At 48.3% G+C, this 136,485-nt stretch overlaps 9 protein-coding genes across 14 annotated transcripts; 6 read left to right on the forward strand and 3 right to left on the reverse strand.

Moving 5' to 3' along the window:
• The first annotated feature begins 13,205 nt into the window (after window positions 1–13,205).
• On the forward strand, window positions 13,206–25,898 carry ANKDD1A (ankyrin repeat and death domain containing 1A). The gene is made up of 15 exons (XM_068410094.1): window positions 13,206–13,271; window positions 15,660–15,763; window positions 16,444–16,542; window positions 17,142–17,240; window positions 17,706–17,810; window positions 18,705–18,803; window positions 19,215–19,313; window positions 20,462–20,560; window positions 20,909–21,007; window positions 21,243–21,341; window positions 21,794–21,892; window positions 22,977–23,072; window positions 23,849–24,050; window positions 24,292–24,423; window positions 25,085–25,898. The coding sequence occupies exons 1-15, from the start codon at window positions 13,238–13,240 to the stop codon at window positions 25,144–25,146; spliced, it is 1,527 nt and encodes a 508-aa protein (XP_068266195.1). The 5' UTR covers window positions 13,206–13,237; the 3' UTR covers window positions 25,147–25,898.
• Window positions 25,858–38,589, reverse strand: SPG21 (SPG21 abhydrolase domain containing, maspardin). Of its 2 annotated transcripts, none has more exons than XM_068410092.1 (9): window positions 38,434–38,589; window positions 34,899–34,992; window positions 30,496–30,657; window positions 29,581–29,661; window positions 28,824–28,969; window positions 28,195–28,303; window positions 27,615–27,722; window positions 27,126–27,266; window positions 25,858–26,801 (listed from the first exon to the last, which is right to left on the reverse strand). In XM_068410092.1, exons 1-9 carry the CDS (start codon window positions 38,580–38,582, stop codon window positions 26,679–26,681), a joined length of 1,113 nt encoding a protein of 370 aa, XP_068266193.1. In that variant the 5' UTR covers window positions 38,583–38,589; the 3' UTR covers window positions 25,858–26,678. The 2 variants fall into 2 exon arrangements, with proteins under 2 accessions (XP_068266193.1, XP_068266194.1); XM_068410093.1 differs by having other exon boundaries at window positions 38,394–38,434.
• Window positions 38,590–40,068: 1,479 nt separating this feature from the next.
• Window positions 40,069–62,599, forward strand: CLPX (caseinolytic mitochondrial matrix peptidase chaperone subunit X). Of its 2 annotated transcripts, XM_068410641.1 has the most exons (14): window positions 40,069–40,205; window positions 44,527–44,687; window positions 46,219–46,336; window positions 51,392–51,546; window positions 52,399–52,558; window positions 53,754–53,795; window positions 54,949–55,125; window positions 55,993–56,157; window positions 56,505–56,593; window positions 57,154–57,318; window positions 58,375–58,674; window positions 59,215–59,307; window positions 59,560–59,666; window positions 60,733–62,599. In XM_068410641.1, exons 1-14 carry the CDS (start codon window positions 40,136–40,138, stop codon window positions 60,821–60,823), a joined length of 1,893 nt encoding a protein of 630 aa, XP_068266742.1. In that variant the 5' UTR covers window positions 40,069–40,135; the 3' UTR covers window positions 60,824–62,599. The 2 variants fall into 2 exon arrangements, with proteins under 2 accessions (XP_068266742.1, XP_068266743.1); XM_068410642.1 differs by lacking the exon at window positions 53,754–53,795.
• Window positions 62,600–62,834: 235 nt separating this feature from the next.
• On the forward strand, window positions 62,835–67,154 carry PDCD7 (programmed cell death 7). Of its 2 annotated transcripts, XM_068410264.1 has the most exons (6): window positions 62,835–63,581; window positions 64,569–64,707; window positions 64,884–65,120; window positions 65,737–65,824; window positions 66,209–66,375; window positions 66,490–67,154. In XM_068410264.1, the coding sequence occupies exons 1-5, from the start codon at window positions 62,835–62,837 to the stop codon at window positions 66,324–66,326; spliced, it is 1,329 nt and encodes a 442-aa protein (XP_068266365.1). In that variant the 3' UTR covers window positions 66,327–66,375; window positions 66,490–67,154. The 2 variants fall into 2 exon arrangements, with proteins under 2 accessions (XP_068266365.1, XP_068266364.1); XM_068410263.1 differs by having other exon boundaries at window positions 66,209–67,154.
• A 3,803-nt stretch (window positions 67,155–70,957) lies between these two features.
• On the forward strand, window positions 70,958–81,645 carry UBAP1L (ubiquitin associated protein 1 like). Its single transcript, XM_068410262.1, has 5 exons — window positions 70,958–71,089; window positions 72,731–73,483; window positions 75,096–75,317; window positions 79,100–79,201; window positions 80,167–81,645. The coding sequence occupies exons 1-5, from the start codon at window positions 70,958–70,960 to the stop codon at window positions 80,299–80,301; spliced, it is 1,344 nt and encodes a 447-aa protein (XP_068266363.1). The 3' UTR covers window positions 80,302–81,645.
• Window positions 81,646–84,202: 2,557 nt separating this feature from the next.
• KBTBD13 (kelch repeat and BTB domain containing 13) lies at window positions 84,203–86,116 on the reverse strand. Its single transcript, XM_068410505.1, has one exon. It carries the CDS (start codon window positions 85,992–85,994, stop codon window positions 84,612–84,614), a length of 1,383 nt encoding a protein of 460 aa, XP_068266606.1. The 5' UTR covers window positions 85,995–86,116; the 3' UTR covers window positions 84,203–84,611.
• Window positions 86,117–87,381: 1,265 nt separating this feature from the next.
• Window positions 87,382–92,660, forward strand: RASL12 (RAS like family 12). Of its 2 annotated transcripts, none has more exons than XM_068410239.1 (6): window positions 87,382–87,609; window positions 88,473–88,589; window positions 88,698–88,754; window positions 90,103–90,176; window positions 90,261–90,451; window positions 91,269–92,660. In XM_068410239.1, the coding sequence occupies exons 2-6, from the start codon at window positions 88,481–88,483 to the stop codon at window positions 91,651–91,653; spliced, it is 816 nt and encodes a 271-aa protein (XP_068266340.1). In that variant the 5' UTR covers window positions 87,382–87,609; window positions 88,473–88,480; the 3' UTR covers window positions 91,654–92,660. The 2 variants fall into 2 exon arrangements, with proteins under 2 accessions (XP_068266340.1, XP_068266341.1); XM_068410240.1 differs by having other exon boundaries at window positions 91,273–92,660.
• Window positions 92,661–104,767: 12,107 nt separating this feature from the next.
• Window positions 104,768–112,413, forward strand: MTFMT (mitochondrial methionyl-tRNA formyltransferase). The gene is made up of 9 exons (XM_068410485.1): window positions 104,768–104,916; window positions 105,535–105,747; window positions 106,172–106,294; window positions 107,126–107,228; window positions 107,800–107,875; window positions 108,445–108,536; window positions 109,096–109,177; window positions 109,828–109,910; window positions 110,526–112,413. Exons 1-9 carry the CDS (start codon window positions 104,768–104,770, stop codon window positions 110,724–110,726), a joined length of 1,122 nt encoding a protein of 373 aa, XP_068266586.1. The 3' UTR covers window positions 110,727–112,413.
• A 5,570-nt stretch (window positions 112,414–117,983) lies between these two features.
• On the reverse strand, window positions 117,984–129,411 carry CILP (cartilage intermediate layer protein). Of its 2 annotated transcripts, none has more exons than XM_068410603.1 (9): window positions 129,344–129,411; window positions 127,554–127,677; window positions 126,634–126,717; window positions 125,597–125,650; window positions 123,975–124,160; window positions 122,489–122,803; window positions 122,272–122,380; window positions 121,643–121,800; window positions 117,984–120,987 (listed from the first exon to the last, which is right to left on the reverse strand). In XM_068410603.1, exons 2-9 carry the CDS (start codon window positions 127,609–127,611, stop codon window positions 118,646–118,648), a joined length of 3,306 nt encoding a protein of 1,101 aa, XP_068266704.1. In that variant the 5' UTR covers window positions 127,612–127,677; window positions 129,344–129,411; the 3' UTR covers window positions 117,984–118,645. The 2 variants fall into 2 exon arrangements, with proteins under 2 accessions (XP_068266704.1, XP_068266705.1); XM_068410604.1 differs by having other exon boundaries at window positions 129,186–129,380.
• Between the last annotated feature and the right edge of the window lie 7,074 nt (window positions 129,412–136,485).

Below are 136,485 nucleotides of genomic sequence, written 5' to 3' on the forward strand. Positions count from 1 at the left end.
GACTTCTATTTAGAAAAGTCTTCCAGGCCCCAGGTGGATGTGTTCTAGAATGGGATCTGCAGGGGGACCTTCATCACCGGGACTTCTTAAGCACAGATATGCAGGGAAGGTGGGTGTATCTCACCCTCTTCGGCACAGTAAGGTGGACGAAACCCTTGCCTGAGGTCCTTCCCAGCCATATGGTTTCCATAGGACACTGGCAGAAGCCTCAGCAACCAGACTCAGGGGCTCATCAACCCCACAGGCTATTCAGGTCTTTAACCCTGCTTTCCCTCTCGCTGGGGAGCTGTGGGATCATAAACGTGCTGCCCTCGAAATCCACCGCAGACCCTGCTCACGCCTCCTCAGCCTGGCCTGCTCTCCCCAGCTTTCTTCTCTTCTGCTCCAGACTTCAGTTCTCGTCTCTCCCCACTTTCCCATCTCATACCCCTTCTCTGCCAGAACAACTGATTCCTAGAAAGCTCGGCGCTGTGTTGATAGAAGCTGTCCATAAGTTTTAGTTGTGCTGCTGCCAAGAAAACCTCCTTACTCCTTGCCCCCATTGGATTCAGTTTCTACATCCCCATTGGGGATAAGTTTACGCTTTGGAACACAGGCATTTTTCAAAGTCAGGAAATGAATTTAAAATTATTTACTCAAAATAAATGAATGAATGGAATCAAAATGCTGGGAAGCCAAGCTAGAACTGCTTCCATTTTTTTGACTCACAACACTATTGGCCATTTTTAATAGCACCTTCCATTATGAAGACCTCAAGATGTTTTGTGGCCATGAATGAATTTTGCCTTGTAGTGCAGCCAGGAGAGACAGTGGAGCTTCTCACCCTGCAGAATGAAGGCAAAGACACAGATCGGTGAAGAGCTGGGCTCCAAACCCATTCTCCTGAAGCAGATAGATACTTTTATTTTTAATTGGTGCAGTAGTGACATTTTGCAGCAAACATTAGATGACCTGAACATTAGATGCCTAGATGAAGTGCTGCTAAAAACAGCAAACAAAAAAAAAAAGCCAGTTCTGAGAATTTGTCCTTTGATGACTTTTCTAACCCTTAGCAGGGATAGGAATGGACCCCCAAATCCTGCTTTCTTTGGGCAATATGACAGTTAAAGAACTATTATTCCTAGCCCCTAAGTGGATAAGCCATAAGTGCAACTACTACAGATATAGCTGTTATATCTACCATATTGTTCATTTAAACGAGAAATATGAACTTGGAAGTATTTTGGAGACTTTCTGGGGGAAAAGACAAAGCCATCTGGAGCAGACACTGTAAGGGGGTGTACTGGAGAAGAGGTCAGAGGTAGGAAGAGGGCAAGATGTGGGGAGGCAGTGCTACGTACTAGCTCCCATTCACGGGTAAGGATGTGACATACACGCAACGCAAACCGATCCAAACTCTCCTTCCCCTCAGAACTACACAGCAGGGTCATACCCAGAAATGAGGATATTTGAAAGCTGGTTACTGGCTTTCCCTTACCCCTTATTGAAACATTTAATTCCCTCTTGGTCTCTAAATGGCTTTCAGATGCTTGGTGAATTTTTTAATGGTATTAGTATTTTTCCCTCCCACCCAAAAAAACTCAAGTAGTTTTGGAGGAAAATTATTTTTTCCTTCCAGAGAAACCCACCTTGCACTGAAAGAAATGCTTCTTAAAGGAGAAATGCTAATCAGTTTTAGATGCATGTTATGCAGCACACCACTGCACACTGGGATATTTACCACTGAAACTGATAAAACGCTCGAAGATCTCCAAAAATCCAACAGCCATGCAAGCCAGCATGACTAACTAACTGGGCGAGGATCTGTGCAAGCAAAACTGCGAGTTCCTCTGCTATTTCATTTGCAACAAGAAGTCAGTTTTGAAATACTGGCAAAATACTCCGCGTTTGTTTAGACCACATCACCATGACAGCAAAGCACTGCCCAGTTCTTCATGTATTGTATGTCTTTGCAAGGAACAGTGATGAAGGGGAAATGAAGCTCAAAGGAAAAACATGGCCAGATGTCATATGGGAGATCACAGAGATAGAGATTTGAACCGACGATCTCTGGTGCCAGTCCCCAGCATGTGGATAATCTTCCCGTCCAAGCAACCCAGCCTCTGATCAGCTCCTTCTCTGGAGCAACGCTGAATTTTCAACAGCATGGGTTGAATTTCCCGAACGAGGCGAATAAATTCCACGTGTTTTTGGCTGCCAAGAACTAATGAACTTCTGAAAGGTCATCGGTTCAAACAATAGTTATGTATTCGAATTACAGGATTGCTCTCAGCTTAGCCACGCTTCCGCCCTTCAATCCAGGCGGGTTCAAAACCACCCACCTCCAAGGGTGGAATCAGGGCCTTACAGGAATTGCTGGTGAGAAATTTTCTGGCACAACATTTTCAGGGCAAAACAGCAACCCAAAACTGTTAACAGAGGACTACAGATTTGGAAAACTTTTGGTTTAAAAAAAATGTACAAAAAAAAAGGCTTTGAAAATTTGCCATTTCAAAATGGGGCAGTTTTGTTCTGCAGCATGAAAACACTATTTCAACACTTCAATTTTTTAGCTAATTTACCCTGAGTGTTTTTAAAAGCATGAAATTACATATTTTGATGGAGCTCATGTGATTGCTTCCTGTCTGCTTACAGAAGTTTCCAAAAATTTTTATTTTTTTGCCTTGCTCTAGATAAAGAGAATTCAAACCCTTGGTAAGGCTGAGAAGATGGGAAAGCTCTTCCAGTCCAGCGCTAGACCAACAGAATAGGATTCCTGTGCATTTCAGTCCTCAAAATGGGGCACAGGGATCCAGCCTGGCTCCTCTGTGACTGTTTCCTCCAAGAAGCGTCATTTCATCCTCAGAGCATCCAGTCACACCACAGGCTTTGGTCCATTTGTTTTGGCTCAAGACAACAGTAGCTTCACAGGTACAAAGTCTGGGGTTTTTTTAATTGCGTCTGTTATTGCCCAGAGAGAAAATGCCATTTTCTCAGACAATCACAGTAGACTTACAGCTGTCAAAAGAAGCAGTCCCTAGAACTTCTTTAAGGAGCCTGATCTCATTTCTGTGACAAGTTCGCGTTCCAGAGTGTCATGTTCTTCTGGTAAGCAGCTCATTTGGAATGAAAGTATTTTCAGCGCTAAACACAAGAGATGTAAATTCGGGGGCTTGCAGCCAAAGCCACCATTCCTATAGAACAGAAAGAGCACAGGCTGTTCTCTGCAGCTCTGCACGCTCCTGCTCCTCTCATTGCGACAGAGGCAGAGGGCAGCCTCGGCAGCAGCCCCGTCCCAGTTTGACATCGCCCCCGTGTACTATGAGACCTGTCAGCAGAATAGAAGGATTTTTTCGGCCTCCGAATCAGGACCCTCGGAGGACCCCTCCCCTTCACCACAGTGAATAACAGCAAATTGAAATGCAGCCGCTGCCTACCCCAGTTTCCTGGCATTTAGCAGACGCTTGAGTCGGCTGATTATCACCAGCCTTGTACTACCCAGAGCTCCCAAATCCTGCTATGGACTTCTTTAGGGAACAACACTGCATCTCCATACGACCCCATTAATACCACAGGAATAGCCCCTCAGTTTGAAGCTGTAATGTCCACAAACTGGTTCTGCACAAATGCACTGACGAGAGGAGCCAGCCCTTTGGGTTTTGACCCCAATTTCTAGATGCAGCAAACAACAGAGGCCAACAGAGTTTAATTATTATTTTTTTTCGGAGCGGCTCGGTGCTCGCCTGAGTTCCTGTGGCTGTAACTCAGCTTGTTACAAGCCATCTCCAACAAGAAGGCACTGGAGCAGGAGGTAATTGAGGGTTGGCTCCCAGAGGGAATTTTCCCTTAAAAGGATAACTACATTGTCATGATGAAACCAGCTTGCTTCCACTGCCCGCAGAGCTCTTTGCAAACAGGGCTGCCAGAGCTGGGGGCGGTGGCGGGTATTAACAGCAGACAGCTAGGAGCAGCAGGGCAGTGCCTGCTCCTTAAATGCTACAGGAACTCCAGCCTCTCCAGCCATGCGGTCCCATGAAGGGCAGCAGGACATGCAGGCAGCCCCAGAAGGTCATTTCAGTGCCGCCTAACAAGAGGCTAACCATCTGCTCAAGGTAAAAAGAAACTTAAGTGAGGGATTGCAACCAAAGAAACCTGCCTCACAAGAAGCGCTTGCACTCAAAATCAGCAATATTTTCAGAGAGGGGCAGGCAGGATGCCAGCTGAAAGCACACCAAGGCCACACAGGAATTTTTCCAATTAAATATTTTTCCACCAGAAAATAACTGAAACCCCAGCTTTTCATTTGAGAGTCCATGGAACAATTCTGATCAAAGCTCTTTAGATGAGATCAAGGCAAATGATGAGAGAGCAGAACCTTAGAGTGGCCTCTAGCCCAGCAGCAGACAGTGCTGAGAAGGGAGAGCCAGGTTTGAGGCCAAGCTCCCCTCTGCATTCTTAGACCGATGACTCGAACCTCAGCTTCCCATAACCCAGAGGAAACTGCCTTAACTCTGACACAACCCCTGCTCCAGGCCTGAGATCCCTCCTTGTCCTCTGGGCAGCCCACCCACCCGGAGCTTTGCACTGTGCTCTCCTGTGCAGTGCAGGAAGGGCTGCACTGTGGTTTTTACATGGAATGAGGCTAAAATGGGAAGGGCTGGGTTTGGCCCAGCTGTAGTGGCAGGCCCCAGTTCCCACCTCACAGCTAAAGCTTCCCTGTGCAGATCTTGGGTGAGGTTTTCAAATCGGACTCATGCTCATGTGGTCTCTAACACAGAATAACCCACCCATCATGCTGCAAGAGAAGGAACCAGGACCCAGTGTTTCCCTGCACCCCGATGAGCGGACAAAATACGTGCGAATGAGCAACAGCCAAGTCTCAAGTGAGCAGAGACTCCTGAGCTGGCTGTGCAACAAAGGCTTACACAAAGCAAAACACAGTCCCTTCCTCTAAGGACTGGCAGCCTACAGAACACCAAGTAGCTCTAGTCCTTATATTACAGTGGGGAGTCAAGGCATGGGACAGAAGCCCAGAGAGCTGGTGAGACAGATTTCTGGTCACCAACAAGCCATCGTCACTGGAAGCAGGATCTCCTCGCACTAAACACCTTTCTGAGGAAGACCACTGGCAACTCTCTCCAGACCACAGAGGTCGGCTCAGGAGCTGCAGTAACTCTGCAGCCGTTCCCAGCTCTGCCTGGTGGTTGCTCCATCTGGTCCCAGCCCATTGCTACCCCTGTGAAGTGTCTGCTGCAAATAGTCCCATTTTGGGAACTCCACAAGCAGCCATGGAGATTCACCACACTTCCTCTTAGCTGTAGGGGTAGAAAACTTTACTTTCTAATCAGTCTTTTCTCTGTAGAGAGGAGTATTAAAAGCTTCAGCAGGATAAGTGTGTTAGTGCCGATCAACAGAAACTGATGCAGAGATTAACAGCAGAACGCTGGAGAATTACAGGTGTCTACAGGCACAGACTGGTTGCCATTGGCTTTCTCTTTCTGTGAGTAACAGCATGAAAATGAGTCAGGCTGTACCGATGAGTCACAGCGAGTGTATATAAACTTCCTCTCCAGAGCAGGAGGACCTGGGCAGGTGGAGGAAGAGCTCTGTGTATTCTTCTGCCCTAGATAAACACAGCACGGTACATCCAGGGAGCTGTGCAAGTCCTGCTCCTGGGCCTGGGATCTGCAAGCCTGTCCCAAAGGAAGACCCTGTGGTGGAAACATGATAAAAACAGATGACAACATCTGCCTTCTGTTTCCTGTGCTCTGTACAGATTATCACTCTCTACAGATAACCCTGTCCCTCTCAAAGAGAAAGCTGGAGTTTGTTCTTTTTAAATGTCTGCTGAGTCCAGCTACAATTTGAATCAGCTCATTCTATATCTGTTCTCAGACTGTGTGCACCACCACAGCTCAGCATCATCCTCTAGACACTCAAGCAATGTGATTACACATCTGCCCAGGGCTGTTTGTTCCCTCATCCCTCCTCCTACAAGCGCATGGCACTGAAGCCAGAAGCAGGACAGGCAAAGTGCTGTCTGCACTCACGCGTGCTCTCTGCATGAACAGAGCGGGGCTGACGCCCAGCTGAGCTCCCCCACCTCCTCTCCACTGATGTCATTATTTTCCATGTTGCTGGTTGTGCCCAGAAATGAGGAAGCCCCTGAACGCAGCAGCCTGGCTAGGAGCTGTTTCTGCACTGATCCCCAGCAACTCTCGCAGCAGATTTTAGAGGGAAGCCCGGTGGGCTGCAATAAAATAAAAGTCATCAGGCTGCAATTTGACATCAGCAGAGCTCCTTGTAAAGCACGTGACTCCGGCTGCTGCCCCAGCCCCCTCCCCATGCCTCCAATTCCAAGACCTTGAAATTACTCATTAGGCTTGGAACAGAACTCTTTTCAGTGTGCTTGCATGTGGCTGGAGGCAGAGACAGATGTTTCGGGCTCTGGAAGAACATTGCTGAGAGACAGAAATGAAATGCTTCCAAAGCTGCACTGCTGCCATCTAACACTGTGCTTTCCTGCTCCTCTTGCACTCCATGGTTTACTGTGGGGTCAGAGGAGAAGGGAGCGATGGCATCACAGCTTAGCAACCCTTCACTTCCACTTTGCTTTTATTAAGTTCTCAAACACGAGATCTTTTGTTTGGCTTCAAATTTTGCATTGAGTCCTACAGCATGACATAAGAGCAGCTCAGGGCTGTGCCTCTGACAGTAGGTTTCAGCACTTCAGGTTTATGGTTCTAAAATCCTACATTTCAGCTGGACTTTTGTCCTGAAAAAGGCAGGGAAAGGTTTGCCTTGAGGAGCCAGACGGTCCTCAGAGGCCCAGGAAGCCGAGGGTCCTCCCTCTTTTTATACATGCAGGGAAGTGAGAATAAAAACATTGCCTGCAGGCATGTCAGCAAGGGGATTAGGATTCAGTGTCTGATTATTGCTTGGTTTATACGATGCAGCCGTTCCCACCTCCCATAACCAAACACTTGCCAGCTCACCATTGCATTGGAACCAGGGAGGGTTGGGAGCCCAGCTCCGTCACACCATTTCTCTTCTCAAATTCAAGACAGAAGATTTTCTGCCCTTTAGGTCCTTCCCTGCTACACTTGCTTTCCTTCACATAGTAGATGTTTTAAGAGCATACTAGTCTTCTATTCCTGGTTTTGAAAGACCAGCCTCCACTCTTCCAGTAAGGCGTACAGTTCAGAGCAAGGCCAGGACGACCACTGTGACCTGATCGTCACTGTCAGATAGAGGTTGTCACGCCAGGAATCTCCCAGCCCCTGGTCAAACCTGGGAATCATGCATTAGGAGAGTCTGAACACAATGGGCTCATATAGACCTCCTTCCACAAAGCATCACAGATATAACAAATTTCCCCCCCTACAGTATTTTTCAAAGATATCATTCGGGTACAAATGATACTGGGCAGGTATTTTTTTGCTTCTCATGTATTCCTGCACGATAGATGTCAGCCCCGTTCTCCACAGCTCGAAGGGGGATATACTGAGTTGAAAGATGGAGTGAACTCATGTCAGCCAGATCTATGTGAAGGTCAGGGATCAACAGGAGTGACCTGAACAACCCGGGCCACAGTGCTAATTGAGTGTAAGCTTCACTTTCAAAGCGACAGAGAAGCTTAAGCCCATTTGTCTTTTCAAGGGATTTAAAGGCCTATGGGCTTTGGGAAGTGAGAGTGACAGGAGAGGGAAGTTCAAAATCACCAGTTGAAACTTCCAGTTGCTGTTAACATGGATGGAACTATCTGTGTCAACCCCCTGCAGCAGCATCTTGCCAGGCAACACTCACCCACCCACCCTTTCACTTTTCCTGGCTTCCTTGAGAGTTTTCCTTAAAAACAAACAAACAAACAAAACCTTCAATTTCTCGAACATGTCATTTTCTCCCAATTCTGTAATACTGGATTATTCCTGAGCCTAGACAGAGAACATAATTTTGTGATACAGGCTGCTTCCTGAGCTAGGAGCAACAGCTCTGCTGAAATACCTCACTCTGCATTGTCTGAAACACTACACAGGATGAGCAGAGTCTGGGAAGACAGGAAAAACGGAATTACAGGCTCATAAAATGGACACTGACAAAAACCTGAAGTGCTGAGCTCACTCAGATGCTGTCTGTGTTTAATCCAGTCATCAGACAGTCTCTGTTTAACTAAATATTTGACTTCAGAATTGGGCCTGAATTATTATTGGCAAAGCTTCCAAGCTCCACAGGTCCCTCTAACAAGCTGTTCCTCTGTGGAAGCCTTGCAAGGAGATGAATATAGCCTTTGAGGAAAGTGCTGGAACCCTCCTCAGGCTTCCAGAGTGGGTTTGTGGAGTCCTGTTAGGTGTCCAGAGGTTTTGAAAGCTTCATACGTTGACTTTTAGAAGCTACAGGGCTGATGTTTTTGTGCATTGCTGGGATGTTCCCAGAGGAGTTTTGGCTCCACAGCATGTCACAGCAACAGAGTTATCAAAGAAAGCACCAAAAATAACCACTAGGTTATGCCTGGCCCAGACAAAAACAAATAAGATGGGGCCACACATGAAACCCTGTAGCCAGAGCTACAGAGTGTGTGCCATTCTAATGGGACGTATCTGAAAGCACAGCTTGCAAACCAGGACGCAGAGCTGGTACAGTTAGTCCCTTCCATAGCCACAGCAGGGACATAAAGCAGCACAAAATATACAATTCCCTGCAGCATCAGTGCCAGATGCATACTACAGCGCCCAAAGGATCTGGTTTAGGTGCTGCCATGCAGAGCCCATGGTTGCTGTCTCAGCACATTGCACTGTTTGACACCCGCTCACGTAAAAACAGTCTGTCAGCACTGAAAGAGGAACGTGGTCATCCCCTCTCCCATGCAATATTCAATTTCCAGATTGTGGCAGCATATGCCAGAAAAGACAATCCTCCGAGGCTGGAGGCTGTTCCCTGAGGCAGGCTCCCCCAGTGTGGGCAGCTCCAGGGAAGCAGAGGCTTGGCTTCCTGGACTGCAGGCAGCTGCAGGCAGGAGGAGTCACCTTCCAGTTTTGCTTCCAACGGAAGATTATAAATTAAAGTCCAATTTGCTAAACCTTTAGGTAAGCAACTGTTTCTGCATAAACACATGCTGGTTTGTGGGCTGTATTACATGGCTAGCTACAGATGTGACTGACTTTAAAATCACAGTGTATATAACTAAACCAGAGAGCAAACAGAGGCACATTTTAAAATGGCATGGGTTTCAGCAGCCTGACTCATGGTTTTTCCATAGAGATTGAAAATAATGATTATCCTAAACTAACACATAAAAATTGTGCATGCAAGGTAAGAGCACAAAATGCCATGTCAGAGAGCTTCACTTCTAAGTGAAAAAGAGCACGTAGCTGGCTTAGCTAAAATTATTCTTCAAGCGAAATAAAGTCGAAGACGTTAACACCTTTCTCAAGATGGGGTCAATATCTGGAATATATTGCAAAAAGAGCTCAAATTACCATCTCCCCCTGTCATTCGTTATGCTACAACATCAGTGGGAAAATCCAAAAGCTCTTTTAGGTCTGTTAGCTAATAAATGGATCGCTAGGCAAGTGTTCAGCGTCACTAATAAATCCTTGCAGAATTCTGTACTTAGTATCAGCAGAAAGTCTTTGTCCCTTCCACCCCTGAACACATACCTATTTAGTAAGGACAGAAGAACTGCCTACATTGCTTTTTTTCTGCCCGCTGGGAACACCCAAGCCCACAAAGAGATGCGAACTTTCAGTGCATCTGTGCTACTTCTTTTCCGAGGTCAGCATTAAGCAGCAGAAGAGCCGTAGGTGATCAGTGCTGGCTGATTCAAGCTCTGGAAGAGATGCAGACAATGACATTAACAGTGGCAGGTTAAGTCCAGACAGCTTTCCATCCAAGGATCTCTTACAGCGTAACAAAAGACTGGCAAGAGCCAGAGGTCCCCCAGCAAGGCTGGGATGCACAGTACGTATGTACAAGGAGGGATTATTCTCTGCCCTATTCAGGGCTGTTTCCCCAGCCCCCAGGCACTAGGGTACCCAGTGGGAAGGGCTCAGCCCTTCTCAGCCGTCCCTGCTGGCGCCATTCCAATTTGTCTAAAGACACTTAAATATTCATCGAGAGAGAGCATGACTCCGTCTCGCCGGGTGCACAGACTGCTCTCCAGGGAGATGGGACACCTGCGTTCTCCACTCCCTGCTCCATAAAATCATCAATTATTTAAAATAACAGGAAAGAGCAAGAAAAACTCTCAGCACCAGACATGCTCGCAGCCTGCTGTTTACTCTACTCTCTGGGGTCTTGTGGAGACCAGGGTTTGCATGTCCCCTCTGGCAGAAGCTAGGATCAAACCTAGCTTTCCCCCTTCCTCAGGGAGGATGCCCTACCCGCTGAGCTATTGTACAAAAGAAGGGCTTCCCCTTTATCCAGACAGACCTTATGTTTGCTTTTCCTACCGGAGAGTGTTTTTTTTTTAATCCAATTTGAATAAAAGGAAAACAAAACACAAATCCAAAGCTCTGAGACCAGCAGCTAGCCATAGACCCCCACACAATCTGTGTTTGCTCAAGAGCTTAGGTTCTACCTCCCCGTTTCACAGCCGGGCAGGCCAAGCCCTGTTCGTGGTCCCCACAGCCAGGACACCTGCAGCAGCACAGCGCCTGGCTACAGGGACCCTCAGCAGTGGGCTTCTATGAGATGGAAACCGCCGGCTCAGCCCTGCTGCTCCCTGCCCTGAAGACAGCTCTGGTGTAGCTGTGGCCACAGAAGGACGTGTCTGAAGTAGCAGTGGGTCTCAGCATCTCTGCATCCCCCCTGGATGCTGCCTGCCTCCCTGCATCTTTGCAAGGGCATGTAGTGATAAGACGAGGAGTAACGGTTTTAAACTGAAAGAAGGTAGATTTAGATTGGATATTAGGAAGAAATTCTTTACCATGAGGGTAGTGAGACACTGGAACAGGTTGCCCAGAGAAGTTGTGGCTGCCCCCTCCCTGGCAGTGCTTAAGGCCAGGTTGGATGGGGCTGGGAGCAACCTGGTCTAGTGGAAGGTGTCCCTGCCCGTGGCAGGGGGTTGGAACTAGATGATCTTTAAGGTCCCTTCCAACCCAAACCATTCTATGAGTCTATCATCTTCCACCACACATGCACGCCCCACGCTCTCTCGCAGGAACAGCACAGACCCGCGCAAGGGTCCCTGGGACAGAGGTGTCCCCCAAAACTGGCCTGAGCCCAGGGAACAGCCCCATCTGCACCCTGGAGTTCATCGCTCCTGCAGCGAATGGCGGCAGGTGAACAGCACTGGCACCCTCCTGTGGTGGCTGGGATCAGCGTGTGCTCGCAGCCAAACCCGCGGTACAGTGAGGCAGGAGGGCAGGGGGACACTCCTCCGGGGAGTCCTGCTGAGGGTGGGAGAGGGGCCCATGACAAGGACCAAGTCTGTAGGCCAGCGTGGTACAGGGAGGGAATACAAATCTGATGTCACCTCTCCTATTAGACTTCTTCTGATCTATTGTCACCTCCTCCCCCTCACTACAAGAAAGACATTGAGGTGCTGGAGCGAGTCCAATGAAGGGCAACGAAGCCGGTGAAGGGTCTAGAGCACAAGCCTGATGAGGAGCAGCTGAGGGAACTGGGGGTGTTTAGTCTGGAGAAAAGGAGGCTCAGGGGAGATCTTATCGCTCTCTACAGCTACCTGAAAGGAGGTTGTAGCCAGGTGGGGATCGGTCTCTTCTCCCAGGTAAGAAGTGATAGGATGAGAGGAAATGGCCTCAGGTTGTGCCAGGGGAGGTTTAGATGGGATATCAGGAACAATCTCATCAGGGAAAGGGTTATCAAGCATTGGAACAGGCTGCCCAGGTAAGTGGTGGAGTCACCATCTCTGGAGGTATTTAAAAGAGGAGCAGATGTGGTGCTTAGGGACATGGTTTAGTGGTGGACTTGGCAGTGCTGGGTTAACGGTTGGACTTGACTTGATGATCTTAAAGGTACTTTCCAACTAAAACAATTCTACGATTCTATGATTCTATCCTGAGACCAGCAGCAAAGAAACACCCATTTCGTCAGTCTGCTCCCCTTTGTGGTTTTGGCCTCTGTGAAGCCATACACAGGAGAAACCAAAGTCCTGCCTACCATGATTTAAGCTCATGCCTCCCAGTTCTGCCCATCCTGGGTTTGCAGAACAGGTTATTCCTTTCTCCTTGCACCACCTTCCTGTGCATTTGAAAGCCAACAAACAGCATTTACTCAGTCAACCCAAGGTGTCACTCAACGTGTCACCCCATATCCCTGGCAAGACTGAGTGCGAGCAAAGTGCAGCTTCAGCAAAGATTTGCTGCCAGGAGAGCCACTACCTGGTCCTTTCCGAAAAGGCAGCAGCACCTCTCCAGACTGGAGACAACAGTGACAGGACCAAGCACCCAGTTTTGTAATTTTTTCGGCTGTTTTGGACCTTTTTTTTCCTGCTTACCTCAGACCTCTCCAAAACAGATCTGATCAAAGACTGGATGTGGCACTTAGTGCCATGGTCTAGTTGTCATGGTGGTGTTAGGTCAAAGTTTGGACTCGATGATCCCAGAGGTCTCTTCCAACCTAGTTGATTCTGTGATTCTATGATTCTCTCCCCAGCCTCAGCTCAGCCACTGCCTGGTTCCTTCCTCCTCATGCTATCAAACTGGAAAAGAAAATAAAAGGCAAAATCAGACCCAGATGCTGAAACAGGAGAATTAACTAAAACTCTGGGTGAAGAGTGCTTTTAACTAAAACTCTGGGTGAAGAGTGCTTTTAACCCCCTCCTGCACCCGCTGCCGTGCCCTGGCCGTGTGGTAGATGAGAGCACCTCATCCCCAAAAAACGCTAAACCCTGAACCCTGCTTTTGGGAGGAAAAAAACCCCAACAACCCACCTCGTATTTCCTACAGAATAGAAATCCCTCTCTTTACAAATCGGTTTGGAAACAGAATTAAACCACCCACAGCCTCAAAGCAGCAGCGTAAAGGCCCGCTAACCGCGCGGCCCCCTGACCGCAATGGCGGTACCTGGATTTTCCCCCTCAAGTACATCCCAAAACGGCCCGAAAACGCCGTGTTTTGTCGGAAAGACGATTTATTTTATTGTATTGTCCTTCAAATAACAGCTAAAAGAGGCGCTGGGCGGCGGCAGGCAGCCCGCCCGCCCCTGAGGCGGTGGCAGCCCGTCAGCCCGCCCTGAGGCGGCGGGGCCGCGCCTGTGAGCCCGCCCTGAGGCGGCGGCGGGGCCGGCGGGCCGCGGCATGGGGGACGGCCCGGCCTCGGAGGGCGACAGCCGTGAGTGGGGGCGAGGCGGAGGGGGGGCTGCCTCGGCGGGGCGGGGGGCTCCGCGCCGTGAGGGGGGGTTGTGCGGGGGGGAGAGGGCGGGCGCGGCCCCGGCTTCCCCCGGGCCCGAGGGCTCTGGGGCAGGGCCGAGATGCTGTAAAGAATAACACGACGTATAAAAATCCCTTCCGAAACAAAGCAGGTGTGTAACCTCCGCAGGAATCGAGCCTGCTTTTGCCCCAAAGCATCCTGCGCCCCTAAGACGCTGCAAACGACGCCAGTGCCCCCCACTTCGGCGTTTTGCCCCCCTTTATCGACCCGTCCCCCGGCCGTACGCAGTTGTCTTTGTGTCCTGCAGCCTCACCAGCGGACAGTTTTAGCGCATTTCTTTGCATGTCTTTCATCTCCTTTGCTGCTTTTTTTTTAAATCTCTTGCATAACAAACTGCCTGTGAGTTGGTGCGTTGCACTGAGGGTAAATCACTTAAGTTGTTATCCACGCTGTTTGGGATAACTGAATTCATACTCGGTGCCATAAGGTATGAAATACCCTGGAACCTGAGCTCAAAAGAGGAGGAAAAACTGCTAAATATCTATTGAAGTGCTGCTGTTGGACTGGTGCATGCCATGAGGACTGCGTTTACAGGACTAGCTTTGCTGGTGTGGACGCTAAGTAGGACATTCAGATCATTAAATGATTTCCCATGTGTTGCTGAAAATAAATAAATTGTGGCTTCTACAGCCTTAGCAATGCAAGGTTTGTTGCTGCGTCTTCACAGGTAGAGGAAAGAATAAATAAGCCAAGGGGCGGTTTGGCATCTCTTGACAATGATGCTTTGTGCGATCGTAAAATGTGAGAACACATTTCTGTCACCTGGAGAGCAGGGACAGCAACATTTGCTTAACTGAAACATAGGGTTTACTCCACTGAATGGAGATAAGTGTTTGCAAGGAGGTAGTATGTGTGTAGCCATTTGTGTTAATAATTAACATAAACTCCACAGGTTTTTCCCAAGTCCTCCTGATATTTCCTATCAAATGAAGGGTCCATGCAGTGTGGACATGCAGTCCTGTTAACGCACCGGATCAGATGAGAACAGGGTCTCAATATACTGTTCCTGCAGAAATCAGTTCCAGATCCTACTGCCTTCATTGTAGCAGCAGGTCCAACGCTCTTGAATGATCCTGGCTGGTATTAAGATTTGTGTTGTTTGTTTTTTTTCTTGAGCTAAAGGTTTTTGTTTGAAGGTAAGAGGAACAGAAATTGGAGGATGAGGTTATACCTCTGCTGCCCTAAGAGTCCACAGTAGGGGTGCCTTCCTTCTGTGCCCTCCAGAGAGAAATGGGGTAGTGCTGTTTAGACAGCAAGTCTTCTGTTTATCTCCTCAGTGTGGTGGAATGGGAACAATAATATGTGTTGATGCCCCTTGTGTGGCATGTGTTTAGTATCTAGTTGATACATTGATACAAACTGAAGTTGTGTTGAGCCCCTGCTACCCTCAAACTGCAGCCTGAGATCTGCAGAAACGTAGAAGAGGGCAGAGCATCCGAGACAGCTCTCCAGCAGGCTGTGACGGGCTGAGGGTCTGCCTCAAGCACCTCTCGAAAGAATTCCCCAAAAGCACTGGGGCAGAGACTGAGTCCAACAAAGACTGACACGAGCCTTGCCAAATACCCAGAGAGCCTCCCTGTGAGGTTGCAGCAGGCCCAGAGTCACAGCCTTGCTCTCATTTCTTGGCAGGAAGATATCAAGGAGGAGATTGCTGGGGCAAGGCCCAGCATGGAGAGTAAACACCCTGAAACTGTGCCTAACTGTGCAGGACAAATATTGCTGGTTGTGGTAAATTATGCCCAGAACTGCCATGGTCTATTACGAGATGCAACGCTAATGACAGGCCACGCTAGCAGTTTTGTGCTGCTTGGCTGATTCAGGTTGTCCGGAGGGGCACAACAGGACCATGAGTAAAGGCCTCCTTGTAAAACAGCGGAGTGTAAGCGGTGGGATGGAGGAAAGGGTCTGTGTCATCTGCCTGAGCCCTCACACAGGCTCTGGGCCTCGGGGGATGCCCAGAGGACATGGACCTTATGGATCGAAAGGTTTTGCAGCTGGAGCAAGCCCATGCAGAGAAAGTCACTGAATTAGAAGAGAAGCTGGTGGGACTGGAAGAGCACTGATGTGGCACAGGGGTGCTCAGGGAAGGGGAGGTAGTGGGAGAGGACGAGTCCAGCAAGCATGCCAACATCCATAGGGCTGGGATTCTTGCTTGGAAGGATCTTTCTGCAGTCATCCTTCCTTGAAGCCAGCAGGGCTGGTGAGATGAAGGGGAGGTTTGTTGGGGCATGCTGCTCCGTGCTCCTTGCCAGCACTGTTTTAACGCACGCTCTTCTGTCTCTGCTGCAGTGCTTCATTCAGAGAAGGAGTTCCATGATGCAGCGAAGCGTAATGACACGGCCAGGATGGAGGAGCTCATCAGGAGAGGGGTCGACATCAAAGCCAAAAACAATGTAAAAGTCCTGGGTTTTTCCACCTCTAAATTGCAGGAAGTGCTGAGGGTTTGTTTCAGAACTGCAGCTCCTTGGTGCTACTCTTGTCATGAGCTGCTCAATTGGTCAAAGCTCTAAAATACACTGCCCGGTGCTAAATAGGGCCTGTGGCAACTGAGCAGTTTCACAACACACTGAAACCCACAGCACTATCACCCTGGCCAGACTGGAAAGTTGCAAGTGCTGAGGGAAGGTGATAATTTATGGTTCTCCTTGTAACCCAAGTGCCAGATACACACGGCTGCAATGACAGGCTTTGATTTTGCTCTCTCTGTACACCAAGGCTGTGGGACTAACTCAGTTCCTGGTGCAGGTCTCCCCTTGTTGACCAGTAGGTTCCTGGAAATACGGGATTGCACCCATCCCTCCTGTTTCAATCTGTCCATCCATGGTCAGTGATGTTTCTCATTCCTGCACTGTCGTTATAGTCCAGAACTGCAGTTTCTAAGTGGAAGGTGACTAGCACCTGTCTGCCTGATGGAGAGCAAAGAGACGGAGGGCTATGGCCAAAGAAAACCTTGCGTAGTGTGAGAAATTCTTGCTCCACGGATGGCAAAGGAGATTTTGGCCTTTAGGAAGGCTGGTGGATACACATGCATTCTGCATACCTCAGCCTCCCTCTCTCCTTCCTTCCCTTCCAGACAGACCGGACTGCCTTGCACTGGGCCGCGGGAGCAGGGAATGTGGATGCTGTGCGACTGCTCCTGGATCACGATGTCCCGGTGGATGACAAAGACAGTGTAAGAAGGCGAATCTCCCTTGTGTGTCCTGCAAATGTGTTCTGTGTTGGGGACTGGGTGCTGGGCGGCAGTTATAGACCACACCTTAGCCCTGGGTGGGTGGCACAAGGCATTGCAGTGCTTGGGAAGCTGTGGCCTCCCTGCTGAGGCAGGTGCGGTGCCTTTCTGGAGCAAGCCTTGTTTTCAGATGTGTCTGTGCTCTCTCTTTTGGCCTTCTCCTTGCATGCACAGTGGCTGGGAAGTAGGCTGGTGGAATCTGTGAGGTTTTCTGTATAGCGTGGGGATGCTTGGCTTCTGGTCATGTTGTTGGGGCTTGTGGGAAAACAGTGACAGCCAGCAAGTTCTCTCTCCCCCGTAACAACCAGGCTAATATGCACCATTGACTGGGAAGTGGCAGTCAAGAGGCAGGTCTCTGCTCAGCTGCTGTGACCATCTGTGGCAGGAATAATAGTAATTGGAGAAAATGGGGCTCAAAAAAACCCAGAGGGAAACAAAAATATTCGGGGAACTTCATGAAGGTGGAGGGACAGCTTCCCTCCAGGGTGGGGATGGTGGTGGCTGCAGTTTAGCTGTAAGTATCTCTCTTCTCTTCCGCCCAGTTTGGAATGAATGCGCTTCTCCTGTCTGCCTGGTTTGGCCACCTCCGCGTCCTGCAGATCCTTGTCAATGCTGGGGCCAAGATTAACTGTGTCAATAGGGTGAGAGAGTCTCCCTGTGTGGGTCTATCATGCAGCTCCAGGCAGTGACGGGGGGGAGAGAGAGAGGCTTACCTGTGAGCTAAGGTAATCGTGTGTGATAGCATGTGCTCTGGGGACTGCCATCTGCACTTCTGCCTTATTCCTAAAACAGGTGTAATAATTGTAGCTGTAGAGATGTACACGGCTTTCTCAGCTCATGTTTGTGCAGTGCTGAGGTGGAAGGTGTTACAGAAATGGGAAATGGGTTTAGTGAATCAGCAGTCCGTGTATTTTAAAATAGACCTTGGTTGGGAAAAGGAGCATTAATACTTCAGTCATAACTTGCTGTCTACAGCACAAGCTAGTTTAGCCCTAGAGGTGCAGGGAGGCATGGAATGGGTCTTTGCTAACAGGAACAGGCTGTTAAAAGAGACTGCCCTGCAGTCTTGGACTTGTTAAATGAGCGGTCCTTTATCTCCTCTCCAGAATGGCAGGAACCTGCTCCACTGTGCGGCTCAGAGGGGACACATCCGGGTGATGGAGTTCATCATGGAGGACCTAGAGGACATGTGTGTGGATAAGACAGACAAGGTAGGAAGGCTCTTCACTGCTTTGTTTCGTGAGGTCTGATCTTGCTCTGCTGAGTTTAGTGGAAATGTTGCCCTTTGTCTTGGGAAGAGACTCAAGAGTCAGATGCTACTCCCAGGTTACCAAGGGTATCCCACAGAGGCTCTAGCCCTCCTGCAGAGGAAGGCTTAGGGATGAGGGGAATTCTGGCTCTGGTCAGGCTTCAGCAGCCAGGGCTTCCCAATGTAGCCTTTTGCAGAATAAATTCAGGAATTTTGGTGCCCTTTTCTTGTGCAGCAGATGCTCCAGGGTGTGTTGCAGGTAAGCAATAACCAAGGGTAACCCTCTCCCAGCATGTTCCAGCGTTAGCTGATCTGTTCCTGAAGACAGCGTAGGAGCACACAGGAGCTGGCACACACTCTTTTCCACTCCCTGGCCCTCATGGTTCCTAGAGCAGCCCCCACTCTGACGCTTGGGAGTTAAATGAGGCAACAAGAGATCTGCCTTTCTCCCTTTCCCCAAAAGGGGTTCTGACTCACTCAATAACTGAGGTCTCAGATATTAATTCCATTTTTTTATCCTTAGTTGCTTTTAGTAAACTATTTATTATCCTCTATTTATACGAAATAAACACTGAAAAGATCTCTTTTCCAGTGTTTAGCAAGACCAAAGTGCTTGGAGTTGTTAGCCCCAGTGGGTAGTTCTGTGCACCTTGTTTTGTTAGGGTCATCCCAAATGTAAAGCAGAATAAAAGTTAACAGCAGAATAAAAGATAACTATTTTTGAAGTGCAGCACATTTTTCCCCCTGTGGACTGGGTTATCGCCCAAGGCATTGTTGTATGGCTTGCAGCAGATGATTTAATCTTGTGCTTTCTGAGCCTTTCTTGGACTGTATTTCTTTCTGTTTCCTTTCAAAGATGGACAGGACAGCCTTTCACCTGGCTGCAGAGTATGGGCAGCTGGAGGCGGTGGAGTTCCTAATTCGGCTGGGTTGTTCTCTCAGTGCCAAAGACAAGGTACGGGCATAAAACTACATGCCAGGGAAGTAAAGTCCAAGGATTAGAGGATGTGAAAGTCAGGGAACAGGATACCACATGAGGCTCGTGCAGGCAAGTTGTCAGCAGTTGTAACTATGGTTGTGGTATGTCAGGGCTTTTCTTCCCTATCCACTTGCAAGCCACCTCAGTCCATGGTGGATTTCTCTCCAGGACTTTTCAGGCAGGATACACAGCGAGCCTGGGGGACCATGCTCCAGTTTAAGGTACCTGTGTTTCTTCCCTCCCTGCTGCACCTATTAGAAGACTGTTTCAGGCTCGTGCTACTGGTTCCAACCTCCTTTTCAGTCACACTGGCTATACTCTGTGAAAGGTTGTGGTATATGAACAGTCCTGTGATACATATAGGTATGAAGTGATGTTTACTTTCAGGAAGAAAATACAGCATTGCATTTAGCTGCTAAAAGTGGACACCTCTCTGTGCTGCAGAAGATTATAGACATTGGTGTGGACCTTGATGAAAAGAACTTAGTAAGTACATTGAAATGAAATAAAAACCACATCAGTTTCACCCTTTCCCTCCCTAGAAATACTCTCCTGCTGCAGTCATCAGGCTGAATAGTATTGACAGGAGAGGGCTAGAAGATAGCTGATTTTATCTGAAGCCTACGTGTGTAAATGCCAGTCACACTTGCAGAGCATCAGTGAAAGGCAACATCCATCTTGGACCAATATCCAATTCTGAAGTGTTGCCTTTTCTTCTTGCTGTATCTGCTGACCTACCTTATCACTCCATTTAATCTCCCTTTTTCTCCCTGACCCTTGTACATTCAAGTGCCTAAATGGTTATTGAGTGTGTTTTAAACTAAACTTCACAGTGCTTTATAGTATTGACTTAGTCACTGAACACACGGACCTTCTGTTTGAGATCTCTCTTTGACAGACCTGCTTTGGAAAATTATGTGGCTGGAACACAGTTAATGATTTAGATAGCAAATATTGGCTTAGTAACGCTGTTATTTATTCCAGGGCACACTCCCAATTAAGTTTATCAGCATTTTTTTTAGTCTTATTTGGATACTGTCTTTGAAAAATGTGTTTGATTGTGATTAAGATCTGAAAGAAAGGGGAAACCACCTTGTGTGGTAACTCTGGTAGCATTTGTCTTCCCTGAGATGAGCTACCCTTTTCACGAAGAGCAATAATAAAACCAGATTAAATCACGTAGGAATTCTGCTTGTTTCTGTTTTCTTGTAAAGAAATGAGCTGCAGCCCTCAGAAGGGAGAACCAGTGGTTGAGGGCCCTGGGCTTCCAGTTCTGCCTAAGGCTGTCTCTGGGCTACTCCAGGAAAATGGTTTGTCCTCATTGTCCACGTGAAATCCTTTTTTGTTTGCTAATGGGCTGAAGGGGAGAAAAGATGGTGAACACCATGTCTGTCTTGTGGCCCATGGGCCAGCTGTTTCCAGTGGTGTAAGGACAAAGCAATACTCTGATATGTCAGTGGCAGATAATTGTGTCCTTTATTTTCCTAACAATCGATTGGAGGTCCCTGGCCCTCAGAATTGATATTTTAACATGTCACGGATTTAGAAGATGGGGTAGAGGTTTGCTCATTCCGCTGCTCTGTCTTGGCCTTGTCTACAGAAATGCTGCTTGTCTCCTTTTTTGCCTTGTCCAGGAAGGACTTACGGCTCTGCACCTGGCTGCTGAGGGGGGTCACAGTGACTGCGTGAAGCTGCTCTTGGAAGCAGGTGCCGATGTCAATGCCCAAACTCAGGTGAGCTCCATGGAGGTGATTCCATTTCCAAACACTACTGTGTGGATTTTTGCCCAGACCTGTGGCCTCCCAGGGAGGGCACCCATTATTGGGTGAGGCCGTGTGGAGCCCAGCACTTCAGAAATGGCAAAGAGAGTCCAGAGGAAAGTACACGTGGCTTTATACAAAGAGGTGGGTGAAGCTCCCTGGGACTGGTTAGGCTGTGGAGACAATCTTTATGAATTTGTCAGTATGGGAGCACGGGGCTCTCGCAGGAGGGAAGCGGGGAGATCTCTGTGGATAGTCTGTAACGATTGCAGCCTCTGAGAAGCCCTGACTAATACCTGTCTCTTCTGACATGCGTCTCAGAAGAAGATGAACTGCCTTCATTATGCAGCGCTGCACGGCTATGAGGAGATAGCCGGGATCCTCATGGGTGCAGGGATCCACACAGACGCTGTTAATCATGTAAGTCCCGCTCAACGCTCTCCTCACTCACAAAAAGGCAAAGCCAGTTTGTGGGGCTGTTTGAGAGCAAAAAGGAACTCTGCAAGGACCAGTGCTGCTGTGGGGTCTGTGCTTATGGGGCAGTATCCCCAGTCCAGGCTGGCAGCTGTCTTAGAATAAGACATGCTGGGCACAGCACGGTCCTTTTGGCACCATGAGCAAAGCTTTTCCTAAGCACAGGGTCTTCTTTCCACAGCAAAACGCATCAGCGACACACATTGCGGTACTGCAGAACTTCCCAGCCATGGTGAAGCTCTTCATCGACGCGGAGTGTGACCTTGACATTCCAGATAACGTAAGACTGCAGCTCCAGTTCTTCCTCTTTGAAATGTGAACCCATTTGTTCACCTTGAGGACAGGATTAAAGAGGAGTGCTTTAAAAGTCGTTTCCTCCCTTGGCCAAACTATCTGCCTACAGAAATTGTTTAAATAACAGGAAATAATATAGTCCTATAAGTGACCCTAGGGAGCTTTATGGAACTGAAGAGGTTCATTCTTTAGACTGAAATGTTATCAGGGAGGGTTCCTAGTGCTGGTGCTGGGACAGGGAGAGACCAGTTCTGCTCAGCCAATTCCAGTTTGAGGTAGGAGGGTGTTTGGCCCTCAGATTAAACAGGGACAGAGGGGAAAGGAGGGCAGAGCTGACAGCATTCTTACGGCGCTTCCTCCTGGTATTGTTCTGTCCTATCCTTCCAGTTTCACACTTGTCCTGCTCTGAAATTTAGTCCTTTCGCCCTCCTTCTGCAGAGGCAGCAGACCTCACTCCACGTCGCTGCGGAGCACGGCAGGCAGGACATTGCCGAGATGATTCTCATTGCGGGAGTTAATCTGAAGCTGACAGACAAGGTAAAATGTCTCCATGGACTGAAAAGGTTCTGTGGGGGTATGGAGGGAAAATATGGATAATCTTTGCCACTGTTGTTCAAAATTTTCGAGGAAGGCTAGTAATAATGTTAAAATCTGAATATTTCCAGGGATAAGGCCTTGAAACACTGCTGAGGTGGTTATTTTGATGTGTTTTCCAGGAAACCAGTGACTGGTTCTTAGGAAGGTAGCAAACAGTTCACACAATGAGCAAACTTTTTCTTCTCGAAGTTGTTCTAGTTCCTTATACTTCTACTTGTGCTATCATGCCCATTAATATCAAAGATCTTCTTGAATAATGATAAATAATATACCTCAAGAGTTACAGCACCCATGTATAATAGGTTAAAAGTACGTGGTTGGTACAGATCTGGCACCAGTGTCCAGGGCTCTTGCCCTCTATTTAAATCAACAAAAGGAATTCTAGAGGCAAGTTGCATGCAGCCTGAAAGGGTGGTATGTGCCCAGAAAGTGCTGAAGGGGGCTTGGGCAGAGATTAAAATAGTGTCTCCTGTTTGCAGTGGGTTAAAGTACAGGCTCGAAGCCACCTGGCTGAAACAGCCTTTGGCTGCAGTGACTGTTTGCCACCTTCCAGCAGCCTGTGGAACCAGTGAGACTCAGCGCAGGGAACATGTTCCCACTTTTCTGTGTGAAATTGGGTGTTTGCTCACATCTGAGGCTAGAACCATTCTCACTGGCATGCCTGATGGCTGGGCTGGCTCACTTTCCTTCGTGCAACTTCCAAATCTTGTTCCTTTCTGCTATATGCTTTTAGATATAAATACAAATCCCCCCCTGCCCAATCCAAAATCATGTTCATGTAAGGAGCATAGTTCCATTTTCATAGTGCTGTTACCCTGTGCTTCTCCTAGGAGGCTGTTTCTAATCATGAATAAGTGGAGTCTATAAAATTAGTGACATCTCAGGTGTTTACATGTGGAGAATGGGGGTCCTTCATCCCGGCTGCTGTGCTGCCTGCTCCTGCAGACTGCTGGGTGGGCATGGAGATGGTACCTCCTGAGCGTGCAAGGTCTTTTCCAGCTCGTTTTTCCCCTTCTAATTTCAGCAAGGAAAAACATCTCTGGATGTCGCCGCCCGAGGCAATCACATCAACTTGGCGGACATGATTATCAAAGCCGATCGGTTTTACAAATGGGAAAAGGTGAGCAGCTTACACCACCATCCCCTGTGCTTCCCAGGGCAGACATAGCTTCATCCTCTCCATTGAGACTCCACATTACCAGCTGTCAAAAGGAAAAGAAATACAGGACATCCTGTGACAGCCTGACCTCTACTTTCATCACCTTCCTTAAGAAAAACAGAAGTCCTCACCATGCCAACAACATCTACTTAAGGCTTTCCTTATTTAAAAAGGCCTCTGTTGTTAAAAACCCCCAGGCTGCACGGAAGGGAACATGGGCTTTCAAAGATTTTCTGGCAGCTGTTCCCAAAGCCCTGGAGAAGGGAGCGGGATAGCATTAGTTCATTTTCCCAGAGGGAGAAACTGAAGCACTGAGCAGGAAAATGCTTGGCCTGAGGTCACCAAATGGGACATGGGGAGTTTTTCAGCAGTGGAAGGGAAACACTTCTTGTGAGCAGAGTGATCAGTTCTTTTTGGAGTCATACAACCGACCTCCCCCTCAGGCTTCCCCGCAGCTGAGGCTGTTCCTCCTGTGCTTCCCAGGGTGGCCCAGCAGCCTCTCCCCTCCTGTGGTCCCGTGTGCAGGGCACAGCTGCTCAGCCCCAGTCCCTTTCCTGAAACCCTGCCTGTGCCCAAACCAATCTGAGTAGAGGGTGTGCTGAGAGTACAGCCTGACACCACATCCCTTGCATCTTTGTAAGACTTTGGGCGTCTAAGACAGCTGAGGGTGCGGGAGGCCACAGAACAACAGGTACCTCTGCCCCATCCCAACTGAAACCCCTGTTCTGGCTTTGCAGGACAATCTGAACAGCGACTCCGACTCCTGGGTGGCAAAGCACTTGACCTTTAAGCAAGATCACAGGCTGGAAACACAGCACATTCGCTCCGTGATGTGGAGATTAGCTACCAAGTACCTCAGACCTGGGGAATGGAAGAAGTTGGCCCACTACTGGAAATTCACTGACGCCCACATTAGGGCCATTGAGCAACAATGGACAGGTATAAAACACTGACCTGATAGTTTCTTTCCTTCACTTGGACTGTGTTTCTAGGAGGTAAGTCCGCCGTAATAGCAAAGCATGAAGAAAACCAGCTGGCTGATTTGAAACAACCAAAAGATTAGGTTAAAAATCCCAGAGGGGAGGGAGGGATGTGTCCAGACCCACCAGTTCAGAAATCCACTCCGTCAGGGCCCTGCGCTGTGAAGTGCAGGATCTCAGCTGTGGTTTGATCTTGCCAGGTACCAAAAGCTACAGGGAGCACGGCCACAGAATGTTGCTTATCTGGCTCCATGGCGTGATCACGGCAGGAGAAAATCCAATCAAGGGATTGTATGAAGGCCTTGTGGGGATCGGAAGAAGAGATTTAGCAGGTAATACTTTTGTCTTCCTTCAAATAACACACACCAAGCAAATCACAGAATCACAGAATCAATTAGGTTGGAAGAGCCCTCTGGGATCATCGAGTCCAACCATTGCCCTGACACCACCATGGCAACTAGACCATGGCACTAAGTGCCATGTCCAGGCTTTTTTTAAACCCCTCCAGAGATGGTGACTCCACCACCTCCCTGGGCAGCCCCTTCCAATGGCTAATGACCCTTGCTGAGAAGAAATGCTTCCTAATGTCCAACCTGAACCTCCCCTGGCCAAGCTTGAGGCTGTGTCCTCTTGTCCTATTGCTGGTTGCCTGGGAGAAGAGGCCAACTCCCACCCCACTACAACCTCCCTTCAGGTAGCTGTAGACTGCACTAAGGTCACCTCTGAGCCTCCTCTTCTCCAGGCTAAACAACCCCAGCTCCCTCAGCCGTTCCTCGTAGGTCAGACCCTCCAGACCCTTCACTACCTGAATTCTCTGGTTACACAAGATACACAGAGGAAAACTTAAGTGAATTCACAGAAGCTGAAAGCCATCCCGCCCTGCTCCCTTGCCACCGTTACACATCATTTCTTTCTTTACCTTTTATTTTGATAAATCAACACATCCTGCCGTGGCTTTATGTCCTGTGCAGCAGAACATCCTCTCTTTTACAGAAAGCATTCGGAAAAAAGCAAACGGAGACTCTACCTCTCCCCGGAAGTGTGTAGCCATGTAACAGCAGGAGGGCACCTCAGAGCAATGGGAGAAGCACTTGCTCTGCCACTGATCCCAAGGCAGCTGCAGCTTAAGGGCTTCTTGTCATAACGAGCTGGCATTACTGCTGCTTCCTTCTTGCTGAGGGTGTCAGCAAACACTCGTGGTCTAAAACACCTCTGTACACAGAAGGGAGATAGTGATCAGCTATCACGTATGGTCTGGGTATGGTAAGAGGAGTTCAGGGAGTGAGCCTCACCTGTCATACTGTGAGTATCAGCACATACTACACTTACTGTCACTTGTTTACATCACTTTTTTGTATATACATTTTTAATTGTCATTTTTTTTTAAGTTACTGAGGGGAAAGTCTTTGTTTTCAGGAATGTTCTTCACTTACCTTTTTGGGGCGGTGTCTATCACTTGTGTCTTAGGTGCGTTCATAACTTCCCAATGAGGTGGGAATTTAAGAAGCGAAGTCAAGGCTACCACTTGGTCCTTCTGGAACCTTCAGGGTTGTGATCTTTAATGTTTTGACTCTTCACAAGAAGTTTCAGAGAAGAACGTTAACACGTACCATTCATAGATGTACATTAAAATACATGTGCTATTTATAAATCAAATGGGTGACTTCTGTAATCCCCAGGTTACAGCTTGAAAAGTGTAAGATAAGAGCGGTCATTGGTTATCTGCACAGCCTCTGACAAGGACATACAGTTCTCTTAAATACCAGTTTGTCACATAATACTTCATATTTATTTTTTAGTGTTTCAAGGGGAAAACAATATCTGTATTTCAATAAATCCAGATTTTACCCTTAAATTTGCAAGTTATGTCTTAGTCATTCTTTATTAAAAAAATACTACATAATTATTTCTTAGAACTAAACCGGTGCAATCTTGTAATTAAAGCTTGAAGGGAATTCAAGCCGAAGGTGCTGGGTTTCTTAATTTCTAGAGGTGGCTGTAGAGGCAAAGCAGGACTGCGGTAGGCTACACCCGCTGTTCTCTTGTAGCCAAAATAAGACACTTGCTGAAATTGAAGTTTTACTGAAAACCATTTTTAAAGAGCAAGTTAAAAATTCAAATGCTTTATTTCAAACAGAAACTAACTTACAACACAACATACAAAGCAAGTGAGTGATGGCAACATTGGCACTTAAACATCTTTTAAACCAAATATTCAACAAAAATATATGTCAGCTTATAAGTACACAATCTGCATGTGGCAATATATACAGCTGAGTGAAAAATATAAAAAGAAATACTGTTCTGCTTAAGAACATAAGTGAAGACTTTGGTAGCAAAAATGTCTTTTGTTTTAAAAGTGTAATCTTCAAAGATGCTTCCTTGAATTCAAAGACTAAAAGTTACACAGATCTACCCCGTGATGCTGCTGGAGGTTACCGTCCCCACGTGGTTCACTGACTGTTGATCCTGTTGGAATCACACAGTGATCATCGGCTAACGTGAGGAAAAAGGCAGAGCGGGAACAGCTGATTGTACACAGGCAGACCACCGAACCCATCCCTCGTTTTCACCGGCACTCCAAAACCTACTGCTCCTCTGGCTCATTGCTGGTGTGAAGACTGAGCTTCTGGACTTCCAGCTCTTCTGCGCTGACCATGGAGGGATCGATGGCTGCGTACCGGGTACCGTGGAACTGCAGCAAATGGATCTGGCAGACACAGAAAACAACACAAACAGGGGTAGAAGCAGAAGGTTTTGGTAAAAGAGAAACATTCCTTCTGAGTAATTTTTCTGAGGATGCAATCACAGCTCTGGAGTACAAGAGTTCAGAGAAAGGACAGAGGAAACAGGCAACAGCCAGACCCCAAAGCCAGCCCTTGGTGAACGTGGCTGCTTCCAGCCCTGGCCTTCTGTTACCAGAGCGAACAGAGCTCAGGCAAGTTAAGAAACAAGAGCAAGCACAGAAGAGGAGTTCCCTGCTGCTGTTCTGGCTGTACGTGCTACCGGATTGGCTTGGAATGCAGAGACTCACTTGAATATAGAGGTTAACCTCGGCGCTCCTGCAGAGGTACGGGAAGTTGCCTCCTGTTTTGAGGTGAGCTCTTCTGGCATTAGGGTAGAGCTTATACATTTCCTCTTTCGCTTCAGTCGAAAGCGCGCTTTGGTCAAACACCTACGTAACAAGTCACGGCAGTTAGTGCTGAATCTCATAAGATTTTGCTTATTAAACCAGGCTGCTCTGTGGAACAGTGTTAATGCAACAGAAAACAAGCAAACATGTTATGCACTGACAACTAGAAAGCTAACGCTGCGATACAGAAACATGCTGTGTTCCTGCACAGAATATCCGTAACGTAACGCAAGAGACTCACAGTGCTGCCCAGTCAGTAGAAGACTTATCTAACTATGAATTTAGCTGATGCAATTATTTATTAAATTGCTAACAGAACATCCAGGCCCCACCTGCCAAGGGCAGGAAAGAGTGTTTAAAAACAAAAGGATTACATAGAAATTAACTTACATCCATAATGGTTACAGGGATGTCTCGAATTTTATGAGGTTCCACGTAGGAGTTCTGGCAGTTGAGGGTCAGTCTTGAAGCGAGCTCGCTCTGGCCCAGACTCTCCAGCTTTCAGTAGAGAGAAAGACTGATTAACAACATATTTCACTGCAGGAAGTTAATGCAATATTAACAATACAGCCAAGGAGAAGTTCGGTTTAAAGGGGAACTTGACTGCACTTCAGATGGAGACTACAGTTCCAACTGAGCATTACCCTGCATGAGACAAATGCTTCAAACATGTTCCCTTAGTTGCTCCTGCCTCCAGAGCACGGCCTACAGACACCTCCCAGCACTTTCTCCTCCTCCACCTCAGTTTCTGAATTACTCCTGATCTACATCGATAAACACAACTGTAAGGTAGAGGGTCACAGCACCAGTTAAATTGCTGGGGCTGTGACAGCACCTGCTAAAGGTCCATTCCTCACTCCTCCCTCTGGGTAAGAAACTGAAGCAAGTGGCAGAAATACCTACAACCTCCTGCTAAGTAAATCTTGTACAGAGATTGACATTGCAGCCATTAGAGTACACAGCCACCTACCCTGTCCACCATGAAATCAATCCCATCAGCCATTTCAGGATCTAGAGGACCAGATGCAAAATTCCCAAGGACAATTTTTTTCAGCATAAAAGCAGGCATCAGCCAAAAGCTAAAACAGAAACAAGATGTAACAATCTTCACGCACCCAGGACTCCAACATTAAGATGCTTTGTTGTAAGCACTCCCTTTCCTTGCACTCACTTTGTGCTTTAACCTCAACTAAAATCCTGAAGAAGCCTCAAGAGCACACAGATGGGAAACCCTGCCGCTAGGTGCTTGCAATGCTCTGGGAAGCCGTTAGTCGTACATTGCAAGAGTGTGTTTTAAACACAGTGAATAACACTTGTCTCACTCTAAATGGTTTTGCTAGAAAACAGGCAGAGTTCTTACAGCTGACCACACATCCACAGAGGATCACGGAACGACTTGTCTGTCAAATTCCACACTCCCAATCGTGAAAATTTCCATTTTCCTCGCAGTGTGGCTTTAAAAGTCACAAGTATTCCATCCCACACCTCCCTCACCCAGGCTGGAAACAGGTGAGACACTTGTCCAACCAGATCAGCGTGACACTTCATTGCAAAAAACTTAATGCCATGGATGTGACTGATTGTCTCAGTCTTCCTGACCTGTTTGCTGTCCACGTCTGATTGAAGATAGAAGTGTCACTAAAGGAATTACACAGGATCAGAGACTGAACTCTGGGAGATTTGTGTGTGTATTCAGCAAATTTTTGAGCCAGAAAGCCTCCCAGAGAAGCTCCAAAAAGGTGAACCTAATTCAAGGGGGAAAAAAAAGAAAAAGATCATGTTACACTTGTGAAATAAACGACCTCTAAGCACAACATTTCATTACAAAAATAAGTCGTTCAAGTTTTACCCTGCCCTCATAACCTATTTTTTTAAAAGATTCAAACTCTTCTATTCAGCTTTTGGTTTTATGTGTGATACAAACCTGATAAATACTGAAAGAAGGAAGTGTTTCCAGATCACAGTTCCTATTCTGTGTGCTCACCAAGCTTAAGAAAAAATTCAAACATCTCACTTTGTCTTCAATAGCTGTTCCAATCCAAGATACTTTACTGAGGTATTCTGTACTACATGAGTTATGAAGGATAACTTCCACGGGGTCTCATGGAAAACAGATTAACCGATACAATTTAACAGGCCTAGAAGAGCAGTTGAATGTAGTCCAAGGATGTCAATTTTCAAGGGTATTCACCTTCCAAAATAAACTAATTTCAAAAGTAAAATTGCAACACAGCCTCTGTATTTATAGGCTATGTTTTTGCGTCATATTTTATACACATGCTCTTAAATGAGACTCTTTCAAACATGAGGTTTTTATTGCAACTATAAGTCCGTTTCCCCATCTCGGAGCACTCACTTTATCCAGCTGAAGGTGGTCTAACAGTTTTCTGAATCCATCACAGAACTCAAGGTGATCCCAGTACACCGGATACTGCAACTAAAATAATACAAAGTTAGAAAAAGCCGGTCTCTGATCAGTACCTGTCAGTTGTCTGCTTGAAAGTCAGACCAGTTCTCACATTAAAGGTTTCAAAACAGCAACCTGCCTCTCCTGTGCCATGAGGCTCAAGCTCCTCAGCAAGGTCCCTACAGCCAGAGGGTGCAAACGACCCCCCCTCGCTTGCACAAAAATACACAACTGAAAGCACTGCAGAGCAAGTTTGTTGGGGAAAGTGCAGCGTTGCTTCATTCTGTAATCAGGGGGAAGAGAGGCTGGAATGATTTTTCAGCCGTAGCATGTAGAGAAATCATTAACTGCTGCTAGAGAAACAGCAGTACTCCTAAAGCCACACTGCTTAGCAGAAATCTTGTTGTACAAGTCAATCATTTCAGTTCAGCTCAGGAGCTGGGAAGCCCCAAAAGAGCGTGCTGATAGGATTTGAAGGAGTGACTTGGCATTTGCAGCTAGGCAGGGTAAGAACCGGGTTATCCACCATCCCTAAGGACAACACGGAAACCCCGAACTAACCCGTACACTTGCCTCATGGCTAACAAAGATCCAGGTAGGGGCAAAGATGAGTGGTGTCCAGGACACACAAGGGGAAAAAACAGTCCAAGAAGTTAATAATGTGCATGCACAAGGCTGTGGGTAAGCGTGCCATAAACATACAGCAGATTTCACCCTGGATCTGCACACTACATAGTCTGGAGTACAACTTAGAATCAGTTTTTTGGAGCATTCCCCTTAGTCAACACTACGAAGTTCATTATCCAACCTCTGATTAGAGCCACAAGCACAAGTATGCTTTGACACGGGACAGAGCATACTCACAGCGATAACTCGGTAGCCCCATCCAGTCAGTGCCAAAATTTGCTGGAAAAACACATCCGCAGTTCCACTTACAGGAGGCAGAAATATGAGTGGGCACCGAATGCTCCTAGGCCCCGCATCATACAGCGACCAGACTTTACTGTCGTCATCATCTACTATTATCTGGAAAAAGAGAAGCACGGGGGAGAGAAGAAACACACAAGACAAATGAGGTTCTTCAGCCAGCTTCCAGGATTGCTTATACAACATTTGTCATCAGTAAATATTATAATACACAAGACCCCTTTGAACAAGACCCTCTTTTACTCCTCTTCACAATAGTTTTCTTCTCTAAGGCTGTTTACTGACTGGGATTACAATGGTTGTGTCAATACTGCTGGAAACAGAACCCCTGACCACTGTCAGACCAAATGCTTTGTGTCCTGACACAAGCTGGGTAACGAACACTGCACGGAGGCGGGGCAGCACAACACGGGGCGTCTTGTGGGAGCTCATCCTCTGCAGACAACTGGAGAACAGCGCAAGTGCTCTAAGTAGTGAATTATGTTGTGTTTATGGTGATGGACTGCACTTCAGAAATGACACCTGGAAAAATATCTCCCTTCCTGTCTGAGGAAGTGCTGTTAACTGAAGTTTGCAATGCTTTGCTCTGGACTGCGACTCAGAGGGCCTTAGTCAGAACGACGGTACATCCGGATCTGAAAATTCATACAGAAATAAATCACGGGAACAGCAAGACTGTGCCCCAAAGGATCAGGTTTATGCAATATTCCACATGCAGAAAATATGCTTGGGAAAAGAGCCACCGTGCCATGGCCCAGGAGAGACCCAGGAGGTCAGTTCAAGGCAGGAGAGCGACAGCAGTAGGCTGGGAGAGCCAGCACTGCCCCCAGGGCAGCTTTTTAAACAACCATCGACATTAGCATTCACTGGACAAAAGGTGTTACAGGCCTGGATACATGTAAGCCTACTGACCTAAGCAGCTACCACCACAGATTATTGATCTGAAACAGTTGCTGCCAGAATCAGAGAGGCACACAACTCCCACAGCAGCCCTGCAAAGCTGACCTGGAAAGAAAAACACTTCCATCATCTGGCAGCATCTCGGGAGCATCTGGAGTGCCCAGGACACACGGCTGGCTGAAGGAGATTATTCACACACGAGCTGCTATCCTTAAAGAGTAGTTCCTCATACAGTGCCCATCTTGGGGCTGAAGTTAGAAGTCCTAGTGCAATTAGTATCTTTAAAGGTATATGAATTAGATAAAGATCTTATTTTCTACCAGTGCTGGAGCCTGACTTTTTACACGGCCTGTTCTACCAGCAAACTGTTGTGTATATTTAGGATGCTCTTTCAACCCTCTACAACCCAGCAAAAGCATACAGCTCATACCAGATCAACAAGCACAAACCTCTGGGGAAAGCCTGCGTCACGCAACGGGAATTCATCTTCTCTGTATCAAGATGTTATAGCTTTTTGAATAGCAATATACAAGCACAATTCGCTTCTCCATCACTGCAGTTAAACTTCTCAGAGAATCAGAGGAGAACAGCGTATCACAAATCAGATTTGCTTGACTAACAAATCTGCTTGTACTAAAGCCAGTATTTCAGGCTCTGAAAGCATGTGAGAAATCACATGATGCTGTTTTGTTAAATTGCTACAAAAAAAAAAAAAAATCACATACCAGAGCTTCCAGACCACTGAAACCATTTACAACTAAACCTTGTACAAAAGCCCTCCCATCGACCCCAAAAACAACCCCCCGCACACAACTCCAGGCCTCGCTGTTCTCAGCTGTCATCCCAGCATTAATTTTGGATCTGTTCAGGGTAGCTGTTGGTGGCTACTACGAAGTTCACCTCTAGGAATATTTCCAAAGGTGAACCATACTCCTTGAAATCACAAAACCAAAGTTAGTTCACATCAAGGGAACTTAGGCTGAGAGATAACGCTTCTTTCCTTGAGCCCAGACAATGAATTGGTGGGTTTAGACAACTGTTCTATTTGATTTCTAGCCACACACCAGATAGTTTAACCCCAGCTCTGCGTAGGCAGACAGCAGCATGGTTAACTGCTGATCTGGTAGGTCACCAGCCGCCGCCTTGTGCTGATAGATCAATGAAGATTGCCTGGAGTTTACATAAAGGGTAAATCTGCACTTCACTGAAACAAGGGGCAAAACTTCCCCCGAGTGTGGCAGAGCCAGGGTGTCCCCTGCTGAAGACTTTTAGGAAGGACTTCTCAAAGGCAGCAAGTGGTGTATGCAAATGGAGGCTCACTAGCAAAGCTAGAGACTTAATTTAAAAATGTTATTTTCTGTGCTGTACTTCCCGTATCTGACACGAGCAGGAAGGGCGATGGAGCCGTGCATTTCCTGCTCCCGTCAGGAGGAACATCTCAGCCCGTTTTGGAACAAACAGCTCTGGCTCTGCTTCCTCAGGTCGGTGTGACAGCAGTAAGGTGTGCTCACCAGCAGTAACCATGGCTGGTCACTTCTCCCTCCGTGCATAACTGCACGTGCTTTGCCTATACTTTTGGGGAGATAACGCAAGCAAACGTATCCCTAAAGACTGTTTCAGAGATCACTTTCATCTTCAAATTGTGCTTTTTTTTTCCTTCTCTCTCCAGAAACCAGGACTAGTGTGTTTATTTCTACCTTCTTCATATCCCACACTCATCACTGTGGCATCACTTTACTTTTGATTAGACCGAACCACTCGAGAGGGTAAGGTATTCCCTAGTGTGAAGGTCACCAGGACAACAGCAGCTTCAGTTTACACATGTCCCCGTTTATGAAACCCTGAGCAGTCAGCAGCAGCTGAAGGCAGCAGCCCCTGGCAGCGAGCTGCAGCCTCACACAGTCCCCACGGCAGCAGCAATGTGTTCCGTTGTAACCACAACCTCCAGGTCCTTTTATTTACTGTACTGCATCCCATAAATCAGCACCTCAGAGCACCCACACGTCTTTCTGCTGAAATACTGCCTCCCAGCTTTGCTGACCCACTGAGGCATTGCCTGGAGGCAACAGCGTGGCATAAACAGACCCAGCAGATCTGCTACTGGCCAGAAACAGAAAGAAGCTGGACAGGCAGAGCCTAGACATGCAGCCCAGAGCGTGCATAGTCAGCAGCAATGGATCCTTCTTATTTACTGAAGACACAAAGTGGCAAAAATGAATGAGAAACCCTGAACAGAAAATCCTGCAGCCCTTCCATAAAGGTAATTTCTTAGAGAAAGCTACACACCACTCAGTGGAAATAATGCTGGCACATTTAAGTGTTGTTCCTTAGGTTTGGAGACACAGTCCCTTTCGAGTGGCCCAACTGCAACAAATTTGCTATTGAAAGATGTAATGCTGCTCTTGCCTCTGCTGCCAGCACCATCCCCATGTTCCTGTAGCCCACGCTGCCATCCAGACTAGGGAACTGCACCAGCTGGAAGTCAGCTTAGCCCAAAAACTATAAAACACCCCCCAAGCAAGACAGGTCACTGCCTCTGCTCAACTTGTATGGTTACATGAGCAACCATGCTTGCAGGAAGAGCAGGCTGGGGTGTAAAGGTAAGACTGGTCTTCAGTCTGGCAGGAGTCGGGGCTGCTGCTGCAGCTTAGTCTGTAATCACAGCCTCAACAAGCCTCATCCACACACGCACATGAGAGCTAGCCCGGGTCAGCAGCTACGTACCATTACTGCACTCCATGCCCTCTGCCACTTGGCATGTAGAGAGCAGAAGCTGGAGCACTGCACAGCTCAAACACTCTCCTGTGGTTCAGTAAAAGGAAGTGGAGAAATCCAAGCAAGAGGAGAAAGTGGTTGGATAGTGTGATTAAGCAGAAGACATCTAAAGGACACACAGCAGAAGAAACAGTTTGTTTTTTTCCACCATGGCTAAGGCATCTTTGCACTCTCAGGAACCCTGCAGGCAGCCTGACTGCCAAGAAGTTGCCTTCAGATGCTCTGCTTCAGCCTGAGGCCGATGGGTAGGAACAGCGGAGGTGGCTCTGGCAGCAGGGCTGCACAGCAGCTGGGTCAGCTGCCCTGCCTTGGTGCAGTGCAGGCAGCTCTGTGAGAGGCCACGCACGTGGTCCCCAGCACGCACTATTTCCTCGGAGTCTCCTCCTCAGGCGTGGCTGGCAGCAGGATGCCAGGTACTGCTGCCGTGGCTCACAGCTGCCAGCCTCCGCTCCTCACCACCACACGCGGAAGTGCCCTCCGAGAAACACGTGAAAATTAGGAGTGTGCTTTCATGCACTCATATGACACGTGGGACAACAGCTCAGGAGATCAGCCAGGTCACTGGCACAGCCACAACTGTTCTGCATTAACCAACCAGCTCAGTCTCCCCCACTACAAAGCAAGAGGAGACGTTTCACCCACCAGTCAATTACAGCCATACATACCTTTTTAAGAGGAACCGTGCTTCTGAACCAGTTATAGTCAGGAGAGACTTTAATCTCTCCCATGATGTTTAAAAAAAACTCAGTTGAGGTCAGCCTGAAAAACAAAGACGAAGTTAGAAATCAACACAACAGCTTTCCCGCAGGCAGCACTCAAAAGCTGTGCCGTGTACATAAAGCATTTGCAGGGTGAGTTTGCTCTTATCAGTTGATTGTACTACCTGTGACTCACGCCAAGTTTACTTATCCTCTGTTTTCATCACAAACCGTTTAATTATTCTCCCGAGAGGCAGTCACCTGACTGCCTTACTGTACTGGCCTAATTATAAAATGATGACGCTTTTGTAGCAGCATTCCTGCATAACAGTTGTAGAGAAAGACAACTGTGTTGCAGGCTGTAAGTGGCTTAAAAAGCTAAAGCACGTTTTCAGTTTGTTTTTAATTTATAAAGCACTCCAAATTTATATCTAATAAATACTCAAACAATCCGCTCAGGAGTTCACACAAGAGACTGACATTATTTCATGAACCTACTGCCTAAGTGTTCAGAGCATGTTCTTGCATCTCACTATAACTGACCCAAAGGAGTCCCAAAGTGCATCGAGAAGATCAGCTGAGGCTTCATTTACAGAAGAGCCCTGAAGTTTTAATTCTATCCACACAGAAGCTGACTCTTGTCAGGAGTTACCAACAAAGGTATCTTTGAAGCACATCAATTAATACAGAACAAATTGATTTAGAGTTGGGTCTACACAGGAATGGCACTAATTCACTCTGAAGTCAGACTGTCCTAGCATATGTAATGAGTGTCTTATAATACTCCATTAATTAGTAATAAACACTTAGGTAACTTCTAGATTTAACTTTTTTTTAAAGGAGCGAGAGACCATTAGCTTCCATTTATACAGCCAAGAGTATCAAACAGTTCTGAAGCTTGCAGACTCAATAGCTTTATCCTGAAAGCCAACTGCCTCAGGAGATTATTTTCATGCATTCACACACAGCGCTGAGGAGAATAAAACAAAGCAACTTTTGCTCTTGTTACTCAACAGTTGCCAAGTGCAAATCAATAGGTTTTGTTTCTTAATTCTTCACAAAATAGACCTCAGTATGTTCTGTGAGTCACTCCAATTCATTTCTCCCTGCAGAAAAGCTGCCGGTGTGCAGGTTTAACTAGCTTATTGGGTTACAGCTGGATTAAGTTATTTACAATTTCCTCATCTTTCAGTCTTCATTTGCCATTTCCCAAGTAAAGAAAACATGACTTTTAAACGGGAAAGTGCTTTCTAAATCGCAAGACAACACACACCTTCCACAGAGCAGGTGATACACCTCATGTCTAACAAGGGTGACAGAGGTAGGAAATTCAGCTGCATGGTCACTGTTTCAGTTTTGCATGGCTTCGCTTTGGTGCTTGCATCAACTATTCTACTCTTTGTCATAGTCTGACAGCACAGAAAATTACAGCAGAGATAAAAAAAAAATATCTATTCCAACGACCCGCAAAGCGGAGCAGGCACAAAGATGGGCTAAGGGGGGCAGCTGGTCATTAGGGAAAGGAAACAGTAATTTAGTCTAATTCCTTTCTATAACCATGCATTAGGCGGTTATCAAAAAGCTATTCAGCAAACCACAGTGTGACGAAATTATAGCAGAAACAACAAATTACAGCAAATGCCTTAAAACAATACATCCTCTTTGAGCTTTACATTCCAGCGGGGCCAAGAAACACAAGTCACGGTCAGGGCCTCGCTACGCTAAGCACTGCACGGACACAGGCACAGCAGAGGGACTTTCTGCTAATAATTCGGGTTGCCATCATGGGTCAGCAATCTCCTCCCGCTGTGATCACCTCCCTTTTTCTGCCACCTTGCTCCTTCAGCACCGTTAAGCTAATTTGTGGGCTGGCACATCACTGGGGAGCGCGAAGGTGTCTGTCATTAGAGCAGGTAAGGAACAGGCACGGATGCAGATGAATTTTGTCCTGTCAGTGCACCTCAGCACGTTAAGAGTCCACCCAAAACCTAAATTTTGAGCTTCCCAGTTCACCTGTTACCACTTGTGGAAGCAAACCACTGCTCACCAGGACCTGGGCTGATTTCTGCCAGCTCCTTTCTTGTAAAGGTGCATCTATGACCCCCCTCCTAAGGGCTGCCCCTCTTTTAAAGCAAGACTAAACATTTTTTCTTTGATTATAGATTTTTTTGCTGAAGTCAATGTCCTATTACTGAAATATTTTTTTTCCTTGGCACAGAAATGCAGCATGGAATTTGCACGCACAAATATTTGTGTCAACAACAACTACGTGCTCTTCCAGCTGCAGAAAAGCTGAACCGTGAACTCTAAACAGGGAACCAGCCACCGAAGGTAACTGAAATCATAAACAAAGCTGTTCATGACCCAGCCTCTAAAGACCCGAGTGTCATTTTCAGTAAAACCAATCTCAAGAACTCTAACCTCTTCAAAATAATTCCCTAAAGGAAGAATTACCTATGGATGTGCTCAGAGCACTTGACAATATTCTCATTGTGATTTATCTCTACCACATTAGTAACACTTTCCATTTGTTATCGATCTAGAAGGACATTGATCCTGCCACTAGAGAGGAAACGCTGCCAGAGTGGATTGGACGAGCGGTGATTCTCTCCTCTCCCCCGTGCCATGTCTGCGGGAGCTGAGGCCTCCGCGCAGCCGCTCTCCCACTGCGCTGGCCACGCAGCGCCCACTCCCACGGGTCAAGAGACCTGAATCAGCAACATCAGCACCCAGAGCTGATGGGGGCTGCAGGCAAACACCAGGAGACGCAGGGGAGATGCCAGGGCTACGGGTGCTTTATGAACGCCAAGTGCAGGCAACGGGGAAGAAGTCTTACGGATATGGGACATGGGTGGGGCACATGGGACATGGCAGCACGCACCTTCCCCTATCCCCCAGCGCTGTTGCCACCGTCCCCAGCCCCTGCTCCGTCCCCTCTCCCCAACCACAGCCAGCTCCCCCAGCTTTGCAGGGAGAAGAGGGAAAACCCCACCTCAGCACCCCCAGCCCAGGCTCTCCTCCAGCAGCACAGACTGAGGCGGCCCCTTCCCCTGAGAGCCCCCCCGGGAAGATGAACCCCCAGGGCTGGGCTTTGGGCTCTCTGCGGGGCCGAGTCCCAAGCCTTCCCCTCCCTCAGCCCGGAGCCCCTGGGGGGCTGTGATAATCCCGCCTCAGAGCCTAAAAGATACCCCCTCCTCCGGAGGACACCTCCTCACAGACTCCCGAGCCCTCAGCGTCGGCCAGGGGTAACGCTGTCCCGGAGCCTGAGAGACCCCCCCGGTCTCCTCAGGGCCCACCCGGCCCCTCAGTGCTCCCCCACCCCCGGGCCCACCCGGCCCCAGTGCTTCCCCACCCCCGGGCCCACCCGGCCCCAGTGCTTCCCCACCCCCGGGCCCACCCGGCCCCTCTAAGCCCCCTCCCCGATGCGGGGCCCTGAGAAGAGGGGCAGGCCTGTCTCCATACCGACGACCCCCCGCCTTCCCCTTCGCGGCCGGGCCCTCACCGGGACGGCGGGACGCGGGACCGCCGCTCTCCTCCTCCCCGCGCACCCGAGCGGGGGTACCCACCGCCGGCCGCTACTTCCGGGTGCTGCGCCCGCGCCGGCCACGTGACGGCGGGGAGGGGCACGGGCAGGAGGCGGGCGGCCGCCATTGCTGCCGAGGCGCCATAGCTACCGAGGCGGAAGTCACGTGGCCCCGCGGCGGGGCGGTGATTGGTGGGCGGGCTGTGAGGGGCCGCGGCCGCCATGGACGCCCCTCAGGCGGGAGCGTGTGAGGGACCGGTGGCTGCCGTTGTCCCGCCGCTCGGCCGGGTCCTCACAGAATTGGGTTTTAACCTGGAAAAAAAGGCACGGCAGCTCTCTGGTGGTGCTTCATTCCGCTCTATTTGGCGCAGGCGTCACTGTGACCTGCCACTGCCACCCAGCGGGAGCGGGCGTCATTTTTTTGATCCGTGTGAGAAATCCCGAGTGATTTCAGTGAAAGCCCTGGTGAGTGAAGCGGTGTGTGTTCCCGTCGGGGTTTTACTTTGAATATAAACCTGTGTTCACTCCAGCGTGGAACTGGTACCGCTGGAGCAGCCGCCGCTGGTCCCTCCGTGCTTTCATCACGCGTGATCACAAGGCAGACCGCTCCTCTGGATGGGGTCAGTGCATCCCTGAGCCAGACCTGCTGTTCGGCCTGACTCCCTCAAAAAGCTCCTGAAACGAGACACGGTGGTGGATTTAATGCAGATTAAAATCAGTGTGTCAGGTGTCCAGCTGTACGTGGTCATGTTAAACCTGTATTTTACAGGGGTGGAAATCCATCCAGGGTTTGGCAGAAGTTAAGAACACCGTTCGATATTCCTGCTGAGCCGCACGGTGTGTGTTATCAGCTGTTAGCGTGGTGTCGTGGCGTTCGCTGTAGGGCAGCTCGGGTTAATTGAGGAGAGCGACAGGTGATGTATTCCTGTGTCTGAGTCATTCCTCTAAAGAGCAGTTGGTGTCAATTAGCTTTGTTTAATTGGTATGTGACAAATAGGAGCTGAAGGTGAGTTGAAAGAAACAGACCGATAGTTATACCTGTCAGTTGTAGGTGTGTTCTCTGTGAGATACGTCTATAGGATGTGTTTGATTAGATAATATATATATTTATGCATAATGTTGTTCCCTGCCTGAAGATCGCCCCATGAGACAAGGCATCATTTTCATCTCTCTCCCAAAGCTGGCTCATTTTGCTTAAAAGTTTTCAGCTGCTGTTTTGTTTTTTTAAAAATAAAGGCCTTTTAAAAAATTATTTCTGCGATCCAGGGGAAATATTTTTCTCACGTTGTCTTTAGGAAGCAGAATTAAAAGGCAGGAATAGCCTGAAATACCTGTGTAGAGAGGCCAGTGGGGGAGTCCCTGAGGGGCCGCCGCTGCCCGGACCACATTTCCCATGATGCAACGCGGCAGGTAGCAGCCCACACCCAGGACTCCACCTCCCATGAGGCCCCGCGCGGCCGCGGGACGGTGGCGGGCGAGGCGCCCCGCGCGCTGCCCGCTGGGAGTCGTAGTCCGCGGGGGTGTGCGCGGTGACGCCGGGCGCACGCCGCGCGCTGCCGTCACCGCGGCGGCGCCGCGCGGGGGTGGGGGGGGTGTTTACGGCGCGGGCGGGGCGCGCGCACCGCCGCCAGCGAGGCCTAGTCGGCGGCGGGGGGGAGCGGGCCGGGCCCGCGGCCGCACCATGTCCGCCTGCCACAGCTGCGCTGCCGCCGCCCGTCTCCTGGGCTCTACGCTGCCCTCTGCGCGGAGAGGTAACCGCCGTCCTCCCCTCGCCGTGGCCCGGCTCGGCGCTGCTCCCTGGCGGGGCTTGGCCCTCCCGTCCCGGGGCCCGACGCGGCGGCCCCTTCCGCTCCCCGCCGTCTCCCTGAGGGGAAACCGCCTTCCCTCCGGCCGCCGCACGGCTGTCACCGCTCCGCGCCCCTCCGGTCCCGCGCGGGCCCCGCCGAGTCACCGCCGGAGCGGTGTCAGCGGGGAGCAGCCGCGCTCCCGGAGCCCGGGAGAGGAGCCCGGCCGGCGCCCGTGCTGCAGCGCTGCGATAAGGCCTTCGGGCAGGCAACGGGTGGCGGCTTCGGCCTTTTTTTTTTTTTTTTTCCATTAATCTTTTGCTGGTGTCGCCGTGGGTGGTGTGAGGGGGCGGCCGGCGGCGTGTCAGGGTTACGGGCAGTATTTATTACACGGTGCGAAATTCTGGAAAATTAGCCCGCAGTGGAATATCTTTTGGGAAATATAATGCGAGAATAGAGTTTGTTTTAATGGGAGTGATTTTCAGCAGCAGTTGTCCCGTCCGTGTTACCCTGCAGTGCTGGTAAATGAGCTTAATTAGCTAACTGATTAAAAGCCTGCCTTTTTTACAACCTAAACTTGAAATATTTCTCATAAAGAGTTGGGCTCAGTTAGCAAAAAGTAATTATTTCCAAGTCGGTAGAAGGGCGAGGTTGTGCAAACCACTTACTGGAAGGTGAAGCAGAGGGAGGCTGCTACTTTTTTACTACTTTTGTCCTTTTCTTGGTGTTCTTGTGGGCTGTGAGAGTTGACATACCATGTGCTGCTTTCAGTGAAAGGCAGACCCTTCCCAAATTGTGCTGAAACTCTCTGCTGCTGCCACATTTACAACAAGATTTTGGATGATTGTGCACTCAGCCATAGCCTGACAAGTCTGAGATGATTTATTGCCTTCAAGAGGTGAGTTAACTCATTGCAGTTGACTTTACATCTCTGACGTCAGCTGTGCTGAAAGGCTTAAACCAGTATTTTCAACTCCAGCCTGTCTGGCCTTGGGCAAACCCACTGAAACAGTAAACTTTAAAGCAAGTAATATTCTGAATTAACTTCAGGATTATCTTTTTTAAAATTTGTATTTTTTTGTCAGAACTAAGATTTAAAGAACAAAATTAAAGAACTAAGATTTAAAGAACAATTAAAGAACAAATGAGACTAAAACACAGATAGAGAATCATAAGATTATTTATGCATCAGCTTCCCATTAAAGTTCTTTTTAAAAAAAAATTCCTTATTTTGGTACATTTTTGTCATAACAGAGTGTATCTTGTGCCAGGTAGTTTGTTTACTGTTGCTGGTTGGTACAGACTTGGATCAGTCTAATTGATCAAGTGTTGCGTGGGACAGAGAGGAGACTTTGTTGTCACAGTCTCCCTGTGACTTCCTTGGGCAATAGATTCTTCCAAGATATCTGAAACTTGGCCTGAAAGTCAGTATTTCTTTCCTCAAGTATCAGTTAAAGGTTAATAAGGTGTAAGGGAGCCTCCCATTATTTCTTAACACGCTAATCTGAACACCCTGGATAGATGCCATTGCTGCTACCAACGTTCTTAGGTTAGATGCATGTCCTTTAAATTTACTGTTTCAAAAAACCACCCAGGCCCTGAGTGTGGGTTGTGTGTGAGCAAACACTGCTGTGCCAGCCAGCTGTTGCGTATTTGAATGTCTATCAGGATCTGGATGGTTCAGGGGAAGTTGCCAACCGATGGGCTGGAATGTTGATTTCTTCTGAAAATCTGCCTCTGGGCTTATTTATGCAAGAAAGGAGTTGCGATAACTTTCTTGCTGCTTCATTCTTTAATTGTACAATGATGTTTTGTCAAAAAAAATATCACTCAGGCCTCATGATGAGCACAGGGACAAGGCTTTTCGTGTTTAGCCACAAGCTGATGTAGCAATAATATGATTTTTTTTTTTTTCTGGTTTAGCCTATCTACACCCGTTAGAGTTCAGCACATGCAGCAGGCTGAGTTCAGTGTTGTTCCCAAAAGTCTGGCCAACTAAGACTTTTGTGAGAGTGAATTTAACAGCAACAAAAGCTTTACAGCGTGGGTGTAATGCTGCTGGCTAGCCTGGATCTGCTGCCAGTGTCCCTGGAGGTGAAGGCCCACAGCTGCAGCGTTTCTGACCAACAGATGGGCACAGTGGGTAATGTGGCACTTACCAGCTCAGTACTCGACACTGTCTATAGTCTCATAGCTCATCCAGTAGTTTTCAGTGCATTTTCTGTGTCACAGGGGTGCTCTGAATTAAAATCAGCGATCTTTAGTCCACATGCAGTGCTTAGTGGTAAAATGTTTGAGTTTCTGTATTAGTGCTTGATCCTTTCTCCCCAGGCCAAATCTCTTGTGTTGCAGGAGAGTTGTGTCACTTTGGATTTTGTTCAGGGAAGGTGAGGTGGTTTGTTTTTTTTCATTTTGTTGAGGAGTCTTTTCTCAGTTCTCTTTAGAAGGGGTAAAACAAATCTCAGTAAAGGAACCATCTATGAGGAATAAGCCCCCCAGACAGGGAATTAATGCAGAAAGTATTGCATTGTAAACGCTCACCACAGCTTATTCTCTGTTGACAGATGCACTTGGCACACGTAGTCTTCAGGGTTCTCTGCAGATTCAGTTGAAAAAACAAAACTGCTTGTGAAAGTGAGCCACTATTTTGAAGTTTACTGTGATATTTTCATAGTTTATCCTATGTAATCTGAAGTGCCTTGCTGTGTTGCAGTGGCACTCGGCAGAGGAATTTAAAATTGGAAAGCACATTGATCATTATTCCTCCCTCATGTTTACAGACAGAAGTAACTCTATTACAGATTTTTAAAAGATTACATTTTTAGTCATGTTAAAAATAACTGCAAGTCATTTTCAAGTTCAGGAATCTTGAGCAGCATGTAAGTTAATAAAACAACTTCAAATCTCATTTGATGCTGTCTTCTTGATTGTGACTTTGCAGAAGCCTGTGAGAGTTTGCCTGGTAAATTGAGGCTCATCCGTGATGCTTTTCTTCCTTATTTTTCTGTTTTTATGTTATAGTAGCAAGATGAATTTTCTTAAATGTCCTCTTTCAACTAAGATTCCAGCTCTTAGTTGTCATCGTTACCTCTTTCAGAGCAATTGAACTGTACTCCTCTTGCCATTCTTACTGTTTTTATTCTTTTTTTTTTTTAGAAGTTTTTGAAGTTTTCTATAGGATTCTCTCATCTCTGTAACAGTAAAACCATGTATTATCAGCAAGTTTTTAATTGTCATTGTTGCTATATAGCTCTTCTGTCGGCAAGTCACAGAGCTCTTACTAAAACCAGAGAGCAAGGGAGAAATTTGTCACTTTAAAGGAGAGGGAGATATGAGATACGGATTCCAGGCTCCTGTCTATGTTGAGAGATGTTGAAATCACAAGCATGACATAAATTGATTCACATCATGCCTAGTCATGAAATGTAATCCTACCCGCTGTTGCAAGAGGAGGAAAAGGCTGTTTAGTTTCTCAATGAGTTTTTTTTCATGTTGGCAATAAGCTATTACAACAAAGTTAAGATTACGCTGCATTTACTTGGGCCTGTCTGTCAATATGTGCCAAGTACGACACTACCTTTCTCAGGACAACTTGTTTTTGTCAAGCAGTACCTCAGATTCCTGGAAAATAGTTTTTAGTAGAGTTCACAAAGCGAAAGCCAAGTCCAGACGTGCGGTCTGTGAGTCTGAGACACATCTTTGGTAATTTTTGCATAATAAGGAGACACTTCAAAGGTCTCTGTCTTACTTCAGGGGTTGAATTATTTCACAATAAGTGCTGGATGTTGGTTTATTTTTTGTTCTGAGGATCAGTTTCGTAATTGGCATGTTCCCTATTTCATGACACAAGGGACTCTCTGTTGTCTGATGACATGGAATTACTTTTGGGTCAGTTTTGGGCAATCTAGGCAGCTTTTAATGAGATGAACATTAAGGTGGTGAAAGAATTTATTTTGGATAACTGAAATTGGGATGTTCAGAGTTGAGTTCTGTTCCTGAAACCTTTGAGCTCTATTTAATGTGAATCAGTTCTGGGGTTTGGTGGCATTGGGATTAGAACTAGAGGATTTTTAATTGACATGCAGAATTTGGATGCTTAATATATACATAAATATTGTGTTTTGAACATACTGCACATACAGAAAACATTGCTTTGGTTCTTTGGTGATTGCAGGCAGCTGCTAACGAGGTAGCTCTGTTACCTGACTGTAATATCAGCAAAGCTTTCCAAACAGTGTAATGGTTCATGAAATTAATTTTTTATTTTCATGTTTTCATTTGGTTTTAGGTATTACTTGTGGTCGTACACGCATCCCTGTTTTAAGAAAACTTGGGACTTTTGAAACTTGTTCCCTAAGACGAATTCCTCTTAGAAACTTCTCGGAAACACCAGCATATTTTGCTTCAAAGGATGGTGCAAGTAAGGATGGTTCTGCAGATGGAAGCAAGGTAATCTCCATGCCTTAGGTTTTTCAGTAGTTTATATTAAATGTTTCTTAAATGTTTTTAGTAGATTTTTTTCCATACTTAAAATTAGAATCTTGAAACTTTTGGTAACTCTTGACATTTCTGATCCTTCAAATTGCTACAACTGACAGTGAAGAAAAAATAAATTGTATTGTAAATTTGTTAGCAGACAGACCTTATAAACATCCCATAATGCTTTTCCCAGTTTTATAAATATTTTTGCCTAGAGTAAAGGAACACTTGAAAACTTTGTAGAATGTAATAAATCCACAACAGATTTCAGGATCTCAGGAAAGAGTAGTAATTGGAACTATTCTTCAAAAGCCTGCTACTCCCAGGTAGGCTTTTTAAAGTAAGTATGTTGTAAACCATTTTTGTTTTCAGCACTGCTTTGGTAGTTGTATTAAACAAGACAAGTTTGTAAGGAGACTAGCTTTATTCTTGTTAGTAAATTGTAATCTATTTTCATCCTAGTCTTTCTCTATAATTATAGTTAATAAACAGCTTCTTCAGATAAATGATTACCTGAGAATAAAACTGCTCTTTAGTCAGCAAATAAGATTTTGAGAGTCCACAGGCAATGACTTTACCTTAGTATGGTGTGTTGTGACATCTGAGGAACTCTCTGGATGACACAGGTGTGTTCTGACGCTTCAGATTAAACTTTTTTAAAAAATAAAGAAGGAAAATAAAAAATTTGTAATAGTCTTTTTTTTTTTTTCTTGAGAAGGGTTGCAAGGAGAAATGAGTAGGCAAGCAAGGTTTAAAAAAAATGGGGAACTGCCTTAGAAAAGTGAAGAGAGATCTTTGCTGTTTCCTAAAATATAATAGCTTTTATTATTGATCAAAGTATGAAGGCATAGAACGGATATAGATTTAAAAAATATTAACCTTGAACACCACTAAGCAGGGTAACACAGAGAAAGACAAGGAGGTCTGTGTCAGGGAACGCTGCCTTAGAAGTAAAAAATAAAAATAAATAAATAAAAGGAAATAAAAAGTAAGATATTTCCAAGCCATTTCTGAGATGTGTGTTTTATAGGCCCTATCTACCCTACAGCCATCTGCCAGCGTAGCTACGTCTGTCAAGGACGTGAGAAGAGTTGTGGCTTCAGAAACCCTTAGAATCAACACAGTTGCAGTAATGAAATTGCTCTCCCTATAAGTATGATTTGTTTTCTTCTCTGGGGTTAGAATAAATTACATTGAAATAAACTCTGTCAAGAATGTTTTAATAGTATAGCTTGTTATTGTTCTAGTGCCAGTCAAGCAGTTCTAATGTAGGTACGGGATGCCTCTTGGCAGACCTGGGAAATGCAGATGTGTGTACACTTCAAAATGTTTATATTGTGTTGCTCTTAAGTTTTCAAAGACTTTAAAAAATCCTGACAATAGTTATTTTGCCATTCAGCTATTGGCAATATTCACACTACTGGATTCCATAGCCACAATGCTGAATGCCTGATGTAACCGCTCCATTGTTTGGGGCTAATTGTCTGGAAATCTTTTTTAGAAGTCTGCTGGTGAGGGGGGTGGTAAAAAGTCAAGCTCTGGAAGCTCTGGGAAAGGAGGGAACCAGCTGCGCTGCCCGAAGTGTGGTGACTTGTGCACACACGTGGAAACCTTTGTGTGTAAGTTTTAATGAATACTTGCTTTTTTAAATAGACACAGATATGACTACATTTGTGATCTAACGTAGTCCTGATAGCTACGTTTTAGCCTACCTAAGTATACAATGTCAGAAATTGTTATGCTTGCTTTGGCCACGTTGATGTAAGCACGTAGCGTCTCTGTGGAGACATTTGTGTAATTTCCTATGTGTGATGGAGCAGAATGTGGTAGCGGAATTTGGATTGCAACTGTGAATATGCAGTTTTAAAATAGTTCATTACATTTTATGCAGTGAAAGAGATGCTCACATAAACAATACCATTTTAACTACAGTATTTCTTTCTGTCCATTATATAAATATATATATATGTATGTTTGTAATGTCTGTCCTTTGTTTACCATATAATAAAACCTCAGCCCTGCATGTACTATAACCAAAGTGCTTACCCAGCAGAGGCATTAGTATATGACAGGTGGCTTACTAGAATGGTCTTCTATGGCAAAGTCAGATCCATAATAAATTCCCAACAGGAGGCTGGAAAGTCCAAAAGGAAAACCCAAAATGTGTCAGATGCCTGGTGTCCAGCAGCAATAGCAACCTTTATTTGAAGTACAGTCCAAGTTAATGCCGGTTATGCTTTAGGTTCGATCAGACTTGAAGACATCTCTCCTTTTCAGTGCTAATGAGACCAGCCTAGAAAATAGTTGTCAGGAAGCAAATACCCATTGTCAGTTGGTGGGGTTCAAGGAGGAAGCATCAAGTCATAATCAGACTTGTGCACTAAGAAGCTTAAGCCAAGGTCAGAATAAACTTGTTCAACAGTTGTTAATATCGCAGCTGGTGAAAATAATGAGGGGATATATTATTTGCTGCTACTCATATAAAATACTACTTAATAAAAAAAATCAAACATCATGAATCATAAGACAATTCTATGGTAACAATATATTTATTTGTTAGATAAAAGCATTGGTCCTCAGTCGCTATTTTTTTCCCCAGAAATAATAAGCCCTTTTAAAATTTGAAACTATAGTCAGCAAGGTTTTCTGAAAAGTCTGGTACTAGTTGATGGAACTAGAAATACAGTCCTGTATGTTTAATGCATTGGCCTCTCCCTGGGCTAGGTGTGGCTGAAAACAGTGGAAGGGTTTTTAACCTCGTTTACCTTTTTATCAGATGATTTATGAGTAGACAGAGACATTTTGAAACTCTCTCACTTCACTGGTGTGTTTGCTCCCCTTGTTGCTGGAGTTTGTGCTTTGATCTGGAAATACCATTCAAGCATTGCCCTCGCGTAGAACATTCGCTGTGTATCCCTGGAAAGCAGAGATGTGATTTAGTATATTGTCAGTGTCACTAGGAATCTTTAAGTGTGTTTGAAAACTTTCTTAGGAAGAGGATTCATTCATATTATCATTATGGGAGAAAAAGTCTGGTATGTGCAACCTCAACTTCACAAGCGGTGGTACCACACTTGAATTGCAGCATCAGAATGGCACAGGTGCTGCGAACAGCTTGGGACTGGAAACCCACTTTGTACTTGTAAAAACAGTGTTGCAGCTGCTTGGATTTGTCAGAAGCTTGAAAGTCAAAATACGAGGAAGTCTGCTTCTGAATAATTGAATGTATCGACTTTTCTCATCCTTGCATGTTCTACTCCGAGGCTTTAGGATTTTACAGCCTTCAAATGAAGTCTGTTACTAGTTCAAATCAAGCACAGTGACACCAGGTAACAGAGTAGAGCGGACTTTTTTGTTCATCTTGAGAACAGCAATTGTCAGTTTTCTATTAATTGGCAACTTAAAAAAATTAAACCAAAGATTGTAATTGCTCTAATTTCTCAGAAATTCCTGTGAGTCATGGTCAAGTTTTCTCTGGACCTGTGTCTTTCTGGTTTAGTCTGTTAATTTGAGCACACTGCTTCCCAGCCAAACTGCAGAATATGAAGTAGCTGGAAAATGGAAGAGCTAAGATCTGATTATCTTAAAAAAAGATTTTAAAAAAGAAAACAAAAACTAATAAGAAAAAAAGATCTGTCCTGTTCTGCCCAAAATGGATGGGTTGTAGGTTATATTCAACATACTGTAACTTGATTTTTCAGATAAGCCTTTGATGTTGCTTAGTCAGGAAAAATGATGAATTTGCTCTATTCTGGTTTGAATTACCGAACTGCAGAGCCTTAAGTAAATATCTAAAGCCAAAGGAAAATATGCAATTAGCATTTGTTTCAGTTTTTAAATATTAGTTTTTTCCAGGCATTTTGAGAGAAGTAGGGAAACAAAATACTGAATGAAAGCCACATTTATTAGTAAATTAATTGCCATTGAGTGGCAGTGTGACAGGCTGGTTGTCCACTGGAGTTTGTTTTTAATGAGGCTTCACCTTGTGTCTGCAAATCTTGCACAAGGATTTGCTTGGCAACGGTTTTCCAGTAATGAACAATTAAGGAAAAATAGGACACAAACCAAAGGGAATTTTGCTTTGACACACTCTCTCAGCTGTTCCCTTGTTGGTTTGGGTTGTGAGACTGTGTACGGAGAGTTTTGCGATGGGTGAAATAAGATGTGAGCCTCAGATGTAGAGTGAAATCCGATAGCTGTAAAGGTGATTGGCATGAGAAGCCTTATCCAGGCGCTGCTTTTACTGTCTCCACCTGATGCCATCAGGTTAGCTCCCATCCTCCAAAGCCAGACTTCCCTGCTACTGTACATACTTGAGGGGCAAGAAGCTCCTCTGCTCTCTTTTTCTTGGTGTCTTTGTACGTTATAGCAGTTTAATAGTAACCCATTATCTCAACCCTAAAAGTGTTTTTAAGATTAATCCTCCGATTGTTTTGGCTTCCTGTGTGTATAAAACCCCGGCCTTTCTCTTTGGCAAGGTCAGCTCGTACAGACTTTAGAAATCTCTTTGCAAATGCAGCCTCTGTGGTAATGGTGCCTGAATCAAAAATAACACTGGACTTGCATTTTACCACACTGTAAATATTTGCTGACATCTTAATGACAGTGAGGTAATTTGGCATGAAGGCTCTTTGCTGTCCTTTTATGTGTTTCCTAAAAGAGCATATAAAAACATGCCAGTATTTAAGAATAGCAAAGTTGCTTGCAATTTTGAATGCTCAGTTTTAGGGAGACAGCAGTACTTAAACTTGGTTTCCTTGCATCTCAGAGCAAACTTCTCAATTTTTTTGTTAAAACTCATATTGATAATTTTTTCCCAGATTACTATGTAGATGATAGAACCTGGCTAGCTTCACAGCTGGGTTTTGATGACCGAGTCTCCTCCCCAAGGCACCCCGTACACCAAAGTTTCTCTGTAACCACAGACCCCATTGGTCTTGCTGAAAATTAGGAAGATCTCTAATAACCTTCCTCTGTGCTGCTTGGAGTAATTGATAAAAGTATACTCTGCACAATAATTTTTTTCAGTGAATGATGTTTTAAAGATGCACAATAGTATTCTTATAGCCTGCTTTTTATTTTCTATTTTTTTAACCGTTCCTGTGAATCTGTAAAGGGGGCAAGTATTCTTGTGGCTATTCCATCCTAATAACACTGGCTATTAGCATTGCATAAAGAAGGACAACACAGCACTGTGGTCATTAAGAATATCAGAGGTGTTTTGAGTGAGCATTGGGAGAAAGTTTGGGGTTTTTTCCCTACAATATTATTGCTAAATAATAGTTACGTAAGAGGGGTGGGTGAATGCAAGTGGTTCTCCACTGCATTCCCATCAGGCAAATAACAGTAATTTGGAATGTTGCCAGGAGAACTTTCCAGCTGTTACACAAATTTTCTTTGCAGTAGAGTTAATAAAGCTGTGATAGTCACAGTATTACATGCTACATTCTTAAAATAATCTGCTGGTCTTATTTATCTAGTTATAAAGTGTGTTTAATATTAAAAAAAGAACCCCACTCGCTTTTGCTGATGCCAGCTCGGTGGGAGGCAACAAGTTATAAATAAGCAGCTTGTTTATTGCTAGAGGTTGTTATTAAAATCAGCTGGTACTACAGTGTTCAAGCAATTTTCTAACAACTTTTTATGATTTCCGAAGTTTTGACATTGAAGTTTTTCATGTAGTTGTTTTGCTACATTTACTTTGCTTTAAATTCAATACATTTACTAGTATATTTACTTTAAATCAGTCTTGTTACACATGATTTGCATTTAACAGCATAGCAGTATGGTCAAAAAAGATCTATTTTGAATTACAAATTTATTCTTCTCTACTGTGGAAAAGCAAAATTGAAATAATCAAAAATACAAAGGAAAAAAAATAGTGCAAGTCCTAGTTTGCAGGCTTCTGAAACCAATCTTTGCAGATAACACGATTTCTTGAGACATGGTTCACAAAGTTGGAGGTAGGAGGGTTTGGCTTTTGGAATTTGAAAAAAATTTGTTCTACTCTTGACAGTAAAATAAGCAAAAGATCTTGCGAAACATCAAAGTCCTGCTCATCTGTTGCATACCACAGCTGTCTCTTGTTGGGATGAGCCCTTTGTGTGACCCTGCTGCACACCGTGTCCTGGGCTTAGGTGACTCGAGCGTGCTCCAGTGTTCCACAGCCAGTGGGATGCAGAGACTGGGAGCTGCCACAGCTGTCCTTTGCTGAACCTGCTGCGTGCTGACTTTGAGACTGGTAGTGTAGATTGCTTCCCCGCACTTTAGAGTAGTCTCTCCCTAACCACAGGGGTTTTTTTGCCTGCTAGTATGAGAGTTAGGAAGAATTCCTGCATAGTTAGAAGCCCTCATTAATTTTGCATCACTCTGAGATGCAAAGTTTCCTCTCCTGAGTGTAGTGCTACTGAATAAGTTTAAAATAGATTTTGCTTTTTAATCCCTTGTTTGGTTGCTGCCCTGTGTTGTGACTTCTTGAGCAAATTGTGTTCCCTCTGTGTCAAATTTCATAGTCCAATAATTGCTTTTAAAGCTTCTAAGGTGAATGAAAGGAAGTGTTGTGTAGACACAGAGGTGGCTGTGCTGTCTTACAGGTGCTTATCCTTTCTGTGACGAACTCAGTTGAATGCTGTCTAAGCAATTCCTCTTACTGTTTTGGTTTACTTTTTCTGCAGCTTCCACCCGTTTTGTGAAGTGTGAAAAGTGTCACCATTTTTTTGTTGTACTGTCAGAGGCAGACACAAAAAAGAGCATCATTAAAGAGCCTGAGTCAGCAGCAGAAGCTGTGAAACTGGCATTCCAGCAGAAGCCGCCACCTCCACCGAAAAAGGTACGGTTCTGCATTTCACCCCAGTGTTCCTTGTGTTACAGCGTGGTGGAATGCTTTACTTCTTAATCTGCATCAGGTGTGTAGCAGTCTGCTGTGACAGAGCAACAAACCAGAAAGATAATTAGCTCAAGATTAAACCTTTGAGAGCTGTGTGGCCCAGCAGAGCACTGATACAGGGAACAAGTGGATCCAATAAAAGTAGCTGGGCTTGTTTTCCTCTGCCGTTGTCTTGTGACTGAAGTCCGGTACCTTCATTTTCTCCTTGTGACCCTGAGGCTAACCTCAACCCTCACCAACTGTAGTATCTTCTATTTCCTGCTGTGGCCTCATATTCTGCACCCTTATGTTAGCAGCTTCCTTCTGTAGCTGCAGAACCTTTTATTTGGCCTGTTTCTGGGCGAGAACTGTGGCTGATTAGCTTGTGACTGTGACCCATCTTAGGTCATTTGGTTTCCCTCTCCTGAATAGTGAGGGAGCTTATTGTGTTTCTCAGTTCCTAGTGGACTGTAATGGTTTCTGAAGCTGCATGTGGCTCCCGGATAGGCCTTTTTTAAGAAATGAACTATCCTTGAAATTTCTGTTCCTCTTACAGATTTGGGTGAGGATATATTTAATATGGTTTTAAATATTAGTAGAGGAGAACTAATAGACACAATATGATTGCATGAGTGACACGTTTTGAAGTAAACTTAACAACAGGAATATATTTTGTATTTTAGATGTCTGGTTTCTGTTTCTCAGTTCTGTAATGGTCGGTTTAGACCAAAGTCCATCTTTGGCACAATATACTGTTGGGTTTTTTTTTGCTGCAAGGTGGTTTAGAAGTGTTATTAAAATTGAATTATTTTTCAGATTTATAACTACCTCGACAAATACGTTGTTGGTCAGTCTTTTGCCAAGAAGGTGCTTTCAGTTGCTGTGTACAATCATTACAAGAGAATCTACAATAATATCCCAGCAAACCTGAGACAGCAAGCAGAAGTTGAAAAGCAGACTTCTTTAACACCAAGAGGTTTGTATGATGTTTGGTATTTTTTCTGGTCAAACAAAACTTACCATTTCAGGGCTCTAGCTTAAGAAACCTGAGAAAGATTTCACCTTGACACTAGATGTTCTGTAATTGAAATTTCTATTAAATCTAATTTGCACTGTGTGTAAACTGTGATTGATTTAGAAGTAATCCAGAAGGTTTATGATGCCATGGGTGTTGCCTACTATATTACATGGTTAGCATTTTTTACTGACGCATGTTATTAGGTATATTCCTTTAACTTTATAAAGTGAGCCTCCTAAACTTTTCTTTCTAATCTCATTTACTGCTTAACGGTAAATCTGCTGCTTAATCTGCAAGCAACAATGCAGATCGTGAAGACATTATTTTGCATAGGTAATTTGATGGATAGCTGGCTTTCTAACCTCACTTGCTGCTGTTGTCAGCATCTGTTGGTCACCATAGTATTGTTCCATATCTGGCAGGTGTAGATGGAGTTACTCTTGGCAGTACTCTTGCTACTGAGTAAGTGTGTAGCTATGTTGATCTAATTTATTTTTAGAAGTAGGATTAAGTTCCTGTCTCTGATTCAAAGTGTACCTTGATTTTTTTTTAAGATGTTCTGTTCTCTCTTGCAATAAACAGTATGCTAAGCAAACAGAATCTTCTTTGTTTTGTGAATTTATGTAAAGAACTATTTTAACTGAGGGGGAAACATTAGCAGCACTTTTCTGGTAATTGTAGGAGAGCAGTTGTGTACCTGGCACAGAGAAGTTCCTGACCTCCTCAGGAGGATAAAATGGTGCACACCCAGAGGGACTGGCAGTGAACATTTATAATGGATAGTACTTTGCAATATCTGAAATCTTACATTGTAACACTCAGATATAAATGGGAGAGTTTAAGGAAGCCTTTTCAAAGAAAAGATATATTATAGCATTTTTTTGTCCCCTTCTATAAATGGCTTTAAAATGAAAATCTAATCAGAGGTAATAGACTGTTACTGGTTTAAGTAGTAGAAAGCTTGCTGTCGTTTTAAAAGCATGCAAGTGGGGTTTTGGGTTAATTTTGACGGCAATAAAAGCTAATTCATGTGGGGATTTCTTATTAGAAATAAATTCATACACAGTGATGAGATGTATTCAGAAGAGGGCAAGAGGTGGAGAATTTATAAGGTTTTATAAACTTTTATTACTGTTGTCATCCTCTCTCTTAGAATTAGAAATCAGAAGACGGGAGGATGAGTACAGATTTACAAGTAAGTGAACTCTCTCCTCGTGTCCTCCTCTGTAATATCTACTCTTGCTGTTAATGTAGAATAGTCTTTAGTGACCCCTAGTTTGAAATGCTGGGTAAAATCCTGTTTGCTTTTCTTCTGTAAGTAAATTTAAGTCCTGGCATGAGGTGTATTTTTAACAGAGGTAACCAGCATCTGACTCTTTATCTAGTTCTTGGTGGAAAGCGAGTAAATTTAAAGATACCTGTCATGAAGTTGGTTAAATAATTATCTGTCCTTAGAGTTGTCCCCAGTAGAACAAGTGGAAATCAAGATTTATTTTTAATTTAGAACTGAAGTCTGATTATATTAATAATGCCACACAAGGTACGATGGGAGGTAGATAATAAGGGAAGTTAGGGAACTTTTTTCTCCAGGGTATTTGTGCTCTTAAAACCCACTGTCCCCTTGAACCTCAGAATGCCTTTTTTTTTTTTCTTTCTTCATCTGAGTGAGGACAGTCATGTTTGTTGTCAGTTCACCAGAACTCTCACTTGCTATTGAACTTCTTCCTTAGTCTAGTGTAGATCAATTTGTAATCCCAGATACACCTCTTCAAACCAGTTTTCTTAATCGTCAATATTCTACCCTGAAAACTAATTAAAACTCTAGTGCTCTGCAAAAAGAAAATCTAGCTCAATCTCTATATCCATGTGTAGAGACAAAACCTGTAATGACTGATCTCAGACAGGTTTTTAAGTCTTCAGAGTAGACCTGTGCATTGCTTTTGTAATTGTTATAGTATACCAGTTCGTATACTTTTTCATCATAGAGATCAACAGTTTGAGTTTATTTCTTATGTGTTAAAAATAAAAAATTACAGTTAAAATGAGTCAGTTTGTAAGGACTGCAGATTTCTCTTGTTTTTAATGTAGAGGAATATTTTTAGATAATCCACTGTACCATTGGAAATTCTTTTCATGTGTGCAAATATGTGCTTGTGCAAAAATACGATTGGAACTCATGTTTTTGTAACAATTGTGCCATGGTTCTGTTGCAGTCCTATATGTAAACTTCTGTACAGATGGAATTACAGGCTTGCAGAACAAAACAGAAGAATCAAGGTTTTACTGTGTATTTAAGGTAATGGCAGACCTTGTCAGTGCTCAAACAGTACTGTTGTTGTTCTCTTCAGAACTGCTGCAGATTGCTGGAATCAGTCCACACGGTAATGCTTTAGGAGCATCGATGCAGCAACAAATGAACCAGCAGATACCTCAGGAAAAACGGGGAGAAGAAGTACTAGATTCACCCAATGATGACGTAAAACTTGAAAAAAGTAATGTTTTGCTGCTTGGACCAACTGGATCAGGTATACAGCTGCATGTTTTTATAGGTGTCAGATTTTTCTTAAAATTAGTTGTTAATGAGTGATTTTCCTCTTTTGTGATTATTCCAATTTGGTGTATAAAAAGCTAAACTGTGAATTCCAAACTGGGATATGTGTGTTTTTCATGCCATGGTAACAAACTGAGCTAAATGGCCTTGAAAAGAAAGGACATCTAGTCATGTGGTTTTCTTTTTTTTTTTTTTTTAAATGCCTGTATTTACTGACTTATTAAAAGATGCAACTTTCACTAAGCTGAAATAAAACATGTTTCTCTCCTTTAGATGGCAAACTGAGATGCTGCAGTTTGAACGTGTTGTTTCACCTCTGGGACAGATCAGTTGCAGGGGGGTTAAAAGAGAAATTCTATTTGTATGTTCAGAAGAAGTGAGAGTGTTTGTGCTGAAGTGATGAGCGTTTTGCAGACTATTTGGGAGAACATTCACTAAAGAATATTTTAATTGTTTTTCTCCCCAGCTTCAAAGCAGGAGCGATTGGGCTTTGCACTGTGCCCTGAGTGTTTGCAAAGGGCTACTAATTTATTTGATCTTTAATCTATGCAAGTACACGTATCTTGTTTTTTGTATTGTGTGACATCTTATTTGTGATACTGTACTCATTTCAAGCTGCCTCAAATGTGTACTGTTAGTCTAATTCAGAAATACAGCTTGCCAACTTAAACACGTTTATAAAACTGTTTTCCTTGGAAAATACTCTTATATGAATATATGAACACGTTGGCATCAGTCAAAATGTCTAATGACTGTAATGATGATCCTATGGTAAATATTTGGTTTTGTGTGCTCTAAAGAAATGTATGGAAGTTATAACATACAGTTTTTATTTCATCAGGTAAAACCTTGCTGGCTCAGACTCTAGCTAAATGCCTAGATGTACCTTTTGCTATCTGTGATTGTACTACCTTGACTCAGGCTGGCTATGTTGGTGAAGACATTGAATCTGTCATTGCAAAACTCCTGCAAGATGCCAACTACAATGTAGAAAAAGCTCAGCAAGGTAAACTTTTACAGTGTGTTTCCTGAAATTTCTTCATAGACTGTGTTAATCTTGCCTAAGTGCTCTAAACTTTGAGACCACGAGTATTTCCATAATTTATATTCCTGTTGCATGTACCTGAATTTTAACACTTTAAATCAGAAATAATAAACCTGAAAAGAGCTCTAAGCATGTTTTGTAGTTTTTGTTCTTGTCCCTAGTTGGACAAGATTACGTACATTTTTGCAATCTATAGTATGGAAGTAGAACAGACTGCTGCTGTCTTAAATTATGTTCTTCCCTGTGCGTAAGTTCTTGCTTCTCTTAAAAAGTGGAGTCATCCTCAAATCCACTTTCTGTAACTGCAGGAATTGTTTTTCTGGATGAAGTAGATAAGATTGGCAGTGTTCCTGGTATTCATCAGTTACGGGATGTCGGAGGAGAAGGTGTTCAACAAGTAAGTACTTCTGTGGAGTGACTTTACTTCGTAAGCGAACAGCCCATCAAGTCTACATGTCATCCTATCATATGTCAGATAACACAGGAGAGTATATAGTTATAGTTCTTCAGTTCCTTAATTACTAACCTTTGAAACCCTCATCTTTCTCTTTACTTTCTTCATTGAAAAAAAAATTAATCTCAAAAGCAAGTCGAGACTGATTCATAGAAATGTTTTAATTGAAAAACGTCTTTGCAGCATTCAGATAGCAAGTTGCATAATGTAGGCAAGAATAGATAACACTTTCCATTTTGACAGAACTCTTAAAGCAACTCATTACTAAGTGCAGCTCATAATGTGCGTGGGAGTCACCTTAAAGGAAGATTTTCGTCTGTCCTTGAATGGGATTGTTTGTCTCATATGGAAAACTGATTTCTTCAGACACTTACTGTTACTATAAAGGCATAAGGGATTAAAAAACGTAAATAATCTGTGAAATTAAGCACAGTATGGTGTGCTGCCTTGTATGACGCTACACAGTGGAATTTTATATTGCTTATTTCTTCTTTCCCTCTTAGGGCTTGTTAAAATTGCTAGAAGGCACAATAGTAAATGTTCCAGAAAAGAATTCTCGTAAACTACGTGGAGAAACAGTGCAGGTTGACACAACGAACGTCCTCTTTGTAGCTTCTGGTGCTTTTAATGGTCTTGACAGAATTATCAGCAGGAGGAAAAATGAAAAAGTGAGTGCATCAGGCTGTATTTGAACTGAAAAATTATCATCTTAATTACTGTTCACAGTACTGACTCCTAAAGGTCTTGCTATATTTGTAAACACACAAAGTTTGTTTGTAGAGCAATGGTTTTCCATCTGTTATCTGGGAACCTGAGGTCAAGCCTAAGACAGGTAACAAAGAGCAAGCCTATGGTTAGTAGGCTTAAGTAGCTTGCAGTGGTCTCTGCTTCCACAGAGGAATTTTTAGCATATGCAAATAGGAGAAAAATAAGAGGGGGGGGAAAAAGGATTGAGAAGTGTTGGTAGAGGACTTGCTGTCCACACTGAAGCAGTAAACTTTTTACATTGTTGTCATGTCCTATGTATCTTAAAAACAGAATATGTGAAACAGTTCTAGCAATTATAATAGGATTTCTTTCAGTTGCAGTGTACCAAATATTGAAAAAAAGCTTTTTTTTCTACTGATATCCAAAGTTTTACTGTTGATATTCAGATCGTTTGAGCAAATGGTGCTAAAAGCTATCAGCATCTTAAAATACCTAGTCATGCAACTTACTATTTTGTGTGTTAAATGTCTGGGGACAGAGTTCTTCTGGCTGCAGCTTTCTGACAAAATGTGCACCCTGTTTCTTAACAGGGGAGTGACTGAAATCCAAATTACTGTTTATGATAATTCACGTAGCTTTTCATGCAAGCATTCTTGTATGCATTTGCTTCATTTCTGAAGAGCACTTTTTAGCGTCACTGGTATTTGTAAACTTATCAGGACATGTTAGTAACCTTTTTTTTATTTTAAGAAAAATTTGCCCTTATTCAGTCTGATGTGTTGATACCTTACTGAGGGAATTAAATGTTATAAGAAATTGCTTGTGTGCAAGGCGTTCAGTTTTACTGTAAGTAATTTCTTGAGCTTGAATTAATACATAATGACATAATCAGTCACTCTAGATTTTTTTTTTTTTAAATGCACATGGAATGTGATTTAGTTACCTAAAGAAAACTTAACTATTACAGTTCTGTAATAATTCTATCACAATGTTCTATCACAACGTTTGTTTTGCAGTATCTAGGATTTGGGACACCAGCTAATATGGGAAAAGGCAGAAGGGCTGCAGCAGCAGCTGATCTCGCGAATATAAGTGGAGAATCTGATGCACGTGAAGAAATTGAAGAAAAGGATCGCTTGCTGCGTCACGTGGAAGCCAGAGATCTCATAGAGTTTGGCATGATTCCTGAATTTGTGGGACGTTTGCCCGTTGTGGTTCCTCTGCACAGCCTAGATGAGGAAGCCCTTGTACGGATTCTTACTGAGCCACGAAATGCTGTGGTTCCTCAATACCAGGCACTATTCAGCATGGATAAGGTTTGAATTTTTATTTGATGACTCTTCAGTATTCTTGTTTATAAGTACAGTGTTAAAGCAATCTAAAATATCAATTGAAATCACTTCTTCCCCCCCACATATGCACCTCCTCACTCGGAAAAAAAAGTAAGCTAACTCGTTAAAACCTGACTGGTTTAAATTGGATAACTGTCCTTGTGGGGCAGGTAATCTGGAAGTAGTTGAGCTGCTCGTTATGTTCACGTTCAAGTGAACATCCATGACCTTTCCTAATAGGCATCGAGAGCCATTTCATGTACTGTAGAGGTACTTGAGTAGTTGTAGGTAAAGGGACATGGTCAATACTGGTGACGTTACTCAAAAACAAAGTGTACCCAAAGCTTTATGTATGTAGCTTAAATGTTAAATGTTCTGGTCTGTAACAAGTAGATTTACTTGTTTGTTTAAACAGTAGATTTACTACTGTGTGTTATTTTCAGTAACGCTTGTGCTGTCACATTCAACATGCTGTTGAGTTATAAATGAATTAAGTAACTAAACTTACTGTTTTTCTCTGCATAGTGTGAATTAAATGTAACTGAAGATGCATTGAAGGCTATAGCCAGAGTGGCCCTGGACAGAAAAACTGGTGCAAGAGGTCTTCGATCTATAATGGTGAGTAAATTAAGTCTCATATTGAGTAAACAAAGCTACGTACGTTTGTGTGTATGGATCCAATTGTGACAATTTTCAGTCAAAACCTCACTTAGTTCTGGGTCTTATATGGGTACAATAAGTCTCTTTCTAAAACTGTAGGTATTTGGATTTCTTCCAAGAAAACCCTCTACCTCTGAACATCACTTGCTAACCATATTGTTATGTAAAAGAGGACATGCAGAAATATTTTTTCCCTCTGTTTTCTTGTAGGAAAAGCTGTTGCTGGAGCCCATGTTTGAAGTGCCCAATTCTGACATCGTATGCGTGGAAGTTGACAAAGATGTTGTAGAAGGCAAAAAAGAGCCAGGATACATTAGGTAAAACCGTACTGGAAATATCAGAACAGACGAGTAGTACAGCTAGACAGGTATTCTGATGTTTGCTGTAGGAACAAGTGTATAAACACAAAACCATGCACACAACCTAAAAAGGATCCAATTTTCTGTATACTGTACACAGCTGAATTAGCGCCTGCTCTGTCTAGAGACTGGGTTTGTATTGTTTAGTTTTTTAATAGAAATTTAAAAAATAAACTTGTATATGAAGTTCCTTTAAGCTTTTTTTGTGTGTGTGTGTGTATACCTCTAGAAATAGAAGTAAATTATAAACATCGTAAGTTAACAGTAAAAATCTGAAGTTTAGTTGTAACTGTACTGAAGTTTCTGAAGCAGAACTTTTTCCTTCTTCCTACTTTCTACCACTGAGGTGGTTTTTTTTTTTTTTACACAAGCTCCAAGCTGCTGCAGTTTTCTTCTCCATTGCTCTTGCAGCAGTGGAGAGCCACAAAGGCACATCTATTGATTTGCTGAACTGTTGTTAAAATAATCAATTTAATGTTGTAAAGATTGTATTATGGTAATGATGTGGTGGGACAGTGAAAGCACTGGACAAATCTGGATTTAAAAACAAAACAATCTTAATTTTAGTGAACAAAGGATGGAGTTGAGGAGGGGATGGGTCAGGTTAAAAACACAGGCCTGAAATTTAGGAACTTTGGCTTGGTTTCTACCTCTGACAACTTTTTTGAGTATGTGCTTTGTACTCATCTGTGTCTGTGCCTGAAGCTTGGCTCAGGACACCTAGTGTCTCAAAGGGAATGGCTGGAGTGGAAGGTACTGTGTTTCCACTGATGGCTGCTTTAAGTGGTTTTGTAGAGCACCAGCATTCATATTTGCCAAAATATTAAAATTTGCTGCATACTGGTAGTAGTGTAAATCTGCATAGCACCATTGTCAGATCAGAAGGTCGTTTAGCAGCTGGATGCTTGTCAGAACATTGTCACGGGGGTACTTTGCAGGTGGCATGTTTACCAGAAGCTATGGAAACTGTCTCCGTTCTTTTCCTCCATTTCTGAAGTATCTGATCAGTTCGTTTTAATTATAGGGCTCCCACTAAAGATTCATCTGAAGAAGAATATGACTCTGGAGTTGAGGAAGAAGGCTGGCCTCGACAAGCAGATGCTGCAAACCATTAAATACTGTCAAAATGCTCACCCGCGTAAAGCGCACTTGGTTATTTCCTTACGATTGCCTCTGGCTTCAGTCTGATACTTAAAGGCATTGGATCTATCTCGGATAGGATACGTGATGAGGAACTTTATTAGCTAAATCAGATCGTGTATTTTATCGCAACATCACATTGATTTATTTGATGGACATTGTGTGGACTTGGATGGCATAATGTTCAACTATGAATTGTATATTACACTTGTTCAATTAAAATGTATAGCAAATCGAGCAGCACCTGGATTGCTCTTTCTAGAAACTAAACCAGCAATGCAGGTGCTGCCAATAGTTAAGATTTTACAATAATGTTACTCTACAAATGGGAAATAAAGATTAATAATGAGTAGAGGGTGAATAAACTGTTAGCTCCTCGTACGACTCACAGTGGGGGTTACGTTCAGGTCAGTGTTAGATTTCTGCTGTTTGAAACCCAACGGGTGCTGGAGTGACTTGTTACATTGGGAGGAAGAGGCCCTTGCAACAGGATTTTGGAAAAACTGGGACACACTTTGACACTGCTGGGAGATTTTGCTAAAATGTGACACTAGTTTGTTACAGTCAATTGAATGCAATATCAAATAATATCCTTCCCTTCACCTCTCCTTCTGGAGTAAGTTTCAGTCGCCTTCGATACTGTGGAAGAAGGTGAAGGCAGTAATTTGCTCGTTTTTCCAGAAGGGTGAACAGGATCTCTAGGAAGTGGTAAGCCAGCTGAATTTGGACGAGAAGTCGACGTAAATTTTTAAATATTAATGTTCTAATATAGTACATTTTGTTTAACGTATTGGAACTATCATGCATCAATTTTTTGGTGCCAGGTATTTGCCCAACCTATCTTATAATGTTAAGAGATGAAAGAAGTAAATGTATAATATTTTTGATGTAAGCAGTAGTGCTTGTTCACATGACACAGTGCTTTTTAAGTTATACGCTCAAATGCTAGTGTTGCATCTTGTGGTTTTGTCTTTGATTTTTAGTCTCACAGCAAAGCAATTCTCCCTCTCCTGTTCTACACCAAAATTAATTCAATCCTTTAGGAAAGTCTTTGTAAAAAAACACTAAAGGACCTGTATGTTTTTGATTTGTTTCAGGAATTAAAATTGTTGCTTACAACTTTGTTTTGTCCTTCAGTGATACGTGGACTTAGTTTTACTGACTTCTTTTTTTCTAAAATTTTAATTCATGCTATTAAAATAAAACTTTGATGATTCTTTTCAGTCTAGTGGATGTTTTAGGACAGGAAATGATACTGCAGATGTGTTGACCCTATTTTTGTTAATTTTTGTCATGTAAATTGTATGTAATTCTTGTGTTCTTACCTAGAAGCAGTGTGACACATCTAGCCACATGCAACAGATACTTCCCTTAGGATTTCAAGTTTTTCAGGTTAAATGACCCACTTAATGGTTCAGAAAAAGCTGCGTTCAGAGTTGAGGATATTTCTAGGAGAAGCTCAGTCCCCTCACGATGGGAATCTGTGGTGAACTATCTGTAACTGCATCCTCGCTTTCCTTTTTGTAGAGTGAAAAAAAATATAATCGCTTTTAATTCTGGATCCTTTCATTCAACTCCTTTTTTAAATGGACTGAAGAAACAACATTTTCGGCGAAAACTGTTCAACAACTTGGTTTTGAAAGTTGTTTGGAATTATGTAACCAAGAACTGTTTTTAAGGAAACAAAATGCCGTGTAACTACAGTTTGTACCTCACCTCTGGCGTTTGAATAAAACAAAGCGAATACGCAAGCAGCGGAGAGTTGTCATCCCTGACCTCATCCCCAGCAGTTTTAAATTTTACGGGTATTTGGAGTTTTTGAGGCTTTTTTGTCTGTTTTTTAAGTGGATCTATAGGAAAGAAAAAAGGTGCTGCGGCATGGGAGCATCTTCGGGGGCGGCAGAGGGGCGGGGCCGGGCGGCGGCGGGTCCTCCCAGCCGCCAGGGGGCGGCGCAGGCGGTGGTGAGGGGAGGCCGAGGCGGCAGCATGGCGCAGCCGCCGCCGTTCGCCGGGCGCTTCCCGCCGCCGCCGTTCCGGGCCTTCCCCCCGCCGGCGGGGCCCTTCCCGCCGCCCGCCGCGCCTTTCCCCGGCCCCGCCGCCCGCCCGGGGCCCTTCGCGGCGGCGGCCCCCCCGCCCTTCCTCCTGCCGTCGCTGCCGCCGCCGGCCCGGCCTGAGGGCGAAGCGGGGCCGCGCTTCCCGCCGGCCGGCGGCCCTTTCTTCCCGGCGGCTCCTCCGTTCCCGCCGCGGCCGCTGCCCGAGGAGGAGGCGGCGGCGGCGCAGCGGCAGCAGGACGAGCTGTGGCTGTCGCAGTTCCTGGGCCGGCACCGGGCCGCTCCCCCGCCGCCCCCGCCGCCCGCCGGCGCCAGCCCCAGCAGCGCCCGGGAGCTGGCGGTGGAGGCGCTGGGGCGGGTGGCGCGGCTGGCCGCGCTCTGCCGGGCCCTCAGGCGGCGGGAGGCCGAGGGCGACGAGGCGGGCTGGGCCCAGGCGCAGGAGGAGGCGGAGGCGGCGCGGCGGGAGCTGCGGGAGATCGTGCGGCCCCTGAGGGAGCCCGGCTACCGGGAGGCGCTGCGGAGGAAGGTCGAGAGGGCGAGGAAGAGGAGGCTGCGGCTGCAGCGGAGGAAGCAAGAAGCCAAGGCGGCCAAGGAGGAGGAGGCGGCCCGGGCGGCCGAGCGGGAGGCCAAGATCGATCAGTGGAGAGCCAAGTGCATCCAGGAGGTGGAGGAGAAGAACCGGGTACGGCCCCGAGCGGCCTGATCCTGCCTGCGCCGGCTGCGGTGTGGCCTCCTGGGGACTGTTGCGCGGGCAGCGTGGTGGAGCTGGGGGAGACCTGCCGGTAATGGGCTCGTAGCGGGCTGTGCCTGCCCGGCACCTGGCTTTGGCCCCCGCACTTCAGTAGGTGCCACCTGGGTTCAGCTCACATGGAGACACTCGAGGCCCACAGCCCTGCTTCTTCCTTAAAAACCTCGCTGGGCATCTCAGCTTTGCCACGCTCGTGTCCTAGGCCTTGACAGTTGGGGTTCAAGTGGTTTCTGAACTCTGGGTTGCATGTGGAGGGCTTCCTCTCCGGTCCCGAGCTGTCAGCCTGCCCTGTGGTGCTCGCAGCTACCCTGTGTGTCAGTGCTGTTTCAGTAACTAAGCCTTGCCTACATCCTGCATCCTTGTAGAGCTGAAAGCTTTTCAGCCTCACTGGGAAGTAAAACAGCTTCAAAGCAAAAGAAAACCAAACGAAACCACCCCAAATTAGGCTTGCTGGGATGTGCTGTGGGCACCTTTGCATCCGTTATTGGCCAAAGAGCTGCCTTTGTGCAGGTGCGAGGTCTGACATGGGGATGGTACAGAGCAGCTGTTGGGAAAGGTTTTATGTTCACACTGTGGCATGGTCATAGTCTAATTACCTAGCTGTAGTATCGGGGTGGTTTATATTTCTTGTATGTTTTTTCTAACTTTCTGTGGTTAAAGGTTATCAGGCTTTATGAATTTATTAGCCATTTGGCCCAAATTTATGAGTTGCTCAGCATTCTTTTTTTGTTTCCTGAAGCCTGTCGTGTTTTAGCTTTTTTATAAAAAGGCAAGGTCAGATGGTTGACTTCACTTGCTATGGCTGCTTTACTAGGAAGTTACTCTGATCTCCAGTGCTTCACTAATCTTTTTGAAAGTACCATTTCATTCTTGTCTACGTGGGATATTTCACATATCATGTCTGGTTTTTTTCTTTCATAGGAACGAGAACTTAAGGCTGCTGCAGACAGTGTCTTATCCGAAGTAAGGAAGAAACAAGCAGACACAAAGAGGATGGTGGACATCCTGTGTGCCTTAGAAAAGCTTCGGAAACTGAGAAAAGAGGCTGCTGCCAGGAAAGGTTAATTACGAGATTTTTACCCAAGCTCTTTCTCAATAGAAGAGTTATTCCAGTAAGATAGTTATTAGCAAGGTTAAGCTTATGTTCCTCTGAGATTTTGCGAGCTCTGCTCTCAAGTCTGGTAACAGAGCCCCTTCTGAATTTGAAAATTTCAAATCAATTCTCTTTCTGTTTAGGTGTTTGTCCACCCCCCTCAGCAGACGAAGCATTTGAAAATCAGGTGGAGAGTCTCAAAACATTGCTCAAAAATCGTACAGAGCTGTATGAAGCTGAGGAGAGAGCATTAAGAGTTATGTTGGAGGGAGAACAGGAGGAGGAAAGGAAGAGAGAAATGGAAAAGAAACAGAAGAAGGAAAGGGAAAAACTACTACAGCAGAAGCTTGAAATCGATTCCAAGCTGTTTGGGGATCCAGGTAAATTCTGCATCTGTACTTAACTGTATTTTTTCACACCAGACCCCATCTCATAGGCACTGGGTTTAAAATGGAGGCAGGAAAACAGCTGAGAAAGAAATCATCCGCTGGAGTAATTTATGGTCTGTGGAAAAGGTGGGATAAACGTAGTGTGCTGTTAATGCATGTGATGCAGGAGGAATGGTTTAGCTCTTCAGCGTAGACTGCGGTACATCTCAGGCCGATTTCATAATGTTTTGCAAGAGGTTGTAGGTTAAGCTGAAGGGAGAATAAACAGAATAGACTGAAGACTTCCAGCGCCCAACAGATGCTTTAGTCTGGTGATTTGGGAAGTGTGACTCAGGTAATCTGTAAAGACTCAGTGTCTGTATATTCCCCTTGTTTAGGGGATGGAGGCAGGAAGTTTTGCTAGTCTTGTCTTGCCTCTGACAGCTCTGGTAAGGACCAGGAGACGTGCAAAACTTGTAAACAGTCCTTAATGTATTACATAGGGAAGTGATTTCAAGGTATAGCTGGGGAGCAGCAAATGAGTTAGCAAATGTGGGGCTTCTAAGACTTACTAGAATCGAAGGTGTTCCTGATTTACTGAATGATTTCTATGTTTGTGTTTTAACAGATGAATTTCCTCTAGCCCATCTACTGCAGCCCTTCAGAGAGTATTACTTACAAGCTGAGCATTCTGTAGCAGCTCTGATCCAGATCAGGTAAAACCAAACAAAGTCTATATTTTATTATCACAGATGACAAGTATTGTTTGTTGAGATTGTAAAATTATGGTCCCTTTTGGGTCGTTAACTTGCAAATATGGTTATGCCATGAATTGTCCTGTTTTTTCCAGCTAAGGATCAAGCTTCTCGCTTGATAGAGTTGTATCCAACAGATGCCTGTGTGAGGCAGAGGGCACTTCCATGCATAACCATTCAATTTAATAGAATAGTACATCTAATTTTCACGTTTGTGTTTCGAAAAACAAGTTTCAGAGTACAATTTATTGATCAGTATGGAAAAACACCTCTGTGGGTATATAATAAATCTTACTACCAAACTTACACCAGCTGTCTTCTCAGAAAATGCTTTCTCTGTTAAAGGCACGAATGGGATCAGTTCTTGGTGCCAGCTGATCACCCTGAAGGAAGCTGCATCCCTCCAGGATGGGTTCTTCCGAGTCTCCCCACAAACGACACTTGGGCCACGGCTGTCAGATAATTTAGTGATAATTTATTTTAGCGTTGGAGGAATGTTTCATTACAGTCAGGTGGGTAAATACGACAGGGTGTGAAGAGGAAGTCTCATCCTCTGTTTCGGTAGCCAGGTACTGGAATGTCTTGAAGAAAAGTGTGAGAAATATTTTTGCCATCTGACTCTGCAGGGAAATACCAGAGCAAGCCCAAAGCTTCTGGGCCTCGTGGTGTGGAATTACAGTCTCGCAGCGAGTTTTCGCTAACAAGTCTCAATCTTAATAAAGAAACATTGCTGACAAGGCTATTTGTGCCAATATTAACATCCTATTTTTAGTGGCTTTTATCTTTATAAGCCTAAATCCAGATGATGAAACCTCCAGAAATAAGTAAGTTGTTTTTTTTTTAAAAAAAAGACATCATTAGTAAACATGTTTTCCTTCTTAAATGAAGCATGTCAAGCATCGCTGTCCAAATAGTTTCTGTATTTTTGTGTGTAGAAACGATCCTATTACAAGTTTAAACAAATTCTGAAGTACAAACAAGACAGGGTTTTTCAAGCTTGATTAAAGCAACTGTTGACATTTTACTTTTGTGGACTAAAACTGGTACCACAACATGGAAAAAATTCCCAGTTGTGGTGAAACAGGTCAGACAGCTGTGTGAATATATATAAATTTGGTGAATAAGCCTGCTGGAAAAAAAAGAATAAAATCTGAAGTCTAATCTACTGTAACTGGTTTTGCCTATATCACTATTTTTGTATAGGGACAGATCGTGTGTGTAATATTTGAGTAAAAAACACAGCTCTATTTTGTAAGTTGTTTTTTGTACAGAATAAATAGAGAAAAATGGATTTTCTTTTTTTGTTTGAAGCATTTTTACTCCAAAGGAGAGATTTGGTTTAGTCCTTGGCATCAAATACGACTCTGAGGTGGAGAGAATTGCTGGCAGAAGGTTTGTGTGAAGGAACTTCTCCCTCCTACAAGGTGACAGAGGCATCTGATTTCAAAGCTTTCCATGTTCCGGGACAGTTTGTTTGAAACAGTGACGGGCCATATGGGGTTGGGGCTTTGCTGGTCTGTGCAGATTGTCGTGGCATCTTTCCAGAGCTGCAGTTGTTATTCTAGCTTAGCCCTAATGTGTGGGAATGGGTTTTAATCGCTCCAATTCCTTCCCTCTTCGAATCACAATTCATGGAGGAGGCAATATGTGGTTGCCTAAATTCAACACTTGGGCCATATGTGTAACGTTAACAGTTTCTTGGCTGAAGCTTTGCGTTGATTTCTGCTAGAGCACATGAAATAGTAATTTTTGATACGAGTTAGAATTAATCTGAGTTCAGAAGCTTGCAGTTCGTGTATATCACCTGTAGCACCCCAAAATACAGATTACTGTGAAGTCCCCTGGAGGCAGGGGTTCTGATCTGCCTGTCCATACATCTTCCCATCCCCACTGTCACTTCCAGCATCTCCTTACTCCAGGACCTACGGCTGGGTCAGATCCTGGGGAATCTTTCCTGATGAAAAAGCAAAAGTTCAAATAGCAGAAAAACAACTGCAGAAAGAACGCTTTCGGTTCAGGAGGCTTAGTGACCGGAGGATGCTCTGCTTAAGTAGGTAGGCTCCTTATCCCACCGGCGTGTCTGCTGGGACAGGCTAACCGCTTAAACTGGGATAATCCTCAAACAGGCCAAGTCAGACGCTTGTCTGACACTGTGAGAATTAAAGAACTGAGCAGTAGATAAGCAGGCAGAGTAACAGCATCCCCGTTCTCCCTGCCCTGCGAGAAGAGCCCCGTGATGTCGTCTGAGGGTAAGGATAACTTTATGTTTTTAATAACAATAGGACTTGAAAATGCCAGCAGGTGATGTACTTCAGTCTCTCTCGTTTTCTGTGGTTGGTTCTGCTTATTTGCTCGTGTCTCATAATGTCTGCATTGAAGTGGTTTATGTTTTTAGTGAGATGTTGAAGCCACAGATGGAAGAGGAATGTTTAAAATCTCAACTCATAAAATACCTGGAGACAGGGTATTAATTCTTAAAAAAACCTTGTGTATTCAGATTGAAGATTCAAATTTGTCTGAATATAGTATTTCCTACTATTTTTCAGTTTTAAAAAATCATTATAACCCAGAAGAAAAGAAGGGTTGGCTACGAGTTTCTGAGACTCCTTTGCATCCTAATCCTTCCTAGGTCCCAGTGCCATCTGGGTTTCTCATGCTTGTAAGGCACATGCTCTTCCCGATGGGAATTTGTTCGTTTGCCAGCCGATGTCTTTGGTGTGGAAGCGGGGTGGTGGCCTGCAGCACAGGGCTGGCATGAAGCAGATGAGGTTAGAACCCTTGTAGGAGTTGCTTGTTGCTTTCTGGTGTAAGTCAGTGTTTGCCACTAACCCTCTTTCTTGTCTAGTAGCATTTTCAGTGTCATCGCTCCTCATCTCAACGTAATTCTTTTTTTCTAAACTTGTGAGTTAACGCTGGTGGGAGCCTTTCTCAGAGCACAGTATTTATGCAGTGAAATACAGTGAGATACGGTACCACAAGCTGTATTTTCTTCATCCTGGCTTCAGATAACATGCGCTACCCACCCTCATATCCCTAAAAGTCATGTTTAAAACCAAGTCAAGCCGTTCTAGGTGACAGACGACGAGATACTCTGTTCCTTTGCACCTGGTTGCCACCAGCAGTGACCAGCACCGCACAGCTTTTGGGAAGGGCTGATCTACAGGCAGGGGCTGCACGGCCACGCGGAGGAGGTGAAGGCTGGAGGAAGGCGGCTGCGCTTACACACGTCTTCACGCGTTGTCTTTGTCAGCGCTGACGTGGATTGTGCCTTACGCTGAGCCCTCTTAGGCTGGGAGCAGATGGCCCGGCTCCGTGCGGGCTCCCGACACGTTGCGTGTGTCGTGCGCTCGCAGGGGTACACGTGCGGGAGCCGCAAAGCTGGTTAGGGGCTGTGCCTGCGCCGCGGCCCCGGGGTGAACGGCTCCTGGCTAACCAGGGGAGTGACAACTCCTGTAATTCTGGTAAGAGCAACCGAGTTGCACCGAGCGATTGTGCGTGTCGCTCCTCATTTAGGCAGCAGTTTGTTAGTCCTCTGCTAACACAAGAAACTACCTTGAATGCTATTTCCCATTATAGACCCTTAGTTTTGCCTGAAACTAACAGGCAGCTTTCCTTGAGACATTTGGCTGCTTATTTTCTTTTTGCAGAGTGTTTATCCCCACTGTCATAGGAGCCATTTCTTTTTAAAGGGGAAAAAAAAAATTGGCAAAAGCACTTAGGGATGTCACACCACGTGTTTACTGTTTGTCTTGAGGGATGACTGCTGAGGACTTTGGGATGAAGAGGCATGGGCTGCAGGTACCAGAACTCTGAATCACAGAATCAATCAGGTTGGAAGAGACCTCTGGGATCATCGAGTCCAACCACTGCCCTGACACCACCATGTCAACTAGACCATGGCACTAAGGGCCATGTCCAGGCTTTTCTTAAACCCCTCCAGAGATGGTGACTCCACCACCTCCCTGGGCAGCCCCTTCCAATGGCTAATGACCCTTGCTGAGAAGAAATGCTTCCTAATGTCCAACCTGACCCTCCCCTGGTGAAGCTTGAGGCTGTGTCCTCTTGTCCTAGCGCTGGTTGCCTGGGAGAAGAGGCCGACTCCCACTCCGCTACAACCTTCCTTCAGGTAGTTGTAGACTGCACTAAGGTCACCTCTGAGCCTCCTCTTCTCCAGGCTAAACAACCTCAGCTCCCTCAGCCGTTCCTCGTAGCTCTTGACAATATATAGAGAGAATTATTTTGCATGCTGCCATCGCTGGGGACTCGAGGCTTCGTGCAGCAAGTAGCAGGTTTTTACTAAATTGAGATATTTTTACAGAGCTGATGCCTACACTAGTGCAGTAATATTTTCCATGCCACCATTCCCAGTTCATCAGTTCTCTCCCTGCTACTCTTGATCTAAAAACATCACCACACTTAAAATGAATAGATGGTTCTTAAAGGCTTAATCTGGCCTTAGAAAGGCTCGTTTGACATCCCTCTGACACCAACGTCTGCCTGATGCTCTAGCCTCCTCCAGGGAGGGGATGCCCTCGCCCAGCTCCGTGTGACGGCTTAGCAAGCACGTGGCCGCATGCATGAGCTCCGCAACCATGGGTGCTCTTGGGTCATGCAGAGAGAGGAGACCGGCGAGGTGTCCTCCTTGGCTGCAGTTTCTGCCTCTGTAACTGGAAAAAGCACTTGGTCTGTCCCCGGCTTGGGAAAGGGAGCGTGCGATGGGCAGCAGAGGGAGAGGGAGCAGCAGGAGGAGGGATGGGAAGCAGCAGGACGTGCGTGGAGGTGGAGGAGAAAAATGCTCAGGATCCGTGCCAAATGGAGCTGTAAGCTTGGTCAGGGCCTGCTGGCTTGAGCTCAGAACAGCAAAGGTTAGTTGAGACATATCTTCCTGATACCAGTAATTAAGAGTTTGCAAATCTGAGCATTGCACAGTGGTTTTTACTCATCTGGCAGCGTCTAAAGGCTGCGTTCCTTTTGCCAGCATCACTCGAAATAGCTCATCTTTCTTGCCTTCCACCCAACTCAAAAGGTGCCAGTCCTGCCTTTCACAGTTTTATTTCATCCCTTCCTCTGGCAGCAAGAAATCAGGCAGCGGCGATGAGCTACCTGGATGGAGTTCCCTTCCGGACGGCCAGGAGCCTCGACGGGGACTCCGGGGGAGAAAACACTTTAATCACCGCCCCGGCCATCGAGCTCCCCGACTGCACCGACATCCTCATGAGCACCATGGTGAGTCACCTCTGCTCGCCTCCGCGCCCGCATTCGCTCCTGGGGGGATGCTCAAAGGGATGTCAGCGGTGTTTGCCTCTTCTTGTGAAATAAGGGAAACCTCTCCTCCTAATTGATCCCTTCTTAATTATATATATGTAAAATATCCTGTGGCACTTTGTGATCTTCCACATTGCTCAGTCCTAAACTGCTTTTGAATCTACACCTATTGCTATAACAGCTTTGTCACCTGTTTTAACCCCCAGCAGAGCAACTCGAAGGAGCTCTCTGGGCTCTGGCAGGGGGTAGGCAGCCTTTCCCTGTACAGTTGCACCAAAGGCATGGGGCTGGCTCTCTGGGCTTACAGGCAGCGCTAGCACAGCTCCAGTTAAGGACGATTTCAGAAATACTTTGTGTGTTTAGCCTTAAGTAGTCTCACCCGTAGATGGGGTCAGTGCACTTCACGGGGGGAAGGCGATCTGGGTGATCCCAAACAGCCTCTGCTCCCTCCTGGTGATGGGTGAACCAGCAGAAACCCCCCACATCTGGCTTTTCGCTAGCTCAGCCTTGCTCATCCCTACCCCAAAAATGACACATCCCAAATCCACAGGACGTGTTTAATGGGAAGAGTCACCATGTTGTTCATTTTAAGTGATTTCTCTGAAGGAAATTTTAATGCACACATTTTCTGCTGCCTGTGTAAAGGCAGGTGATGGTGTGAATCCCCATGGACCAGCTGAGGAGGTCCACCACCCTGTCCTATCCTGGGAAGCCCCCACCACGGGTTTCTCTCTGGTCAGGGACACGTCAGTGCTGCCTGCCGAGGCCCAGCGGTTGCACTGGTGGCCTGGGCTGATCCTTTCTGGAGGCACGTGGTGGTGTTTTCCTCGGGGAGGCTGGTTTGGGTGCACAGCCGGCAAGTGGCAGGGAGCAGTACAAACAGCATTCCTGGGCTGTGAATGTACTTGCCTGCCCGTCCGGAGGACACCTTGTTTGGAGAGCTCTGGGACAGGCAAGGCTTGTTTGTTCCAGGAAAACCCTCAGATTTCAGCCTTAAACACGCTTATATTTTAAGCCGGACTATGTGGAAGTGACGACTCTGTTCGGGGACTGCCTGAGCCCTCAGCACCGCCAGAGACTCCCATGGCTGGTCCTGCCCCTGCCCGAGGTGGCTTCTCCCCCCATGGCAGCTCCTGAGCCCCCACACCCCATGTGGTTCTGCCAGGTGCCACTAACGATGGTCGCAAACGAGCTCTGCTGCCGTCCCGGGAGCAGCCTGTAGCCTGTGGCTGGATGCGGTGCCTCTCCAGGATGCCCGCATCTCCTCTCTGCACCCTCCACCCTCTCCTCTCCGCTTCCACAGCAGCTAAACTGACCCAAAACCACCTCGGAGCATAAAACACCTATCAAAAGAATTGTAGATACAACTCAAAATAGTAAGTAGTTTGTAGCCAGTTTAAGTTAAGTGTAAATTTTGGGGATTCCCTATAGGGATGAGGCTGGCGCTGCCCAATCCTACAGCCTAGTGCCCGCAGCCAGCCCCGATGCTCAGGGGAATAGGAGCCAATGTGGGAAGGAGGCAGCCCTTAAGGTGCCCTCGTGAAGCGCGTGGTTTGCTCTGGTTTCAGATGCCCTCACCAGCTGCTTCTCGCTCTTCCGCAGCACGACTTCTCGCTGGAAAGAAGAGTGCTTTACTGGGTGGAGGTGGCCTCTCAGCAGCAAACCTCCCGGCATCGGGTCACCTCCGAAGTCGTCCCCACGGCTCCGCCGTGCTGGCTGCTGCTGGTGGACCCCGCCGACAGCTACGGGGGGAGAGCGCGGGACGGGGCGATGCGGCGCTGCATCAGCATGACCGCTGCTGACAGCAGCTACGGGCTCACCAAGGGCAGGGGCGCCTTGTCCGACACCGAGAGCGAGACCTGGCACTCGGAGGAGGACGAGTATTCGGAGGATGACGAGTACTCCTCGACCTCCTGGGAAGAGAATGACAAGGATGAAAAGGTTTCCAGGAGGAGAAACACTGGGAGAAGCGTGCGTCCGCGTGCCAGCTTTTACCAGACCCGACCAAAGACATCGCCCGGCTTGCTGGAGCCTCTGCCCGAGAGCAAGAGCCACAACCCAGCCAGCCCAGACCTGAGCAAGCAGAGAAGATCCATGGTGATACTGAACAACATGAAGAACGATTTGGAAGCGGCCAGGAGGAAGCTGAGTGCTTTGGTGCATCCTCCGAACAGAGCCGCCGCGGAGAGCAGAGGGGTCCCGGTGCCACGGCCGCTGCCCCAGCGGCCCCACACCAGCCGCAGCATCAAGTACGGGCCAGCCCCGGACGTGTCCCACCTGGGGACCTGGGTGCCGGCTCCTCCGGCCATGGCCGCGCCGATGCCCCCGATCAAACGGCATAAGCCCACGGTGCCGGTGAGGTGTTTTCTTCTGGTAGCGCTTTGCTTGTCGCTGAGACAGGAGGGAGGTGGAGGGCATCGAGTCAGTCCCATTTGCTGGGGTCTGGCCAGCAAAATGGAACTGAAATTGGGCTTTGGGAATACGAAACCCATGAGGAATCGCTGACAAGTTTCATAAGAAGTGAAGGAGGAGGGTTTTTTTGCTGGGGTTTAAAGGGCAGCTTTCTGGGAGGACGTTTACTTGCTCTGTCCTAACCACAACATCTCTTTTCCCGACAAACAAGGCATCTTATTTGATTTTCAACTGAAACACTTAAAAAAAAAACAAGTTAAATAAGTTTTTTTCCCTCTTTCCTCTCTGCTTCCCCCCTCTAACAGATATAAGTGGGGTTTATGGGGAATTGCCCCTTACAGCCATCATAGCTGCTCCTCCTGGCAGCCCCAGAGGAGAAGCTGGGATTTGGACGGAGACAAAACCGGGCTGTGTCTGTGTCCCCTCTGCCCTGGGTCTCCCTCATTACCCATCCCTGCGCTCACTGCCCTCCTTCACCCTGTTTGGTAGCTGGAAAAGGCCACTTCACCTGACTCCTCGTGCAATACTGGCGTCCTTCCCTGGGGCAATGGCTGTCTGTCTTTTCTTAAAAGTAGGAAACTTTAGATTTCATAGCCCTACTAGACATACAAATCCTTTAATGACGGAGACAATGATGTGAGGTGATGGAGTAAATATTGCCTTCCATTGCCTTAAATCTGAACCTCGCCGTGTTTTTTTAAGAAATCACATCTCATCCAGCTACTTGAGAGATTTAGGAGATAAATTACTGAAAACTCACAATTAAAACCATCAGACATATGAAAGGCTGGTTTATTTATATGTAGTTGCATTCGACGTAGGGTAATTAAGGAAAGATCAAATGCCCATGTGTGTTTATACACTAAACAGCTGGTGTGAATAATTCCTCATCCGTCGCCTGCCCTGTTACAAATGGATCACGCCAAATACTAAAGCTCACACTCAGGCGAGCGTTTCTGTGTGCCAGGTCGTTTCTGGAGATGGCTTTGTAACAGGAACCTAAATACATCTGATAAACATCATGGGCATAAACAGGGCATCAGGGGAGCATCCTCCTGCCCGGGCTGCTGCATTGCCTGCCCGTGGGTAGTGCTGCTTCTCACTTGGCCGGTCAAGGACGGCATTTGTTGATGGAGATGTGACCGGGATTCCCAGGGAAAGCAAGTTGCTTTTGCTTGCTTTGCCCCAGGAACCCTCCTGAGCGCTGTTTGCTCTGATCTGTATCCATAGCTGAGCCTAGAAAGCATTAGAATCATAGAATTGTTTTGGTTGGAAAGGACCTTTAAGATCATCAAGTCCAACCATCAACCCAGCACTGCCAAGCCCACCACTAACCCATGTCCCTCAGCACCACATCTACACGGCTTTTAAATCCCTCCAGGGATGGGGACTCCACCACTGCCCTGGGCAGCCTGTTCCAATGCCTGACAACCCTTTCCGTGAAGAAAATAGAATCATAAAATCGTTGGGATGTCAACCCATTGCTTCAGCCTCGGTCATTTAACATGGTGTCATGAGCTGGAGCAAGAAAACCATCTGCTGTTTTTTCTTGCAGTCTCTCAGCCCCTACGCCTGCCTCCCCCCTGCCTCCACGCCTGCCTCCACGCCGACGCGACCTCTCAGTTCCCACAGATCCCAGCCGGATTCGGCATCTGACCTGCTCTCGGCGCTGAGCCAAGAGGAACGAGACCTCATCGAGCCGGTTATAGCCTTGGGCTACCCAACCCGCAAAGCCATCCTCGCCCTCCAGAAGATCGGAAGGCAAAGCTTAAGTCAGGTTGGTGGAGCTGGCCCAGCGCCGCGGAAAGCTTGTGGTAAAGAAAAACTTGATTTTCATGGAGAAAGGGATGGCTGTCTTCCTTGGGGTGGACTTCTGGTGGCCTTGGGTTTCCCACCTTGGCGTCAGACCTCAGTTGACAGGGTTTTCCATGAGATCACACATCTGCACTTTGGCTGTAATAAAATAGTGATGAGTTGCCCTCAGCTTTTCAGCGAGTAATAACGGCCGGGTGACGTTATCTGTTCGATCTGTTGCATGGAGCGTGGTGTCCTTTTGAAGTACAAAATTTCCCCCATATATGGGAACTTCTTGCACATCATTTTTTCCTGGCTGTTAGATCAGTATGATTATTGCCATGGCTCATCCTGTCAGAGCGGGACTGTACAAATGCCTCGGAGATTTGTCTGGGCTCTCTCCAGAACACAAGCTCCCCGCGTTGGAGCAACCAGGGACTCCATGCGAGCATTGTGACTGGGTCCCAGAGCTCTTTTCCTGAGGAACCCTCTAGAATAACCTGGAATTTATTTAAAATAATGAGCGTGGGCCAGCTCTTACCCAGCTGGTCGGCACACGAAGCTGCTCTGCGGCTGAGTGGTCCTGCAGCTTCTGGCTCCCTCCTGAGTCACCCCCGGCTGGACCAGCCTCCCCAGACCCTTGCTGGTGTTCCAGGCGAGCGTCGCTGCAGGCCGAGGTGGGAAGGAAAGCTTTATTTCTTCAATTCATGAAGGTTTCTTCTAGGCAGAGGGAGATGGGCAGAGCACAGCCCACGTTCTTTGTGTGCAAGGGTGTCTTGTAGCAACTGCTGTCTCAATATGAAGGAGCAACACATCTTATTAGGGATGGAAATGGGTACTGTCTGCCTCCTTCTGTGTAAACACCAGGACTCCCATGCCCTTGGAGAAGAGATAATGCACCAAAATATAAGGTCTGCCTTATATCCTGTGCCTTCTTCACCAGCAGTTCCCATCTTTCCCATTTATGCCCAGTACAGCCAAGATAAAATGTAAAGCCCAGCCCGTCACGCGTCTCTTACAAGTACAAAACTACCAAATTAGGCTAAAACCTTCCTGGAAAATATGTTTCAACTCAAGTTAAAAACAAGAGCTGTGGGCGCTCTTCATTGCTGGCTGGTGTCACGCGGGGTTTCAGTGTGTGACGATGACAGCTTCAACCGTGAAGACTGATTGTAGTACCAGATGGTAGCCAAAAATTACTCAATTTCTTTGCAGAGTCAAGTCAAACTGGCAGAGCCCACCCTGGTGCAGAAGGCAAGCCTGCTGCCTTAAGGAGGTGATGCCTTCTTGATTTTGGTGGAAGAGCCTCTCTGAAAGGCTCAGGCAGGGTTAGATGCCCCAACGCGCCAGAGGTTCATCACCAAGGATGTCATGTCCAAGGGCTAAACCAAAAATGCATCATTGCATCTTGATGAACGATCACTGATCAATCAAAAACTCATCGTTGATCCACAGAGCTCTCAACATACGTGTGAGCTGAGACAAGACAGCTGGCTACAGCTGGTCAGCACCCATCTCCCCAAATAGCCGTAAGCACAGGGTTCAGAGAAGGGTGTTCACCACGGGACACAGCCCACCGCACCAGCCACCTTTTGGTGGCCACGTGTGGATGGGGAGCTTCTTCCTATGGACTGTTGCACTCTTGTGAAGTCAATAGTACAGCAAAATATATGCTCAGCTGTGCTTCCATAATGTGCTTCTGCCCCTTTCCTCCTTCACAACAACTTGTTGTCTTACCCCAAGCGACAATCTAGATCTTCAGCGCTTCCTACAAGCCTTGCATCAGTCGTCCCCACTGGCGGTGGCTCCCCGAGCCTCTCCAGCACTCGTAGAAGTTGCATTCTCAGTGGTGACATTTGTGGCAGTGAGTTGAGCAGGGCTGTCCTCTGCAGTGCTGGCTAGGGTCTCCCTGTCCCCCTGGAGACCCTCTGACCCTGGAGGCTCAGCGCCTGAGGGATAGTGCCCACTGGGTAGCGCATCCTTGGCTTGAACCCTGCTGCAAGACTGGCGAGATGTTTCCTCTGTTCCTCCACGATGAAGTCAGCATTTGGGTCTGTGGTGGTGTTTGCTTGTGGTTTTTTCCATGCTGGCAGCTTATAGTCCACGGTCCATGTGGGGCGGTGAAATAGTTGGTGGCAAGGCTTTGTTCTTAAGCTGCCAGTTGTTGCAGCACCTGAAGCAAGGACCTCATGGGGATGGGCCTTTCTGATGGGTGTCAGCCAAAGTGGTACAGGGACATGGAAGATAAAACCCACCAGAGGAGGGATTTCCATTACGTCACTGCACGTGCTTGTCTTTGCTGTGAAAAGCTACATTGCTGCACGTAACATCAAGTAGCAGCAAATGAGGGAGGAGGTAAATCAGGAGGTTATGGATCTACCAGAGCCTGGAGGTCTCTTCCCACACAAGCAGTGTGTGATGAGGTTATGGGGTTGGCCATGTAGCGGGTAAAGCTGAGCTCTCCAGAGGTGCCTGCACTGGAGGAACTTCGTGTCTAAGTGTGATCAGGAGCCTCCTTGAGAGCTACAAGGGGACAAAGAGCTTCAAGAGGGCAGTGGCACCTCCTCCTCCTCCCCAGCCAGCGGTGGGGCTGGTACCAGACCCAGGGGTTTAGCAGGTCATAGTATTTAAAAACCTGTTTTTGTTTAGTCTTCAGGATATATATATATATATATTATTTTTTTAATGATAAAAATCATTGAGTTGACAACAGCATCAATTTCATGCTGGGCTTGAAGAGCATGCCAGGCTGGCAGGACTGGCCGTGGGCACGGCGAGCGGCTGTCCCTGCTGCGACAGGGCAAGAAATCACAGCGGTGAGCTGGGGTGTTTAATTAATAAGGTAACGAGGAAAAGAAAAACAGGTTATGAATGCCAACGACTGTCTAATTTTTGAGTTAATAAGCTGCTCCTTAAGGCTGACATATCCTTAAATTCATACTCTGCTCTTTAGCCAAACTAGATCACCTCGATGTTTGAGGGACTTTTTTGGCTTTTTCATATGTTTTATGGTGTTTTACTGAATCCTTCTCCTTGGCTACGGCAGTGCTGGGGAGGGTGGAGGTCTGTGTGCTGGTGGATCTGGGGAGATCTGAATCAGCTTCTGCTTTGATGAAGACAGCACAGCTTCGGGGAGACCCGTGAGATGTTTTTATTCCCCCTGCTATTGTATAGCACATTTATTATTGTCTGTCCCATATGTTTTTGGACAGTGAATGATTCTCGCGGTATTTAAAAGATACCGCTGGGAATAGTGCTGTCAGCACTCCAAGAACAACGCGGGAAGCCAAAAATAACTGTTTACTTTCAGTAATGACAGCACACGGGGCTCCCCTGGGGTGGCTTTTGTGCTTGGACCCTGGAGCGAACCCACAGGCGCCCGAACCCCGGCGCATCAAAGGGATGCTGGGTCAGCTGAGGGTACACATCTCACTGGGATGGGCTCTGCTTAACCCCCCAGCCAGGAGGTCATCGCTTTGTATCTCAGATGGTTCAGATGTTTGGTTTCCTCCTTGTCCTCCCACCACCCTGTTCCTGTTCCCACCCTTGGACGGTGAGGGGGACTAAGATGTTGTCATTTCGCGGTGGGAGCCCTACTGATGGACAGACCACCCTGGCCAAGCATCAACTGGGAGCCAGCAGGACAGTTGTTCCCCAGGTCCTCCCCATGATCACATCCCTGGAAGGTGGCAAGGTGGGCTCCTGAATGCCCTTTGCACCCCATGTCTGCGAGGTTGGATTAACCCTGGTTGTCTTCTCCTGCAGTTCCTGAGCTACCTGAGTGCCTGTGACCGGCTGCTGAAGCAGGGCTACGAGGAAGGGCAGGTGGAGGAGGCCATGGAAATGTTCCAGTACTCGGAGAAAAAGGTCAGAGCGGGGCGGCACAGCCCGGCCCTTTGTGCTGCGTCCTCCAGGCTCACTTTTCCGCTCCTCCTCCGCCGCCCCTCGCGCAGGTCAGACCCGTTGCCCTGCACGCAGCGAGCCCACACTCGCAGCAGACCCCCGGGGCAGCGTCGCCATAAGGACCCCCCAGGGAAGGACAACCCGCTCTGTTGCTCTTCTCCACCCATCCTCTCACCCCACCATGCAAGCACGATGCTCGCTCAGCCCCTGCACGGGGGATCCCCCACCCCGAGCCCACCAGCACCCACACTCGTACTTCCCTCCCTGATCCCCCGTCGCATTCACCCCCCAGGGAGAACAACTGTGGTGGCACGCTGGGTGCTGGTCTCCATCCCAGTCTCCTCCTGGGGGTAGTGAAGAGCTGGGGTGGGAGAAAAGCTGCTTGAAATCTGGGCTGGTGGCGTTTGACGCGATGCCGACGGCACGTAGGGCTCCCGGCTCGCTGCTCGTTAGGGCTGCGGCAGCGGGAGGGCACCGGGTCTCGGTGTCAGGCAGGGGGTTATTTACTGGGAACACGGCTCTGGGAGATGTTGTGGTGCTGGGGCCCAGCCTGGGCGAGGGGGGAAGCAGGACAAATTAATTCCAGCTTGCACTCCCTGCCTTTCCCCACTCTATAACGCAGGCAAACGCTGGCATGGAATTGATATTAAACTTTAAAGGAATAAGAGAAGCTAGAGGCTGACTTTATTAAATATTTCTTATTTAAAAAGTTGATGTAAAGGCACACTTTTAACCGCCAGCAGTGGTGCGTGTGCCCTCGCTCTGCTGTGGGCAGTGGCACCAGCAGTGCCCTTCACCGCTAACACAACCCGGCCAGCTCGTCTGGCCGCAGCCTCGTCACCCAGCGCTGCTTCTGCTGCAACCTTGTGATAAATCCATCCTTAAAACCCCATGATAACAGCACTCCTTTCTCTTCCTTCTTCCTCCAGGCAGCGGAATTCTTGCATTTGTTAGCTCAGTTTAACGACATGGGTTTCCAGCAACACGAAATCAAAGAAGTTCTTCTGCTTTGTGGCAATCAGAGGGAGAAGGCGCTGGAAGAGCTCGTGATGAAAGCCCAGTGAGCAGCATCCTGGACCCCAGTCACAGCTTCCCCTCTCCACACCGGACCACGGAAGGACTTGAGTGGGTCGGCACGCGCTTACCCTTCTGCTGCTCCATCCCCACCCCGAGCTGCGTGGCTCACCGGGCACAAACCTCCAAGGCACCGGCTCATTGGATGGACATCCATCGTACAGGTGTTTGTCACTGTGCTAAGGCAAAGGCTTTATAGCAGGAGTGTTGATCTCATCAGAATCACAGAATCAATCAGGTTGGAAGAGACCTCTGGGGTCATCGAGTCCAACCATTGCCCTGACACCACCATGTCAACTAGACCATGGCACTAAGTGCCATGTCCAGCCTTTTCTTAAACACCTCCAGAGATGGTGACTCCACCACCTCCCTGGGCAGCCCCTTCCAATGGCTAATGACCCTTGCTGAGAAGAAATGCTTCCTAATGTCCAAACTGAACCTCCCCTGGCCAAGCTTGAGGCTGTGTCCTCTTGTCCTATCGCTGGTTGCCTGGGAGAAGAGGCCAACTCCCACTGTGCTACAACCTCCCTTCAGGTAGTTGTAGACTACCCACCTCCCCACCGTTGGTCATCTCAGCTGTTTAGATTAGACACAATAAGATCCAAACCGCCTTCGGCTTCGATTTTGCAAAACCTCAACCACAGTTTTCTCCCTCCACCTGGGGTGATGTGTGTCATGGTTTCAACCACGATCAAATGTGGATTCTTAAAAGATTATATAAATCGACAGAAGAGATTGTTTTCACAAAAACTGAAGGCTCCTGCAGAAACATGTGTTGGTCCTTGGGAAGAGTCTCAGCTGACTTAGTCGTGGTTGAATATTGTAATTGAAATCCAGTCTGATCACATGAGCTTCTCCTTTTAAACCAGAAACTTGAGAAAAATACAGAATTCAATGAGGGTGAGGAAAGAAAAGAGGCTGCCCTTGCTCTAGAAATACATGAAGTTTATCCAGTGCAATGAAAAACGGCTTGTTGCAAGGGTTTGTGCTCAGGGAATTTCATGGAATCAGAGCAGAGAGACGGGGAACAGCTCGGCTGCCCTCATGCTCTGCCCAAATCAGGAGAACTCAGGGGATGCTTCCCTAAAATGCGGAGAGAGTGACTCCAAATGGAGTTAACCACGAATGTCAGGATCAGGAAAATCTGGATGCCTGGGGGGAATTTTTGTGTGTAACTGAAGGACGGAGAATGGGAGATTCAGATCACCTTACGGGATGTGTCTCCTGGCTTGGCAGGGGAACAGTGGACAGTGTTTTCACATAAAAAGTACATTGTTTTCCTGTGAATTAGATACAGATGTAATTTCTTTGAGTAAAGATGGTTGGAGGGCTTCTTCTGAAGTGTATCTGTGTCTTTTCCTGTGAAAATGCCAACTGGCACAACCTAGCAGAGAAAACCCTTCATGAGCTGTGGTAGCACCGTTTTATCCTTCCAAACCATCTCCCAGCCCAACGTCCCGCCATTGAGTTAAAACACCAGGTCCCTTCTCCACGTACCTCTAGGTAGGTGCCAAACACCAGCAGGAGGGTGCAGCCCTCCACGGCTGCCTTCATCCTCGCCTTGGATGCAACAAGGAGACTTGGCAGCCAGGTTTTGGGGGACTTGACCCTTCCATACCCAAGGATGCTTTCTACCTTCTTTAATGGCATTGAAAATGTGGCACCTTGTATGGCCAAGAGGGATATTTGTGGGGAGCTCGCAGGCTCTTCTTGGAGCTCCCAGCCCTGTTTTTCCTCCAGCTTTCCCTTGGTTATACAAAGCTTTTATTTTTGACACGGCCCTTATAAGGCAAGTCTATTCGACAGACAGCTTTTCGTTAACGTTCACCCTTGCCAAGATGATGTCACCTTAGAAAAAGAAACTCGCAAAAGGTTAAACTGCGATTAGGCAGATCGCTTGGGCTCCAACTGTGATCTTTGGCGGGGTAAACACCGTGAAGATTGAAAGGGGAAGATAATGGTGCTGTGCTGGTGCCAGTAACGTGTAATGTTGAGGGCTAAATTCTGGCGGAGCGAAACACGTTTGCTGTGCGAAGGCTGAGCAGCCTCTCGCTCTCGTTAGAGATTTGCTTGCTCTGGGCTCATCATTTTTTCCCCTTGCTTGCAGAGGTAAGAACTGTATCTTTTTTCCCTCGCTGCCCACCTAAAATTATCTCGTGTTACTTTCTATAGTGGTCTGGATTGATGGATACAACAAATGACTCCTCTCTTGGGAGCATCCGTGCCGTACTCAACAGCACCTGCCAAGACCCACGCTTGCCCCAAGGTGCTACACTTAAAATCTTAAAAAACTTTCGCATTTTGTCGTCAAATATCTTTGTAAACCCCTGAACTGTCAAAAAACCAGCATGTGAAGGTGGGGGGAGCATTTGTATCGCTTGGTGGTTTCAGAGCTGGAGGGACGGGGAGAGCCTGCCAAGTTCAGCTGTCCCGGGTTAGCCCCAGGAGCCCGTCATAAATATTTTAGTAACAATTATGTTAACTTTATTTTAATGGAGGGTTTAAGCTATTTGTTCAACTTAAAATGGTTTTAAAGCAGCGTGCTGCTTTGAGTTGGGGGAAGGCAGTGTGAAATGTTAATTGGCTTCATCTAGAAAGGGAACGAGGATTTGACTTGATGGGCCTTCTGCTAACGGTCCGCCCGAGGATGGTATCGCTGCTCAGCTGATGCTGCAGCATGGGCTAGAGCTGGGGGAGGACCCCCAGTGTCCCCTGCCCCCCCTATGCCACCATCAGACCTGCACCCCATCCCGGTGGTGACAGCAGGGTGGTGGCCTGGCCCAGTGGCAGAGGGCAAATGGGGACAAGGCGCATCAAGCGAGGTTCAACCCGGACACGGATGCGAGCTGGGGTTTTCTTGTTTGTTTTGGTTTGTGGTTGTGTTGTGTGGGTTTTTTCTCAAATGCGGGAACTGTTTTGAAAATGCTGAGAACTTGGCGAGGGTCAGGAGTGGAGGTATTTGAGGCATCCCAGCTGGTATTCCCTTCCGCTCCATCTCGGCCGGGACGGCGTGGGCAGCCCGAAGCCTGCCCCACGATGGGAACCAGCTGAGCCATGGTCTGGGTTTGCTGCCACCCTGGTCCCCGCAGGTTTCCCAGCAGCGCTGTGGTCACAAAGGGGAGCTCTGCGTTCTCCAGCCGTCCCCAGGGCTGGCATAGAGGGCTATGAACCTTCAGGACTTGGGGATGGTATCTCATGAGAACAGCTCATCTGGTTTGGGAGCTCTGCGTTCTCCAGCCATCCCCAGAGCTGGTTTTGAGGGCTATCAACCTTCAGCACCTGGGGGTGGTATCTCATGAGAACAGCTCATCTGGTTTGGGAGCTCTGCTAATGGAGAAGACCTCCGCAAGCCTGGCATTGCCACACGATGGTGGTGCTCTCTCCCTTCCTTCCTTCTTGCACCCTCTGTATTTCCAAGGTTTACCATGTCCTAAAAAGACCCTGTCTTGGCTCAAATGAGCTTCTGATGATCACCAGCACTTGCCACCCCGTTGGGTCTGGGCTGGGTGCTGGGGCTTGGCAGACAAGCCTGGAGGAGACGATAGCTGGGTAACGCACTTGGGGGGGTGGCGGATGGTTCCCAGGTCCCAGAAACCCCTCAGTGCACGAAGCACCCAATGCCCAGGAGATACTTTCCTTCACCCCCCCATCTCCCCTCCTCCTCCCAGGACCCCGCTGCGGCCGGGAGCGGCCGTGGAGATCTCCCCGGGGAGCGCGGGGCTGTGTGGGAACCACGCTCCCACGTACGGCTCTGAAACGGAGCCGCAGCTGAAAAAGCATTCAGTGGGTCGGAGCGAGCCTTGACGTGGATCCCTGTTAGGACGTATTTTCCTCCAGAAGGAGGGGGGGGAACCCAAAACCCAAGAGTAATGAAGAACACAGGGGTTTTTTTATAGCTTTCCTTTTAATTCCTGGATATAATGAATGGTTTCCCATCGGAGCAGAGAGGAGGTGGGACGCTGCACACCTTCAGAGTGTGGTCAGAAAAAATATAACCTGTGTTTGCATCTCTTTGGTATCTGTCCTCTGCAGAGGCCATGAAGTTCTGCATGTGGTTGGCTCATGAGCCCACGTCTGCTAGGACTGTGCACCCAGCCCATGCGGTGCAGGCAGAGGCAGGCAGCAGCTGCCTGCAGCTCCTTTCTCTCTGGCAGGGTCTAATGTCACCTCCAAGGTCCAACGTGACACGTCCCTGGACCTGGGCATGGCTCCGCAGAGGAGGGGAGGAGCCCAGGGGAGCGGAGGGTGCAGAGCCAAGGCCATGTGCAAGGAGAGCATCCTGACACGGGACGGGGGCCGTCTACGTCGCGACATCGTGGTCACGCCTTGGCAGCCGCAGGAGGAAGGTCTGCAGGGAGCCGCTGCGTGGGAAACCTGCCCTCTCCTTCTTGAACCTCCAGGTCTCCTCTTCCACAGAGTAGAGGAGTGTCAGCATCTTGTTGACAGTGTAGACGGTGTCGCCCCTGATGACGGCGGTGAAGAGGGCTCCTTTGCTGTTCACGAACTGCCCGGGCAGGGAGCTCCACTGCTGCGACGTCAGGTTGAAGCAGTCAATGACGCAACGCAAGAAGTCATCCGAGGGGCCGTTGCGCATGACGTAGAGGTTGTCACGGTGGGCCACCATGCAGTGCCCGTAGCTCTGGTGCCGCTTGAGCTCAGTGACGGGAAGCCACGCGTCTTGCTGGGTCTCATACTTGTAGATGACGGTGGTGTCCAGCGGCTTCCACAAGCAAACAAAGATCTGCCCCATGGTTTGGGCGCAGGGTGCCGCTGCGCTCGGCTGTGGCAGGTCAGAGACAAACGTCCAGGTGCTGGAGGCCACGTCGTACCTCTCCACGGACTTCAGGGAAATCTTCTCGTACTCCCCACCGATGGCGTAGAGGTAGCCCTCGTGGCCCACCAGCCTGACGTCGTAGCGCAGCTGATGAGGGCTGGGGAACTCGCTCCAGGCGTTGGCATCGGCGTCGTAGCAGAAGCTGCTCTCCACCACCTGCTTGCTGGCCCCGTAGACACCACCCACGATGTAGATCTTATTATCCATGGTCGCCATGCCGGCTAGGAATGTGCTGGCGCTCAGTGGCAGGCAGGAGAGGGTCCTCCACGTGTTGGTCTCCTCGTCCAGGTAGCAGATGGTCCTGGAGAGGTCCTCCAGGAACTCGTAGGTGGGTGTGTGGGCTCCTACAGCCACGAAGGTGCTGGGCAGGAGGGTCTCCACATAGGCCAGCAGGTCGGTGGAGAGGCAGTCCAGGTACTCCTCCAGCTCGGCGTAGCTGTCCCTGATGTAGAGCGCAGCGCAGTGGAAGAGGTCCAGGAGACCGAATATGGCAGCGGCTTGGTACAGCAGGATGCAGTTGTCGGAGTTGATAGAGTGGATCAGGTACTTGGCCAAGGGCTTCACCTGCAGGAAGGCGGCACACTCGACCGCCTGGAAGATCTCCTCGCTGCTGAGGACGGGCCTCTCGCCCGCCAGCACCCGCAGCATGGCGAGGAACCCGGCGGCGCTCAGCTCCCCCAGCCCGATCTCCTCCTGCGTGCTCTCCCTCATGCCCGAGCGGAAGAGCGCGCGGAAGTACTCGCTGCTCTCCACCAGCAAGGTCTTCTCCACCCAGAACGACTGCTCCTCCACCCGAATGCGCACCCGCTCCGGGGGCTCTGCCCGGGAGCCTTCCTCCTCGGGGGTCATCCTCGCCCCGGGGGGCTCAGTGGCTCTCGGAGGGGGGGGGCAGCCGTGCTGTGCCCCCTCCTGCCTCCCCTCCACCCGTCGGTGCCTTTGCTGCGCTGCCCGGCGCCCGCCACGCTGCTGCCTTGTAATATAAATCCCTTGGGCTAAAGATAGCCGAGCTCGTGACCGGGGCCCTCCGCAGGCGTCCGCCGGGCCCAGCTGCCCACCCAAAGCACGGGCAGGGCCCCGGCGTCACCGTCACCGCGGGGCACGGCCGAGACGCCCGGCTCTGCCATGGGGGAGACGGGTTTTGCTCTCCCCACTCCTCCTTGTGATGCCCTTTAGGGAGGGCAACACCTTTGCGGGGCTGGGAAGAGCACGTTGCTGCACTATTATTTTGTTTTTTCCCTTATAAAAGTGGGTTTTATGGCTGCAGGGAGGTGACCAGTGTCAGTGAACCTTGGTGGCATCCAGCTCGGCCGTGGGAAAGGGGCTTTGCCACCCCTTGAGCATGGCCACGGGCAGGGAGGGACCTTTACGGGGCCATTCCCTTCGTGACCCTCCCCAAGGGAGGAGGCATCGAGCAACTCGGGCAACATCATCCCCAGCGCAAGGAGCCATAAACCAGCCCGTGCTTCACCTGGGGATCCCCTGCTCCCCAAAAAGGTCCCCTCTGGCCGCAGGGCTCGCCCTGCTCCCTGTAACACCCGGCTGTGGGCAGAGACAGCCCACAGGCGACTCAGGAGGGGTTGATGGGGAGGACAAGTGTTATTCATGGCACATCACTCGTTTGTGGGCTATTCACAGCTTTTTCTGGCTAGAAGTCATGTTTCACCTCCACCGAGGAGGGCCAGCACCAGGGGTCACCCGGTGGGGGCTGCTCCCCGAGTCCCCCCATCACCACCTGCAGCTGGTGTTTAGTTTTGATGCCTAATTTAACCCGAGCAGCCCACCCTGGTGATGGTATATTATTTTTTCCTCCCTCATCCCAGCAGCCGGGAGCTCCCAGGGCACCATGGGACGGCAAAGCCATTGCCCCAGGATCGTGGGCTCAGCAGGTCCCCCCCAAAAAATATCTCAGTGTAGGGGAGAAGGTGAGAGCTTCATGCTTGTGTCACTGTCATCGATCCAGGTACCCAGCTTAAAATACCACATTTAGCTCTGATTGCTTTGAAACATCTTTGATTTGTGTCTAAATGGGGGACTGGGGGTCCCCAGAGGGGCTCTGCTTCCCACAGGGGAGTGATCCCATCCTCCCCATCCTCCCCATCCTCCTCATCCTCCTCATCCTCCCCATCCTCCCCATCCTCCCCATCCTCCCCATCCCCGGGGCTCGCAGGGACTTCCACACTCCCAGACTATTTTGGGAAGGTTTAAAAATATCCTCCCTGCATTAACGGGCAATAATCCCAGCGGCGCAGCAGCCCCGCGTGGCCACGGAGCTGCCTTCACCCCCCGGCCCCGGCTTCACCCCCCGCAGAACCCCCTCGGGGCCGGCCCGGGGGCCGTGTCCTGCGCTCCCGGGCGCTGAGCCCCCTCCCAAACGGCTGCGATCGCCATGACAACGCTGCCTTCAGCCTCCGCCACCTCCTCGGGAGCCCGCTGGGTGCCGGCTGATGGCTCGGTGCGGGCAGCGGTGAGTACTCCCCGCGCTCCCCCTTTCCCCGCAGGATTTTGGGTGGAAAAAGGGTTTTTTCCTTCCCCCTGGCAAAGCCTCTGCCCGCAGCAGAAGGTGTCTGGGCTTAAATGCGTCCGAAGGAGCCGGGCAAGCGGTGGGCAGGGCGGCTGTGCAGGCAGCAGCGCTGCGGGGTCCGCTCCTGCCTGCGGGACGTGTAATGAGTGCGCCGGCCTCAGCCGGGGGAGCGGGACCGGCCTTTTGCTCGCTGGGGACACGGAGAGGGGCCGGGGACGTGGCGAGGTGGCCGCCGAGGGGAGGCACGGTGGGGTTTGGGGCCAGGGGTCCCTGCCCGACGCCGCGGGAGCTTGGGGGGCTGGTGTGTGTGTGCCCTGCCGGGGGGACCGTCCCGGGGGTGGCCGGGGGGACCGTCCCGGGGGTGGCCGGGGCAGCGTGTCCAGCCCGGCGCCGGCGCGGCAGCTTCCTTACAAGGAGCTTGGCTGGGGCCGGGCGGTGGGAGCCGCGCTCGCCTCCTCCTGCCTCATTCATCGGCAGCCCCGGCGGCGCAGGGGCCGCTGCTCCCCCGGCCCCGGTCCCGGTCCCGGCCCCGCTGAGCCCCGCGTCTCCTCCGGCGGCGGGTTTTAAGGTGGGAGGGCTGCGTTTCGCTTCTCTTCCTGGGGTGCGAAGGGTGGGCAGAGGGATGGGGGGGGGGGGTCCCTGTCTTTGCTTGGGGGGGGTGGTGATGCCCTGGCTCCGGGATGCGGATGGAGGGGAGCGGATCCCCCTCCCCGGGGCCGCTGAGCCCCCAGGCTGGGGCACCCCACGAAGGTCCCCATCAGGATGGCAGCGGGTGCCCCACGTCCCCCCCCCGCTCTCTCCCCCAGGACAGAGGATGTCTTCGATGTTCGGCAAACCCCGAGCCGGCGGCGAGCGGCCGCCCCCGAGCCCCCTCGGCGAGTGCAACGTGGCCATCCTGGGGTGCCGAGGGGCCGGCAAGTCAGGTGAGACGGGTGCCCCGCTGCCACGGGGATGGCCGGGCACCGCGGGGGGGTGGTGTGCCGGTGCCGTGGGGGGACGCCCACCTCACCCACCCCTTTCACCTCCTGCAGCCCTGACCGTGAAGTTTCTAACCAAGAGGTTCATAAGCGAGTATGATCCGGACTTGGGTAAGACGCTTTCCCCGCGGGTGTTTCCCCCCGGTTGTCCCCCACGGAGCATCCTTCCCATCTCCCGCGTTTCCCACGAATATGGCATTTAAGGGGGGGAAAAAAAAAACCACAAACCCACACTCAAAATTACATGAAAAACAACGGAAGGGCTGGATTTGACCCAAACCCGCCTGTAAAAACAGAGGTGAAAGCAGTGGGCACGTCCCACGGGGGGATGTTGGCTCCTCGCATCGCCCTGAAGGAACGGAAAGCTGAATTATTGGGGGGTCCTTGGGGAGCACCTCGTGCCTCCTGCTCGCTCCGGGGGGCTCGGGCAGGGGAAGGGCTGGGGGAGCGAGCGGGGGCTGCGCTTTGCAGCGAGTGGTTCTGGGCATTGCTTTTTTTTCCCCTCGTTTGAGTAATTAATAACTATTTTCCTAGGCCTGACTCCAAGGCGCGGGGAAGAACCGTAAATGATTTATCGGGGACATTAGGGAGATATGGACCTTGTCCAGGAACCGGCTCCAGCCCCTAATAACTCAGCGGCTCTTAGGAAAGAAGGATAAATCCTTTCCTCCTCGGATCTTTTTTGGGAATGTGGTTTCATCTTCTCACGTCAAAACCTTTCCGAAACGCATCCGTTAGGACGCGGCTGGGAGAAGGCATCCTCCTCCCAGGGAGCAGCTCTCCCTGCCTGCCCTTCTCCCGAAGGAGGCTGCTCCTTCTGCCTGGTTTATCAGGACCCAGCCCCGGTGTCAAGCCCCCGGCTCGCTTTATCTCAGCAGGTCATGGCATTTAGATACGGGCTGAGCCCCAGGCGCAGCGATGGCTGTGCTGGGCTCCTTCCCCTCCCTCCTTCTCCCCTGGGAGCCCACGCTTGCGATGTGCGGAGGAAAATATCTTCTCCCAGCCGCGCTTGCCCAGCAGCACCACCACCAGCCCCCAAAATAATGTTGTCTCAGGAAGGAGCGATAGGACAAGAGGACACAGCCTCAAGCTTCGCCAGGGGAGGTTCAGGCTGGACATTAGGAAGCATTTCTTCTCAGCAAGGGTCATTAGCCATTGGAAGGGGCTGCCCAGGGAGGTGCTGGAGTCACCATCTCTGGAGGGGTTTAAGAAAAGACTGGACATGGCCCTTAGTGCCATGGTCTAGTTGCCATGGTGGTGTCAGGGCAATGGTTGGACTCAGTGATCCCAGAGGGCTCTTCCAACCTGATTGATTCTGTGATTCTGAGGTGCCGGTGGAGGATGCTCCTCATCAGGAGATGGGTTTTTTCCACAGTGTCCCAAGCATCCAGGGCTTTGCTTGGCTTTGGAGAAGACAGGACATCCCACCCCATCCTCACAACCACCCTTCTCCTTGCAGAGGACACCTACGCCTCGGAGGAGCTGGTGGACCAGCAGCCCGTGCTGCTGAAGGTGATGGACACGGCCGACCAGGTGAGGCACCGGGGCAATGCATGCCCGGCGTGACGGGGCTGGACCACGGCTGGGACACGGCTCAGCCGCTCCTCTCATCCCCAGGACGGCCCCGGGAACTGCGAGCGCTACCTGCGCTGGGCCAGCGCCTTCCTCGTCGTCTACAGCATCGAGGACAGGAAGAGCTTCGAGGGCTGCCAGCGGTACCTGGAGGTGCTCGCCCTGCACGCCAGGGGCTGCCAGCGCCGCTGCCCCGTGCTCCTGCTGGGCAACAAGCTGGACATGGAGCAGTACAGGTACGGGGCGCGGGGCCAGGCTGTCTTTTCCCGGTGGGGGACAGCTCACAGATGACCCCCAGCCCTCTGGCTGGGATGCAAAACCCAAATCTGATATTTTTTTTTCTTTTTTGTGGTTATTTCCACCCCCGTCGGGATTCGCCACGTCCTCCCACATCTCCGAGGTTCCTGCTCTCCTGCCCGGGGGATGATGTATTTATTTTGAGCCCGTTGGTATTTTCAGCGGGATGTTTTTCAGCTGTGTGGTAAGGCAGCGTCACCAGCCCCGGGCAGGGCTTGAGCCTGCTCCAGCTCCTCGCTCCCCTCTGGACGTGCCCTTTCCCGGGAGCCCTTGCTCACCCCAGCCCTGCTGCCAGGACTGGATGTCCCCGGTGTGTTTTTTTGGCCTTTTGTGCTGCTCTGGGGCAGTGCTGAGTGTTGCTCCCACGGGTCCTTGAGTCACGTGCATTGCTGAACCCCCACAGTACTCCCAGCACGGAGGCTTCCCCCTGCCCACGGCCAGGACCTGCCCCATCTCCTCCCTGCTTCCCAGTGCGCTGCCATCGCACCCAGCCCCCGCGCCCCCCCCCCCACACACCAGGAGGTTGCACGATTCCCCAGGGACCCACACAGCCCATCGCTCTGGGATTTCAGGAAAGGCAAAACTCTTTTGGACTCATGTCCCCTGCTCATCCCAGGAGGGGGGACGAGCTGGTGCTGCCCCCGGGGCTCACCGAGACGCCAGCTCCGCTGCTCCCCACCCGCACCCCTCGCTCCCCTTTTTGGGTGGTTGCAGCACCCCAAGGGATGCTGCACCCATCCCCTCCACTCTCGCCAGGCAGGTGCCCGCAGCCGAAGGGATGTCCCTGGCGAGCAGGTTTGGATGTCTCTTCTACGAGGTGTCAGCATGCCAGGACTTCGCAGGGGTGCAGCACGTCTTCCACGAAGCGGTGCGGGAGGTGCGGCGCCAGGCCGAGGGACGCCTGCCCGTCCGGCCGCTCTTCATCACCGAGGAGCGTCCCTGTGCGCCGGTGGCCACGCCAGTGGCCCTGCCCACCCGCCACGGCTTGGCCAGCTGCACCTTCAACACCCTCTCCACCGTCAACTACAAGGAGATCCCCTCGGTGGCCCAGGCCAAGCTGGTCACCGTCAAGTCCTCGCGGGCTCAGAGCAAGAGGAAAGCTCCCACGCTCACCTTGCTGAAAGGCTTCAAGATATTTTAGGGTGCATCCCCGCGGGCTGCGGAGGGGGCGGCGAGAGACCCCCGTGCCCCCGGCTCCGCAGGGGCTGAGACCATCTGTGACGGACCCACGGGCACCGCAGCAGCCGCCGGCGGACAGTGGCCCCGGTCTCCTGCGGTGGCGATTTGGCGAGCGGACGGGGTGCCGACGGGCTGAACTCAGCTGTGGCATCGCTCTGCCTGCCCGCGCCCCGGCTCTCGTCCCCCCTGGCCGAGCGCTGCCACGGTGTTTGCACCCTCTCCTGCCGCCGGCACCGGGGCCAGCCCGGCTTTCTGTGCAGATCCGGGCAGCCCCCGGAGCCGTGGGCACCCCGGGAGGGCGAGGGCCGTACCCAGGGCCCCCCAGCGATGGGAGCCCAGGGAGGGGGAATTAATCATTAATCAAGCGTGGAAGCACTCATCTCGTTCACCTCATGGGTCCCCTGACAGAGCAATAAGTAGGAGGAATTTTAATTTTTTTTTTAATCCAAATGAGAAAGGTGCAGGTACTGTTTGAGCCGACTGAAGGCCTCAGGTGTCCTGAAACTGATGCCCACGCATCAAAGTCAGTCATACCAAAAAAGCTGCTTTTTTTAACCATCTTTTTACACTGCAGCATTCCTCTGCAAAGGCTTTGCAAGGACAGGTGCTTCGCTGACAAGGACACACTCCAAAAAGCCTTTGTTTGAAAGACTGATGTTCTTTCCAAAAATGTCTTAAATTATTTCATGGCTCCTACCTGTGCCCGGTGAAGTGAATCCTACAGCAGACCAGGCTCTCCCCGTGCCCAGGCCAGGGCCAAGGGCCGTGCGTTCCGTTTCATTCGCTGTATCAGGTTAAATGTTCTGCTACTCCCTGGAGTTGCAGTTACTCCGCAGAGTAAAACACCCACGTGTATATTTGTACATATATACATATATATATATGACCTTACTGACAGATTCAATATTGGATTTCGATCAACCACTTTGGAAAGTATTTTAATAAAGACGATTTCTGAAAAGACCAGAAGCGTCTCCGCTCCAGCGTGGCTGTTTTCCAGATGGGATGTGATGGTGCATTCCCTGGTTGACCACAGGAGAAGCCTCCCACCTCCCACCCGCCTGCTGGAGCTAAAGGGGGTCAGCACGGGTTTGCCTCGAGTCCCAGCGCCGCTCCTGCGGGCACAGCTCTGCTGCTTGGGTTTTTTCTCTTTTGTTTCCCCAAGCTAAACTGCATTTTTAAACTCCCATCACCATGAATTGAGACATTCTGGTACATCCTTGGGGCCTGAACGCTTTGACTGCAGCTGCCGTTATATGGCATCCTCAGATCTCTCCGTGTACAGAGACGTGACGGTCCCGTCCTTCCACTGGACCATCACATCTCCTGATCTCTGACCCTGCGGCTCCGGCTCCTCCTTCGGCGTTTCAGCCGGGCTGTATTCCTGCACAGGCACCAGCGCTTGCTTGGCTCCCAGCTCAGCCTGCTGCGTGGTTTGCGCTGCTTCTCTGTACGCGTGGAGCTTCCTTTTCCTGCAGGGAAGGAAGGGAAAAGGAAACGCGGAGTGAAGCAGCGAGCCCAGCCTGCATCCGGGGGCAGGTGACTACCCCTGATGATGGTTACTTCCCCCCCTTGGCCCTGGGAGCACATCAGCTGCTTACGGGTGAACCCCGCCAGCTGCACCGTGTCGTGTCCAGTTGTGGGCCCTGCACTTCAAGAGAGATGTTGAGGTGTTGGAGCGAGGCCAGAGGAGGGCGACCAAGTGGTGAAGGGTCTGGAGGGTCTGATCTATGAGGAACGGCTGAGGGAGCTGGGGGTGTTTAGCCTGGAGAAGAGGAGGCTCAGAGGTGACCTTAGTGCAGTCTACAACTACCTGAAGGGAGGTTGTAGCGCAGTGGGAGTCGGCCTCTCCTCCCTGGTAACTAGCGATAGGACAAGAGGACACAGCCTCAAGCTTCGCCAGGGGAGGTTCAGGTTGGACATTAGGAAGCATTTCTTCTCAGCAAGGGTCATTAGCCATTGGAAGGGGCTGCCCAGGGAGGTGCTGGAGTCACCATCTCTGGAGGGGTTTAAGAGAAGACTGGACATGGCCCTTAGTGCCACGGTCTAGTTGCCATGGTGGTGTCAGGGCAATGGTTGAACTCCATGATCCCAGAGGTCTCTCCCAATCTGATTGATTCTGTGATTCTGTGTAAGTGGTCTGAAGTGTCTGAGTACACACAGCCACAGGGTTTATGCTTGGAGAACGTCGCCTGAAGCAAGGCAGTAGCACCCAGCAAGCCAGGGCTAAAATGAGAGCGTGGCAGACGTGTAACGTTAGCTCTTTTTCTCTCATTTTAAGATGAAAGCTCTGACCTAGATGTAAATTTTCTTGCTGTAGAAGACAGCGAGTGGCTCCTCAGCTGTAGGGTTGTTGTGCAGCGGTACGGCCCGGGGGAACATCGTGGGAATGCAGACAAGGAAAGGTTGCTTTAGAGCCCCTATATGCCCCCGTACTTATGGGTGAGCACCTCACACTACACACATTTAACGTTGCTTCCCTCCCAACAGCCCCACTGGGCTGGGCAGAGCTGTCGCAGATGCTTTACTGGTGACAATCCAGAACTCAGTGAAGTGGCTCAAGTGACGCACAAGGAGAGCAGGGGGTCAGGCAAGGCTTTCCAACGAAGCACAGTTCAAGGAGAGTTTTGTCTTTGCTGTTCTCCCCATCACTCAGGGCTTGTTCCTGCCCTTGTCTCAGCGTGCTGCCCTGCCCTGCCAAACCCACGTCTGTCTGCCTGGGGGGGGTCTCAGTGCACCACCACACACCAAAAGACCCCCACATTTTCCTGACTCACCTGTTTCGCACAATGTTAATGGCCAGGAGGAGAAGACCCAAAATCATGGCCACGAAGGAAAGTGCAAGGATGGAGTAATTCCACATTGATGCTGGAGGAAAGCACAGAGAGGCAGTGTTAGCACGCACAGAGCAGTGTGGCACAGCCAAGCATCTCCTGAGGATACCCGAGCTCAGAGTGCCACGGCTTGGCTGCAGGATGAGGGCAGAGGTGCTGGTGTCCAGCTCAGCACCCAGAGCAGAGCACCTAGGTCACATTTTTGGGTATATCCTCAGGCAATTCTCCCTGCCTGGGCAGGAGTCTTACACAAGTGCTTTCTGCCGCTCACAGCCCCTCGCCTTGGGCTCTGGATCTCTCACACTGACCACATCTGCCACGACTGGCTCTTCAACCTTGCCCGAGCTGTGAGCGGCTGTGCCTGAGGGTGGGAGCAAGGCGCGGAGCTGCAGTGTCCCACCATGAGCACTGCTAGAAGGGCCCCTCCACTCTGCAGCCCTTCTCGCCACTGCCACGCTCAGGCAGGTGGATTTTGCCATCGAACACAGGCTGGGGTGTGCAGCACGGATGGCAGCTGATGCTCCGGCCTTGATTTTGCTGGCTCTGAAGTTGATCCTCGGGGCACTGACCTGCTCATATCAATCTGCTCCCTCCACCCTGCCAAAACCGCTGGTCATCCCAGACCTTTGCTCTCTGGAAGGAGGCTGAACCCCTCTCTGGGAGGAGACACTATCTCAGCAAAGCCTCACGCCTGTCTCCACCCATAGCCTGCTTCTTCTGGAGGTGAGACTGAGGGTTTCTATAGCTGGGGTAAATCACCTCCTTGGGTAATTCCCTCGGGCATCTCCATTAGGCAGGAGGGTTAACAGCCAAGGACTGTGTATTTCCATTCCAACTCTCAGCCCAGGAATGTCCATGGGACTTACGGTCTTCTCTGCGGAAGAACCAGAGCAGCTCCTCCAGCTCTTCTTGATCCATACCCAGCACAAGGGTCGCGTTGCCTGCTGTGTGGTCATACACCTGGGCGCTGGCAAGGGCCACAGGGAAGTGCCTGTCTTGCTCTGCCTCGGCTGTGGAGGAAAGGAGCAGAAAGAGGCAACGGTTGCTCACTGCAATACTTCAGGCTAGGCCTTCCCCTTGGCTCCTGGGGTTACAGCACGCAGCCATGAGGGCACAGCCTTATCTCATGCACTAAGTGGAGAGCATTTCTAGCTCACACCACAGACCCCATCATGGTGGGGCAGAGGGTTGGAAAGACCCCAGGACGCTGACAGTGCCTCTCCACATTCCCCAGCAGCACGTGTGTGTGTGTACCACTGGTCCTCGGGTGTGCGGCACTTACCTGCTTTCTCCTCGCACACGCTCCTGTCTGCAACGTCCTGCCATTGGGCCTTGGGGCCTCTCACGTCACCGAGAGCGACTCCTTTCTTGTTTGCCACGAGGTAGCCCTGGCTGCTGCCCAGAGGAGAGAGCAGCGAATACGAGCAGTCCCAGCTCGTGGAGCCCGCAGTGCCGCAGAGACTTGTCTGCACTGCGTCAGCCCCCACCACGGAGAGGCAGCTCTGCGTGCCGTGGTTCATCAAAGAATGGCCTTGCCAGGACCAGTCCTGGAGATCCAACTCGGGATCACAGTCCTCCAGCAGCACATCCCCCTCCATCGGGCTGGCTTGTAAACACAGCTTGACTTTAGCATTTTTCATTAGAAAAGCTTCATTGTCTGCAAAGAAACCAGCACGTGAGCGTGGCCACCCCTTAAGCACAGGACATATATGCACACACAGTGTATGGGGCAGATGGGAATGGCACCCAGTTCTGGAACTGGGAAATCAGCGCAGGGCAAAAGGCATTCGAGAGGCAAGCTGCCTCCAGTCCAGCTTCTCTGCCAGGGCTGCTGAGCTTTCCCTAACTCACACTTCTCAGCAAACACGGCTCAAGCACGTCCCGTTGGGTGGGTCCTGGGAAGCCCAGCTAGACTTGCCCTTGTGACTAGAGCTGAGCTCTGTTTGAAGCTGAAGCTGTCTCCTGGAGAAGAGATGATGGTAAGATCCTCTCCTAGGCTTGAGCTTTGCTGGGCCCCTTGGTGTGCTGGCTGGTGCCAGCCCACAGGGTTGCACAGCCTGGGCATGCTTAACCCCTTCCTGCTGATTCTAGGAGGTGGGAGGCTGCTCTCCGGGGTTGTTCCAAGAGGCAGAGGAGGCTCAGACCCTCTGGTGAGCCGCACTGCTGGCTTCTGCTTTCCCTCTGGGGACAGACGCCCTGATGTCCTGCTCCAGCTGGATGAACTAGGAACTGCCTCCAAAGTCTCTTTCTGGGGAACCAGAGGAGGAAGGGTTTGGGGCTCAGGTCTTTCCAGTTTGGCTGTCTAACCTTAAAGTGCCAGCTGAAACATCCCTCTGCACAGCGGAGATGCAGAAAGTACCCACAGACATTGATATTGAGTTTAAAAAAAATCAGATCTCCATGAGTCAGGTGTCAAAGAGATTGCAACAGTGCTGTGAGCACACGCTTAGGGTGCAACTTTCCCCATGGTTGAGCCAGGCTGCTGCTGGTGTATATTGAGGAAAATGGGCCCATGGAGAGGAAGAAACCATATTTCCAGAAAGTTACAGTCTTTAATGCATGGCTTTGCCATAATACTATCTGTATGTGTTTGACCCAGTCCATAAGGTCATACAACAATGCTGGAAACTCTTGCACCTTTACGTGCAGCTCCCGTGAACCTGCCCTGCAGGCAATGACTTGTTGTAATCCCCACCGAGCCTGGCATGGGTGAGAGCCTGTGAAGAGGCACAGCCTCAGCACATGTGACCTACTTCACCCACACCATTGTCCTCTAAGCCAAGACTCTACCTTGCAATAGAAGAAATGGGATTATCCAGAAGAACTTCATATTTTATGTGCAGCTGGGATGGATCACGCTGTCACCAGTGTTTCTTCAGTGCACGGACGCCTGGGAAAGAGAGAGGAGAGGTGAGGGACAACCTCGCAGTGTCCTCTGCTAGCTCCCACTGTGCGGTGCCACTGGTTTTATCCCTGTGATCCCTGGAAATCTTATAAAAGTCATTACTCAGAGGGACTGGAGGCAGCAGGCCAGCATGTTTCTCCTCTGGTGTCTACAGCAGATGAAAGGAGACAAAACCACAAGTAGACGTGATGATCTTCTAAACAACTCTGTGCTCATGCCGATTCCCCTCCCTGCTCCAGCTCTGTGTTCAGAGAGGGGACGTGATGCACCCCTGCAGCTGTGGCATCTGTTTTCTTCTGTGAACGTGAGTCTGAGCTGCCAGCACAGGGTGCAGACATGCTGGGAGCCACTGAGGTGATAGCAGAGTGGCTCTGGCACAGGTTCTGCTGCCTGGGGTGGGACCCCTTGCCTAGGTGACCCCGTGCAGATGTGAGCTTGCCCCTCCCCAGCTAACCTCACTGCTCCCCTGCCACGATCCTTCAAGAAGACATGCTTTGTGGACAGCGACTACCTGCTGCCAATCCATGGATGGCAGAATAAGGGTGTGGAGATCAGGAAGTGGAGGGCTCAGCTCCAAGAGGAGGAAAAGCCGGCTTGCCATTGAGACAAAGGTATCTCCCAATCTCTCAGGGAAGCAGAAAGCTCCTCCTTGACCTTTAGTCCTTCATTTGTCAGTGGCATCAATCCAACTTTTACGGCTGCTTGTCCAGCTCAGTTCTTCAGCCTCCTGTGGAGGGACCTGAGCTGAGCAGAGGGTTCTCTTGTCTCTCCACTGTGAGTTAGTTGGAGATGGTGAGGTTGGCTGTCCGCAGCCCACTGCTCAGCCACTGCTCACTGGCCTCATCTGAACAGTCACTCACTAGCAGGTGAATGACACCACAACACCCACGTGTCCCTCAAACCATTAATCATTATATGAAGACTTAAGACTTTTACAACTGTCTGGTACTCTCAACTTTTACCCGCCTTTGTAGTGTGGCCTGGCACTGTCTCAAACTGTTCCCTGGAAATCACTCATGAGCATGTTCCACTGTGCCAGGCGCGTCAACAATGCCGCTGCTGACTCCTCAGCGAAGCATTTGTCCTATCGGTTATAGACCTAATGATTGCTACTATTTTACCCCCCTTTCTCAATGTCTTCACAAATCAAAGTTCACATTTTATAGCCAACCAGGCATGCAGGCTTGCTCCCTGCAGCCGGAAAATCACCTGTTAGCAATTTTTTGATGATGGGACTCTGAAATATGTGGTCTACTTCGACTCCTCTGGGAGGACAGAACTCCTCAGGTACAATACAGTAGCAGAATGGATATTTATCGTAAGTTAACAGGAAATTTAGGTAAAAGACTTGAAGGGAAACCCCCATAATTTTAAAGATCTTTTACATCTACATCAAACTGAGCAAACCAGTTTGGAAGTTTCATTCATCAAAGCTATAAAACAAAGTGTTCTCAGGCTGCTGTATCCACCCCAGCGGAGAGCCTGAGCAGGATCCAGAACACTGCCTGCACCACCAGTTTCCCCAGTAAGGCAACAGTGAGTCATAGACTCATAGAATGGTTTGGGTTGGAAGGGACCTTAAAGATCATCTAGTTCCAACCCCCCTGCCATGGGCAGGGATACCTTCCACTAGACCTTCCACTAGACACCTCCCACCTTCCACTAGAGTCCCCCAGTTGGGCTGGACATGTTCTGGAGAGTTTGGATCTTCCAGCCTGACAGAGAGATTTTTAAAGTCTTCCAACTTCCCCCACACAGCTGCTCTGCCCCACTGCCCACATCCCAGCATGGGTGAGCACTGCTCCATCAAACAAGCTGAGAGCGTGGGTGACGTCTTCCCTGCTGCTCCCCTGCCTGCACGTCTCAGCAGTCCCTCTGGCTGCTGTTAGATGGGGATGAGCTCTTAGATCTGGGCCTTAGACAACTCTAAACTGTGGACTTTGGTCTCCCCGCCCTCTGAAAACACCCAAGACCCCTCTGAGGTTGCTTCCCAGCTTGTGTACAACATGGGGAACTCAAATGAGAGAAAGCTTGTGCATTTTAAGCTTGTATGGAAGGAGGTAGAATGAACAAAGAGGCCAGCACCTCTCAAGGGAACATTTCACCTGTGTTGTTCTGAGTTTATATTTGCACCAGAACAATTCTGTAATTTCTTTCTTTTTGCAAATGAGATTTTCACATCAAAAGCCACAAAATTTATATACCGTGCATACTTCAGGAACAAAGAGTCACTCGCCAATGCTGTCCCAAATCCTCCTGTTCAAAATCAGGATCTGTGGACTTTGGTGGCATCCTATGAAATCTCAAGAAAGCACAGAAAAATGGCAAGTGACTGCTTTTTGCTCTACATCTGTGAGCCAGCCGTTGCCCTCGCTCTGCAAATGAGAAGTCTTGAGACAGTCTCCCCTTGTCATTCAGACTCTCTCTCTGGTGGTTATCTTATCTTAATTGATTGTGTTAAAATGCGTCAGTTATTCCAAATATATCATAAAAGTGGGATGCCCTGTCTTTGGGATTCATACAGGGCATACAATGGCACATCACGGAGATATAAGTGGATGGGTTGGTTTATAAATCATAGAAACATAGAATCGTTTTGGTTGGAAAGGACCTTTAAGATCACCAAGTCCAACCATTAACCCAGCACTGCCAAGCCCACCACTAAACCATATCCCTAAGCACCACATCTACTCATCTTTTAAAGGTACACTGAGGACTGAATTCAACTAAAGAACACAAGAAAAATGTTTAATATTCAAAACACTAAAGCAAGAAGGCAGTCTGTACTATTTTTTAACCTTTGTAAAGTGTCCTGGTTTCATTGGGATTTTTTTTGTTTCAGTTTGTGGCCAGCCATGGTGATCAGGGCCATTAGCAGCTAAACCCAGGGCAGCTGCCCCAGGCTGGCCCACAGGTGTGTTCTATAGCATTGACATCAAGTTCACTATAAAAGGGAGGACTTGGGAGGGAGAAGTGAGGCTGGTTTTGCCCTCTTCTCTTTTGTCTTTCATTTTTTTCATTGCTTGTGATTGGTAATCCTGGACAACCTGCTGCAACTCTGTAGCTAAGTATACTTTTGTGTTATGTGTTAGCATTTATATTAGTTTCTTTATTTTATTAAATCTGTTTAATTTTAACCCACAAGTCTCCCTCTTTTTCCCAATTTCCTTTCTCAGTTGGGGAAGGGATGTTGGGTAAGAGAAAAACTGCTACTGTTTAGCCCCAGGTGTGGGCTAAACGAAGACATAAAGTCAAATGTTAAAGAGCAAATCTGACTTATATTAAATATTTTCCTTTGACTGCTTTCCGGGCTGTTTATATGCAGGAGTTTTCCCAGCCTGCTTCTCACTTGCCATTCAAGTCTCTCCTTAAAGAACTCATACAGCTTTGGCTTAAAATTTCAAAGGATCCCAGCTTTCTAACTGAAGTAAATAAAGAAGCCTTTCTTTACAGATAGCTATAAATTAACCTACCAGCTAGCGCACCAGGAATGTCCGTTAATCTCCGTGAACTCACCAGAAACACGCGGTTCCCAGCAGAGAGGAAGCTACATTTCTTCTTTAAGCTCTGCTGTCTGAAGACGTCTCCTCTTGAGCACCCGTCAGCGCTTTACTACGGCGACCTACTCCTCCTCCTACTCTCCGTACGCTATGAGCTGTGATTCATTCTGCTCCTGAGTCATGTGTGAAGGCCAGTACAACAGGTGAGGTTCACCCCAGGCCCTGAAAAAAACACACCTCTTTAGTGGGACCATTTACAGCGTGCGGTGAATGACCTTTTCCCAAAGAATGAACTGTAGGAACTTCCCGTTTATTTGCTCAAGCTATTGGCACAATCAGTATTAAAAGAGCACGCCGAGTAGAATGACACTCAGTAATAAGTTACTCTGTGGTTAAAATAAATGATAATGTTGCTCATTCCTCGCTGCATAAAGGAAGCATGTCCTGACAAAGCAGATATTAGCCCCTTTTTTTTTTTTTTTTTTTTTTTTTTTTAGTGAATAGTCATTCTAAGGCTCTCAGAGCATCAGGTGAGGATCAGGTGGGAGCTCTCAGAAACACATCCTCCAGGAAACAAGAGCTCCTCTCTGCTGGGGAAGGCAGGTTGAGCTGGGATGTCACACCATGCTGTAAATCATGCAGTCTTTCCTCTTCATTTAAGAAGTGTTGGATCGTTTAAGAAGTGCGATCACACTAGTGAATGCTTTTCTACAGTGTCCTTGTGACCTTCCCATCACCCAAATGCTGTGTGGAAGCTGGGGGCCATGGTATAACCCACATTTCCCTCAACTGAAGCCTCTGAAAGCAGGGGGAGAAACCTGGGCAGAGGAGACAGAGCATCTGCAGCCCCTGGGCAGTCATGGGCAGCTCTGCAGCTCCTCAGTGGCTGTTTGGGTCCCAGCCTGCCTCCGGGCTGTTTGCAGCAGAGGTGTCCGACAGCTCCTCTCACACAGGAGAACCCCAAAGCCCTTCTGCAGCCCTTGCAAGCCCAATGTCCCACAGGCAGTGGGGAAGTGATGGGCTACCTCCACTCGCCTCCCCGAGGTGGAGTGGCGTGGGTTGGGGACAAGCCTCAGTGCACCAGCACAGCAGTTTCTATTTCGCCTCCCCGGATACCCCCCAAAAAATAGTGTCAGGACGCAAGTAGGTGGCCAAGAAGCCTTTAAGACTCAGCGTTTTTATTTATAAAAACCAGTTTTTATTTCCAGTAATCCTCTCCTTCTCCAGAGGACCGTGAACATGCCCAGGAGCAATCTCTTCAGCAACGGCTGTGAGTGTTTTATTTCATATTTCCCTTGACAACACTGGCACTCCTTAGCGGGAGATATCTTCTTACTTCTTGGAGACACTTTCAGCGTCTTTGGCTAGGAAGCAAAGTGGAGATAGGACGTTGATTTGTGTTCTGCTTCCTCCTCAGATTTGTCTTCACTACTCTTAGGAAGAACTTGTCTGACCTTGGCGTTTTAATTTTGCTTATCTTTTTTGATCCCTTCTGTGTCTTTGACCCGAAATGCCTGGTTACAGAATAACTAAACACTCAGAGTTGGCTTGGTTTTTTTCATGTACAAAAGCAGAGTTCAAATGCAGCAAGAAAGCAAGATTTGTGAGTTGTTTTGTTTTTGTTTTTTTTTTTGTGAAACAATCAGATTGTTGCTTTCATTCTGCTGGAAAACTGTACATCAAAATAAATCTTCAGTTAAAATTCATGTACACTGTGTCCAATGCATAATACTAAATAATAGCCGTAATCTGTTTGAACTGTACAGTCGTATCAAAGCTGAGGATTAATTACTTGGGAGCAAGTACACTGGAGTGAATTCAAGTGAATTTAAGAACTTCATAAACTCACTGCAAATGAAACTTTAATTACTTCATGCATGTCTGCCAAAAACTCAGCACAGAGTTTCAGTATTTCCAGGAGCCGTAACTACTGGCAGAACTGAGAATGTCTCCAGGGTTTGAGTGCTCTGAGTGGCAGCAGGTGAAGCTTTGTGCACAGTGCAGATGTGCCACTGACATGTTCAATGCTTCCCGTGCCGGGATCCCATACCTGGAAACTAACACCCAGCAGCAGCCAGATGCCAGGTTTGAATTCCCAGCTTTCGGGCAGCATTTGGGCCATCCAGACACGTGGTATGTCCCCGGCCTTTCTGAAGTGCTGGTGATAAATCCAGGGATTTATCAGAGAGCTGGTCTTCTCCTGCATGACACAGGACGTCTCCCTCCAGCCTTGCCTTCCAGCAATTGCGCTGCCTGCTTCTGGCAACCACGAGTGTTTTTCAGCATCTGAGATATTATGTGGTCAAATTTTTCCAGTGTCTGAGGTAAGCGGTCAGATTACACGCTGTGTGGAACACTGCTTCCTCTTTTTTTGGGGCCTGATACCCCTATGTGCCTGTAATCGCTTAGTTATTGTGCAATGACTAACCGTTCCCTGTTTAGCAGCTCCATCCTATTTATGATAAGACAGACTGCTCGCCTGCCCTTCTTCCCCCATCTGTGTTCCAAGATGAACTTCGCTGGTTGCTTTAATCTCTTCGCAAGCAGAAGCCATTCCTCCATCCTTGTTACCCTCTTATCTCTTTATTTTTTTACTATATCCTTTCACCTGTGCACCCTGAAATGAGGTGGCCGGAACTGAACTGTCCTGGATGCGACTAAACTGAGGATTTGCACGGGGCTCCCCAAGTACCAGAGAATTAAGGTTTCTGGGGCAATTGATTTTTACGTACTGATTCTCAGCTAGGAAATTACCTCAGTATTTGGTAGTGTATTCTCCTTTTCTCAGGGTGCAGGAACACAGGCACCTCGGTTAAGATGGCCTCTCTTTTTTTTGTACCTATAACATCACTTTCTCATTAGTTTTCCTTTGTTTCTACTGCGGGAGATGGAGGCATTTTCCTTTGTTTCTACTGCGGGAGATGGAAGCATCTTCCATATTAGAGAGATGAAAGCCCTAATGATGGGCAAAACAGACACGAAAAAGGGAATAAACATGCACAGCGCCAGTTAGTGCAGCACAAAATCTCACTTTCCTTAGTGATCCTTCCCTCGTGGATCTATCTGACATAAATTGTCATCCAATTTCCAAATAATTTATGTTTTCACTGGCATACAGGAAATGTTTCCAGATTGTGTTCCAGAAATTCCTAGTGTCAGACTGTAGGATATACTGTGATTTACATGCGCCGGGAATCTGCGTATGGAATTTACATTAAATGAATATTTACACAAACAAACCATCATCCCACGGGGGAAAAGAATGTTCTTAGCAGAGTGATAAAATATTTTTATTCTTATGTTATGGGAGAACATAGTTCTTTCAGTGGTTATTCTGACCCCATCGTTTACAAGAAAACATTCTTTAAATTATAATCACTGTTAAAACAGTGGAGAATTAGCGGCTGCGGTGTCAACACCCCTTTCTGCCCCGACATTCTTCCGCCTTATCTTCGCACTGAGGCAGAGCGGCCAATTTACGGTCACCAAGGGCCGGGGTTACGGCTCCGCTCGCCCGGGCAGCACCGACGCTGTGCAGAGACAGAAGCCAGCGCTGGAGCCGGCGCTCGGGATGTGCTGCCGAGCCCGGGGCTGAGGCAGCGGCCTGGCTGCGCTCCCCGGGACCGCCCGCCTTTCCCTCGGCGCGGTGCTACCGCCCCGGGCCCGGGATGCGCTGCCTGCACGGTAAAGCGTTGCCCTGAAGCGTCGCTCCGCACCCGCCGCCGCGCACCGAAATGGCGCCGCCGCCTCAGCCCCGAGCAGCGGCTGCGCGACGCCCCTCGCCCCGCCCCGAGGCGGGTTCCGCTTGCGTCATCGCCCGGCGCCGGAAGCGGCGCCATGCGGGGCCGGCTGCTGCGCGCCTGGCGCGAGGGGGTGAAGGCGGCGCGCGGGGTGGCGGGGCGTGCGGGGGCGCCGCCATGGCGGGTGCTCTTCTTCGGCACCGACCGCTTCGCCGTCACCGCCCTGCGGGCCCTGGGGGCGGCCAGGTACCGCCCGCCGGCGGGGAGGGGACGGGGACTGCGGGGAGGGGGTCGGGGCGGTGAGAGAGGGGCGGGGGGCTGGGGCCTGAGGGGGAACGGGGACTGAGGGGAGCGGGACGGGGTCTGAGGGGGGACGGCAGGGGCTGTGGAGGGAGGTGCTGGGGGTGGTGAGGGAGGGCTGGGCACCGAGAGATAGGAGGTGGGGGCCAGTGATGGGGTTTAGGGGCCATTGGGAGATGAGCTGGGGTCGGAGGGATAGGGACCATGGGTTGGGCAGAGGTTGGTAGGGAAGGAGGGGGCGAAGGGGTGGGATAGGGAGTATCGTGTCGTGAGTGGGTTGATGGAGAGGGATCATAGGGTGGTCGGGATTTGGGAGGGGGCAGGGACTGTGGAGGTTGGTGAGGGGGTCTGGGATTGAGAGGGGGAAGCTAAGGGTGGTAAGGGCTTTAGGGGTGGCAGGGTTGGGAGAAAGGGGTCAGTGAAGGGAGGCTGGGGACCAGGTAGGGGATAGGATTTGGAGGGGCAGGTGCAGTGGAAGGGCACAGTGGGGGGTTGGGAGTGACCTGGCCTTTGCCTCTTCCTTGCTTTGCCTGCCTGAGGCCTTCAATGCCTTGTCCACCCCAGGGAGCCCAGCGAGGACTCACTCGTGTCCAGGCTGGAGGTGGTGACCCTGCCCTCCCGCCTGCCTGGGGACCTGCCTGTGAGGAGCTGTGCCCGGGAGCTCCAGCTGCCTGTTCATGAGTGGCCACACACGGGACCTGTGGGGCAGTTTGATGTGGGTGTGGTGGCATCATTTGGACGTCTCCTAAGCGAGGACCTTATTCTGCAATTCCCATAGTACGTGAGTTCACAGGACATCTAGTGCTGCTTCGTTAGCAAAGCTAGACTCTGGTTTTGAGTCAGCACCTGTGACTTGTAGCAGGTGAGGTCAGCTTCTTCCTTGGGTTCATCTCCTTAGCCTGGGCCCTGCTTCTGTCATTGTGAGGTCCCCTGTCGTTCTTGAAGACATGGATGTAGATCTATGCAAATGTTCAGCATAGTGTGTTTACCTTTATTCCTCTCATCTCCCTTTCTGTGTTCACTGAGAAACTGAAGGTTATATAGTGTCAATTTTCCTTTAAATGTATATTTAAACCAGTAACACTTCAGAAGGCCTGAACAGATAATTCTTAAAGTAGTTCCAGTGTAATAAATGTTGCACACCCGTTTACATATGCTTCAGGTACTGTTCCTGTTCTAACTTCAAAATATTTCAATTCAGTGGTGTGCTGAATGTCCATCCCAGCTGTCTCCCACGATGGCGTGGTCCTGCACCAATAGTCCACACAGTGCTTCATGGTGATAAAGTGGCTGGGGTGACAATTATGGAAATAAGACCAAAAAGGTAGGTTAGATGTGCTTCCTGAAACAACTCACTGCTTCTGTTGCCTCTCAGGGCTTTAAATCATCACCACTTAAGTCATCATTTAAATCATTCTATGTAATCACTGGGGTTTTTTTTAATATGTGTGTGTGTGTTAAAATTTGAAACACTTAGAAATTTTCATCTGACTGTATGAGACTTGCCACAAATACAGTATTTTAGTGAGTGTGTTATTTGCACTCTAGACTCTAGGCCTGTTCTCTAATTCTTAGCATTATTACAGGGAGCAGCCAGAAAACACACAGTCACACAGCTAGATGGATAGGCTTGGTGTGACGCCACAGAAACGATCTGGTTTTCAGATTTCAGAGTCGCCTGTAACCTCCTGTAAGTGAAACAGAGAACAAGCAATTGCCTGTCTAGGAATGAGAGAGATATTATCTATTTTAGTTTCAGCACAAACTGACTTAGAAGACTTGTGAACACACGTTATCATAATTATCTTTTCTTTCTTAGATGCTTGTCTGATAATAGATTTCAGGAAAGTGCAAAACAAATTTCTTCTGAATACTTCAGGTTGTTTCTTCTGAGATTTTATGCTTCTGAACTGTAAATTGTGCATTCGTATCAGTCTCAGCTTGCTGAGGTGGATCTTGCTTGCCAAGATATATCTGAGATTCTTTTCCCTGTGCTGTCTTGTGAATCAAACATTATTTGATAATGTGTGAAAAGTGAAGTTTTAGGGGAAAAAGAGGGTAATTAGTAACTGAGTTAATGTATTGAATGTAGACTTTTGACCTGCTAATTGAGTTTTAGTTTCTCCAGTAAGCTTGTGTGTTTTCTGCTTTGCAGGTTTGATGTAGGCCCAATTATTAAGCAAGAAGAGTTTGCTGTTCCTCCCCGCTGTACTGCAAAGGAGCTGGAAGGGATGTTGTCAAAGATGGGTGCGAACATGGTAAAGTCATGCAAGCTAGTGTCACTTCTGAGTGGTACCTTGCTTTTAACACGTGTAAACAGAATTCTTTTTAATCTTGTTCTGAGTTGACTGCAACTATTAAGAGGACAGTGATCTGAAACTTAGTGTGTGTGAGCACTTTGCCTTGCTGAGGGGAAAGCTGAGTGCTATGTGACAAGCTGTCAGCGCTGGTTTGGGCGTTGCTGTTCTGTTTCTATTCATTGAAGAACTCAAGTGCTTTGTATGGAAACAGTGCAGTTTCTTCTTTCATTGAAGTGAATATCTGCTTTTTCATCTTAATAATCAGCTTTCATGCTGTTCTAGGATTAATATCAGAGAGGAAATGATCCATAAAAGAATACTTGGGTTTTTTAAATTGTGATTCAGTGGGAAGGATGCCTTTAGTGTGTTTGTGTGTATGATACAAGTCTTCTGAATATACTGCCCCGATTTTCTAAGAACTCACAAGAAGGTTTCATTGGTGAAAAATTAAGTACTGTATTTGTATGTCTTGGATTTAATGTTAATATCTTAGCTTTGCTAATACTCTGTACAAAATTTAACTTTGCAGCTGATCTCAGTTTTGAAAAACTTGCCTGAAAGCTTAAAAAATAAAAAAGAGCAACCAAAAGAAGGAGTAACATTTGGTAGGTACACATCCTATTTAATGTAACTTGTTAATTTTTTGTTTTATCAGCTGGAAAACTAAGTTTCTTCCTACTGTGCTGGGTTATATTTCTCTTAGATACCCCTCTCTGTATCGTCTCTTCACTGCCTTCTCTGGCTTAAAAAAGTCGTACAGCGGGAGAAATGCTTCAGAATTCTTCTTCAGGCTTACTACATTAATGGTTTTTTTCCAGTTGCCCTTAGAATATCAAAATCGCTAGTGATGTCACAAAATCTGAGTGAGTTTGTTATTCTTCATGATTGTAACATGACAAAAGTGTTACAGCTGTGCTTGTAAATACATGAATTCAGGTTGCAGTGCAGTGGGTAAATAAGAGGACAACTGAGAAGAACGTATAAATAATCCAAATTGAGGTTTTTACAAAATCTTTTCTCCAGTTGTTGTATAAGGTAACTACGGCCAGATGATAAATCTGCCATTGGTCAGGGTAACATTGGGTTTAAAGTAGGATAAAATAGTGCAGCTGTTTGTTTGCAAAAAGATGCAAAACAAAACGTGAAGTCTTCTAATTTCTTTTTTTCTCCCTAGCTCCTAAAATATCTGTAGCTAAGAGTTGTATAAAATGGGAAGAGCAAACGGCTGCACAAATAATTCAACTGCATCGTGCAATAGGAAGTATGGTAAGGCAGTGGATTTTTTTTTTAACCCTTTTCCATCCTCTGGCATGTCTGAGTTTGTTGTAGATATTTTAACCAATGACTAAAACTCAAGTTTAGTTATTTTAGCCTCTAAAACCTAGCATGTGTTTTAAAATCCCAGCATAGTTTAGTGTTAGAGAGGGAATTAGAGCGGAGGAGAATTATGTTGAATTTGATCCCAAGTGTGAAATCAGCTCAGTAGTTTTATTTTGTTTCCTTAGCTCTGAGATTCCCACTGATGCATTTAAGAGGGTTTCAGAACACTATACTGACATCTTTGCATGGCAGTAAACAGTGCAACTGAGCAGCTACTGTAGCTAGTTGCTTAACTCATTACTGCATATGCTGATGGTTTGCTTGTCAAATGAGGTGAAGAAGAACAAGGAAAACTAGATATAGTAAAGAAATCTCTTATTTGGACATATACTTAAATTTTTGCTCTAATGTTATTATCACAAATATCTTGCATAAGAAAAAAACCTAGACAGTTGCCTGGAAATAGTGAAAATATTCCCAATATGTCTTCTGCTTCTGTTCCCAGTTTCCTTTACAGACGCTCTGGAAGGGTACTCCTGTTAAACTGCTGGATTTTGTGGAAGTGGATAATATCCCTGGTTTTGCTGGTATTTACTTTTAAATTAATCTGTTAAGTTAAATTGTCCTGTCTTTTCAAACATGGATTTGAAGATAGTAATCAATTGTACTGAACAATAGCTTTAAGTACTGCTTTCTGAAACTCCAGTAGAACTCAGTCAGTCTCATATATACGCAGAGTGCAGTAAGTTTCTGTGCCCAAAGATGAGCATAAGATGAGTTTTAAGGACATTCCTGCTCTGTGATGATGTTGAGTGAGCAGCAGGTATAATCCTGTGAATCCTGAGACTGGAGGATTTTAATCCTCTAATTAGTTAGGAGATCCTCTTCTAATGCCATTGTCTGGGAATCTCTGACGAGGAAAGCTGTCCCTGTGTACTGTTGCTTAAACCATTTTCTGTAGTAGCCTGTGAGTCCTGAGAGCCCTGTGGGCCCAGTGGTGTGCCAGAGCACACAGGGCTTCATGGCTGGTTATGGAGGAGATAGGGAGCAGTGCCAGAGAGTGACTGTTCTGATTCTACCCTGCTGATTTGGGCATAATAAAACGCAGAATACAATAAAATATTTTTGAGCAAAATAGTGACTCAGATGATTATCATGCTTCAAAGAGACATAAATGCTTCAAACTTTTTTGTACTTGTTGGCATAAAAACGCAAGACAATCTTGCTTTGCTTTTAGATCAAATATTAAATGACCGTGGGGCTGTTCCTGGTTCACTGCTATACCATAAAGTGTCACAAACGCTGTTAGCTCGTTGCAAGGTAGGTTTTTCCCATTTGCTTTATATTCGCTGCACTAAAGGTGAGGTTTTTAGTATTTGTGTGTTATATAACTTTTGTCTTAATGGTAGAAACATAGAATACCAAGTTGGAAGGGATGTCAAGGATCATCTGGTCCAACCTTTCGTGGCAAAAACATGCTCTGGAAAAGATGGTCCAGCGCCCTGTCCAGCTGAATCTTAAAAGTGTCTAATGTTGGGGAATCGACCACTTCCCTGGGGATCTTATTCCAATGGCTGGTTATTCTCATCGTGAAAAATTTTCCTCGTGTCCTATTGGAATCTCCCCAGGAGTAACTTGTACCCATTACCCATTGTCTTTTTTACTCCTTGTAAAAAGGGAGTCTCCATCTTTGTAGCCACCCTTTAAATATTCACTGAACTTGTTTAGATTAGAATCCGTCTTTTTATTTGATATCTTGAAGAACTTCTAATTTCCACTAACAGGCTTTTCCCTTGCAAGAGAGAATTTGACTTGTAGTGTAAACATGATGAAATGAAATAAAATGTGTTCTGTAAGCCAACCTCCTGAGAGCTAAAGATCATAATTTTAAAACACAGAAGAAGCTTACTGCCATGTTTTTGTTTTTATTTTTAGGAAGGCTGGGTTGGAATTAAAACAGTCGTATTAAAGAAGAAGCTTACGGCAGTTGACTTCTACAATGGCTATATGCACACTTGGTTCCAGCAGAACTCAAGAACAGTTCATCAGGAATGCAGATTTCAAACACTCAAACTTAGCACACCAAAAAAGACTCTGAAAGAGAGGGGAATATTGGCGCAGGATGTAAAGCAATAGATGTATTTTAAAGTGTGGAAGAAGATGTCTGTAAGTTCATAGTAATATAAAATATTTCAATGCCCACCTATAACATCCAACTTAGTTTAAGGGCTTTCCTCCCCAAGCCTTTGGTCTTACTGTCATCTGCATGTTTTCATCATGGATTCTTGATGATACTCATTTCTCTCTTCTCATCAAGGAAGAGAATCTCTGTGAATGCTGAAGATAGTGAATAAATTCCTGTTTCCACTGTTGGGTAATAAATTTATTTTTATACAATGTTTTCAATTTATTTTTGAGGACTTTCAAGCACAAGTTGTGCACAGTTACTTTAATGTGGAGATGTTTTCCATGCTTCTCTGTAATTCATATGTGGTTTCAGAAAAGCAAGATTGTAAGGACAGAAGCCTGTTTCATTTCCAAATAATTTATGTCAAATATCTTTGCATCTTTGATAGATGTATAGCAAAAGAGTATCCATGCAGTGTTTTTCTTACAGCTTTGCAATACTTACCCGTGGAATATTTTCTAGTGAAATTAAGAGATGGGATTTGTCTGGGATATCTGCTCTGCCTCAGAGTTTAATGCTCACTGAGACTTTGAGATGGTCTAGTTTGACTTTTCTTGCAGACCCTTAAACTACCTTTATATCCCCACATTGAGATGAATAACTTAAGCCTTAGCTGGGAGCATCTGGAGAATCTTTTGCTGTCTGTGATAATTTTCTTAAGAATCAACTACTCTTAACACAAAAACATCCCTTACTTCTGACTGGAGGTTGATGCAGCATCTTGATACAACACCATACCTGGAGCTGTGTGCAGTTGGTCACATGCCTTTTTCAGGGTTGTTTGCTAGGTGGGATTTTCTGGGCAGTCTGATGTCCTGTGTGATCAACCTTTCCTTTTTTTTTGTTTTTTATTCTTGTTTATTTATATACTTTTACCAACAATAATCTTACTTGACAAGCAACGTTGTGCTTGATGAATATACTGAATAATTTCAAGCTTTGTGTTGATCTTGCGGAATTCCTACATATTGCACGACTAGATATTTCAATTAATTGGATAAAGAATTGGCTAATGTGCTTTGTTGATAGTACATATTGTGGACCCTTCAGTTACAATATCCTGTGGTACTACAAGTTGAATCCACATCAGAGCTCAACTGTATCTGCATTTAAATTGTTTCTATTCTTAATCGCTCTGCACAACTTTGCAATTGACTCTAAGGAGTGGGGGGAAATCTTATCACGTGAAATGTCACAATCATTCTTGATTCATGGAAAGTTAAGTGAAATTTTATCTTTTTTCTTTACCCTCTTAATCCAACAGTCCTTGCCAACTGCTTAATTACATGTGTCTTCCTGCATATTCTTGTATCGTCTTAGTCTACAGACACTTCTATTGTGCTGGAATTCAGTTTCAATAAGTCTCAGATTTAGAAAAGGAATAAATGGAATATTCCTATTTTATTCTAATCTGAGATCTCATCCAGTTCTCTTAGGGCCATCATGTTTATTTGGGCCTGTTGACTTTGAAAATGCTGTAAATAGTAGATACTATTTAATGTCATCCATGAATGCCAGCTGATTGTTTTTAGTCACCTGCATGTGATGTGAACACATTATTTTGTTTCCTTTTAAGTTCAGAAAAGAAAAATTTAGTGTGTATATTTGGTTTTCAATACAAGTGAGTTGTTTTAATCTCATTGATTCTGTTTCTAATCTATAAACTGTTTCTAATCTATAAACTTGTCATTCACCTTGTTCAGTAGATATTTTTCTTTTATATGTTTAGCTTTTCTGATAAATTTCTTACCTTTCCTATTTAATCATTGATTGCCATCTCTTCCTGCTCCTTTTTGTTTTCCTATCCCAGTATATATCCTACTTAATTAATATTTGTGTGACATCCATCCAGAAAATTTATGTCTACTGTCGTACTTTTTCTCTGATGAGAGAGGTTTTTACCTGATGAGGAGTTGTTAATCTAATCCAAGCTTTTCCTCAGCCTGCCTTTGGTTAATGGCATGTATAAGAAGGAGAATTTCATGTGAAGAACCCCAAAACTGATGACTCTCTTACTTGTCTTAGAAGTAATGTAGCACTGTGAGGATAACAGCAAAACAAAGACTGGCAAGATCTTAGGAGCTTTTCTAGTGTTACTTGCTCAATTTATTCTTGCTTTTTCTGAATGCTCCTGAAGTAAAAGCAGAGCCACTGGAGCTATTCAGACTCGGGGAGGCACTGTTCTGTTAGCTTCAGATTTACAGCATTATTACTGAAATTTTGGAAGCCTCAAAAGGAAAAAAAAAAATTGCAGGAGGTGTGTAAGGTTGGTGTGTAAGGTTGGTGTTACAATGGTTCTGTTTTGCTCATGCTCATCATCTTCCACACGTCGTTTTGGCTCTTCAGACTATTCAGTGCTTTCATGTCTTTTCAAGCACTCATGTCTGGAACTTGAAGTTCGAGTCAGGTGTTGAATTCATGAGGCACATCAAGGTGACAGGAGCTTGACATGCTTGAGTGTGACTCACTGAATGAAAGAAAGCAAAAAGATCTAGAAAAATGTGTTATATAACATGGAGATTAAAACGTTTCTGAAGAAGCATCTGTTGAAGCAGATGCTGCAGTATTTTTCTTTCGTTCCCATTGGTCCAACAATTAATCTGCCTCTGACAGGTTTTCCAGAACACATGATCCTCCGAGAAATCCAAGCCTGTGAATCAGTCAAAAACTGCAAACAACAGTAAGGTGGAAGTCGGGCTCCTGTGGAGAAATTCCTCTTGTCTTTGGCCGCAGATGCAAGGGTGCAATTTGTGCTGCAGAAATTATAAACACAGCGAGTTTGTTTCTAAGCAGGTGCTGTATTTTAGTGCTTTGCTCCCTCGTACCTACTACTTGCAAGTAAAGGTTGTGAAGTCGTTTTGCTTTTACTCTGTTCGGTCTATGAAAGGTTAATTATTGCCTTAGGCCAGTTGAAGGGGTGGTGGGTGGGGTTTTTGTGGGGATGATGGGTGGGTTTGGGGGTTCTCTGAGGTTTGTTACATCGCTGGTCTCAGTAGCATGGCTGCTTGCCTTGTGATTTCCCAGCTGGAGCTTCTGGGAATCAGTTATCTTTAAAAAACAATCATAGGCATCACTGGAATTCAAATATTCTATGTTTGCTGAGGATAAGAACATTTTCTCTAAAGCATCTTTTTCATAGACAGTGAGGTTTTTTGACACAAATCAGCTGTATGGTCCCTACCTCAGGGTCTGGCCTCAGGCATGGATTGTATCAGAAGTTGAATTAGTAGATAAACGAGTACATAAAAAACTCGTCACACCCAAAAACCCACCACCACAATTTATAGATAGTTTTAAGCACAAATTATACAGAATTTTGGACTGAGAAGTGAAGTGTTTTAGTTATCTGTTAGCATGGGTGGACCCAACTTCTCTGATGTACCAGGTCCCCAGGCAGTGGAGAATGGATTGTTGTTCATTATGACCTGAGCAAAATGAACGGTGAGATGTGACTCCCACAGAAACAGAACAGTGTCAAAAGTTCAGGCAGTTTAGGGTTAAAAGTTTCTAGGTGACCAAACCTAAATCAACTGCTCTGTTCCTAGGAATGACTTTTGAGGAAAATTGCTTGCAAGTTCTTTAACTCCTTTGCTTTTTGGAATCTGCTCTGACATCATAAAGTCGATGGCAAAGAAGAACTGTGTATCTATCCTTTGCATCTCCAAAACGACACGGAGCAAAGCAGTGTTGTTGCTGGGGTGGCACTAATCCTGCTAGGTGGAAAGTCAGCTTCCAGCCAGCAGTGTCCGTGTTAGCATCGGAGAGAACCTGCAGGGCAATTTGTGCCTCTCTTGCTGACAGTTTTAGATTGTGTGAGATCCAGTGCTGTCAGCATTGCTGGCAGGTGATGGTTTCAGTTCTAACTAAAGTATAAAGCAACAGCGAAGAGTTTCCCTGTGTCTTTGGGGGAGTTGGAGGTGGTATTCGCTCAGAAACCCTGCAGATGGTGCTCGCTGCATCTCTTTGAGGGAAAAACCAAGGTCAGCTGTGCAGAAGGTCGTGAAAATCTGCTACAGAACATCTTTAGTTAGTTGCTTGATACTAAATGTCTAAACCATATTGTAACCAGGATACCTATACTTGTAACTTAATCTTTTGATCTGTGCAGAGTTTGCTTTAAGGCTCCTCGGAACTGCTTTCTATGGAAGAGGTTATCAAAGATTAGGCAGTTCTTTGTTGCTTGACAGTTAACGTCCTAGCTCTGAATAGGCACAACTTCACTCTAGTTGTTTTATGGGAGGAAAGAGGGTAAGATTAATTATTTTTTTATAAAGGAAATCTTTGGCATGCTATTTTTGACATGGTAGAGAAGCTTTAAAGGGAATTGGTGTTCCCCAGGCAGCTGTTAGCCAAAATGTCTCTTTGGAAACTTTGCTTTCACCTAGCCCTGTAGGGATTTAACTCAGTAAGTAATGAAAATCTGATTATTTTTGCAGAACAGAGGGCATTCGCTGATGAGGTGTGGAATAGCGTGTCAGGGCTGACTCTGGAACATAGACGTGGTGATTCAATCCCCAGTACCACTGCTGAGGTCGAGTACAGCCACCCTAGCAATTGGAGAGTGATACTAGCAAAATAAACCAGCTGTCCTCTTGGATGAGAGAGGGAAAGCAGCAGAGGTATTCATAGACCCAGCATCCACAACGGCTCAGTTTAAGATCACTGAAGCCAAATTACTGGTAGAACTGCAAAATGTTTGGACACCAGAAGGGCTCTAGTGTTGGATAGGGATGATTTCATCTTGGGTTTCAAATAAATGTTAGAGGGAGTGATGTTTCCTAGGATGCTGGTGACTCGCAGTTAGATGCATCTGTTGTATGATCTGAAACCTTCCTACTCCCCCTGCTTCCTAGGAAACCTCTTTATTCCTGTTTTCTGCTGAAGAAATTACAAATAAACAAAAAGTGATTAATCACAGGACTATTTGAGTCTTTTTAAAAAGTTGATTGCAAAATCCCTGAATAATTTGTGAAGGTTGGGACTAGACAAGAACATCTCTCCTTTTGTTTATCCTAACTGCTGACGGCCTGATAGCTTCTGGGAAGCAATATTTTCCTTTTCTTAAAAACAGGAGGAGGGGTAGGTCACCAGATTTATCTGAGGGTTGGAAACTAAGTGACCTTAATGGAAGATGCTTTGCCATTAGCCGCAAACCTGCCGGCGTTTAGGAGCCAGGTCTCCTGCTTCAGCCTGTTTCTCAAGGTTGGTGGTCCAAAGGCTAAGGCCGAGGGAGGAGCGGGGTCGCAGCCTTCCTGCATTCCTCCAGCTGATGCTCTTCTTTGATATGTGGGAGTGTGGGTTAGGTTTCAGGTTGCAGAAAGGACATTGCCATGCACTGACCATGAACACAAGCTGGAGAAGTCAGAACTGACATTGAACTATGGCATAAAACTTATGTGAGTGGTGGATGCCAGGACCTGCTGTAGCTTTTCTCCTGTATAAACTTTCTTAATGTATTTGGTGGCTCATCAGTAATGATGAAGTGTTAGCACTGAGTGGTGATTGTTGGCCCAAGGTTGTTTTCTGTGGATAGTGCTTAAGCACCCGTGTTTGAAACCTCTCTGTCTTCCTTGTATCCAGTGTACTCTGCCAGCAGCCTCCTCCAAGAGCTTAGGGACTTGGTGAGTGCAGAGATGAGTTTGTTCCTCCAAGTCAGAATTAAGCCGCAGTGGGGGACAGTCTGGGGAAACTTGGAGAGCTTCTTGCTGTTTCAGGCTGTAGGGCTGTGACCATTTCATTCCTGTTAAACAGACATTTCTTCCTAAAAGGAAGAGCCCTGTACTCTGTGTTTTGGCTCTGGCAAGCCCCCATGCAGCACAGGGATGAGATCCTGAGCCTGCTTTCATCCATGTATCTCCTGGGTTGGTCTGTAGAAGTCATTTGTGTTACTTCACCCTCAAAGTGATGAAACTAAGTTTGGGATTTGGCTGGCTGGCTGCAGAGGAGGAGGGGAGCAGAAGAGGGAAGAGACATTTCTCTGCGAGTCTGCAGCGCGAGCCAAGAGCTCTGTGGGAAGGTCCGAGCTAATGCTCCCCACTGGCTGCCTTGGCCCCAGCTCATGCCAAGCCCTTGCAGCAGACTAGACACGAAAGAAAACACGCAGAGTCTAAATTCATTGGTATGAAGAGGATGTGCCAGAGTATTCCACAGCTCTTCTTTTTCTGCTTCTCTTCGATAGCTGTCAATTTGCATAAAAACAGGGATTATTAAGGGTTTGGTGTTTTTCTACCTTTTTAAGCGTAATTCAGGCTGCATAGGCACTCAGTCCTGCACAGCTCTGCGTTTAATGCCCAGGATGCCCTGTGTCAGACCTGAGAACCTGTTCTGAAGCTTGCTAAAGGCTGTTGAAGGATACCCCACGCCCTTAACGGGCTGTAGGTAAGACAACATACATCTAGAACTGGCTTCGTACCCATAGGAGGGGATCGGGTAGGAGAAGGAAATCCACACTGGAGCATGTGTTTGAATTCCAGTTTTCATCTAGTAGCACTGCCCACCTTTTTGTGATCCCTTGGTGGAAATTTTGGCGTTGCAGGCTTGCTGGCTTGCCTGCACCCCAAAAATTCATTGCCAGTGGTGTGTTTGGGTGTAAACATAGGATGTCTTCTGTGCTGGTGAAGTCCTCCATTCTGTGCTAGAAGTAGCGGGGGTTTGATAGGGCAACTTAATAGGTCACTTGGAGATGGATCGCTGTCTGACCCCTTCTGTGGCCATCTGTACCTTCAGCTAAGAGCAGCTTCTTGCCCAGCAGTGTCCTGCTCGCTACTGCTGAGTGTGGAGGAGAGCCTGTCTCCTCCCTGTATCTGCACCTCCCAGCCTTGCTTTACATTGCCTGGTTTCCTATCATCCTTAAAGCACAGGTTCCCAGCCCTCTTCCCCCCCATTTTGTCCCACTCTGGGAGCCCTGCTGCTGTCTACTTAATTCATCCCTTGCCCTGCCCTGCTCTGTCGCTTCTCCCAGCACTGTTGCTGCCTCTCCACATCTTGAGCGGAGGACAAATTCCCTGACCACAGCACGCCGTGGCCAAGCCATGGATGTGGGGGAGCACCAGCTACCCACCAAACCCCTCACCCACACCCTGGATCAGTCTCATATTGATAAAGCTGTGACCTGGTTGTGAACAGAAAGGTGAAATTGTGCAGGTTATTTGGTCAGCTCGACATGTGCTTTACTTGGGCATGTCAAACACAAAAGCAACACAGCATTGTCGAAGTTACAAAATGACTTTTTTTATTAACCTACCCTATCATAGAGCATGGATTTTCTTGTCAAATAATGCAAGAAGCAAGAGAAAACTGTAGTTTTATCCATGTGGAGCCTACAAATCCACAGGGCTTCTCTGTGCTGTCGAGCATGTGAGTTTTTAGAAGTGCAGCTGCCAGTAGTTTAGCTCGAATACAGTCATTCTAAGACAAGCTAGAAATAAATAAAATACTTACATTTCAAGTACAAAACCTTGCAGTTGAATTCAGTATGAGGAAATCAGTTTATTCCTTTCCATGTTACCAACTACTGTACAGGTACTTGGGCTGGCAAAGTCTGCAGATGCAGAACAGAAGAATGTTTTATGTACATGACTTAATTATGTGTTTAGTCTTCCCTTTAGGCTATCACGTGAAGCTGTTTAATGTCAGGCAGAAAGAAGATTTTTTTTATGGATGCATTTAATAAGACACAAACCCGCTACCGGCCCCCGATTTTTGCCTTATGTCTTTCCTTTCTGGTGAAAAAAAGTAAGTGCACTTTAATAATGTCTCAAAAATAATGACAGCTACCAGCTTTGAATTAGGTTATTAGCAGGTAGATGTTACTTTCAAATTATATTTAATCAAGTGCGAGCGACTTTACCAAGGCTTCTATACAGCTCTAGTTTGTGGGAGAACGTTGACCTCTCATCGGGATCCTGCCTTGGGCGGTTCGGCGGCTTGCCGGCGGCCTTCGGTACGCGGGGCTCTCCCCTGGCAGAACCAGTAGGGACTGCTGGCCTGAGTTCCTCTGAGACTGGAAGATGCTTTGCTCTGCTGCGCTCCTCTCCGAACAGGTGAAAGTCAGCCCAACGCCGATGTTGCTCTTCATGGTTCTGGAGGTGCCATCGGATGTGCCATCGAAACACCTGCCCAGGGCGATTTCCTTGGCGATCCTTGGGTCTTGGTCGGTGACGGTGTAGATGCCGTAGTTGTGTCCCAGCGGGTCGAGAGGAGCCAGCATTGTGTACTCGCTGGAGTCGTTGTTTGTAGCCATGGGGAGGTGGTTCACCAGGTACTCGTGGAGCATGCTGTTGACGCTCTCTCGGCGGCAGCTGCCTTGCGGGACCACTTTGACGAGCGTGCGGTCCACGCGGTCTTGGTCGAAGAGCATGCCGCTGCACTTGAACTCCAGGCAGGCTGCCGACACGTTCGGCTGCTCGGGGTCACGAATGCTGCGGACGTCCCTGATGCCGTAGAGCTTGCCAATGGTACGCGGGTGCGTCCCACCCATGTTACGAGACCTTACGTTCACCTCTTGGGGTCCGTTTATTTTTACTTTAATGTAGCAGGCCCTAAATTCCATGGGCTTGGGCCACCACGCCAGGTAGTCATCAGTCCAGCTCATAAGGTCATCTTCACTGAAAGGAACGGTGTTGTAGTCGTACCGGTCTCCCTCTATCCTGTAAAACCTGAAGTGAGCAGCATCATATGGAGCCTCCTCGCATTCTCTTAGGTTTTCGTAGGCATAAATAGGACCGTTGTTCTCTTCTGCAGAATTCGGGCTTGGCTTGGCCATGTTAATGCTGAATGCCGTTTTCTTAGTGCTGGAGTCCTCGTGGTCTGTTCTCCTGTAGTTGAGCTTGTTGAGGTAGGGCTGTGGGACTCCAATAGCATTAGGGTTGAGTTTGGGAGCAGAGGACACAGCTTCAAGCTCTTCACCCCCCATGCTTGCCAAGATATAAGCTGCGTAGGCCTGGGGGTTTTGCTCGTCACAGAAGGCGGGCACGCAGGCGCCGTTGGGACCAGTGACCACACTGTCAAAACGGCCCCATGCTCTGGGGTTGGAGGAGAACCCCGGTTCTGGCTCTGTGTTTATAACAGAAATCACAACCCCTTGGATCTGCTCGCTTTGCAGAAATCTCTCGCTTCTGTACGCCCGGACTTTGACGTAGCACCGTCTGGACTCTGGGACGTCCAGGTTGAAAAGCCGCCTTTCTTTGATCTCCATGTTCCCAACCAAAAAAGTTCTCTCCTCCCTTTTGCGCCGTCTGCTTTTCTCGAGGTTGAAGTCCCCTTCTTCCTCCCATAATCCTGTCTCCGGGTTCAGTGACCAAAGCTTCATTTCTTGCAGGTGCTCTGGCATCTTGACCTGAGCAGCATCCAAGTGAACTTTCACCTGCTCTGCATTAAGAGACTCGATGCCCTGTTCATCAGTGAAGTCCACGGAAAACATGCCGTACGTACGGAGCGGGAACACGTCTCCTTCCTCATCTACAAAGTTCAGGTCACTTTGTGTCACAGCAGCCGTTGAGATGTTTCTTGGGTCCAGAAATGTCACGCTGGCTTTCACTTTGCCTCTGTAGGCTTCTCCATTTTTCCTATAAAATGCATCGGGAGGGATTTCTAATTCAGCGATTGGATCATCTGCTTCCATTTCTCCCAAGGAAATCACGTTGGTTTCGGAGGATTCCAGTGTAACAGGGGCTTTCTTTCTCAGAAGCTTGATCTCATGAAACACAGCACCTCCATTTTCCTTGAAAGGCAGAACTTTCGTTGTGTTCACAAACTTCTGCAGCCGATCAACGAAAGTTAGAACCAATCTCTCCGTGTCTGCTGGGACGTGGATGGAGAAGGTCCCCTTGTAGCCGGTCATACTCACTCTCTTGTTCCCCATATAGATGTGGCCAAACCTCAGTGGCTCACCGTTATCAGCTGCCGTGGCTCTACCTCGAACTGTTATTTTGGTCTCGGTGCATTTTTTGCAGCCACATTCTGTGACGACTTTAGTGGGGAGCGTGTACCCGTCGCAGGAGATGTCTCTGGTTTCCATCTTGGACACCCCGCAGCAGTAGGCGACGTTGTCCTTACACCGGAGTCCCTTATCCAGCTTCCCAGCGCAGGTCTTCGCTGGGCACTTGCCCACGTCGTAGTAGAAGGAGTTGGTTGCTTTTTGGAAGCAGTCATGTGGAAGTCGGATGAGGTGGCTTTGGGGTTGGGAGTTGCAGGCTGCCTCTTGTCTTCCTGTTGAATAGGATTTCTTAATGAGCAGCATGAATTAATTGTACAGTCGTTGCTATGTGGTCTGAAACCCTCAGAGCTAAACATTGCTTCCAATAACAGTGAGGTTTTTGCAGCCAGAAAACAGATGTTTTGCAGGGTTTTGGTTGGCTGAATTCATCTGGCCTCCATTTCAGTGAAGCAGGTGCTCAGCTTTAACTTTAGTAACTTTAGGTCCCTGATTAAGAGCAGTGCTGTTTGCAGGAGTGTCCCAGCTCCTGCTTGCCCACCACTGCCATCCAACCCACCCTCAGCTACATGTTCTGCAGCTGCCTGGCTTTTTCGCTAGGGACAGGCTAAAATGTGTCCCAAGGTTTAAAAAAAAAAAAAAATAACTAAACAAACAGAAATATTCACACGTCAGGCAGCAAGTACAGTGAGAAATCTGCTGAAACCAGCAGATTGAGCTTGGCAGGTCACCTGCAATCCAGAGCTCCAGTTTGTAGAGAGCATCTGGTTCACAACCAGCTCACGCAAGCTTATCTGCTAACGGATGCATGAAATAAACCCCAAATATTTTTCCTGTGACTTTTCTTTCCCACATGTATCATCATTCCTGGTTTCTGCACCCCACCGCCTCCCCAGCTGCTTGGAGAGCATCACACACGCTTTCTCTTACCTATGACAGCAAGCTTGGCAGACTGGGACTTGGCCGACCCCCCGGCGCTGCTCGCCTTGCAGAAATACTCTCCAGACTGGTCTCTCTTCAGGTTCTTCAGAATCAGGTTGTTTTTATATTTGTATAAGGAGGGATCCAGCAGTGAGCCGTTGTGGTACCTGCCAGGAACAGGCAGGCAGTTAAGGGGACAGACTGACTGCCTGGCTGGAGCAGAGCGACGGCCTAATCCTGCATCCTGCTGTGTGGATTTTGACAGAGCTCTTGCCTCAGTTTCCCCATTGTAGCCTGGCTAAGTGGCATCACCTAAAAATTATTCCCCTTCCGCTGGCAGTACTGAGATGTGGCTGCCGGGCAGTTGGCAGGCAGAGCTGCCAGTTGTGCCTGCTGAGGTTTTCCAAACTCTTGTTTGTATGTTTTTCCAGTAAGTCCCTCGGCAGATGACGTGACTGCACCTGTGAGAAACGCCAGCTCTGCCCACCTCGAGGAAACCATCATTTGTAGTGATCGATTCTCAGCGTGTTTTGGTGTTTTATAGCTAAAAACCCCACCTTTATGGAGGTGGGAAGGAGATAAAAATTGAGTCTGTGGGACAGCTAAGGCTTCTGCCTGATCAAACTCGAGTTCCTTACCAGAGGTAGCGGTCGGGGGCCGGGCTCCCGAGGGCGTTGCAGCAGAGCGACACGCTCTGTCCCACTCTCCTGGCCTTGTCCTCGGGGCTCCTGAGAATGTAGGGTTTGCCTGCGGGAGGAGGAAAAGGCCATCTCGTTACTCTTCCCCTCCTAAAATCATGGTTTATTTCTGATTCCTGCATAAAGCCTCCTGCATTCCCCCCCTCTCTGGGGCTACCTGATCGCTGCAGCTGCACTTGGATCGCCAGGTTTCTTCTGTTGCTCTCAGGCACGGTGACAGTCGCTGTTGCATATTTGGCTTTCTTTATTTTAAGGGTGTTTTTGCCATCGGGACAAACCCCTGGGATCCTAAACCTGCCCCTGTTGTCAGCCGTTGTCAACAGCTTGAGTTTCTTGGCTTGCAGGTAGACCCGGGCATCGGCAGCGGGCGACCCATCCTCGAGAGAGACCTTTCCGTGCAGGGTCGCATCCTCGCACATGCAGGCGTCGCAGTCGGCGTTGACGAGGCCCATGGGGCAGGTGATGTTGCAGGCTGGAGGAGAGGCGGGCAGGTCAGAAAGCAGCGCCAAGTCCCTGTAACGCTCACTGCACGGTCTGGCGTCTGCTTTTAATTTAGATGCAATAAGGCAGATACTGCATAAAGGATAAATTGTATCCAAAACACATTTTTACTGATTATCAACAGCTGTGCATTAGAAACACAGGGACTATGTCATTTTGAACCTGACAATTAGTAGAAAGCAGCCACGTGGATATAATTACAGCTAGGAACTGTTATTTACCTTCCCCAAAGGGCTGAATTTCGGGGAAATCTGAATCCAGGTCAGCTTGTGAGCTCTTAGCTCAACCCTGGCAAAATTACAAATCCAAATGCCTTAAACTGTGTAGGTTCCTGTTACCAACTCATGCCCAAAGGTTGTGACTTCGGTCTATCTTAAAAGCTATCTCTCCTTATTCTATGGTATCCTGGCTTGGGCAGGACATAGGTTAATTGCCAAATGAGCATTACCCGACGGGTTTAACGACTGGTCTCCCAAACAGTGATTCTGAAACATTTTCATTACCTATAGTGATTAATCCTAAATAATAATCTGTCTCCTCCCAAGGCAAGGGCTCAGGTCGTTCCTTTTACAATCACAGAGCATCCCTGTACAGCAGCTACCTGATAATTTTTTTTTCTAGCTGGAAATAAGTGGAAGAAATCAGGGAAAACCTGAAACAACTGTCCTGGAGAAAACATAGACTATTTTCAGATGATTTGTTTAAAAGGGGATTATAAGAATAATATAATTAATTACAAGCCCCTTCAGCAGTGGCTATGGGGGGCTTGTAATATTCGATATTCCCAACTCTTCTCTTTCCTGGAGATTGCATGGAGGCAGCTGCCTGCAATCGCTGACTCCACCTTGAGAGCTGCTTTTATAACAAGATTAATGACACTTTTCCTATATCCCCAGGATCTTTATGGGTCCCTGATGATTCCCCATATCTGGATCCCCCCCCCCTTATCTTGGTGTTTGGCTCTAAACTCCCTGTGCTCTGCTCCCTTAGTACTCTCCAGCCCTGCTCGGGAAGGCACCAGCATCACGAAATTCTGGCAAGGGAGAGAAGGATGGTGATATGACAGCGAAGGGAGTACAACGCCTACACGGTGGTGAGATCAGGACATCATCCCCTGCCCGTAAGTGAGGTTATAGGAGCACCTGAGCAAACATGTCCAATGCAGAGCCGCCCTTCCTCAGTTGCTTCATTACAGTGCACGCCCCAAAGGTGCTCAGCTAGGCAGGATCTGGTACGCTTCTGCACACCGGTTTGGCCACACTTCCCTGAGCACTCGCTCCATTTCGACCATGGAGACAAAAACCGTTTTGAATCTTGCACCAGTGGACCTTGAATAACATCAGCGACGTGTTACTGAGACGCACATTACACGTACGGCTGCCCCAAAACGGGCAGCTGGTTTCTTAGCAACTTCTATATAGCAGCTTCTATATAGCTCAGACTATGCCCTTGGATATTACGCACCACACGGATTAAACAAACTCAAAGCATGTTCAGGGAGCTGGGAAATAAAGCACAGAAGGCGCCTGAAGGCTTCTGACTTAATTCCCTGCAGGCTACCGAATTCAGGCTGATTAAGATAAACTCGAGGGGAGCAAAGTGCACGTAGCTCGTGCTTAGTGTTGAATAACTTTGGCTTAAAGGAAATCAAACACACATTGTCATTTAAATGCTGTCTGAGGGGCAACGCTTGCCTGTATTTCAAATGTGGTTAAATAAAGAAAACCACACACACACAAAAAAAAAAGAGGGTAAAATTGTTGGTATGATCATGTTGAATGTCTTTAACCATACTTCAACATATGTTCTCTATAGGAGAAGTGGGTGTCCTGTAGCAAGCACCAGTTTTACTGTGTGCAAACAAGCCTGAGATGCTACCGAGCAGGCTGAGCATGTCAGGGGCCAGCTGAATAAAACACAAAGAGGGTTTATTGAGAGTTTAATATGCGGTTAGATTTTTAAAGGCATTTCTTTAACTGGGCTACTAGATGGTATTAATTTAAGCTGCTTTGAATGGATGAGATCCGCTCCAAGTCTGTGGTTTGGGTTTATTTTTAAATGACAATGTTCTAATAATGTTTACGAGGATGCACTTGTGACTAAAGTTTCTAAAAATGACATCTCTTGGAAATGGGGGCTGTGTGGTCTCCCACACCTCCTCTTCCACCTGATTTGTAATAAACCAGGTCGGGTTATTTACTAGAAAGGCACACAGGCACACAGGTCGAAAATGAACCCCTGGCTTACAAAAGCAGGTGGCTGGAAAAGACCATTTACATGAGAGCAGCCACGGAAGCGTCATGTCTGGTTAGGAGTGAGCGCTTGGCTTAGATGGGCGAGTTTTTAATCTGTTGGCACGTTGGCATCTCCAGTTCAGCAGCCCGAGTGGTGCACCCATAGACCTTATTAAGCATTTTGGGCGGTGCAGGAGGAGGTGGGCTTAGGGACATGGTCCCTTCCCAGGGGGCACATGGATAAGTGCCCGTCTGTACTTGCCCCAAGCAAAAATTTAACATGCAACAGATTAAAATAGGGTCTCGGTAAGATCCTAAGCTTGATTGGGATCGGCTGCTTTAATCTGCAGGGCTGGTGATGATAAGAAAGGAAGAGGGGAGTCCTGTGGAGGGAAATGGCATTATATGGCTCTGGGTACAGCAGAAAAAGCAGAAAGCAGAGGACGGGGGAGAAGCCAAGGGGCTCGAGGGCTGGCAGGGACGGGGGGAAGGACAGGGCTACCCTGCGGCACCGGCCGGCAGGAACGTACTGCGTCTGGCGTAGGTGAAGGTCGAGTCTCCCCTGCGAGAGCTGCTCCTTGTACCTGTGGGCAGAGGAGATGCGGGGTGGTTTGGGCAGGGTTTGCAGGTTCCCTAGCCAAGCACCCATCCCTCGTGGCACCGAGCCCGGCTGCTCAACCCGGCCGGATCTGGCACAGCCTCTGCTGCAGGCAAAAACTGAGTTTACAGCTCACTGCTGCCAAGGGCAGATGCTTTAGTTTCCAATTGCATTGGTCAAAACCTCAAGATTTTGCTTCATTTCTCCCTAGAGAAGCAGGAGTCACCCCCTGCTCTGTGAGCCCCAGCCTTAGCATCACCTCCTGGTGCCATCCACTTTGAGGGGAAAACAATTTTCCTGGTAGTTTTCCTAAAAATACCTCTCAGCAGGTAGAGGGGATCTCTCTCTGAGTGTCCGTGTTTTCAGTGCTTTAATTGTCCCCAGCATCTAAGACAGCTGCTGGGAGTGGGACGGGAAAGTCCCCTAATCCCTCAGCTATGGCATCAGCACATCCAGCCCTTTCAGTGCCCGCTGGAATGTAAATCCTGAGCCCTGGGCAGCAAAGCTTGAGAGGTCGGGGTATCTCCTGGGGATTAACGAGCGGGCTTTACAGGTCATTAATGCCCCACGGGCTTTAATCCTAAAGCGATGCTGCGTGTCGCAAACTGCCCCGGGCATGGGGACAGGCTGGGCGGTGGGGAGGCAGGTCTGAGCATGTGGTTGCCCATCCCTGGGCTCTCCTCGCCCTCCCAGCCCGGCGAGGGGCCGCGCGTGCCTCCCGCGGGAGTCAGGGCTGTGGTCATGCACTTGACCTTCACTTTTCCAGGAGAGGAGCCAACAGCGTGTGTCAGCGATAGCCAAAACCTTACAGGAGGTCATGGATGATTAACATTTATTCCACTGCCTAAATGTCCTCATCTACTCAAATAATATTGTTCAGTGGTAAATTAAGGCTGAAAGAAACAATACCACATGCAAACACCCCTTGGCCCGGCGAGGGAAAGCCGCCCGAGCGGGGAGGTGACTTACTCTCCAAGCTGAGCAGTACCAGCGGGCTGAAGGTTTTCTGTCTTATGTGGATCCTGCCAAGGGCTGGTTTCAGAAGCCTTTGACCTAAGGGTCAATAAATTAGAGATTAAATTAGATGAATAATAAATGAATTAGATTCAAGGGATTGGGCATTCTTAGGCTCGGTTTTGTAGCTTTGCCTTTGGGTCGTGGCTGGTCAGAGCTGCTGATGAGAGCTCCTGTGGGATGCGGTGCGTCATGCGCAGGAGATGCCAAGCGAAGGGCGGGATGGAGATGTCCCACAGCATCGCTGCAGCTCAGGTATGATGCATCTCCCTTAGCGCCCAAGAAAAGCTTTTTTGTGCTTTCTGTGTTGGAGCAGCTCAGATCAAATCATCCTTTTATAGCTGGAGATATAGAATATATCCTGCCTCTCCCTGAGCGGGGAGAAATGAGCCCGAGGTGGATGAGGTTGGACCTAACGAGGACAGTTGTGGCTATGGGACATGGACTGGTTTCTCACTTGCTGGCCGCCCACATGCCCAAGGGGAGCTGGTGGTCACAGCTGGTTCCTGGGGTGCTTGCTGGGACCAGTCCCATTTAAACTGGGGAGCTAAGCCTGAAGGTGCCCAGCACTGGCTCTCACCTGTGCCCAGCTCCTGGGGGCCCAGCAGGGCTTCTGGACACCTCCCCAGCAACAAATTTTATCTCTCTGTTCTTATCCCCAGGCTTTGCCCGTGCTCCGGGGGCTGGATGGGCTCCAGCCCTCGTCTGGAAGTTGTTTGGCCGGGCGAACGTTGCGCTGACCCAGAGCGGTGCCCGGCATCGCTGTTGGGCCCGTGTCTGCTGGCTCAGCGGCCGCCGGCGGACGTGCCTTTGTGCCGGCGTGCCCACGGGCAGGGGACGGCGCGGTGATGAGAATAGAAACGTTTAACCTTCACCTGAAATGGACGTGGCTCCCAGGAGGAGGAGGAGGATCAGTCCTTTTGCGGTGATCATCGTTGTCTCCAGAGGTGACCAGGGGCTTCTTGGAGTGTCCACAGCCGTCTCGTGCCTTCCCCAGACCTGCGGAGACAAGCCAAGGCTCACCCAGGGTCCTGCTGCCTTCAGGGAGCTTCTCCCAGGCTGAACCAGTCCAAAACACGCCGTGGGGCTGCTTATCCCCCCTGCTCATCCCAGCAGCCCCCCACTTACCCCAAGGGGGGAGCAGCAGGGGCTCTGCGTCTGCGCTCGCATCCCCTTTGCTTCTCCCCATCACATCTGAGCACAGATCTATTCTGCAGAGCGCTGCTTTGGAACGACATCCCCTTAAAGCACCTCTTAACAGCTTAAACACTTCTGCAGGGAAGCTCTCGCAGCCCACGCGGCCCCACGGGCCCCCCGGCACCCCGCTCTGCCCCCCACGTGAGCAGGAACGTCTCCGTGTCTCCATCCCTCTGCCTGCAAACTGGGTTTAGTGTGAGAACAGCATCTTATCCCAGTACATCCCAGGAGCGTGGGGAGGGGGCAGGCGCCTGAGGGCCTCTGCAAGCGGAAAACCCCGCGCACAAGCCAAGCCTTCGCTGCAGATGTGAGCACGAAGCCAAGTATTTTCCTTTTTCTGCACGCAGAGCTGAGGGACTGAGGCTTTGTGTCGCTCTTCCCCAGCTCAGCAGCTTCAGATTTGGTTTCCAGGGAGTCCCTAAGCCCTGCGGCGTCAAGATTCGGGTATTTAATTTCTGAAGGTACCCATGGAGCTGGTGTTACCGGAGTGACGCCAGCGGGAACTCCAGGTGCTTTATTTTATGCTCCCAAAATTAATGCACTTTGGGGAGGGGGAAATGTTGCCTCGACATCCCAGTGCCTCAGTTTACCCATAAAGTGAGGCTGACAAAGAGCAGCCGGCAGTGAGAACACCCCGTTATTTGTACGCGGTATTAACGATCCCCTCCGAGACCGGGGAATGTGGGACTAGGAAATACTTTGATTATGGCTCAGCAAATCCCAGTCAAGCAAGAATAACAAGCAACACATGAGCGGTGTTTTGTGGGCTTACAGCGGGGCCGTGAACTCTCGGCCAGACAATAACCAGGAAAAATTAATCCCAGCTGAAAGCCTGTTTCCCACTCGGTGGCTATTTTGGGAGCCGGCTGCGACTTGTTCGGTGCTGGGTTTGGAGTGGGGTGCATCACACTTTCCCCGGGACACGCGATACTGGGAAAGGGGGGGTTCAAGCAGCCGCATCCCAGCGGTGGGGAGGGTTGGGCATTGCCCGCATACCCCCTCGGGCATGGGGTCGGGGGAGCCCACATCAGCAAAGCACCGTCCCCCCCGAGCCCCCCACTCCAGCCATCCCCGTAACCCTGCACCAAACCCATTAGCTGGGAGGAGGCACGGAGAAGTGGGACGCAGAGAACCGCGTCCCCACCGATGTTTTCCAGCCCGCAGCCTCTGCCCATCAATTAATTTCCACCTCAATCACAGTCGCCCTTAATTACGCCGCCTTAATAACACAGCAACATTATATAACCGCTAGCTGCAACGGAGAGGAAAAACTTAAAAGGGTTGGGTTGGTTTGTTTTTTTTTCTCTTACCTACAAAACCCATAAAAACCCCAATTAAGGAGAGTCCCGTCCTCTCGCCGTGAAGCCGCCAGCCGAGCTGCGGTCCGGGGGCGAGGCGAGGGCTTGTCAGTGGCGGGTTGAGGGATTTGCAGCCGCTTGGGAAGAAGAGAGAGAAAGTTGCAGCTTACCGAGACCTCCCCTGCGCCGCTGCCGAGCCGGGCTGCGCGTGAGCCTCCCCGCAGCCGGGGCGGCGAGGGCGCTTATATAGCCCGGCGTGTAGCTTAGGGGATGGCAGCGAGCCACCGGCCGCCGGGCGAAAACAGATCGGACAGCGAGGAAACCGCAGGCTGAATAATGCCGTAACGAGGTGATGGTAAACAGAAACCCTCGGTGAAACAGCAGCCGCCGGGGCTGGCGGCGATGCCACGGCACGGCAGGGTGCTGCGGGGCAGGGCATGGTGGGGGTACCACGTCCTGGTGTGGGTACAATGTCCTGGTGTGGGTACCATGTCCCGGTGTGGGTACAATGTCCCGGTGTGGGTACAATGTCCCGGTGTGGGTACCATGTCCCGGTGTGGGTACAATGTCCTGGTGTGGGTACAATGTCCCGGTGTGGGTAGCACGTCCTGGTGTGGGTACAATGTCCCAGTGTGGGTAGCACGTCCTGGTGTGGGTACCACATCCCAGTGTGGGCACCGCATCCCGGCACGGCACCATCACTCTTAGGGGTTCACCCTGGGTCCGGATCCCAAACAGATGCTGCTGAGTGTTGACGATGGAGACACAGCGCACAGGCACGCGGTGCGGTGAGTTCCGGGGACGCTTTTTTCACCCAGTCTGGGACAAACGCGGTGCCCACCCAGTGTTGCTTGTGGGGTTCCCACATTTAGCAGGCGTGGGGCAGAGCTTGGCTGGGCACCAACCCCTGCACTGCCCATGCTTCCCACTCGCCTCTGCCCCGGTGCTGGCTCTGGCAGGGGTCAAATGAGGATGCTGCGGGGATGTGAGGACATGGGACAAAGCTGGATGCGTGGTTTGGACACCCAGGGCAGCACAGAGCTGCAGAGGCAGGGCACGTCTTGCAAATAAACGTGGCTACATCTCGGTTGAGCCATGGGGAGATCTAGCAAAGGCCCCAGTGAGAGCTCCCGCCTGCCCCAGGCTGGCTTCAACCCCCCCAGCTCCTTCCTCCCTCTGCAGCCATGTTTTTCCTGTGTAACTCGAGGCAGCCGGTCCTGGCTCGGGGCTCCGGGGCATTGCACGAAGCGTGGGGCCGTGGGTGAGCGATTCCCACCCAGGCGTGCAGCGCCCGTGGGGCCGCGCTGCTGGGTCGCTGCAGGAGCCCGGGGCGGAAGCGTGTGCGGGGCACGGCGGGAGCCAGCCCAGAGGGACGGGGATGGGCGTCGGGGCGGCTGCGGCGAGCGGGATGTGCCTGGGCTGCCTCTCAGTAATCCTGGCCGGCCCCGCTGGCAGAGGGAGCGGCGCGAGGGGAACATCGATCAAGGTGTCACATAAAAAATAATTGGCGGTGGCCGGCACCAGCTCCTGTTTGTGTTTGTGAGGGAGAAGGAAAAAACACCCGAGATGTGCCAAAACATGGCAGGATCGTTATCCGGTGGGCACGGAGCGCCCGGCGTGATGGAGGCCCCAGACCGGCGAGATAAACACGGAGCTCGGCCGCGTTTCCCTGCCTTGATGAGGACAAGATGTGGGGAAGGTGCTGAGACCGAGAGCAAGGAATTCACCTTCCCCGGATGGCACATCCCTCCTGGCACGGCCCTGGCACAGCACCGATGCCTCGGCGGGCAGCTCCGGTCCCGCCGGCTGCTCAGCACGTGCTGGCGCTGGTTTCCACAGGCCGCACTGCAAGGTGAAGAAACAACCGGCAGAAGATGTTGTTCTTTATGTTATGGAAACCTGGCGTTAGCTCCAGCCCAGCGCAGCCACAAGTGTTTCTGCACGGCATTCTGCAGCCTCCTCGGCGCAGGTGTCTCCTCCCCAGCGTGGCTCGTGCAAGGCCAGCTCAGGAGACACATGGGCGACTTCTAGGCCCCACACTTGAAGAAAGATGTTGAGGTGTTGGAGCGAGTCCAGAGGAGGGTGACCAAGATGGTGAAGGGTCTGGAGGGTCTGACCTCCGAGGAACGGCTGAGGGAGCTGGGGGTGTTTAGCCTGGAGAAGAGGAGGCTCCGAGGTGACCTTAGTGCAGTCTACAACTACCTGAAGGGAGGTTGTAGTGAAGTGGGAGTTGGCCTCTTCTCCCAGGCAACTAGTGATAGGACAAGAGGACACAGCCTCAAGCTTGGCCAGGGGAGGGTCAGGTTGGCCATTAGGAAGCATTTCTTCTCAGAAGGGGTCGTTAGACATTGGAACAGGCTGCCCAGGGAGGTGGTGGAGTCACCATCTCTGGAGGTGTTTAAGAAAAGACTGGACATGGCCCTTAGTGCCCTGGTCTAGTTGCCATGGTGGTGTCAGGGCAATGGTTGGACTTGATGATCCCAGAGGTCTCTTCCAGCCTCATTGATTCTGTGATTCTGTGTGAGTTCTGTGTGTTCATGCAAAAACCAAGTCTCTAGAACAGTCCGGTTGCGCAATCTCTCTTGGCTTGGCCGTCCCTCGCTGCAGCTCTGGCGTGTGGCTGACGTTGGAGGGAGCAGCACGAGCAGAGCCCCAGATGTTTCCAGCGCTGAGCACCACTGGTTGTGCCATGGCTCCAGGAGATGCTCGGCTGCTTTCCACCCACCCGAGGTGGGCGATGCCCCAGCCCGTGGGGCAGAGGGGACAAGGGGGGTGCTGCCCTGTGCCCAGATACAGCCGGGCCGTTGCTCTGCAGGGCTGTAGCACTCTTGGCCGGCAGGGAAAGATGCAACCCAGACCAAACCCCTCTTATCTGTGGCTTCAGCTGCCTGAGGCTGGTGTTTCCCCACCAAACCATCGGTGCAGCAAAGCCACGGCCCCACAGATCCATTTCCCTCCTGGATTAACCCCCTGGGGGACCTGCCTGACTCTTATGGGATTTTTCCATGCTTTCATCACTGATGTGTAATTACAAGGCCATAATATATTTACACAAACGCTGCCATGCTCAATGCTCCCTCCAAGCCTATGCCGAGGATGGGGCAGTGTAAGCAGACGGTGATAACTGATGGTGCAAGAGCACCTCCCTCTCCACGCTCCTCCATGGTTGTCTCCATCACTCTTCTCATGTCCCTCTAATAAATCCAGGGGAACACAGGCTGGTGGTGCTCATCCCGGCTGTTTGTGCCTTCCACCCTCTCCGATACGGCATCGGCAGAGTGACCGTCACCGAAAGCTGCCTGCGTGGCACCGGGAAGGGGATGTGGATGGTGGGTCTGCTCTCAGGGCTGTGTGTGGGATTTACAGGCTGTGGGGGTCCGTGAAATGCTCTGTGGGCTCCATGAAATACCCTGTGGGGTCCGTGAAATGTCCTTTGGGGCCGACACCGTGCTCAGTTCCCCGCCGGCTGCCCCCGTCCTCCCTCCCCGCACCTTCTTCGCTCCACCGAAGGGAGCTGACGGTGATTTTTCCCCTTCTGCCTATTTCTGAGCTCGCTCCTGTTTACGGAGATGGGAGTTAAAATAACTGATTGATGACTTTGTTCCATCCCAAACACTTTGGGGAAGTTTGCGTGGTTTAGGAAGGCGAGCTGGGAGCTGGGATTTCATTAAGCTCTTGGCTCCCGGCACTTCTCCAGCCATGCTCCAGGGGTGGCTAATGTTGTTTTTTTAAATCCTGTTTTGCTACCCCAGGAGCCGGACTGGCGATTGCCATGGTTTGTAGGAGAACTTGGAGATGTGGCGGGTCCCCGGGGTTCACTCTGAGCTCTGAACCACCAGCAAACCTCGCAGCCACCACAAGATTGTTTCACTTAAGCCCTCCTCCATCGCTTCATCAGCACAAAAATCGCACTCCGGCTGCCTAAAAGCTTTGGAAATGTGCCCAAAAAATGAACTACTGAAGTTTGTTTTTATTGTGTAGATGAGGATTTACAGGCTGTGGCTGCGAGAAAAGGAGCGAGTGGACCTTTCCCCCCTGGAAGGATTTGCTCAGGAGCTGAAGCCTCGGCGGCGGCTCAGCGGGGCTCAGCTCCACGTACGGCATTTGTAAAACAGATGCAAAAAGCACCGCAGAGGGGGGACGACATGAGAGCCAGGAGCCAGGGAAAGACTGATTTTAGCTCCTGAGGTCGGGAAGGCTTTTTCTGGAGGGGTGGAAGAGCTGGGAGCTGGGGAAGGGCAAGCGGCTGTGGCCATGCTGCTCGTGGGGTCCAGCCACGGCGTGAGCCCGCGCACGTCTGCTGGCACCAGCACAACACGCCTGACCCCCCCGGCATGTCAGACTGGGGATGTTCCCCACTCTGTGCTCACATCTGTCAAGGAAAAGGGCTTTTCCTTGTGCCTTTGCAGGGCACGGCTGTTCTCTGAGGGCCTGGGGACTGTTCCTCCATCCCTGCTGCATGTGTGCAGCCCCGCATCCAGACCCACGTCACCTGGAGAGGGGTTCGCAGGTCACTGGGATACCCCAGCCTGCCGAAGGGTCCCTCTGGGGTTTTCCTCCTGGATGCCATGTCCATCGCTGCCATCTCTCCTTCCCCATCACAGCTTGGAAGAGCAGAGATGGGAGATGCTATGAGAGCACCAGAAGTGTCTCAGTAGTGAATCCGTTCTTAATGACATTGCTGAGCTGGGGAAATTCAGATTAGTATTCTGGCTTGTTTAGAAACTCTCTGGGAGATGGAGAATTACAGAGTAACAGAATCAATCAGGTTGGAAAAGACCTCTGGGATCATCGAGTCCAACCATTGCCCTGACACCACCATGTCAACTAGACCATGGCACTAAGGGCCATGTCCAGTCTTTTCTTAAACACATCCAGAGATGGTGACTCCACCACCTCCCTGGGCAGCCCCTTCCAATGGCTAATGACCCTTGATGAGAAGAAATGCTTCCTCATGTCCAACCTGAACCTCCCCTGGTGAAGCTTGAGGCTGTGTCCTCTTGTCCTAGCGCTAGTTGCCTGGAAGAAGAGGCCGACTCCCATTGCGCTACAACCTCCCTTCAGGTAGTTGTAGACTGCAATAAGGTCACCTCTGAGCCTCCTCTTCTCCAGGCTAAACACCCCCAGCTCCCTCAGCCATTCCTCGTAGGTCAGACCCTCCAGACCCTTCACCATCTTGGTCACCCTCCTCTGGACTCGCTCCAACGCCTCAACATCTTTCTTGAAGTGCAGGGTCCAGAACTGGACACAGGATTCAAGGTGTGGCCTCACCAGTGCCGAGTACAGAGAAGGCCATTATTTTCAAGCCCTCCACAAGTAACACACGTCCCAGCCTCTCCCCACACTGTGCCTGGAGCATTAACCCCTTGGGGACGCTCGCAGGGTGGCATCGCGGTGCCATGTGCCCGTACGACACCGATATTTGCCGGGAGCCTCCTGCCGGCAGACATGGGCGAGCAGCAGGGCCCGAGTTATTGCACAACCTTGCCTCGGGGATGGAAATGCTGTCGCAGGACGCGAACGGTAGCGATGGGAATGGGGCCAGGTCCGAGCCAGGGCAGGACCTCAATGGGGGTGTTAAAACCGCAGAGGAAGAGCAGGAGCAGAGCTCCAGCCCACAACCCACCAGCTGTTTGCTTTAGCTCCACACAGGGTTTGGTGGACAAAGACCGTCCTGTGTCGAAGCACATGTTGCTTTGGGCAATTAGTTGCTTGTGAAGAAATCCTTAATTTATTGCTCTTATTTACAGGCATTAGCTTGGGGCTCGGGTGCATTCCGGGCTGTGCACCCGCGCTGGAGGGGAGGGCAGCCTCCTGCCCATGGGGTGGTGGTTCCTGGTCTCATCTGTGCCTTTTCCTCCTTAATTTTCTTGCTATAAACCAAGACGTGCAGGTTTGCAGCTCATTTCACAGAATCACAGAATCACAGAATCACAGAATCAATCAGGTTGGAAGAGACCTCTGGGGTCATCGAGTCCAACCATTGCCCTGACACCACCATGTCAACTAGACCCATCAAACCATGCATGAATTCATTTCAGATTAATTATTGCACTGAGCAATGTGGAGCTGAGCCTGGGCTGGGGTAACCTGGGCCGATCGACCTCCGAGTTTCAGCTCTGAAATAGTTTGCCAGCATCTACACTGGCAAAAGGGGGCACAGAAACGCCTCCCGTTCCCAGAGCTCCTGTGGTCATGGGGGCAATTGGAGCTGTAAAACATCTCATGACCTCATGCATTGTGCCGAGGACATTGGGGTCCCACAGGCCCAGGGCTCAGCCAGGAGCTTGCAGGAGGGTAAAAACAGGGTGGGGCAGCAGAAATAATATTACTCCAGCTCATTTAATTCAGAATTAGTGTCATCTCTTCCAATAAGCCACTGAGCCTTTCCCAAGAGCAGCCATGTTCCCACACAAAGCTCACCCAAGGGTGTTTGTAAGCCTGGAAAACTGCTCGGAGATACCAAGTGCAGGGGAAAGAGAGTTTTTCCCTACTTCTCACTCCTGCAAGCCCCAGGTAACACTGCTGAGGGTCCCATGGGGCTTTCAGCTTTCCCAACATCTCATCTCTCCCCCAGTGAAATGGAGAAAACCAGCCCTTGAATCTGGCCAGTGTTTGGGAAGGAGCATCCAAAGGGAGCGCTGAAATATGGCCTTGGGACACACAATCTGATTTGAGTGCGTGGAGAGAGGAGGATATTTGGTGTTTGGAGCAGATCCATGGGCAGGTCCCACAGGGAGTTAAAAAAAAAAGTGGAGGATCAAAGAGGGCACGAAAGGCAAAGACAAGGAGAGCAACTAAAATCCATCCAAAAACAAGGGCAAAATTGTTCACTACCATGGGTTAGTCACAATGAAAACATCGGGATTTCATAATTTCTTCCAGCTCAAGAAAAATACCCAGTTAGGGCAGCGAAAGCCCTGGCTGGGTCAGTGCGTGCTGGAGCCAAAGGGGACTCACAGCCTCTCCATCGACCCCATGGGTGCTTCTCCTGGTTTATTTGGGATAGGAGCATCACGAGACCGGGGTCCCAGGTGACACCTCCCCAGTAAATCCCCTCGGCTGGGGTGAAAGATGGAGGAAAGGCCCTGAGAGCTGCTGCTCTGCGTGGGGAGATGTAGATTTGGGGAACCCCTGGGAATGATGCTGTGGACATCTGGGCTCCCCTGCCAGCAGGGTCCTTGTCCTTTTACCCATCCTGGCTGGGTCCGTGGCTTGGACATCCAGCTTGATGTGCTGGCTCAGTAACACCAGGAGCACCAGCCGGGGTATCAAAAGATGAGATACGCAGCAGGCTTGAGCATCGAGAGCA

This window comes from Nyctibius grandis, chromosome 11 (genome assembly GCF_013368605.1).
Source record: "Nyctibius grandis isolate bNycGra1 chromosome 11, bNycGra1.pri, whole genome shotgun sequence".
In the NCBI taxonomy this organism is placed as follows: domain Eukaryota; kingdom Metazoa; phylum Chordata; class Aves; order Nyctibiiformes; family Nyctibiidae; genus Nyctibius; species Nyctibius grandis.

What these genes read in the sequence shown, in the direction of transcription:
- KBTBD13 (XM_068410505.1), bottom strand. Translation starts at nt 85,994, where the DNA reads ATGACCCCCGAGGAGGAAGGCTCCCGGGCAGAGCCCCCGGAGCGGGTG.
- ANKDD1A (XM_068410094.1), top strand. Translation starts at nt 13,238, where the DNA reads ATGGGGGACGGCCCGGCCTCGGAGGGCGACAGCC. An exon ending in GTGTGGATAAGACAGACAAG is followed by an intron (nt 17,811 to 18,704) that starts GTAGGAAGGCTC and finishes TTCCTTTCAAAG; the next exon opens with ATGGACAGGACAGCCTTTCA. An exon ending in CGGAAGAAGAGATTTAGCAG is followed by an intron (nt 24,424 to 25,084) that starts GTAATACTTTTG and finishes TCTCTTTTACAG; the next exon opens with AAAGCATTCGGAAAAAAGCA.
- MTFMT (XM_068410485.1), top strand. Translation starts at nt 104,768, where the DNA reads ATGCGGGGCCGGCTGCTGCGCGCCTGGCGCGAGGGGGTGAAGGCGGCG. An exon ending in ATGGAAATAAGACCAAAAAG is followed by an intron (nt 106,295 to 107,125) that starts GTAGGTTAGATG and finishes TCTGCTTTGCAG; the next exon opens with GTTTGATGTAGGCCCAATTA. An exon ending in AAAAGAAGGAGTAACATTTG is followed by an intron (nt 107,876 to 108,444) that starts GTAGGTACACAT and finishes TTTTCTCCCTAG; the next exon opens with CTCCTAAAATATCTGTAGCT.
- SPG21 (XM_068410092.1), bottom strand. Translation starts at nt 38,582, where the DNA reads ATGGCGGCCGCCCGCCTCCTGCCCGTGCCCCTCCCCGCCGTCACGTGG. An exon ending in GCACGGTTCCTCTTAAAAAG is followed by an intron (nt 30,658 to 34,898) that starts GTATGTATGGCT and finishes CTCTTTTTCCAG; the next exon opens with ATAATAGTAGATGATGACGA. An exon ending in GGGGCTACCGAGTTATCGCT is followed by an intron (nt 29,662 to 30,495) that starts GTGAGTATGCTC and finishes GTATTATTTTAG; the next exon opens with TTGCAGTATCCGGTGTACTG.
- CILP (XM_068410603.1), bottom strand. Translation starts at nt 127,611, where the DNA reads ATGATCACCGCAAAAGGACTGATCCTCCTCCTCCTCCTGGGAGCCACG. An exon ending in CATTGGACATGTTTGCTCAG is followed by an intron (nt 122,804 to 123,974) that starts GTGCTCCTATAA and finishes CCTCTCCTCCAG; the next exon opens with CCTGCAACATCACCTGCCCC. An exon ending in GCCCCCGACCGCTACCTCTG is followed by an intron (nt 121,801 to 122,271) that starts GTAAGGAACTCG and finishes TGTTCCTGGCAG; the next exon opens with GTACCACAACGGCTCACTGC.
- PDCD7 (XM_068410263.1), top strand. Translation starts at nt 62,835, where the DNA reads ATGGCGCAGCCGCCGCCGTTCGCCGGGCGCTTCCCGCCGCCGCCGTTC. An exon ending in AGGTGGAGGAGAAGAACCGG is followed by an intron (nt 63,582 to 64,568) that starts GTACGGCCCCGA and finishes TTTCTTTCATAG; the next exon opens with GAACGAGAACTTAAGGCTGC. An exon ending in AGAGGCTGCTGCCAGGAAAG is followed by an intron (nt 64,708 to 64,883) that starts GTTAATTACGAG and finishes CTTTCTGTTTAG; the next exon opens with GTGTTTGTCCACCCCCCTCA.
- RASL12 (XM_068410239.1), top strand. Translation starts at nt 88,481, where the DNA reads ATGTCTTCGATGTTCGGCAAACCCCGAGCCGGCGGCGAGCGGCCGCCC. An exon ending in CGAGTATGATCCGGACTTGG is followed by an intron (nt 88,755 to 90,102) that starts GTAAGACGCTTT and finishes TTCTCCTTGCAG; the next exon opens with AGGACACCTACGCCTCGGAG. An exon ending in CTGGACATGGAGCAGTACAG is followed by an intron (nt 90,452 to 91,268) that starts GTACGGGGCGCG and finishes CACTCTCGCCAG; the next exon opens with GCAGGTGCCCGCAGCCGAAG.
- CLPX (XM_068410641.1), top strand. Translation starts at nt 40,136, where the DNA reads ATGTCCGCCTGCCACAGCTGCGCTGCCGCCGCCCGTCTCCTGGGCTCT. An exon ending in TGTAGAAAAAGCTCAGCAAG is followed by an intron (nt 56,158 to 56,504) that starts GTAAACTTTTAC and finishes CTGTAACTGCAG; the next exon opens with GAATTGTTTTTCTGGATGAA. An exon ending in GAGGAGAAGGTGTTCAACAA is followed by an intron (nt 56,594 to 57,153) that starts GTAAGTACTTCT and finishes TTTCCCTCTTAG; the next exon opens with GGCTTGTTAAAATTGCTAGA.
- UBAP1L (XM_068410262.1), top strand. Translation starts at nt 70,958, where the DNA reads ATGAGCTACCTGGATGGAGTTCCCTTCCGGACGGCCAGGAGCCTCGAC. An exon ending in GAAGGCAAAGCTTAAGTCAG is followed by an intron (nt 75,318 to 79,099) that starts GTTGGTGGAGCT and finishes CTTCTCCTGCAG; the next exon opens with TTCCTGAGCTACCTGAGTGC. An exon ending in TCCAGTACTCGGAGAAAAAG is followed by an intron (nt 79,202 to 80,166) that starts GTCAGAGCGGGG and finishes TTCTTCCTCCAG; the next exon opens with GCAGCGGAATTCTTGCATTT.